We start from the raw sequence: 121,896 nt of genomic DNA on the forward strand, positions 1-121,896 counted from the left end.
GGCACCGCCATGGGCTGCTTCTTCTCCCGCCGCAGGAAGCCGGCCCAGGGCGGCCAGCAGCAGGCGGCGGCGGCGGCGGGGGGAAGCGAGCAGGGCGCGGCGGCGGGCGAGGAGAAGGCGGCGCCGCAGTACAGCTGGGACCAGCGAGCCAAGGTACCGGCCGGCCGCGGCGGGATGGGGGGGGGGGGGGGGGGTACGGGCTGTCGTGGCGGGCAGCGCCTGGCCGTCTCCAGGCGATCGCGGGGGCTTCGGCGGGAAAGCGTGGAAGCGCTGCGTTCAGTGCGTTTCTTCCCGCCCGCGTCCCGAGTTTCGCTCCCGGAACGCGCCGGGACACCGCGGCCCCGCCGGGCCCGCCCGCCCTGCCGCCGCCTCGGGGCGGGGAGGGGGAGCACGGGGCAGGCCGTGGGCTTGGGGTGGTGGTAGCGAAGAAGATCCCCAAACCTTCAGGCCGTATTTTACAGGTAGAGAAAAGAAAACGCGCGAACTGATCTGAATGCTTGGCTGGCTTGTTTTTCTAAACTTAGCCGGGTGCTGCAGGGTGTCCCCGAAGTCTTCCGAGCAGCCTCAGAGGAGCTCAGAGGGAGGTGAGCTGGGGAGCGGGTGTGTGGCCCGGAGGCGCTGGTTCCTCGGGGACAGAGATGGGGACGAAGTCGGTTGATCAGTGCTGGGCCTGCTGCTCCGACTCCCCGACACCCTTTCACGAGGGTGTGTAGTGTCAGGACAAGGGAGAGCGGCTCTAAACTGAAAGAGGGCAGATTTAGATTAGATATCAGGAAGAAATTCTTCACCATGAGGGTGGTGAGGCACTGGAACAGGTTGCCCGGAGAAGCTGTGGCTGCCCCCTCCCCGGAAGTGTTCAAGGCCAGGTTGGATGGAGCTCTGAGCAACCTGGTGTAGCGGAAGATGTCCCTGCCCATGGCAGGGGGGTTGGAACCAGATGATCTTTGAGGTCCCTTCCAACCCAAACCATTCTATGATTCTATGAGTTTGCAGTGTGGCGCTGGGGAGAGGAGGGGAGGGTGGCAGCTTGCTGCTTGTGCCGAGACTGTTCTTGCAGGGAGAGGGCTGTGCCGAAACCCTGGCTGAGAGTAGGAGGAGAACAAGTCTTGGCTCTGTGCAAAAGTACACGCCGAAATGGGCTTTTGAAATCGTGTGATTTAATCTGAGAGTAAATTCATCAGCTTCAGCTCAACTGATACGAGATTCTTTACCACATCTGCTATGTGGCGCTGACTTCTGAACCTAGCAGGAGGAGAGTCAGGGCACGGAAACACTGGATTCGGAGACCAGCCAGCCTTGTTGCTAAGGAGATGGCTGTTGTTAACATGCTGGAAGTAGGTTCAGGCTAACAGGCGAGGCTATAGCAGCACAAACTCTCTCTGTGGAGGAAAAAGTGCACGTAATGTGTTGCATGTGCAAAAGCTTCCTCCTTTTCTATAAAAGACTCTTAGAAACCAGAAGAATCGGTGAGCTTGAGCTGTGTTACTGAACTGCAGAAGCCCTCAAATTAGCTGCTTAATTTTATACTGCACAGCTCACAAACAGCGATTGAATGGTCAAGCCCGTTTCTCTTGCTCCTTGCAGCCATATCTTTCATTGGGCTGTTAGGTGCATGCTTAGTACGTTAAACCAGGAAAGCAGTGCTGAGACGCTTGGTCTGAGGTGAAGGAATAGCGAGCCCTTGGTGCGGTAAACTTGTTGATCCAAGTTTGTATTAAGTGATGCTAAGTCAGTGTTAATGTAGTGGCTTTAAGTGTTGTCTCTGATACATTATCCTGTTGTCTATTGCTTTCTCATTTCTGATGCATCACTTATACTTACTCATTTCACAGTTTGCTTTTGTACACAAAGTTAGATTGAAGTCAGTCAGAAAACTTATGATATCAAGACTCCTTTTTGTCCATCAAGTGCATTGAATTGTATTCTGAACCCAGAACACCTCAGTTCTGTTGACAGAGGTGCTAGTGGTCTTTTGGTGTTAATTTCCTGTCACTTTTAATAACATGTCAGCACATCGTTTGGGTTAGGGGGGTGTTTCTAATTTTAGGGTCTGCTACAGATGGTTGGACTCTATGATCTCAGAGGTCTTTTCCAACCTATGATTCTATGATATTCAGTGATGTAATTTTGGTTATGTCGTGCAGTTCTGCAAGCAGGTTTGGCAGTTCTCTTGTGAGCTATCTTCTGTACGTTCTTACATGTGGGTAAGTCTTGCTGCTCAGAGGCTCCGGCTGCCTTTGTGTAAGCTAATGCTGTGCTGACACTCTTACTGTAGGCAGAAAAATGTAGGCACGCTCGTGTGCATGCCTGTCTGATTAGGGATGTGAAAAGCAGTGACTGCTAGCTGACAGCTGTGCTGGAAGAAGCTCTGAACCCGAGGAGTTTCTACAGTGAAACTATTTCTTCTGCTTCTGAAGGACAGCATCGTTAGTGTAATCTCTTTTAATTGTGTCCCAACGGCAAAAGGTGATCAGTATTGGTATTGTCTGCTAGGGCAGACCTAGCCAAAGAGTAATATGACAATACCCTAGTGACCATGTAACTCGTATATAATAGTCCCAAGCATGGACTGCATGGTAGAAAACTCCAAATACAAAATACCATAAGATGCTGATAGTTGAACTGAAATTAAGGAAAGTATATGAATTTGAGGGGCCTTTTCAGATTTCTATGTGACCTCATGTAAGCGAGGACAGAAGTCTGTGTTTTTAAGGTATGCAAAAATTAATGAAATTTAGACTGTATCATAAATCTCCTGGAATCTCTGTAATGCTTGCTGACCCTTGGGTTTGGAGAACTGTATGGAGGTTACTTATGGTGCAGCAGAAGAATCAAAGGATCAACTTATCTTGAAAACAGAAGGGAAAAGGATGAGTGTTCAGTTTCTTGCTGCTCTGGGATTCTTAGTCCAGGAGAATAAGCAGAGCACAGTTTATTATGGAGTGTTATTGCTGTGCTGCATTCTGGGGACTTGTCGTGTGTTGATGTCATTGGGCTGTCATGAGAGTCCCTGTCTGACCGAGTGTGGGAGAGGAACTTGGTGGTGCTCGGCCCTCCTCAGCCTGCTTCAGCTAGGTTTGCACCTGGAATGTGAAATTTATTTCTGCTCCCGGGCTCCCTTTTCCTTTCCTGCCTTACTGCCTTCTGTGTGACTAGGGTCGTTTCCACGCGTGACCAGTGTGATAACTACAGCAGGAACTGAATATGGGTACATGAATATGGGTACATGTAGACAGGAACTTGGGACTTGTGTCTTGTCATGGCAGATATACCCATGTGCTGTGACCTTCTCTGCAGAAGAAGACACAAAAATCTGCGTTGTCTTTTTTTGCTGTTGTCTCATGTTTAAAGAAGTAGGATTAGATTAATTATGGTCACAGGGGCATGTAAAGCTTAGAGGGACTTTCCTTCCCAGATTATTTTTTGTTTCAGAAGGAACAAGTAAGGTTTTGTTTTATGTCAGTTGACTTGCAACCTAACTGCTTTAGTTGATAGGAAACACGCAGCTATCATTGCTATATTGGGTTGTGATGGCTATGTTCAAGCAGTTCAAAAAAACCTCAGAGGTGTAACTTTCTACGTAAATCATAGATAGTCTTTTGTTAGTTACTTTACATTTGATGGTTCTGCTATCATGATCTGAGCTGACTTGGACATCCTGAACTATCTAGATCTAGTTTTGGTAGCCACTTTATATTTCACTTTGGAATATAAATAAAATCACTTTGTCTTCTTTCTTTTTGTTTTTTTTTAACTAGACAGTGAAATATTTTGTCCTTAAATCCAGTGCATCTCCCTTACGCTTCCCAGTGCACCAGAGGAACTACTGCTGTATTTCTCAAAATGTAGTCTATCAAGTGAGAAACAGTCAGCAGGTTCATGTTAAACAATATTTCCAGTTAAGTCAGATATAGGCATGTAGTAGCTTGCTTTCTTCTTCCTCTTCTCCTAGCTGCGGTATTTGGCAATGGTTTGTTGCTCAAAAAAGTATGAGAATGACCGTTTTATGCTATTACGGGTGCTCTGGAAGAGGGGAAGATCACAAAGAATAAAATCAAACATGTATTCAGATTGTTGTGTTGGCACACTTAAAGTCAAGGTGTGCAGGAGGTGCTCCAAGGTGAAAAGTTGTATGCTAGTGACTGGAACCTGTACATGTCCCTGTTTCCACCTGTACTTGTTGCCTAAGAATCTAGAAATCTCCCAGAGGTGAGTAACTTCAACAGTCTCCAGAGGATGTTGCAACTCAGTGCTTAAGGGCACCAATCCCCTGCAAATATGAATATGCAGAAGTGTCTAGGCCTGGGAGTGCACTTTTCTTGCTTATTTCCTTTCTGTTAATTCCTCTACTTGCAAAAATAGCAAGTAAAGCCTCTTAAGTTGGTGTGCCTACCCTATAGCTGCAGCTTTTAATGTCACTGGGTCAGCAGCCAACTCTTGTATGTCATCGACTGCGTATAAATCCATAGCTGAACCACACTCTGCTGTGATTTAGAGAGATAAGGAATGATTTTTTGAGAATGATATTTAAAAGAGAAGACCTTAGTGTAAGTGGATTAGAAAGGCTTTACAAACTATTGTTTACTCAGCAGGCTAGGCCCAGGTAACTAAGGGAGAACCATAATCCATTAAGAATGTCAGTGCCTTCTCATATTTGTGGTGGCATGTCATTGCTGACTAAAACTCCTTTCCTGATGGACCCAGTGAAGAAATCTTGTAAAGACATGAATTCACACCGGAAACAGTTCAAGAAGCTGTTGGGATCCTTGGTGATACTTGGCACAGTTACCACTAAAAACTGTGAGGGTCTGGTACTTCTAAGTCTTCCTCCAAAAGTCTTGGTGCCACTGAACTGGATAATGGTGGCTGAAGAGATGTATGTCATCTACAGCCTTCACGTCTGGCCTCTGACCTTCTTGCAAGACAAGTGTTTACAGGAAGGAAAGCTGCACAAGTTGCAGCAGAACTTCCTAGAGTTCAAAGCAACTGTGACAAACTTTTGTTTGCCATCATCTCTCTCCTTTCTTTGTTATTTAAAATCCCTGCTCCTTACAATTTGTCCTCCAGTATTTTGTAACACGCTTATCACCAACGTCATCGCTGGTAACTGAAGATGAGAGGTCTGTACCTCTGTTGAGGGGGAAGAATGTTGTGTAAGCAGGAATTACTTTTTCATCATCTTATCTGGTTACTGTAGGTCACTCTATGGAGTAATTCCTGAACCTGCACATAGCACTTCTGTTAGAAGGTTTGAACTTTTGAGCTGTACCTATGTCTATGAATACATGACTTGTATCTACTCAAAAAACTTTTTACATTCAGTTGAAAGAATTTAAAATTGCCTCTACAGATAGTGTCATCATTTGGACTTAAACCAGCCTGGGGAAGAAAAAGACATTTTAAAAATGTATTAAGGGATGGAGAGTGAAGCATCTGTCTGGGTGAGCTGGGTGGATTTGGGCGAAGTTCTTTGAAGCTTTATCCAAATGTGAAGGATAAATAGATGAGTTATCAAACAGTTGACTTTGGCTGACATGCCACATGCTTAAAATTTTACAGCAAAAGTTGTACCGAATGGATGGGCAGAGAAATCTACATAGCTCTGGTTATGCTTGTATGAGGCTGCAGATGTTACCTTCTTCTGTTGCTTTTGGTTTTCCTGGCCTGCTTTTTTACTACATTGCTGAGACAGCTTAAGAAGCAGTTAGTGCTGACTGTCAGGGGAAGGAAGGTGGACACAGTTGACTTCTTATTAACCTGTTGATGACAGCTGCTGGCTTCAGAGACTCTGAGCATGAAACTTCTGTGATGAGTGTATGGACAGCTGTTGGATGCATCCTCAGACCAGTAGTTCTGCCTTCACTCTCCTTTCTCTGTTGTATTTCTTTTACCCAGGGGAAGTGAACCATTCAGATCTGCTACAGTCTCTTGGGTTACCCCCTTCCTTGCAGCAGCAATAACCCTTTGGGGGGAGAGAGTGTTAAATCTGTTTCACTCAGTCCCTCCAGTCTGTATGGCGTTGTTAGTCAATAAGTACTCTTGGTCTTTAAGAGGAAAACTGCAAAGCAAAAGTAAAGGAAATTGGCAAACTCCCTAGCACAATGAACAAACTGAGACGTAGGACTTGCATCAGGGCAGAACTGTTAATTCACATCAAAATTGAGCTCCTGGAGGTGGCAGTAAGCTGACTTTTTTTATCCTTAAACTCAACTACTACTCTTTCTCAAGCACTCTCATTTGAAACTGTAAGCCGTGGGTTAGCTGACTAACCAGTGTTTTTCACCTAGGCCTAAGTAAAATTGCGAGGTGCAGTTGAAGTTTCACACACCTCTGCAAAGGCTGCCATGCAGGCCGAGCTAGTGCTGCTTCAGAGGCTTTTTAGAGCAGAGCAGTTTAGAAGGACGTGTTTAGGTGCCAACTTTCAAAAAAGCTGTAAGTTCCGGAAACTTTTAACTTCTGCCTCCTAAGAGAAGTAACTGTTCTTCTGTACCCTGTTTTGAAGGCAGTAAGCCTGTCTCCCAGGGTTATTAAACAAAAAAAAAAACAACAAACCAACATATATGTATATACACACACATAAATGTTCTAGGGGATGCCTGGGAAGAATGTGTCCAAAAGCAGTTTTAATACTTATTTATATTCATATTCTCTCATACTTGAGAATATATCTTATATATGGATCAAATATGTAACATCACATGAGACTTCAGACCTTGGAGGGTTAGAATCCGGATCATACTGTGTCCACAGAATGTTCGGGGTTGGAAGGGACCTCTATGGGTCGTCAAGTCCAACCCTCCTGCCGAAGCAGGGTCACCTACAGCAGGCTGCAGAGGACCTTGTCCAGGTGGGTCTTGAATATCTCCAGAGAAGGAGACTCCACGGCCTCCCTGGGCAGCCTGTTCCAGTGCTCCGTCACCCTCAGAGGGAAGAAGCTCTTCCTCATGTTCAGATGGAAATTCCCATGGTTCAGTTTGTGCCCATTGCCCCTTGTCCTGTCACTGGCCCCATTCTCCTGACACCTACCCTTTAGATATTTATAAGCATTTATTAGGTCCCCTCGCAGCCTTCTCTTCTTCAGGCTGAACAAGCCCAGCTCCCTCAGCCTTTCCTCATAGGAGAGATGCTCCAGTCCCTTCACCATCCTCGTAGCCCTCCACTGGACTCTGTCCAGTAGCTCTTCATCTTTCTTGAAGTGGGGAGCCCAGAACTGGACAGAGTACTCCAGATGGGGCCTCACTAGGGCAGTGTGGAGGGGAAGGAGAACCTCACTTGAGCTACTGGCCACACTCCTCTTGATGCACCCCAGGAGACCACTGGCCTTCTTGGCAGCCGGGGCACACTGCTGGCTCATGGTCAACCTGTTGTCCACCAGCACTGCTAGGTCCCTCTCCACAGAGCTGCTCTCCAGCAGGTCCACCCTAAGCCTGTACTGGTGCATGGGGTTGTTCATCCCCAGGTGCAGGACCCTGCACTTGCCCTTGTTGAACTTCCTCAGGTTCCTCTGTGCCCAACTCTCCAGCCTGTCCAGGTCACGCTGAATGGCAGCACAGCCTTCCCGTGTATCCACCCCTCCTCCCAGTTTGGTGTCATCAGCAAACTTGCTGAGGGTACACTCTGTCCCTTCATCCAGGTCATTGATGAAGTTGAGCAAGACTGGGCCCAGTACTGACCCCTGGGGGACACCACTCGTTACAGGCCTCCAACTAGAGTCAGCGCCGCTGATGACAGCCCTCTGAGTTCTGCCATTCAGCCAGTTCTCAATCCGCCTCACTGACCACTCATCCAGCCCACACTTCCTGATCTTCCCTAGGAGGATGTGATGGGAGACAGTGTCGAAAGTCTTGCTGAAGTCGAGGTAGACAACATCCACTGCTCTCCCCTCATCTACCCAGCCAGTCATGCCATCGTAGAAAGCTATCAGTGTTGAGTGTTGCTGAGTGTCCATGCTGTGTCCCTTATCACTTGAGCCTCCCAATTTTATTTGTAACTCTTCCAACGAACTTTCCTGGATATGTGCTAGTGGTATTAAATACGACTGAGGGGAGATTTCTGGGAAGCCACCTTCATTATCTCAACTTGCATTTTATTTGGAAAATTCAGCAGCTGCAAACCTGCTTTCCTGTCTGGAGGTCAGATATGTTGTGTGTAAAGGAGTACATTTTATGGGTTGGTAGAGACTTTTAGCTTCCCTTAGCTGTTCTGGACAAATGCTACCTAGGCTGAGCTGGTTTAGTGAGTGTCTGGCATTAGCCCATCCCGGTTCATGCCTGTCTCTGGTCTCTAAATCTTGTGTGAATGTTTGAAATGCTGAGGAGGAGAAGTAGGAGGAGGAGGTTCTTACAAATCGGGCTATACAGCAACTGTTGTAACGCGTTAACACTGATTACGGTGCAGCAAACTTTAGGGCCCTCGGGCTGATAATCAAATAGCAGGTTTGTGAAGTGGTTTTGTGCTAGGCTAGTTCAGATACTTGTATACTTCTAAGTGCTATTTTAAAAAGCTTTCACAAGAGGGCAGAGTACAGTTTGCTCTGGCAATTGTAGTTGTCTTGAGATTTACGTCTATCTAGAAATGAGCCAGCTCAGATTTCTTGGCTGTATTACGCTGCCCACCTGTATGGCATACTGTCCTGGGCGCTGTGGCTTGTCAGGCGCTGCTCCCCACCGGAGGGTCCCCCAGAAAGCCACCACCTCTCTCTAATGTCCCTTCCCAGCGGTGGGATGCTGGAGCGTGGAGGAGGAGAGGTCTGTGAACCTGCCTGCTGCATCAGCATTGCCCTTGTTTCCTTGTTGGTCGTAGCTAAAAAAATCATGTGGCTGTTGTTAGCATGAAAATCCTGTAGTTGTTAGGGCAAGATAATGCTGTGGCACAGATAAGCAAGCTCTTTGTAGTTTGCAAACATAATAAAGGAGATACTGCTTGAAAGCAGCAAGGTTTCCTTGCAACGTGTTGAGGTGTGGTAGAATATGACCAAGAAAGTTACTTGAAAAGGAAATTCTGTGTATCTGTAGCTTTATGGGTCTTTAAGTGTGTTGGCCAATTCATTTATTAGTTATTGTGATAATACCCAGGACCCTCATCCTTGGAGAAACAATTTAAGACTCCACAGAGCAAACTAGCTCCCTCCACCTCCTTTCTTTATTGGAGGACAAACTGAGTTAGTTTTTTTTTTCCCCTGGAGCTTCTCAGAAGTGTAGTTTCAATTTTTTGTTCTACCTCAATACTGTGCATTCCAGTAGTTTAGCTAAAAGAGCTGCTTCTGATCTTGCATCGCTCTTTGAAGAGTTTTCCTGGTTATCCTGTACAATTCAGTGCTACCTCAATTAATGCAAGTCAATTGACATTTAGCATATGATAATCTCTGTATTTGAAGACTTTCATGTTCTTTTCTTCTTCCTCCTTCAGATTGACCCCAAAGATTACACTTTTTCTGGACTTAAAGACGAAACTGTGGGTCGACTGCCTGGAAAAGTAGCAGGGCAACAATTCATCATTCAGGACTGTGAGAATTGTCATATCTACATATTTGACCATTCTGCTGCAATCACTATTGATGACTGCGTAAACTGCCAAATCTTTTTGGGACCAATAAAAGGCAGCGTGTTTTTCCGTGACTGCAAAGATTGTAAATGCATAGTGGCCTGCCAACAGTTTCGCGCGCGGGACTGCAGAAAGCTGGAGGTGTTCTTGTGCTGTGCCACCCAGCCCATTATTGAGTCCTCCACAGGTATGAAATTTGGATGTTTCCAGTACTATTATCCTGAGCTTGCTTTACAATTTAAAGATGCTGGACTGAGTATCTTCAATAACACATGGAGCAACATCCATGACTTTACCCCTGTGTCAGGAGAAAATAACTGGGGCCTTTTGCCTGAGAATGCTGTAGTCCAAGATTATGTTCCTCTGCCCAGCTCCGAGGAGCTGAAAGCTGTCAGAATTTCTACAGATGCAACGAAAAGCATAATACCAGTAACTCGAGGGCGGAGACAGAAAAGCAGCGATGAATCGTGTTTGGCTGTGTTTTTTGCTGGTGACTACACAACTGCAAACGCCAGGAAGTTAATTGATGAGGTAAGCGACCTTTGTCTTGGTTCAGCTTTTTGCATTTCTAACCGAACTCTCCTCTGGGGAGCCTCTGGTGCTCCCTGCAGGGAGAACGCAGAAACTCTGCCTGTCTGCTACCCATACTGATCAACTACACTGTTGAAAACCTTAAAGCAAGGTAAGAGATCAGAGCTCATCTGATGAGACAGTTGTTTTACAGCTGACATCCTGTGACTGGCACATCTGTCCTCCGATAGTTCGAGTGTATTTTCCACCACAACACATCAAAGCTGCGTTCTGAAGAAAATGCATAGTTGATTTGACGAACTTGGCCACATGTAGAGTAAGTGATTGGCAATACTTATGAAAGGGATATAGCCAATTAACTTGTTAGCTTATTGCACTGAAAGTCACAGCTAACAAAATAGTCTGTCCTGACAGTTTTTCCAGTGCTAACAGAGACTTTAAAAAGCTAACATGTTAAATTGTATCCTCCCTGCCACCCAGTACTGGAATTTTTTTCTGGAAGAGGCAGTGAGTGTTTGTCACAGCTGGTCAGCTGTCTTTGATTACTTAACTAGCTGGTGATGTCTTTTTTTTTTTTTTTTTCCTTTTTTTTTGTCTTTTTTTGCTGTGAGGCAGTATCTCCCAAGCTTGGCTGAGTTTGTGCTTTCCTGGGGCTAAAATCTGGGAGTGGCTGGCTGCTTTTAGCATCCTGGAGTGCCAGGGATGAGAGAGCCGAGCCAGTAACCATGAGCTACAGCTTTTGAGAGGGGTATCTGCGAAAGCTGCTGATCCCAGTGTTGTACAGTCAACAAAAAAATTGATGGAGCTCCTTCTTTTGGGTTTTTAACTGCAAAGAAAGCAAGCTGTAGGGTGTTCTTATGCCCCACATGCTGCCCAGTTGAATTTTTATGGAATGGAGTTACTAACAGCTACTTGAGTGAAGGGAGGTAATGATACTTACGGGTTGTTTTTTTGCTGCAGAAGGAATAGCTACAGTAGAGAGGTTAATAGGTGTGCTCTCCTCTGTTAGCAGTTCTTTAGAAATTAGAATTAAGAAGATGCTAAAAGACTACCTAGTGAGATTATGTAGAAACCTTACTGCTCTGTATTAACAGATGATTTGGAACTACAAGTACGGTTGCTCCTTCTCCACGTGCTTTTAGTTTCATATTAGATTTGAAGTAAAAAGCTGCATGTGTTTGTAAGTTTGTAGCTTTTTTTCCAAAATGGAGAACTTCAGCAGTGGATAGATGAGAGTTTGAGCTAATGCTTGACTGAACCATTGCAGACTAATGAGAACTGCTTGACTCCAGATGCTGAATGCTTTTAATTCCCATTAGTTTCAGCTTGTGAGGGATTGCGGGGGAAAAAAACCCACAACCTTGGGCCATAATATAAAACAAAAATGTTCACATTTACTCCTCTAGGTGCACTAGGGCAGAGGAGAAAATCTGGATGAATGGAATGAAAATAAATAGAAATGTAGGAAAAGCAAATGGTCTTTGAAAAGAGAAAAAAGGGTCCCTTTGCTGTGTAACGTAATATGTATGGGGAAAATGGGTCTATTCCAATGTAATCTGGGTACTCGAGCTGAACTCGCTGCCTTAGAAGCATTTTTAACATGAATTCTTTCTCTGTTAACAGATGACTGGGAAAGGCTTTCAGCTGGTACAGACTAAAGAAGTCTCAATGAAGGCAGAGGATGCTCACAGAGTTTTCCAGCAGTGTGCATCAGAATTCATTCCACTGCTTGAAAGAGGTGAGTTTGTGGTGTTTTCTTTCTCCTCTTGGTCTAGAAACCTAGCTGTCACTAGGGAGTTCTGGAGAATCAAGAGGAATGAAGAAGAAATTTGTGTTTCAAGGGCGTGGTGTAAAGCCAGTTGAGATGAGTTTTGGAAGCATCAGTCAGGCCCTAAACCAGCCAAAAGTCCTGAAAGCATCGGAAACGAGCTGTTTTACATGTATTTTGTGCTTCTGCCCCCCCTCTAGTGGTCCAACCCCATAGCTCAGGAGCAGTGGCACATGAAGATCTGTCTGGGGTGGTCAAAGGCTCCACGTGCTTTTAGGCTATTTCTAACTTACTACCATAGCTGCTTATTGCAGAGTGCTGAAGGGCAAAGGGGTCCAGGCAGCTGGACATTCTTCAAGGAGGAAGTCTTCAAGGCACAGGAGCAGGCTGTCCCCATGTGCCACAAGACGAACCGGTGGGGAAGACGACCGGCCTGGCTGAACACGGAGCTCTTTCTGGGACTGAGGAAAAAGAGGTCTGACACCTATGGAAGAAAGGGCAGGTGACTCAAGGGGAGTACAGGGGTCTCGTTAGGTCATGCAGAGAGGAAATTAGAAAGGTAAAAGCCCAGCTAGAACTCAGGCTGGCCACTCTTGTAAGGGACAACAAAAAATGTTTTCCTGAGTACATGAACAACAAAAAGAAGGCCAAGGAGAGTCTCCATCCCTTATTGGATGCGAGGGGGAATATTGCCACCAAGAATTAGGAAAAGGCTGAGGTACTTAATGCTTTCTGTTGCCTAAGTCTTTAACAGTCAGACCGGTTATTCCCAGGGTAGTCATCCCCCAGTGCTGGAAGATAGGGAAAGAGAGCAGAATAAACTTCCCATAATCCAGGATGAACCAGTTAACGACCTGCTATGCCACCTGGACACTTACAAGCCCATGGGGCTGGATGGGATCCACCCAAGAGTGCTGAGGGAGCTGGCAGAGGAGCTGGCCAAGCCACTCTCCATCATCTATCAGCAGTCCTGACTAACAGGAGAGGTCCCGGATGACTGGAGGATCGCCCATGTAACACCCGTCTACAATAATGGATGTAGGATCCTGGGAACTACAGACCTGGCAGCCTGACCTCGATGCCAGGGAAGATTATGGAGTGGTTCATCCTGAGTGTGCTCACCGAGCATGTGAAGGACAACCAGGGGATCAGGCCCAGCCAGCATGGGTTCATGAAAGGCAGGTACTGCTTTGACCACCCTGATCTCCTTCTATGACCAGGTGACCCGCCTAGTGAACGAAGGAAAGGCTGTGGATGTTCTCTACCTGGACTTTAGTGAGGCCTTTGACGCTGTTCCATCACACAGCATCCTCCTGGAGAAACTAGCTGGCCATAGTTTGGATGAGTGTGCTCTTGGCTGGATAAAGAACTGGCTGAATGGCTGAGTGCAGAGAGTGGTGGTGAATGGAGTTAAATCCAGCTGGCGGCCGGTCACGAGTGGTGTCCCCCAGGGCTCAGTTTTGGGTCCAGTATTGTTTAACATCTTTATCAGTGATCTGGATGAGGGGATTGAGTGCTCCCTCAGTAAGTTTGCAGATGACACCAAGCTGGGCAGGGGTGTTGATCTCCTTGAGGGTAGGAAGGCTCTGCAGAGGGATCTGGACAGATCGATGGGCCGAGGCCAACTGTATGAGGTTCAACAAGGCCAAGTGCTGGGTCCCGCACTTGGGTCACAACAACCCCATGCAACGCTACAGGCTTGGGGAGGAGTGGCTGGAAAGCTGCCTGGTGGAAAAGGACCTTGGGGTGTTGGTCGACAACCGGCTGACCATGAGCCAGCAGTGTGCCCAGGTGGCCAAGAAGGCCAACGGCATCCTGGGTTGTGTCAGGAACAGTGTGGCCAGCAGGAGCAGGGAGGTGATCGTGCCCCTGTACTCGGCACTGGTGAGGCCGCACCTGGAGTGCTGTGTTCAGTTTTGGGCCCCTGACTACAAGAAGGACATTGAGGGGCTGGAGCGTGTCCAGAGAAGGGCAATGAGGCTGGTGAGGGGTCTGGAGAACAAGTCTTATGAGGAGCGGCTGAGGGATCTGGGGCTGTTTAGTCTGGAGAAGAGGAGGCTGATGGGGGGACCTTATTGCTCTCTACAGCTACCTGAAAGGAGGTTGTAGTGAGTGGGTTTTGGTCTCTTCTCCCAAGTAACTAGTGATAGGATGAGAGGCAATGACCTCAAGTTGTGCCAGCGGAGGTTTAGATTGGATATTAAGAGAAACTTCTTTACTGAAAGAGTGGTCAGACACTGGAACAGGCTGCCCAGGGAAGTGGTTGAGTCCCCATCTCTGGAGGTGTTAAAAAAAACATGTAGATGTGGCACTTCAGGACATTGTTTAGCAGGCGTGGTGGTGTTGTGTGGATGGTTGGACCTGATGATCTTAGAGGTCTTTTCCAACCTATGATTCTATGATTCAACCACCTAAATGTCCAGTGTTTCTGTATTCATAAAACAAATCAGTATAGATGTGTATAAAGCAATTGTTAAATTCCTGTTTATAACTGGTGTACAGTCAGAGTATGTCAAAGCTTTTTTTATTGATCTGACTGTAAGTGGGTTTTGTCTCTTCCTGCAGAAGTACTGACATCTTGCCATCTGTTATATGCTATAGCTCACTTAGTAGTAACATGCAGTTTTTTTCGTAGTAACATAAGAGGTCTTTGATGCTCATTGCAAGAATAGGGCAAAAGTTACTGCACTTAATCAGATGGCAGTGTAGTTTAAGGGCTATTTGGCACCCGTGTGGGAAGAAATAACATGTTCAGAATGAAACCAGAGAAAGGGGATCTGCAAATAGTGGGTGAGAACAAGTCTGAAAATCAGGCAGTTTGCTATCTTGGGACTGAGACAAAAATGCCTGAATGACTCAGTCCTACTCCAGATGTCTGTGAAATGGCTCACTATCTGAGCAGTATAGTCTGACTCACTTCCATCATGCCCTGCGCTCCTTAGCGTTTTTGTGCTGTTGCTGCCTTTGAAGAAGTACAACTGGAATCCTGCCAGAGTCTCTGCAAAAATGAGCATGGAATTGCAGATATTTTCTTCTCGGATAACACTGTACTTTCAAGCCGTGGTTAAGTGTTTTTAATTCTTTATCCTGCATTACGGCTGCTCAAGCAAAAACCATAAAATGCTTCTTGCAAGGTTCACAATTCCCTATGGTTTGAGAAATCTACTGTTTCAGTGCCAAGCTGGAAAGTAGTATTGATTCTAGATGAAACTATCTTCCAGGTCCAGTGGTTGCTTTGGAGTTCAGTGGAGATGGTGCTGTGGAAGAATGTCGAAGCACTATAAACAATGTTTTTAGTGGGACCAAGGTAAGCTGGTATATTGATTTGTTGGCAGAAAAAGTTGCGGAATGTCTAGGATACTTCACGGTCAAGCTGTAGCACTGACATACTGCACAATCTTTTTAGGTTTCTGAATAGTAAAATCTGAACATCCTGGTTTTTTGTTGTTGTTTTGGGTTTTTTGTACTCAAAACTCAAGATGCTTGTCAGAGGTAGGAAAAATTGCCCTAGGAAAGAGAGTACTAAATCCCCGTATCCGTTGAAGAATAGAAGATTTTCCGCTTAAAACTGTTATTTCGCATAATAGTAAAAACAAGTTCTGTAAATATAGTAGGGAAAAGCTCTGCTCCAAGCCTTACACTGAAGTCTGCTGTGTGATGTCCTAATCTATTAAACCCTGACAAATATGATGAAATATCAACTTTTTTCAAGGTTTACTTTTGCTGTGTAGTATATTGCAGAATGCCTTCCTTCAAAGGCATTTTTCTTTTTTCTTCTGTCAGCTTGCTTTACTGTAGCTTCCTTACGCCACACCTCTTCTTTACTTGCTGTCCTCGTTTCTCTGAATGGCAATGGTTTTGAGAAAGTTCCTGGAAACAATTAGAGCACTCCTGATAACATAAAAGTGACAAATCCTTTGGTTTCAAGCAGCTATTCAAAGAAGACTGGAATGTCTTTGAGACACAGCGTCCATACAGCTCCTTGCTGTCTTTTAGTTCCTTTCGAAAGAGTTACTCGGAACTAGACTGCCCAGTTTCTGGAAGACAATCATCTTGTAATAAGTCATCTCAAATGCAGCTAATGTTTGCTGTTTTCGCATTTGCCATTGCACCAAAAAAACTGATGTGTAGCGGGCCTTAATTTGACTCTCTGAGTCTGGAGAATACTACGACTACAGTCTGGGCAGTGTTGTGATATTACTGATTCTTCCTGTGACTCAAGTCATCACTGCAAAGTTTACCATAAAAATGGCCTCTTTAAGCAGGAGTTTACAGTGGCTTTTTTTACTTTGCTTAGCATATTTTTTTTTTTCAAACAGATCAAAGCTGATACTAGGTAGGTAATTCACTCGTTCTTCTAGATCTTTTTCTCTGTTCAAAGACTGAAGTGGTATTAATTATTAGAACAAATAAAATTTTATATTTTCCTCATTAAAACGATTGTTGTCAGTTATTGTAACACTGAGTGTCCTGACCTGAGATGCATCCAGAAACCTCAGACTGTCCACTTCATGCTGTGAAGCAAGGGGTTGTTCTTGGAGGTGAACTGTAGTGTTTGGGTTCAGTTCCAGAGGTGAAATTACTTACTGCATCTGGATCTAAATCTTCTGTTTGCAGCCTGATTCCGTAATAAAACCTACCTCACTTTTTAAATACTTGCTGGACTGAATTAAGAAGCAGAACTTTGGGCATCCTGAGAAGTATACACCTTAATTTAGATAAAATCTAACTCCGATACTTCTGATAAACACTGGGTTTCTGCATGGATCCCTAGATAACTGAATATCATGAGTCTACATTTTTTAGAAAATGTATTTCTTTCTTGGCACATAATTTAGAAGCTAGGGAGTAACAAACTTCAGGCTTGCTGCTACCAGCAGGTTCAGGAATGCTCTACAAAGTGGTTTCACCTCATTGTTGGCTGCCCTTATCGTGTTTGAGAGTTGTTATAGTGCTCAGAAAGAATTATAGGTATCCTTGATCAAGAAACAATGGCAAAATCTGTTAGGAAGACAGGCATGCTGTAAGATTTTTGCAAGAGATTAATCTGCTTTTAGTCAGGTGGCTACATTTGCATTTGAAAACCACAGTTAAAAATTATTCAATTCATCCATTAATAACCTTAATTTCACCAGATTTTTGTTTCTGAAATAAATTTGATAAACAACTCTAGATACTCTAGTAAGGGTAGAAAAGTTCTTCAGCAATAGCACCACCAGAGCTTTTCGAGCTGTTTGGTAGAAGCACCGTGTTACAAGGAGAGCTGTGCGCTGAAGCAGACTTCCTATTTGCGTGGCCTGGGTATGCCTGCACGCCTTGCCTCTGACATTCTTTCTGGTGTGACCTGCTGCACTTCTTTTGGCGTGCTTTCTAATATTGTTCCTCCGTCTCATTGCTTGTTCATAAAATACTCTGTAAAATGTAAATTCTAATATCTTCGTAGTGAAGGATGTTGAAAGAAGCAAGGTATTCAACCGTTGTGACTGTGGTACCAATCACTGTTGCACCAAACTACTGCCAAATAATTAGTAGATGTTCTCAAGTCCCTTCAAACAGAGGTTTACCATGCATCCAAGGAACAGTCTAGGAAACTTACTTGCTTTGTGGTGATATAATCTTTTTTTAAAATGAGAAATTTACTGGACAACAGGATATTCAACTTAAAACACATAGTTTAAGCAAACTCCCAATTCAAGGAACAGTCATAGTTTACATTCATGTAGTATTCTGAGCTGAAGCAGAAAAGTGATGACTGTAGGACCACAGTCATCTGGAATAATCCATTCCTACAGGCCCAGTGCACTTTAGAATAGCTGAGTTGGCTGTGCCAACACTGATGTGCTGAGACAGTGAGGATTTCTGCTTGACGTATAGAAAATACAAGACAGTAAGAACTCAGTTCAAGTTTTTGATTGAGGCTATCACTTGAATGTTGAGATGGATGAACAGCCACAACGCCACAACGCTGTCTGTTACAATGAACTACTTGGACGTTGCCTAAGGCATTTGTAGTTGATTTGCCTTAAATTTTCTAAGATGACTGTCCTAGAGCTTGGACTTCCACATGCGTCAATCAATTTTGCAAAATGCAAATGTAATTGAAGTTATTTAAAAAAAATAATCACCTGATGAAGAAGCAACTAAGTGTTTTGAGGGGAATATAGCGGTGCAAGCGAGTCTTTCTTACAAGCTCTGCCTTTCTGTCAAAGGAAAGCTTAATGGTAGTCTAAGGGTTTAGCGTGTTTGTTTCCCCACCCCACCGGACAAAGTTTGACTTTACCAAGCAAAATACATCTAAATGAACGCTACCTGAAGCTGTGACCCCCGAATAACCGAGCCCAAAACTTTTAATTCTCATCAGTGGAAGGCTGGGATTACTGCAGCTAGCATGCCTGCTAGGAACAGGTGATGATCACAAAGGATGCGTCAGGGCTGAGAGAATTCTCGAACTGTTCTGTCGCACAGTGGAAACCAAGCGAGTTGTGCCTCTCGTGAAGCGCAAAAATAAAAATAACTGTTACTGGCTCTGAATGAGCAAAGACTACTTGAACTTCTTTATTAGTGATGCATAACTATTTCCTTGTTTAATAAAACAGGTTTTTGTATCGGAGAGCAAGGCATCAGCGTCTCAAGATGTAGACAATTTCTACAACTTTGCTGACATGCAGATGGGAATGTGAAGTTTAACATGAAGGTGTTCACACATATGGTTTGTCTCAGCACTTGGATGTCCCTTGGCTTGAATACTGCAGTAGTATCTGAGAAGTTTTGTCATTTGGTTTTGTATTTCTCATACGTCCCTTTTATAAAGCTATTGGTGGTTTTAATACCATTTTACGTGAACTGGAGTAAATGGCATAGCTCCCCACATGCATTGTGTTAGAAACTTGTCTTTCAACTCCAGAAACAGTGGAGGTTTTGTACTAACTTTTTACAGCGATTTCTACACTTCTATTGACATTTGAATATTTCTTGTGAACATCAAATGCTAATGTGTATGTGAAAAGTGCAATGCAGATCCAAATTTGATGCAGTAGTAATTGTTACCTTTCTAAACAGCGTGTGTGAGTTGAAGTACATTTACGTGAAACTTGCTGTTCAAAACTTTCCCACGTGCAAGTTTGTCTTCACTGGGGGCCAGGGAGGAAGCTGCAGTCACCAACTTTTTCTGGAAGTCTAGTCTAAAATGGATTCTCCTTATAGCACGCTTTCAAAAGCAGCGTGTGACTTATAAAATGTACATCTGGCTTATTCTGCTTCAGCGTCTTTTTTGAGTAAAGTTGTTTGCAGTGGCATTTATGCTGAGAGTTGTCATAATGGCATTCTGGTAAGCGAGCGCTCGCCAGGCTCTTCTGCTTTGAGGTGAATTCTGAGCATGAGTGCTCTGCTGAAGATGCTCTGGGGTTGCTCAGGGTCTCTGTCAATACTGCTGCCTCCGATATTGGATATACATGAGGTTCCCTTGGACTCGGAGCAGTAAGTCCCTGGCACTGTTGTTGTTTGTTAGAAGGGACATACAGCAACCAGGAGTCAGAGAAGGGCTCTGATGGCATTGAAAAAGCTCTTCCTCGCTAGACCCCAGGAGAAGGGTTTTACGCTCAGTAGTAGTACTGAAAATTTTGGCTGTGAAGTACTAGACACTGCTGTGGGGTTTATTTTGGATTCATGCTAAAAACAGACCGAAGAAGTGCTACTAGCATTTTGGGAGATGCATTTGAATAGTGATCAGTAAGGATGCTTATTGATATATAGTGCATATTAGAATGCAGATCTGTATGGATATTAAATACATGATTTATTTTTGCATATTACATCCTTACTTATTTTTCTACATGAACTTAAAGCTTATGTCCAGGTTTACAAGCCCTCTAATACTTGAACAGATTGTTCATGCAGACACACAGAACCAAATTTCTTAATTGAAATTGTGGCTTGCCAGTTTGTGTAGCCTTTGCAATCCATTGAATGGACTGGGGCTGTGCTGAGGTGCTAAAGCAATAATTTCCTCTTTATGGTCGTCTGTCAAAAGGGAAGATTGTGTGCATCTTAAATGAAAATGAGTCTCGACTCATCAGTTTCACAGCTCTGGAGTGGGTGGCTAAAAACACATCTCTTTCTAATTTTTTAGAATTAGCACATGAAAGAATCTGTTCTCCTGAAATTCATAATTCTGTCATGCTCGAGGGAGGTTCTGTGCTGTCATTCTGTTGCTACTAGCCAAACGCTTGCCTTTAGTTTAACAAAAGGTCCTAAGGACATATTCTCAATACATAGTTTAAAGTTATGTATAGATTAAATAAGGAAGACTATCTCCTGAAGTTGCTAAACCATTAGTGTACTGCAGGTAACAAAAATGTCACTTCTGTGAAATGTTTTTATTTGACAAAGTGAAATAAAATCAAACTGCCACCAGAATCTGACCAGTAGTGGAAATTACCACTTATTTGCACTTAGCCAGCCAGGATTTTTTTTTTTTTTTTTTTTAATATGTGTGAGGAGAGGCTGTGAAAACAACTAAAAATCTTAGATCAATCTCCAGAGTGCTAGTGCAACTCATCATGAACATTTGCAGGAATTATTCTAGACACGTACAGTAAATGTATTTTTCTGGTATGGACAGTACATTAAAATTGTGTAATGTACTTCAGAACTGTCATTGTGTAATTTATCTAAGCAGTGCATATATTGGACCAGCTTGGTCTCTAAACATTTACATATAATATTTCCATACTTACACGCTGACACATGGTTGTATGTATGTTTATAGTTTTTGTATCATCAGCCTGCTCTGGAAACACAGTCCTAAACTGATTTTTGTGACTACTCTTGCTGGAGGACAGGATTAATTGACAATCTAGGCTTGAAACAGTGGAAAAACTTTTCTACATGCTAGGAAAGAGCAGAGTATTGTGCTTTTTTTTTTTTAATAGCCTGCTTACCAACACAAAGAGTTTTTAATAAAAAACCAAAATAATGAAGGAGTTTCTCAATCCAATTATTTATCTTTTGACTTCAGTTTCTTGCTAACAGGTGTTAAGAACACATCTAGTATAAGCATCAGGTATTGTATCCATTACAGAATGATACGTGCTTCATGTAGTCTTTGTATGTTTGTTGTATAGCTTTTTATGTAATTTGTATTGCACTGTGAATGTGATTAATAATAAACGTTGAAAATCTAAACTCTGGATTCTGGAAGACTTTTTAAAATTATTGCAAAACATAATTACATTATATTAAATATAAAAACTGAATTCCATGTTTAAACAGGCGCTTTAAATAGATACTCACAGCTAACTGGAAATAAGCATTAACTCTGAAGTCATCCATCCTCCAAAAAAGGTGAATTTTTGACAGCAGGGATTTCTTTCCCCAGAGTCACTGAGGATATGATTAGCTTTACAGTGCAATTTTCCTAGTAAAATATGGAAGAACGTACTCATATATCAAGCTGTAGAGATACAAGTACAGAGATTCCTGGATGGAGACTGTTAAAGCACTTCTCCCTGATCTGTGTGTGCATGTGGTTGGTTGTTTTGTTTTTTAACTGGTGAAACCTTTGTGCTTTTTAACTGTGCTTATCTGCTTGGGTACTAGATGCATGCTAGTGATGGGCTCACAGCAAAAACAGATTGTGGTGGCTATACTAGTAGAATTGTTCATATAGAAAACAATTCCTTTTTATATCCCATTTAACATCTGAAAACAGGTAAAAACTTCTGAAAATGGGTAAACATTTAATAAATTTCCAGACTCAACTTTAAACTGGTCAGAAATGAGAATCTGCTAACTAGAGATGGTATAGGATAACCTTCATGAAGTGTAAATATTTGTTAAGAAACTGTAAGTACTAAGTAAGTATCAGTAGTTACAGTATAATACAGTACTAAGTACTATATCAGTATAATTTTATTTTTAATATATTGAGTTCAATTGTGAAGCTTTAAAGAACCAAAGCTTTTGGTTTGCACTTGTCTATTATTGTACAATTTTACAGTTTAAAAAAAATCTTGTACCAAAACTGAATCTGCATTCCATAGTAATCTTTTTTGTGTAGTATTGAAGTCATAGCAAAGCTGTCCTTAAGTATTTTCACGATTTTTACCAATCACATCCTCCAATACTAAGATGCAGAAGCTTTGTATCTGTGCCCCAATTGCTAGGAAGTCACCTATTTTCTTTTGTCATATCTAATAGTCACGCATAAAATGCATGGATTTAAAAGTAATCCACATGCCAGGCTGCACTTACGTAACTGGGACAGATTTTTTTTTTTTTCAATTCCAGAAAGCAGCCTGAAACTTTTTTTTTTTACAAAATATGTGTGTCAGCCGTTCTGACTAATAGGGGCAAAAATGAGTTTTACTGACTTAAGCTTGAGCGAGAACTCTGTAGCTGAATATCTTCTTCTCTTATATGCTGGCTTCTAAGTGTTTAGGCTTCATTCATACAGTATTTAGCTTTCTGTACGTTATTTAAATTAGCACTGCCGACAGTATCTTCTAGAAGGTGTCAATTCTCCAGGCTTTTTTCCTAAAGATTTAGTGAAAGCCACTGTGAAATGAATCTTCTAAGACCTAGTAGCAACCCAGGTGCCTGCCTGAGTTGTTCCTAAATTCTAGGATTTTTTGCTATTAGTTTCCTTGTTGACTCCTTTGGACCTCTGTGCTGTTTCTTTTTTTAATTGATGATTAAGCCTTCTGAATCCATAAGGCTGACGGAAGTCTTTGAAGTTCTACAGAACAGCTCTTCAAGGCATGTTTAATCCTGACCTAAAACATTTAAATTCTAGTCCAACAGTATTAAAAGCTATGATTAAGTGGCAATCGTAAGTATTGTCTCTAGCGTGCATGGATTTGAGTGCAAGTGGGCTGTAGCACTTCATTAAGTTGTGCGCCGTGGTCCTGCATTCTTGCTGCAGTATACGTTGGAAGGAGGCTCTGTGGTGGTCCACCCCATTCCCTGGACATTGCAGAGCTCGCAGTACGAGCTATAGCAATTTGCTGAGGGTAGCAATTCCTGAAAAATGCTAACTTGCAGTATTGCCAGCCTGAAATTTTTTCATAAAGCTATCTAGTCTGAGCTCCGTCTCTCAACACAACCATCTACACATGGGAAAACTTTACAAGCATCAAACGTGGTAAAAGCAGGATGTACAGGAGGCTTCACTGAATGGTTGGGAGTCACTGTGTTTTAACAGGCCAGACATGAATATCTTGGTGTCCAGTTCGATAGAAGAATGCTTTTTACTGCTTTCATCTCTTCGGAATGCCTGGTTGCCCTAAGACTGTTGCTGGTAACGTTTGTGGTCATGCAGTCTTCCTGATGTATCACTGGTTCTGAGTAAGAGAGAACAAAAGGAGGGGGAAGTGAGAGAAGCTTTTAAAAAAGCTCTGAAGTTTTCTGAGTACACAAAGTAAAAATTTGCAACTGCTCATTCCTTTTTTTTTTTAAAAATGCATCTAGTGATAATCCCCAGCTATGTACGATTTCATGGCTAGAGTATGTGAATACCTTCTCGGAATGTACTAAGCAATGTGACCAGCATCTGTCAAGTACGAGTCATCCTCTTTCCAGCTGCACAAGGCTTTAAAATTGCCAGTGTTGTCCAGGGTCTACGAGATCTTCCTAATACATGTGCGTTTCCCTCACTTCCTTCTGTTAAAATCACCATAGAAAGTTTGCCCTTAAAAGCATCCGGTCAAGTTGATATAGGAAATTGCGGTGAGGTTAAGAGGCTCTTGAACAGCGTTTAAATGAGTGTTTGTCTGACGTTCCCAAACTGCAAAGGCTAAAAGCAACGTGCTGTTACAGGTTCTACCCAACTGGATGGGGCTAGATTTAAGGCAAGGCACCTCTGCGGCACTGGGAGCTCTGTGGGTGGCAGTGGTATGGATCTCACCGCTTTTCCAACTTCATTTTGTCACGAGTATTGTGGTGGTGAAGTCCCAGTTCATAGAGTCATGGAAGAATCTCCACTTTCATTTTTAGGCACCTTTTGTCTTCATCATAGTGAAGAAAACTTGAAAAGTTTTTTTTGCTATTTGAGCCATTAAACTTGTGTGTCTCAAAAATTAAAAAATTGAAACAACCTTTTGAGGGGGTGGAGAAAGGTGGAGTGACCGTTGACTTGTGATTTCTGAGCACTGAAGGGAGCAGCAGCATTACTTCCCCCTGCTCACGTGGATGCTGACTGCCATAGCGAGGTTTCCCCCAAACTGCACGTACGGCACCGTGGAGGCAGCTTTCCAGCTCTTAGGCAAGACACGCGATTTGTTTCCTCACTGATACAAGCATAAGATGTATTCTTTGATTTTTATTTTTGTTTTCTTGTTAGGTACTTAAAGCATGCGTTTAAGGTACAGAGCCATAATGCTGATAGGTTTTGAAAGTTGCTGGCAATCCTCTCCGTTCTGTGTTACTCTCTCAGAAGGAGAAAGATAAATCGAAGATCTCCCTAAGCACAAAACTTTGAACTTGTCAGATCCTGGGAAGTGAAGCTGGCACATTTTGCTCTGAAGAGAGCAAATCCTTCATGATTGTGGAAGTACTTTTTTTTTGTCTGAACGTGCTGATCTTTTTACGAGGGGAGACCTTCCCACCCCATTTCTGAAGTCCCTGCATAAAAACCACTTCAGGGGCTGTTTTGTTTTTTTTTTTAAAGGGTTCTGGAGATTAAATGGAAGGGCTGTGCTATGACCTGAGGGCATCTTCTGATGGCTGCCCCAACAAGTGCTAAAGGATTGGATTCAGTGTTAGAGGTAAAGACAATCTTTTGAAGCTCCGAGTGCTCTTGGCTTCTATTTCTAATAGCGAGTATCAGAAAGATTTTTAGTCACGAGAGGGTTTAAAGACAGCTAGCTGTCCTTAGATCAGGTTCCGCTTCGTGGTTTTTTTCCGCAGAAGAATGAAAGTTACTTCACGGTGATAATTAGCTCTCTCGTTGCAGGTGGCTGTTTGTGCTTTATGGTAACATTTCAGTAATTTTGCTCATTGTGAAAAGAAAGTAAAGGACAGCTTTTCTGCCTCTTGCCAGTAGCTGCCAGCGCCTGCTCTGGTCTCAAGGATGTTGTAGCGAGGTTTCATCAATGGTATCTGATCGACCGATGAACTGAGTTTTATGCAGCCTTTGCAGGTTTCAAAGAAAGGTGGTATACCAGGCTTTGGTATCTGTGTATCTCTTTTCTTATCAGAGACAACCAGAATCGCTGCCCATGGAGGCTTCTGCGCGCAGGCTGGGAATGCTGCAGAGACGTGGAGGTAAGGGGTGTGAATTAACCTCACAGGCCTTTCCAATTCTTATCTCCCCCCACTACTCCTCCACGATACTACGATGTGTTTGTTGTCTTTTGCGTCTCTGGCACCTGATCAGAGATGGCAGATTTTGTAGAAAAAATACTTTTCTGTTGAAATTCACTGAAATACTTCTAAGTATTTCGATTAGAGATGCTTCTTTTGTGGCTCCAGTCCATGCTGCACTCCGCATGACCCTACTTCTCAGATGTTAAACATTACTTCAGTGTAACTTTATTAATACCCTAATATACTATGGGCAACCTTTGTACAGCTGAATAATGACTGGGTTCAACCTGAGGATGGTATACATGTATATGTTATTTCATCCGGACCACATCTCTTATACTTCTAGTTTCCATAGCATTCCTCCCTTGGGAGGACTTCATGTTTGTGCTATGTTTTATCAACATGTTAACGTCTGGCTCTGTAAATTCCTCATATTCTCTAGGTGCATAAGAGCATGTGTAGTTCATCCTTTCTTGAGAAGACGTGGAAACTGTGTTGCGTATGTCTTTAAAAAAGAACAACAGTGTACAATCAGCTTCCTATTTATTCATCTTGCTCGGTGTTCCTATAGAAATGCGTAGCGAATGTAAATGCAATTCTGTGTAAATTCTTACCAAAGGGTAAGTAGTCTGCTAGAAGTTACACAGGACGAGACGACAAAAAATTTATTTGCACGTAAAAGCCTTTATTGAAATTAGGATCCCCACAAACTTTCTGCCGCGGGTTTTCCTGTGTCACCTACCTTTTGGCCCTAGGCCCACCACGTACAGCTGTGGATTTGCTGTGGAACTAGAGGTTCCGATGTCGTCTTCTCCTGACACGTGACAGCCAGTGCCGGAGGGTGTGCGATCCCAGGCATGGGAAATGAAGATAGCTGCACAACACCTTTCCCGGGTTGGGCTGCATCTGCCCCTGATGAAGTCATTCATATAAAGTAATCTGGCAGGAAACTTCTCACAGGAATGTTTCCTTCACTGACGGGAATATACATTCTTTGTTGTCCTTCAGAATGATGGATACTTTAAACACTATATATATATATATATATACACACACACACACACACACACACTCTACTAAGTGGGTTTTATGGGCACACAAAAACTAGAAATTGTTTTGAAATCTGAATGAAGATATTGGTACTTGAAAATGGTGTCTGTTTAGCTTAAATCAGACTTTAAATTCCTCATGACTAGAAAACAGGTCTTTTTCTACAGCGCATGGACTTGGTTTTATGACTCTGAATTCTCTTCATTTTGGACTCCAAATCACTAGTCTAAAAATCAGTATTGCTCGCCCTGCTGCCTGGACTACCTGGTTTGATGCAGAGGATTCCACAAGTGTGTGTGTGGGGGAGCATTCTTGGTATTTTACTTGGTGGTGTGGTTTTCTGAAGCGGCTCAGAGTGTTTTCCTGGCAAGTATACGTTAATGAACAGCAGGCAAATGAGGTGATTGCTGGTGCGTGAAGGAAGTCATACGTGTCAACATGGCTGTTTGGTTGCGGCCTAACTGCGTTTGTAGAAAGCTACACTTCATATTACATGCAGTAATATTAACCAGCTATTCAAAAGAAAAAAGCCTGTAATTTTTTTGCTGCAGGTAGTAGATCCATGGCAGTCCTTGCAGCAGCGATTTGCAGTCAGAAGCCTGCATGGATTCAGTGAAAGCTGACTTGGACAAGTACTCGGAGAAGTGATCTGTTGAGGATTACTGAACGGACGCGCCACATCCTGCTTGGGAAATCTGAGTAGGAAGTAGCTGGAGGCTTGCGGGGCACTCGGGGGACGTATCTTGCTGTGGATGCCCACTTGGGCCGGGAGGAAGTCAGTGTGGGGACCTGTGACTTGGCAGAGCAAGCGGGAGGCTGTGGAGCTAGATGGACCTTCTGGCCTCCAGCAGGGCTTCGTCTCCACCTCGTCTTTCGGCTGCTGTCGGGAAACGCTGTAGAAGCGCAGCTCCGGCATGCCGAGCTATCCCTGCCATGCTTGCTGCTCACCTCTTCATTCCTTTTCCTTTATGCTCCGCGTTTGTTCTCTGTGCCTGGCCTAGAGAGCAGGGCTGTGTCCCAGATGCGAGACCCCAGGCTCCCTTCCCCTCTCGGCCGAGTTTCCGTGGCCTTTCCGTGCCTCGGTGGCGGTGTGCACGGAGAACGGGGCTGCGGCAGCCGCAGGGTGCTCTCCGGGTCAACCTCTTTCGCAGCCCTCCCGGCGGGGAAGGCTGAAGGGGCTTGCAGGCGTTCGCCGCACGCCATGCTTGGTAACGGCAGCACGGGAAACGCGCCTGGGCGCGGGGGCCCGACACATTTTTGCCACTGTCGCCTTTATTCTGAACTGATGCCGCCCGCGCTGCGCTCTGCCCAGCGCTCTTTTGCCACGGGGTCGCGGGCCCGAGCGATCGACCCCGACCCCGAGCTGCCCCGAGGCGACCTCGCGCTCAGCGCCTCGCGGGTGGTGCCGCCTGCGCGGAGCCTTCCCCGGCCGGCGCGGGGCCGGGCGCGCGTCGCGCTCGGGAGCTGCCGGAGGCGGGCGGGACGCGGCCTCTGCCCCCGCAGCCAGCCCCAAGCTGGGTCCCGGCAGCCGGTGGCGCCGGGGCCGCGCGCTGCCGCTCGCTTCTGATCCGCTCCGGGCACCCCGAAGGGAGAAGCCGCCTCCCGCCCGGTTCCGGGCGCGTTCGCTCCCCTGAGCCCTGGCGCCCGCCGGCGGGGCTGCGAGCGGGGCCGCCCTTCCCCTCGGGCGCCTTCCCGCCCGCCCGCCGGCGCAGCTGGCAGGAAGGCCCGGCCGGGCCCGGCGCGGCGCGGGCAGGAGGGAAGGGGAAGAGGCGGGGCCTGGAGCCCAGCGGTGTCGGTGATACAATAGGGCTCTTGTGCGGCCGCCGCCGGAGCGGGAGGAGGAGCGGGGCCGGGGCCGGGGCCTGGCCGCGGGCGCGCCGAGCGGCCGGCACGCAGGGCGGGAGCCGCCGCCGGCCACGGGCCCGGGCGGAGGCGATGCGCGCCGGCGCGGGACGGCACCAGCAGCAGCACCGGCCGCCGCCGCAGGAGCAGCAACCGCCGCCGCGGCGGGAGTGCCAGCGCCAGCCCTGACGGCCGCGGCCGCCCACGCCGGCGAGTCGGGGAGGAGGCGGAGGAGGAGGAGGAGGGGGCGGCGGCGCGCCGGGCCGGGCCGGGCCGTGCCGCGCCGGCGGCGGGAGGTGAGCGCGGCCCGGGCTGCCCGCATGGAGGCGGGGCGGGGGGCGGGCGCCGGGCCGCCGGGGCCGCCGCGCCGGGCCTGTGCGCGGGGGAGGCGCCGGGCCTGCGGCGGGCGGGAGGCGGCGGCGGCGTTTGGCGCCAAGGCCGAGGTGGAGGAGGGAGCGGCGGCGGCGAGCAGGGGGAAGCGGCGGGTCCTGCGGGTACGTGGGGCGCCGGGGCTGGGCCGGCGGCCGTGCGGTGCCGCGCCGGGCGGGCAGCGTCCCCCGGGCCCGCCGCGTCCGGAGGGAAAAGTTGCGGCGGCTCCCCCGCCCCGCCCGGAGTCGGGCCGCCGCTCCGCCCCCGCGCCGGCTGGGCTGCGCCCGCGGGCGGCGGCGGGGCCCGGGCAGGGGCTGGGCGGCGGCGGCGGCCCCCGGCGAAGCGCCCTTTTGTTCGCCGCAGCCCGGAGAGGCGGCGACCCGCCGGTGCCCGAGCCGGCGGGGCCCTGCGGAGCGCGGCTGGGCGTGGCGGCGGGGCGGGCGGGCGGACGGATAGACAGGCAGGCAGGCAGGCAGGCAGCCGGGTGCTCGCCCGCTGCCCAGCGCCGCTCCGCCGGCACGCCGAGGAACTTGCTAGAACTGAGTTTGACAATGAAGCGCTGGCGCGGCCCGGCCCGGCGCGGCGGTGAGCACTGCCCCGGGCGGCGGGCCCCGTGCCCGGCGCTTGCGGGAGCGGGCAGGTCCAGCTCCGCGCCCGAGCTGCCTCCCTCGCACCGCGCCGGCTCTGGCGTTGCTCGGCGTCGTCCGAGGGCATGGCGTTGTCCAAGGGACGCGCGGCCGCCGCTGCGGGTAGCGGCCGGGGAGGCGGCAGAAGTGGCACTCGCGATTCTGTCACAGAACGATGCTGTCGCGGTTAACGGGGGAATTGAGTGCAAGGTGTCTTGGAGTACATGTTAACGGGAAGCATAAATGCTGCTTTTTTCCCGGTTTTCAACTACACTTCTTCTACGAAGCGTATTTATAGTTATTTGAAGATTTCGGCTATTGTTCACAAACAGTTTTAATGAGTGGCCGCGTCCTTTAATTAAAGTATCACTAAATTAGTGCTGTACTTTAAAGCTGGTTTTTTTTCCGTGTTCTGGACAAGGGGATGTTGCAGACGGCATCCAGCTGCGATTAGAAATTGTGTGATTAAGATACGCGAGAAACTCAACGTAGAAATGCCTTTGCACTAGAACTGGAAGATTAAGGGAGCTGTATTTTGTCTCTGTGCGCGCAAAATGTCTCATCTGCAGCCAACTTTTTACGTCATGCTGGTGCTTGTTCTGCAGAGCATACTGAGTGCACCTGCTGATTTCCGCACGGCCAGACCGTGCCTGGGCGAGGGTTGGAGCTCACCTGGGAACACCAGAGCCAGATGGGCTGGGAGAGGGAAGGGTGGCCACAGAGTTCCTTAGCGGGACATCGGAAAAGCCTTCACCTGCGCTTACTGAAGGGAAAAGATGCAACCTGAAGTCGCTTTAGTTAAGAAAGTGCCTTTTCAAATTAAAAGCAAGTTCGTGCTTTTAGGATACAGAGTTCTGTGGTTGGTTTTTTTTAACTGAACTTCTGACCTCTTTCCAGACTAGACATGACATGTCCTGGTTTTAATGCTGAAGAGGAGCAGAAGGAAGCTCTCTTCTCAAAAAGTCAGGCTTTGTATGCAGTGAAAGCCATCAAAATAATGAGAGCTGTTTCTATTACCTGTCCTTCATTTGATGTTTCCTTTTTCTAGGTTCCTTTTACAGAACAGGCCTCCCTCAGCAGGAACAATTCCCCTGAGTCGGGACAGTCAGTGCAACTGTGGGGGGTTTTTTTTGTTTACTTTATTTGCGTTATGCACGTGTAGCAGGTACCCAGGAAGATTTGCTAGAGAGCCGATGCAGGAACATAGGCAGTGGCATTTGTTGGCAAGGATGCATGTTGATTTGGGATCTCGTTAAAATAATGAAAATCCACTGCACACGTAGAAGTTTGGGGTAGGGGATGTCAGCGTAGTGTTAGAATAAACCAAGCTTTTTCCTTTTCTGTGGTTCTGTGGACTTTGTAGCAGAAAATCAGGAAGTTTGCATCTGGGATTTATTGGGATACCTGAGATTGTTGTGGGCTTTTTGTTTTGGTTTTTAAAATACATGTAATTTTCATATAGCTGAATGGTTCACTTGTGGAGGAGAATTTACAAAGGCTGCTTGGCTGCAATAGAGCATTATTATTTTTATCTCTACAGCTTTATATACGCACACATAGGCAGGCATGCATGCAGATGGTCGCTGCAGTAGCTGCCACGTGCTGAGCGCTGTAGGGCGTTTATCCCAAAGAGCGTGCTGCGGCTGGCCCGTGGGCTGCCTTGACTGGTGACCTGAACTCTTGGCTGGCATGATGGCAGGTGTCCGAGGCCACGGTGAAAACGGCTGGATTTGTAAAACCTGCTGGTGAGAAGTGAAGTTAAACCCTGTACGAGCTGCTTTGAGTTTGAAATCAATACCCCTACGGTGTTCCCCGTGGTCTGTTTAGGTAGCTTATTTCAATCTGTGAGATTAATTTCTGACCATCGTGCCCCAGAGGGTAAGGAGCACGGCATGGTGTCTGTACGTTTTCAGTTAGCTCAGCAAGACCTGGCATATATCTGGAGTAGGAACGCGGACCCGTTTTTGTAGTGTGTCTTTTATGATCCATGGATGAAAATGTTATACAAACCTCTGTTTCTGTGGTGTGTCTTTCTCCGTTCGCCTCTAGAAGTCTCTGTTACAGGTTGCTGTGTGGTTTGGGGGGCTCTTACCTGAACAGGTTTGATCGCATAGCGTTATGCCCACTCTTCAGAAAACACAGGGTGATTTAATAACGAAAGAATGTTGTATTCAACTGGAATTTGGAAGTTAGTATTCCGTTAAGTGTGGGTGTCATTCTCTCATGCATTTTATAATCAAAACCTTACTGTTTTGTCTAGATCAGTGGTGGTGTTGCTTTTTGGTTGGTGACTTCTTGCATTATAGGCAGAAATGTACTTAGCCAAAACTTGCCGTTTGATCGTGCCAGCTTAATCTCTTCCTCACTCCCACAGTTTTTGCGGGAGCTGCAGCTAAGGGGACTCTGGGGCTTTTGAATTTCTGGAGAGGGGAACCCTTCCTCTGAAATCGTGTGGCATTTCTCTTTTCTGAAGACTTCGAGTGCTTATAACACTTGAGGCTTCCTGTAATTGGAGACATAAATGTGATTTTGACATACTTTACTTAAAAGGGAAACTAACAAGTTAATAATAGCTCTTATCAGGGGTATTTATGTAATGGAAGCCAAGAGATGCTATTTGCATCTTGAAGAGCTGATGCATAAAATGTTATGTCAGGGCACTGGCAGGTTTTGTGCTGGTGGAGGCTGGGTCAGGTGGGAGTGGGAGATCTGTAGGGCTTGATGGTACCTGTGAAAAGGGAGATAACTAGATGAAATTTTGCATTTTAGCACACAGCTGATTTAACTTGATGCTGCTAATTAAAATAAAGAGGGGGAGAGGTGATTTCTTTTATTTATCCATGTTAAATGATCAATTACACTGTCACTTTTAAAATGAGTTTTTTATACTGTCTTCTAGCTACAACTGCCCATCTGATGCTCAGAACCCCTAACAGGTGTGTTTATAAATGCTATGCTTATTGATACTTCAAGTTATTTCAGCTAGAAGATGGTATCTGGCAAAGAAGTTTTAGCAGTGTAGTGTGACAGCCTGGGTGTTGACTTCAGTGGAGGGATGTCAGACCCGCGCGTTGCTGGCTCTGCCTTTCCACGTCTGTGTAATTGCTGACCACCTCCCTGTTTCCCTGGGCCGTTCGCTCTTTTGTGTTTATTTACTTCCAAGTCACCCTTCTCTAGATGGCATCTGAACTTTTGCGGCATTGAAGATCTTATTTCAGTGTGTAGGAGACCAAGAATTTGGGGATTAGAGCAGTCTGGGACGTGTGATCTCGGGCCTAAAGACAGCTCCTGCGTTTGTAGAGCTATATATAATACAAGCTTTGCTTGGATTTACAGAAGTGGAAGAGACCCTGAGCTGCGAGCATGGCTGCGGAGGCTCCGCTGGCAGTTGTTAAGTCACCCTGTTCAGAGGAGCAGGAGGAGGTGGGAGGATCAGCTCACGACTGCTGATGCTGTTTGTTCTAACTTTCTCCTGCATTAAATACTGGGATGCTTGCCTTAGCTTGTTAAACTTCGTGTGAAAACTTTGGAGCGCTTTCCTTCTTTAAAGGACACCTGTTGTGGCATTAGGTTACAGAGCTGTGTTTCTTGCTTATTGAATTGAATGCTGAACATAACATATTGTGTTGTTAATGCCTCCTTGTGTTTTAATTAGAGCTGTAGGGAGATGTTAAAAAACAGGTTTATGCACATGCCTGACTGGTTGCTAAAATGAAAGTACTTGTCACACTGTTTTGAGGGAACTGTGTATTAGTTGGCTAAACTACTGTCCAGGACTTTTTTCCCTTCCTCTCCACCCCCACCCCCCCCACCTCCCCCCCGCCCCCGAGTCCTCCGAAGGGAGGGCTGGTACCCCCCCTTACCCGCCTGCGCCAAGCCAATCGACCGACCAGGAGCGTTCGTTGCAAATAGTTCGCTCTGCGCCACTGTGTTACAAGGGGTTTTCCAAGCTGTGTGTTAAATTTACAGGTAGTTCTTGTTTTGGAGTGCGCTGTTGGGTAAATGATCAAGTAGTGGAAGGAGAACTTCTCTGTGGGACATGCCTGTCTGCGAAGCAGCTTTTAATTGTGACATATGGTTTATCGTGTAATACTGGATGATGGAAATTCTTTACATATGCAGATAAATGACGTATCTGCTACAAATCTTAGACAAAAGGTTTTTGCTAAAGATGCTCTGGTTGTTAGTTTGATACACTGCTGGGTTGATACAGTAATACAGGTGTTCACTGGCACATGAAAATCTTAACTAAACTCTGAGCTTTCATTCATACTGCTTTGAAAATGTGAGTATTGGTTTAACAGACCAGACAATTTTTAAATAATGCTTTCTTTAAAGAGCATGGAGATACCAAGAAAATGAATATTTTTAATGCACAAATATTTAAATCTTCCCTACATACCAAGTATAGCAGAATAAAATGGCAGTATTTTCTTTCTTCTGCCGAATAGAAAATCTTGCCTCTTGAACTGCTGGATACAAAAATGTATAGGAGAAATGTGTATCCTGACAAGGGAGGAAAAAAGTGTCCCTGGTGGGATTACTTGCGGTTTTAAATTCTCTTTATTGTTCTGCTTTTAACTGCTGATGTTTCTGCGATATTCATCCGCTGTTAATTTGCAGGCTTTGATATCACAGTGGCTGTAGAGGACCTGTCAGTTGAAATAGTGCCATGTCCCACCCAGGTTTTGGCTTTAATGGAGGAGAAAAAAAGAAACCCAAACCCAAAACCTCATGGAGCTAAAACACACTGTATGGGAGTGCGTTACAGAGACGAACAAGAAAATGGTAGGCTCGGCAATTATCTGATGAGGAGGAGCCTCAGCAGAAGGAGAGGTAGGAGTAATACCCCTCCCACTTTTATTAGTTCTTGCAAGGGAAGAGAAGTAACAAGCCTGTACTCCTGTTCCTGCTTTCTTGTGAATAGGCTCTTTTCCCTGGAGGTAGCTGACTGAAATAGCGATAACAGGTTATTACACCACAGTGCAATGTAAACCTTGTTAAATGCCCTTTGATAGGAAGAAGAAGAAGTGCTCATTTCAAGCACAGAAAATAGTTTTCTGTGTTTTTTCAAGAACGCAGGCTGCTGACTGACTGCTGGTCTGACAAGGGAAAGGGAAAGGTTACCGGTTGTCGGCGTTGCTTTGATAGTGTTAACCTTGTTCGGGGGAGTTCCAGCAGCTCTTCAACTTCAGCCTAATTCAAGAGCAGTTGTGTTCCTTCACAAAAATCAAATTGACTGCCATTTAAGCAACTGAAAGGCAGATACTTAAACCTGATAATGAAGTTGCAGCCTTCCTTATGTTAACAATGTAATCATTTCCAGCGTAGCATGAAATGAGCAATCTCAAGAAGTAAGTGGAGCATTTTGCCTGACAAATTTGAACTTGCAGCTCTGCAACAGAATGTGCTAAGAGTGAGGGAGGAACTAAAAGGTTGATCTTAATACAAGGTGTTTGTTTATGAGTGACAGTATTGTAATGGCTGTTGGCATACATCGGAAGTAAAATTGACTCCTGCTTGATGGTATTGATTCTTCTGTGGAAATTATTTTTGCAAAATATTTTTTCCGCATTACAGAAATGAATTTTCTGCACTTTCTTTGACTAGTGCTTCTTCACTCTTTTGAGCCAAAAAAAAGAAAAAGGGGAAAAAACCTGGGGGATAAAATAATTAAAAATTTTTATAAAAATAGAAGTAATGCAGGATGGTTTTGTGCGTACCTTGCAACTGGTGTCCATCAATATAGATGGTTTTGTTTCGGTTTTCGTAATTTTTGCATATTTTTTTAAGATCACATACTGTAGTTTCCGGGTGACATTTTGTGAAATTTTGAAAAGATTTTTTAGTTGTTTAAGTATTTTGAAGTGGTAGTAAGCATATTTTTGATCAAAATACATTTTGACACAGCTAGCGTATAAAGAATTTACTTACAGTGGCAATTGAACAAGATTTTGCCCCTGACTAGCAGGTTACGTCCGTGTAAGCTTCTGTAATTTTGATGGAGATCTGACTTGCTTTCATCGGACCTGTATGCCTATACAGAGGTGATGAAATAACTGTGGTATAGCTGTGGTCAAATATAAACACTCTGGCCTGAGATCAGTGAAGGAGGAGGAGGTTAAGAATTGCTTTATGTATCAATACTTGGTATATTCTGTCTTTCCTCTTAAAACTGAATATGTATGGTTCTTTGTTAGATCTGACGTGTGGTGTTTCCATTTTTCTTCCTCTGTAGATGTCATAAAACTTCAGAATGTGGGACACAAGTTATTAGAGAGCGTGCACTCCTGACAATCAGCTCAGTATCAGTCAGAGCCCCGTGACTCCCATTACGTGGATTAATCTGACTTAAGTGCGGTTTTATATCCTTTGTTTGCCGTCTTCTGTGTTCTAGATTTTCAGAAGCCTCTGTATGTAACAGCAAACAGGGATATGCATTAATTTATGTTGCTGAAGTTTAATACCTTTTGCTGGTGCCATTTCATTCTCTCTTTAAGATTATTGAAATATATGTTTTCTGCGTGTTTGCTTCTGCATGCTGCACTTCCACATTTCAAGCGGTCCACTTCCCAGGTGTGAATGGGTTAAAAGTTGGAAAAAACATCTAATGTAGATTGAAAAAGGGGGGCGGTTGGAGCCTGAAATGCACAGACAACTTGAATGCGATTTATAGTTCCTAGTTATCTCTCCCAGCCATGTCATTGATGCCTTTGTAGTCTCCTGTTGACTGTCCCCTCTTCTTTTGCCTTGAATTTGCGACTTTTTCCTTGTTATTGGAGAAAACAGTGTTACTAGTGAGTCTCTCACAGTCTTCTTGGGACCCTGTAAATCAGCTAGGTCAAATTAAATTTGTCTCCTGTACCAGATGCCACACAGTATGGACTTCGACATTATTTGCAGTTGGTCTGAAAATATTTTGGCAGACATTTTGGGTTTTTTTTTTTTAATAAGATTTGTGTAGGTTTGCTAGGTCTGATAAAGAGAGGCTTTTCTCTCATTAGTGTTTTTATGTGAGGTGTTATTTTTTTGTGGCTGGTATGTTTGTGTGCGTTTACATATGCCTATATATAAAAACATCATCCATTGAAAAATCAAGTTGTATTTTTTAATATTAATAGAAAATAAAGCATTCATGACGTAACACTTCCCCCCCCCCCCCGTGAACGCTTGTATTGATATGAAGGGAATTTTACTAATGTATTTGACAAAAACTTCTGTGCTCTTATGCTTGCGCATGTGTGAGTTGTCCTTGGTTAAGCAGGTTGAATCTGTGTGTGTGACTTAAATTAAATACAATTGCTGATGTATGTTTTGTACAGATAATAAGTAAGTTTCAAAAGTGGTCTTACTTTTATGTATCAAGGGGAACTGCTGGAAAAACAAGACAGTGGCAAAGCATTGGTTTAGTGGAGTAACTTTCAAAACACTTAACATAACCAGGATGCACTTGTTCTCAAATTCTTTTCTAACCATTTTCTACCCTATGATCATTTTATGCCAAAATGTTTTTTTTTTTCTTTCCTTCTTCAAATAATTTTAAGGGATCTATATTAAGCTCATTCTATCATAGAAACTAGCTTTTCTAACAATTTGAAGGTGTTGCACTAGTGTAACACTGTTATAATGATCAGACTGGTCATATACATTGAATTCTGAAGAGATGGCATTAGTGTCAGCCCTTGCACGAGGGCTGTAGTAGCTGAGCCTGCTTTGCTCCCATGCCAGACTTCTTTGGCCATAATAAAGCATCTTTAGAGCTAGCTTTTAGAGGTTTTAATGACACATTAGGGTACTGTGTAGCACCTTTGCCTGTTCATGTCTCTTACAGGTTCATAGGGATTTAATCAGTCAGAATTGCAGGTTTAACTGTGTGATGGTGGTCCTGAAAGGAGAAAAAGCTTAGCTCCTGTACTTATTTTTTCTGTTGAGCTTTCCAGGACTAACAGGATTATAGAAGTTTTTGTGTTTCAGGTAAGCAGAAGTGATGTCAAACTCTCGGGGAGCAAACCTATTAAAGCAAGAGCAAGTTGTCTTCCCCCCCCCCCCCCCCCCCCTCCCCCCTTCCCCCCCCCCCCCCCCGTGGGCCATTAATGGGGTCTGGCAAGTGTACTGCAGGGGACCTTTGTGCAGTTTGTGTGCCTGAAGTGCACAAACAGCAGCGTGTTGTGAGGGGCAGCATTACCTGCTGTCCTCCTAGGGCCCAGTGGAAGCCCGTCCGTGTCCATACCGACACGTGAGTGGCAGTCTCTGTAGGTCTCCTTTAACCTCTCGTGAAACAGTGTCAAAAACTTTGCCTCCGTAAAGGCGGCAGCTTTATAGAGCAGAAGTCTTACTTTAATAAACTACAAGAAATCATGAAGGGCTGTATATTTATAGACAATTTTATTAAAGGTCACATTTTTCCTTTTGACAGCGAGCTCTTCTGGCCGTGGGTCCTTTAAAGGAGTAGTTCTCTTGCGTTACAACTTGGTCTTGCAAGCCCCTGCTCTCCCTTCAACATTTTGCATCAGGAAATTTTGAGAAGAAATAAACTCGAGTTTTGTCGCTTAGGGGTTCTGCTCACAAGTTCATCGGATAAATGCTTTGCTAATTTCTGGCTTCGTTTTGGCACTGACTTTAATTCCTGTTGACTCCACTGAGGCCAAAATTTCCCTGCTTATTTCTGAGAGCTTGTCATGTGTTTCGTCTGACTGAGCAGGAATGGCTTTGGTAAAGGATTAGTTAGTTGGCACAGGTTTCTCTTTCATAGCGGTAAAAAAACCCCAACCCTTTCTGACCATGTAAGATCATCTTCAAGTAAGGAGTCATTTTTGGTTACTGCTATGGAACTTGCAGCCACAAAGGATGAAGTTGATGAAGTCTTGTTTACTGTGTTTTCGTGTCTGCTGCTTCATTAATTGTCATTTGATTGTTCTCCAAGCCTTGTGTCTTGCGGTCTAAGTGCAAAGCTTGGGTGCTTTATTTATTTATGGAGTTTCTTTGCAGGGGGAGGTGACAGTTGGAGTGCTGGTGTGATGATCAAATGTCTGACCAAGAAAGAACAGGGGGCCTTTCCTTATGAAATCTCACAAATACCAGTATCCTGAGTTTGATGAAGGATGTCAAAAGTACTTTAAATCACTGTGATGAGCAAGTGAAGTTAATACTCTGTTACTTTTCTCTTGCCTTTCTTTTTTTGTCTGGGAACTGACTATCATTCAGTTAAATATTGATCAAATGTTTTGATATGAGGCGAGCTGTTTATAAGGGTGATTTCTCCGTGGCTGCTGAGACCACCTTCAAGGCCAGGAATATTTAGTGTATCCACACTATTTCAAGTACTCGGATTCCTTGTAGCGAGAGCAGTTGAAGAAACTTGAAAGCATGTGTTCTGTAGCCTGTACGAACCCTTGTGTTGTACACTGGTGAGCATTACAACGTAACATATCCAGAAAAGGAAGACACGGTCTTTGCTTGACTGCTGCCATCCAGTTGTGAGATAGCCTTCCTCCTGTAATCCGGACATAAATTGTTCTTAGTCTTTTCATTAAACTAACTGGTTTCAATCAGTTGTGGGTTTTTTGGTGTTGTGTTTTTTTTTTTTTTTTTTTTTTTGTTTGTTTGTTTTTTTTTGTTTTTTTTTTTTTTGTTGGTTTTTTTGTTTTTGTTTTGTTTTTTTTTTTTCTACTTGGGTTGACCACAATAGGAACAGAGGCTTAGCAGGCTTGTTTGTTTTGTGAAAGCTGGTGGTAGTTCGAGGCATGAGCTGCTCCTGATACTACCTAGCAATTGGCGGCCATCCTGCAAGTAAGTGGTCAAAGCTGAACAGCGCGGCGTAGGTTAGGAAAGGCTTGCGCAGACTGGTCTTCCAGCGGAGTGGTGGGGCTGGCCATGGGAGTTGTCTGTTCCGGGCAGGCAGCAGCGGAGTCCCGTGGTGGGGGGAAGGGGGCTGGGTTTGGGAGGGAGGAGGCATTGGGGCTGAAGCTCGGTGGACGGGGAGGAGGGCTGGGGACCTGAGGTGGCAAATGAGGGACAGCCTTTGCAGGTGTGGCAGCCGCTGAGGCCTGACGGATGCTGAATTGGACGCCTGAAGAGTGCATGTGAGGTGAGGTGAGGAGAGGAGGAAGAAAGGTCCAGTCATGGATCTGATTCCCGGAGGTGTCCGTTTACAGGGCTGCAAATCAGCAGTTGAATCTGTGAGAGAGGAGAGATTTCTGGCATCGTTCCCTCTCCGGTGTGTGAGCCGACTGTCCTGAACGTGCTGGGCACGTGAAGTCCCACTGTAAAGACCTCTCCATTTGCTGCATGGGGATTTAAAGCCTTATGGGTTTGTTTCTTCCACTTGTTGTTCCAGAGCCAGAGATCTAACTTAAAGGCATTGAAGTGCGCAGGTTGGTCTTCAGTCTGAAGTCTAAATCTGGCACTTCATCTTTTATACTGTCAGTGTGTGGAGGATCCAGCAAGAAACAGTGATGCTGCTTTTAGCGTTTGTGACTCTCCTGTGTGTGTGATGTGGTCATGGGACTTGCTGCAGGGTATATGAGAATGGCATGCCTGTGCCATCAGAAACGTAACATCTGTTACTATACTTCAGAAGTTCTCACACTTGGTGAACTGCCTTATTTTTTTATTTTAAGATCTCCACTGAAGACATGCATAGCTGTGCACAAATATAGTTGCATTAATGGAAATTGGCTATGGGAAAGGATGCTTCTAGGTCATCTAGATTATTGCTCCTGAAATGTTCTCTTGAGCCTCCCTTCAGTACGTAGGATGAAACAGTGCTGCCATCGCTCAGCTTTAGGAAATGCACACGAGCACATCTGTTTAGGACAGGGTGTACAAGTCGAATGAGGTGGGCTGACAGTTAAAATCTGACTGGCCAACATGTGGCTGTGGCTAACAGCAAGACATGTAGTGTTCCCTTTGCTCAAGAATGGGATTTATTCTTTTTGGCTCCAGACCTTCATAAATAGCCTGGTTTTGCTGGTCTGTGGCTCACAGCGCAGTTCTCCAGCTCCTGGTAGTAGATAGCACCAAAATACACTTGTTACTTCTGCCTGTAGCCCATTCCAGGCTTTGTGGATTCAGGAAGCATCCTCCTAGTTCATGTTACTTTCATCCCAATTTAGCTCTTCTACTGCAGGCTTCTGCCACATGCATTTGTAGTCCCTTTCTGCTCGACTCCTCTGCACTGCAGTGCGACCCACGTCGGGAAGTACCTGCTCTTCTGAGGGAGGAGCATCCTCTCCAGCACCAGGCGAAAGTAATACATCTCCATAACATTTTGTCCTGGAAAAGAGGAAGTGTACCTGAGCCGGTGTGCGGTAACTGCCCTTGTATGCAGCTGTACACTGCAGCATCCCTTGGTATGTGCAGAGTATCTTATCTCCGTCTCTGTGATGGAGGGAGGAGAGGTAAGGTGGGAATAAGCTGCTTGGGATTGCTTTGTTCTCACCAGCACATAGTGATATGCATGTGTACTGGGGAGTAGCTGACGCACAGGACTTGCAGATCCAAACCAACGTGTCTGCATGGCTGTGTGCAGTTCTCAGTGCAGACAGGCCGAACAAACAGCTCTGTGCAGTCCTTCTCTTGTATGCGGGTCCCATTGGTTGCTGCCTTGCCCTCGGGCCGGTTTGAGAAGCTGAGCTGGAGCACGTTGTCTTGGCAGCACGGCTACCAGGACTCTTGTCCAACCTTTGTTTAAACGTCAAGAGCTGCAGCCTCCAATTCTTCCCCTGGGGACATGGACCAGCAGTTCTGACTGTCAGGATGTTTCCTTAATGCTAAGCCTAAACTTTTTTTTTTTTCCTTAAATTTGTCCCATTACATCTGATCTCCTACAGACTCATGCCGTTGTTTCACTAATATTAATGTCCTACTGGTATATGAAGAGTACGAACAACTTTGTGTGCAATTTAGGTTGGGTGTTTAAATCCTGTGTGTATGTCTGTGTCATTAGCATTTCACTGTAAGGGCAGTCGTTTCAGCCCCCAATTCGCTTTTTCTCGTGTGTATGTTAATTATATTGCATAACAAGTAATTTCAAGCACAGAGTGAGAAGTTTTGAGTATTTTGCGGAATGGCTGGCGCTATGCACGTGCTGCTAAATAACCGCTGCATTGGGTCAGCATCCGAGGGCCTAGGGGCCCGGGACTTCAGAGCGTTTTAGAAAATGGCTTGGTGTTACTTATTAGTTGCCTTATGAAACCTATCCTTCTAGACATCCTGCTGCATTGTTTGTCTGAAAATGGGGTAAGCTGCTGTGGGAAATTGTTTTCCCAGCAAGTTTTAATTGGTTGCTGGGAATTACTTAGTCACTGGTTATTGTTAAGAACAGGCTTGTTGCTGCGTAAAGGTGTAATGAAATATTTTTGTGAGGGTGGAAGGAAGTGAAGGTGCTAGAGACTTGCAGACTTTGGTAGATGCTTTCTGCATCGCTGGCCTACCTGACAGCGTGGTGGACTATCTTTAGGTTTTTACAGTGAGATGGTGAATTTATACTGAATTAGTCTTTTGGCTAAGCCAATGTGGAAGAGAGGTGAAAATCGAGAAACTCGTGAATGCTCACTGTGGTTAGCACTGCTAGAAGCTCGTGAAGAAGCAACATCAGATCACAGTTGATTACAAGCAAATATCCAACCCTGTTTGTTATGAATACTTACTAAGGATTTTAGAAGACTTTTCTCAAAGCTTACCGGCTTTTTATTTTCTGCTTCGAGTCCCTGTAGGATGAGTATTGCCTGGAAGTATCCCTTCAGTTAAATACGATGGATGCTGTTTTGGTATTCGAACACTTGTTCCTATTATGATTTTTCCAGAACTTCAAGGAGAACAGTACCGTTACCTTCCTGCTTCATACTATAATATATTTATAACCTTGAAAATTACTGGCTTTATTTTCTATGCTGTCGTGGTAGTATTAAAATCTTGATCTTCCTTTTGTAAGAGGTCAGTGTAATATTACTGGTAGTCCATGGGGAGCTGGCTACATGTGTTAGATATCTGAAACAGTCTGTAAAACATTTGAAATAAAAAAATTATTTTCTGATACCTTTCCCCAGGTAAGCAGCTGTTATATCCATGGGATTATTTATTGTGAAGGACACATGAAGCATCACAATACCAGCTTTCTAATTCAGTCTTGAAAGTCATTTGTGGGGTGGGAATTGCACGGTAGATGATGTAAGTTTTCAGACAATGCATGTTATCAGAAGCGAGCTAAGGAAATGTGGATTGGAGGAAATGCTCACAGGAATGTTTGCAGCTGCATAGAAGACTGAGAGGATAGTTACTAGTTGCTTTCAAATAAGACACGTGAATTTGGTGAGATTCAAGTGATCTCTTCTAGGTCCAGTGTTAATTAGTATTTGCCATTAATGATGTGGGTGAAGGAATGAGGACTCTGCTCACTGAATACCCAGATGAAGCTGGATGAAGCAGCGTGCCTGTTTGAGAAGATGCTTTGAACTTACAGTTATCATGACAGATTGGAGGAGGAGTTTGGAAGGAGGGGTTGAATGGGTCTGAGCGGGGCAGGGCTGAGGGGTTCGGCTCCATGCCTGCTGGCTGGGAGCGATGGACCCAGCAGCAAGAACTGCTCACGGCCAGCATGTGAGGCAAGAGGGTCATGCTGTTGCAACAGCAAATGCACTGGAGTTTGTACATAGCATTGTCATCTCTCACTCACGTGACAGAAAACGACATTTTTCTGTAACAAGAAAAGAGCCTTCTCTGTGTAGGGAAGGGTTGAGCTGGAAGACCTCACCCAGATTTGGGTACTGCAACCTCATAGAGGTTTTGTGTGCCAGCCCTGGGAAGGGTGGTGGAGAGCTGCAACTAGAAGGATCAGAAATGTAGAAGACATGGCTGGTGAGCAGAGAGTGAAAGAACTGGGGTTTATTTGGTCTGAAGACAAGATGAGGACATACAAAGGAGTTAAGCGTACGGTTCAAACGTGGAGGTAACTGTGTAAAGAAGAGAGAGATGATCTCTTCAGGGTCCAGCACAGTGGGAGACCTGGCGAAGGTCTTGAGCCATGTCTGGGGAGATGAGTGCTGTCAGCGCCGGGATGAGCTTTCTGGCAGTCAGGGGCGCGCAAGGTGGAGAGGGCTCACCTGAAGAGCCTGCAGACCCCTTGGTCCTGTCTTGGTGCCCTTTTCCAGGATGCTGGCAGGTCTTTTCTTCTGCAACCGTCTCTTTTTTTGAAAGTGGCAGCGCAGTGTGTGGGACGGTTAAGGAGAGAAGCACATAGTGCTGTCTTCAACCAGCACAATTCTTGCTTTGGAGGCTTGGCTGTTGGTAAGTGCTATGGTAAATTACAGAGGGAATGGTAGTGTAACAGTAGTGATAACTGCAAAAATAGGTCTTTGTTCCAAATGGCTTTCTGTTGTTAAAAGTTGTATTTTAAGAAATAAATCTTCCTGATGCTTTCTCCCCTGGTGATGCTTAGTTTCCAGGCAGTATTTATGAAAAGCTGCGTGCATTTCTAAGTTTTGTTTTCTGTGTTTACATTTTCCTTTAGTTCCTATAACTTCCCCCCCCCCCTTTTCTGTTTCTTCGTGCCATGGTTTCTGTTGCTGCCCCATTTCTCTTTCAAATGCGCCGAGGGAGCAGAAATGCGGAGTTTGTTGGTGCAGTGTGTGCGGAGAAGAGGGTGAGCGTCTCCTGTGTGTTCATTACTCAGCTCCTCAGGTTGCTGCTGACGGGGAGGTTGGGGGCCTGGCACCCTTCCAGGCTGGGAGCACTCTTCCAGTTTTTTACCTACTAGCGAAGAACCCCTGCTTGTTAATTTGAGGTGAATTAGTTTAATGTTTCTGAATCAGTAGGTTAAGACTGGCTTTCCAAAAAAAAGAGGGAAAAAAGAGAGGAGTGGTATTTTGCAGGTCAGGGGACCTTATAAATGCTTACAAATATCTGAAGGGTGGGTGTCAGGAGGATGGGGCCAAACTCTTTTCAGTAGTGCCCAGCGACAGGACAAGGGGCAGTGGGCACAAACTGAAGCACAGGAAGTTCTGTCTGAACATGAGGAAGAACTTCTTCCCTCTGAGGGTGACGGAGCCCTGGAACAGGCTGCCCAGGGAGGCTGCGGAGTCTCCTTCTCTGGAGATATTCAAGACCCGCCTGGACAAGGTCCTGTGCAGCCTGCTGTAGGTGACCCTGCTTCAGCAGGGGGGTTGGACTAGATGACCCACAGAGGTCCCTTCCAACCCCTACCATTCTGTGATGATTCTGTGATGATTCTGTGATTGATTCTGTATATTTGTACATGGCTGTGAAATAAGTAAAGTTGGGACTGAAGATTATGAGTGTATAGTGTAAGTGGTAGAAAAAGAAAAGATTTTTAGTTGAACCTTTTGGTATTTCAGAGTTCATCTTGGCATTTAACTGAGCAAACAAATGTGTTTTTAATGAAGAGTTCAAAAATATATTAGTTTTGTGGTTCAGCTGGGAGGCAAAAGCTGTGGTTTTGTTCACACTTAAAAGCTGCAGGCTGTGTTGCATTTTAATGATGCCATTTGAGCTGCCACGACCAGGGCTTTGCTTGTGTTTCTGTGGAAAACTTACATTAAAGGGGTTCAATCGGGACACTAAATAATTATCCCATAATAAAACATCTCGTAAGAAAAATTTGTTCGAAGTAATGTTCAAAAAATTGATCCAGGCCTTTATTCTTTTTTTTCATTTTGTGTCTTCCCTGGCCCTCCCTTCCCCAGCGTGTTGTGTGGGTGAGGCTCTTGGCATTTCTTAGCCGGAGGGTAGAGGCAGCATTAGTACCGGGGTTTTGCGGCAGGACAGCAGCGGGCTTTTAAAGCGAGTCCCTCCAGTCACCCCGCGTGCTGTGCGTCGGGTCGGCACACAGCCAGCCTGGGTCCCGCTGGGTGGAGGGTCCAACTGATGCTCTTCCGAGCGCCCTTCGGCTTCGTCTCCTGCTCGGGGAACTGGTGGGTTGCTTCAGGCCGTGTGTGTGGCGGCAGTGGCGGAGTGCGTCTGCTTATCTCCAGCTAAAAAGCCGACCCACGTAGCGTGATTTGTGTTTCGGCAACTTTGGCTCTGGTACCACTTTGATCTACAGATCTTCCCGCATTGCTCAAAATTAATTGTTTACTGTGGGCTATAGAGGAAACTAGGACAATTAAAAAACAACAACAAAAAAAAACAAACAAACAACAAACCCACCAAAAAACCACCACCACCAAAACACATAAACACAAAAAAACCCAAAGACAAAACCTTAAAGAAAATGAACATAGCCAAAATTTTAAAATTTTGTAAGGACAGTATGCAGGAGCTATAATACAGTAGTGTGTGTTCCCTCTCCTCCAGCTGTAAAGAAATGTTTTCCTTTTGATGCCACAGCTGAAGTTGAGCAACAATAGTTCTTAAGTAATAGGATCTGTGCCACTCCTCAGTGGATGGGTGGTGGTATCCTTTTCTTGTACTGCAGATGGGTGGAGGAGCAGAAATGTTACAGTATGGTGCTGACACTTTGGCCAGAAACTGCCTTATTTCAGTTAGAAAGACATTGCCGCCCCCCCATCCCCTTTTTATTCTTTTTTCTTCTGGCAGGGTATGCAGTTATTGGTTCCTTGGTTTTTGCTTGAATTTCTGCTCTCTAATACTTTGCTCTCCAGCTCATAGCAGTCCTGGTTCTGTTTGCTTTTTACCCTAAGGCATGAAGTGGACCTCCTGCCGAGAGAGACCCTGGTCTAACTGCTGACATCTCCGAGGAGTCCTGCAGCTCGTCTGTTGGGTGCAGCGGCTTCAGTGCCTTTGCCGTGCCCATTACAATAGGACACAAAGCATACATGTGCATGATCCTGCAAGAGGGGAGTGCAGGCAGTTGGTGGAGGGGAAAATTCCTTCTATTCCCATACTTCATGTTGCTCAAGGCTCAGGACTAGATTAAAAAGGGCCACTAAGCAGAATCCCTGCCAGAGAAGTTGAGCTATCCGGGATTGTCGAGGAGAGGTCTGGAGGAATGTTTTGAGGAATTGAGGCAGGAGCCACACAGAACTTTCCCTCTATACTTATTTTTTATTTGCCCTCCTGTGAATTCCTAAGCATGCTCGGTTCACAAAAGACCCTTTAGAAGGAAGAAAGCGTCAGTATATTTGGAGAAGTCAGCACCTGAAGTCAGCTGAATAATCATGCGGCTACCTGAATGTTTTGCTTTGTATTCCCAAACCAGGGTAGGGAACATCCTAATGAAAGTTTTTGTTTGTTGGTAATGGTAAAATTTGTTCCCATTCATGCTAAGAGGATGACAGTCGACTTTGAGATTATTCTTATGAATTTACTTTTAATTGTGGTATTTCATGTGTTTATATTGTAGCATGTGTACATACAGCTGATGCGTTTAATTTTTCCAGATATTAAGTGAGAATTATCATAGAATCATAGAATGCTTTGGGCTGGAAGGGACCTTTAGAGGCCATTTCGCCCAACGCCCCTGCAGTGAGCAGGGACTTCTTCAACTACACCAGGTTGCTCAGAGCCTCGTCCAACCTGACTTTGAATGTTTCCAGGGATGGGGCATCCACCACCTCTCTGGGCAACCTGTGCCAGTTCCACCACCCTCATTGTAAAAAGTTTCTTCCTTATATCCAGTCTAAACCTACCTTCTCTTAGTTTAAAATCATTACTCCTTGTCCTGTTACAACAGGCTTTGCTGAAATCATGGAATTTAAGGGTTTGTGTTAGGGAGGTATAATTTTCTTGGGAAAATTGCAATAAAATATAGTATACCCTTCACTTACTTGCCAAAAAATTAAATTGTAGCTCAAACGTGAAATGCCTGATGTCACTCCTAGTACCTAAATAGCACTCCTTTCATTTTTTTAGGAGCTTGTGATGTCATCAGCTGAAGTGAAAACATCTACCTCATGACCTGGCATGTAAGTGAAGGAGGAACTGATGTTTAAAAAAAAAAGTGTGTGTTGGTGTTTACAATGTGTAAATTGAACCTATATACCTTCATCATTCAGATATCACCTTTTAAATGAAAGCTTTGTGGATTTTAAAGGAATATAAAGTTTTTTAAAGGAGAGGAAGTCATAAAAGAAGTTGTTAACGATGAGGTTCCAGCCTGCAGAATTCCTTGTAATAATTTCAGTTAAAATCTGTCTTGATGTACCCCGTATTGCTTGGAAGGCTGCTAGGCATAGACAGAGTAAGTTTATCTTACCACAATATTTACATGTGCTGCTTCTACTGCTTTGAATTCTGTGCTGCTTTTCTAGATATAAATTTTGATAGTTGTGATGAATATATGCTGTACATGGTGATACCCGTCCTAAAATTAAAAACTCTGGTTGTGCACGAGCTTTAGCTTCTTTTACATACTCAGATACTTCACATTAAACTTCCAGCCGTTTTGTGACCCTTCTATTTTTTTCCTTTAAGTAAGCAAAAATATTTCAAGTCCTCTGCAGAGGCATTTTCAGAGAATTATTTTTTTTTTTTCGTCTGCCCGCTCTCTCCTTTTCTTTTATGTGGCTTAAAGGATTAAAGTGCAGTCATTGCTTTGAGGGGCTGATGTCAGCCGTGAGCTGGGTATTCCTAATTAGTGCCAACACCTGTACCTCATTATGAAGCCTGTTGAAGCTGTCCAGTGAACCGAGGTAGCTGGTCTCTGTTGCATGTCTCTAATGTGATTATAAAGCCCTCTCCTGAAGCAAGTTTTATTACTTATTCAACTTTTGGACTGATGTGGAAAGTGAAGCTGAGCTCTGAGCCGTTTGGCTGGCTACCAAAGATCATAAGGAGTGGTAAAGAGAAGGGATGCAGTCATCTCAATTTCAAGACCTCTGGTTCAAAGCTTGCTTCTGCTTTGACTGTTTAAATTAAAAAAAAAAAAAAAGAGGAGGGGAGAATGTTTTTTTTGAATTTTCGATGTCAGATACTCTGAATTTAAAGACCAGACCTACAGACTCCAGCTGGGCTCTGAACATCTGAGTGCAGTTGCTATTGTGCATAACCTATTGATTTTCTGCAAATAGAGCTTTGGCCTTGACTACTGCACCATCCCTTTGTCTTTGAGGGGTCAGGGCTTAGCAATTCTTTTCTACACAAAACCAGCATCAGTCTCTCCTCCCACCTGGTTCTGTACTGTTAGCAGGACTACAACGCAATGTGTTTTGCTGTTGCAGTTGGAAAATAGAATCTCAGACAGATTTGACTAATAAAATTGGTGGCTCAGAGGAGATGGATCACTGTCACGTTTGTTATTTACAGACAAAAGTTTAAGCATGATTATTTTTTTCTAAGTAATTTTAGTAGATTTTTAAGAGTTTAGCTTACGGAATTCAAGTGTGCAGCAACGCAGTGCTGGCTGCAGGTTTCGGGTTATTTCTCTGTGAGGGAGGAGAGAGATAGAATAACTTCAGATGTGTATCTTGGAAAGGTTTGAGATAATAAAGCTGTAGGTATTCACATGAGAACACTGTGCTAGTTATCCAGATTTGGAAAAATGGAAGGGAATGGAAGCGTAGTGGATTCTTAAGCATCAGGCATGGAAGTGAAAGTCTAGTTATTAAAGGATCGAATCTCTGCAGAGTAGAAGCCTTGGAGGAAAAAATAAAAGGGGGACTTATTAAGTAGGCATGAACTTCTGTGTGGCTTTCTGTTTTAAATATCAGACTGCTTACCAGCATGTCACTTGCAAGAATGTCTTACTGGTCAGCTTCAGGAAAGCTATAATTCAAGTTATTCCTATTCTGTAAAAGTACTAACTATCAAGCTATTATATGTTCTGATTTTTGATACTTTAAAAGGTTTTGGGTCTTCAGAAATTCTCACAGCCTATTTGGTTTTGTGATGGGGTTTTGGTGGGTTTGGTTGGTTTTTTTTTTCTGTGGGGTGTTGTGTGGTGGTTTTTGGTTTTTTTATATCCTTAGCTTAAAGTTGATCTAGCCATTTTTAAGTCCTTGCAGCGCATTCTATTTGGTGTTCTCTTAGCTTTGTGCAAGCTTGACTGCAATACCTAGAAAATGGAATAAAGCATTTATTTGCAGCTATGTATGTCAGTAGATATTCATGTTAGATTTAGACATGATTTAGAGGAGTTAGGAATAGATATAAATAGGTGCGTCTCTGCTACTTTGTGGCAGATATTAAAAATGCCGAGGAAAAAAAGACAGAGTAACAGATTTCAAATCAGTTTGTTAATAGCTGTACAAAACTCAAGGAGGTTTCACCAGTGAATTTAACAATGCTTAATGATGATTTTAAGACTGAAGTGTGTAGTGTATAGAAGGCATACCTGTGCCTCCAAAGGCATTAAGGTAGAGACTCCTTTTTCCTTTGCACAGATTTGTGAAGTGCAGCAGTAACTTTTATGTATATATGTGTGTGTTTGTGTGCATGTGCAGGTGCACACATCTGTTTAGATTGTTCCAGGATCCGTTTTGATTCTCCTTTCGCTCTTATGGGTTTCCCAAAAAGAAATCCTCCGTGGATAATGCCCTAAGGTGCATGTAGGCCATAGTTGCGTAACATGTTTATTTAATTTGTCTTTTTTTTTTTTTAAAAAAAAGGCAACAACTTTAACACACTGTGAATGATCTAATCTTTTACTTAATCAGTTTGATCAAAATAGCTCTCTACAGTTAACAGCAATTAACAAACTCTTCAGGGCAACAGCATGTCATCTGTCAGAATCTCTGATGGTTGTGCTGACTGTAATCAGAATCTTGTCTGATAAACATACCCATTTCGGTATTTACCATGGCCCTATAGACCACCTGTCTGATCTGTAGTCCACATAGGTCAGGCTGGGAATGGATGTGTTAAAAAAATAAAATCCGTTGCACAGAGGTGAATTGTTACGAGTAAGTCTGGTTTCAGATGAGCTCCCTTACTGAATTAGGCCAGTTACTGTCTCTGATAATAGTCAACAGTTGACACCTAGGAAAACAAAGCATTATAAAGATCGTACAGATTCAGGTTCTTGCAAAATTTTGACTTTGGGATTTCCGGAAGATTGACATGACATGTTGTGTTTAATAGCCCTTGTCCTCCGTTTGCCTTACTCTCTTCAATCTGTTTGCTTTTGCAGCATCCCGTAGCATGGAGTTTCTTTAAGTAATTTTGTACAAAATGACTGTGTACAAAATAACTTTTTTCCTCTTAATTACTTTCCTTTGAAGTTTGTTCCATAACTTTCTATGTCCCTTGCCTTCTGGGCCATGACAAGCAGCGAGTGGTCTCTTCATCCTGTTCAGTTCTTTTTACCAGTTGTGACAGATCTCTCTCATTCCTCCTCCTCCTTTCTCAACTGGGTAGGCTTGGTCTGTTTAATCTCTTACCCTGAAGCCGTGGCATGAGTGTCTTACATCTGTAGTTGGAGGTTCACATTCTGTAAACGCTTTTTCTCCAGTGATGCTGGAGGGAGGGAGAAGATACTCCCTTGCTCTTAGCCCAAGTGAGTGACCTGCTAGAGTTGCTCATCCATAAGGCTTTGTCCGTGTGGCTCGAGGGGTGTAGCAAATGGAACCAGACAGGCTCGTACCAGCACTTGTCGCCGCTACCCTTGGGCCGTGCCAGAAGGATGCCTCGCTTGCACCAATGCACAGCTCTCTGTGGTGTTCTCCTCGTAAGATAGTTTCTGCTACAGCTGATTTGGGAATGCCCAAGGATGCCATTTTTAAAGGCATTCAGTTATTGCATGTGTTTTTCATCTACTTAAGACCTTTCAGGAGTGTCCTGCAGGTGCTGCGGCGTGGCTGTGTGTGTGTTAACTGGGAGCCATGGTTGTTGCTGGGCTGGGCGGCAGTGCTCAGCCTTCTGGGCAGGGATGTCCAAGGGAGTGGACGGACTGTGCCTGAGCTGCTCCCGGGTCGCAGCTTCGGTGTGAGCAGCTGGTGATTTTGGCCGTTGCAGAGCTGGGGAAGTGGACGGTGGGAGAGGAGTCTCGGGTGGCTTTGTTCTGCTGTGGCCCGAGCACAGGTTCAGTGATGCCTGCTCTCAGTTGCAGAGCCCCTGATAACTGGTACAGCTGCAGCCTGCCCTGGGCCAGCCTGGTGGCTGGCACGATGAGAGCCTGCAGAGCAGGAGACTGCTTCACATGTTTATAGAAAGCTCCTCCACTAACTGGAGTTGCGTATACAAAATATTGACTGTGCCAGTTTTGCATTGCATCGTGGAGTCTTAAGAGGGACTCTGCTGTGAAGCTGGCTCTGCTGGGTTTTTGTTGGGTTCCACCCCCCCATTTGTTTTGTTTGTTCAATCTCACAGTTGCGTTTTCAGTTGTAACCTTTCCTTTTCTCTCCCTGTTTCTCAGCAGAGATCTTGTTACTGCTCTTGCAGCATGGGATTCGGGTGCAGCAGCTGCAGCATGTTGTGGGCTCTTACCTATAAGTACCTATAAGTACAGATGTATTGAAATGCCTCCCTGCTTCCGAGGCTTGTAGGCATTTCCATTCAGCCCGGTGCAGGAGTGGAGAGTGGGCACAGGGACCTGCCTTGGAGTCAGATTCATTGCCTCACACCCCTGCAGCCTTGGAAGGTCAGCTGTGATAGTTCCTTATCCTCATAGGGTGGAAAGGATGGTATTTTCCTGTACTTTCTGACTCCACCTATTCAAATACCGGCGCTGTTTGTGATCCACCCTGTGGGGTGACACCTTTTTTCCTGTGCCAAAAGAAACCACCTCCATCCACTTACTCAGCTTTAGCACAGCTTGAGTAGGACATGCTTTCCGCTAAGAACATTAGAAGGATGGTGGTCTAGTCTTACTCATTTTTATCTTGTTTGTTTAGTCAACGGAGAGGAAGAGGAAGGAGGAATTTAGGGTGCTAACAGTCAGGCCTGGTCAGTGTGTCCGCTCATTCAAAAAAATAGAGAAGTACTTTGGCTTCAGCTTGGCTGTTTGATGACAAGTTGAACCTTATGTGGTCTTTAGGATGCACCTCTTGACTGCTTTCTCAGAGAAGATGTGGTGTTTTAGAAACCCTGGGTAGGTACAATCATCCTTTGGCCTCCCTTTCCAGGGCAGCATCAGCCTCAGTGGGCCAGTTTGTTATTTATTTTGTGATTGCCACACCTTGCGTTATGACAGAAAATACAGTAATTTTTCTTTTTGCCTCTGCTCTGTACATAAAAACGGACAAACGTGAATTGGTCTCAGTATCTCTTTCACAGTGTCTTCTCCCATCTCCATTTGGTGATTTTGAGAAACTCGGAGTGCTATTTCTGTTTTTATAAATGTATTTTAAATCTGTCTGACTAAAAGACCCCTCACTGTCTTTGGTGTGTTGTAGATTACAGATTGTAGCACATAACATTAAATTAACTGACTGGCTATTAAAATTAATTTAAATTCATTAATTAAGACAAATTTTGTTGTCTTTTTAAAGTTTTTTAAACTAAAAGGAAGTGCTTTAATGCATCTGTTAAATTTTTGCTCACTTTTTGATGTTTTGACATGGAGAACTAAAGTAATAGTGCAAATGCATATGAATGTGTTGTGTGAAATGCTAGAAAATACAGTAGCATGTCAGTATTTAACCAATGATTTGGAATATTCCAAATATTTTGAGTTCTGGCTGTAATAGTACATTCCCTGTAATTGTTCCTATCCAGTGATCCCCTTGGTGATTTTTTTTTTTTACTTGAGGAAGACTTTAGCATCCAGATTGTTTATTTTCAACTTGTAAATGAAAGCCATTTCTTGTCAGATGAGGAAAGAAATTGTCAACTTAATGTTTCCTATAGGAAAATATTTGTGTTCTTGCTTTCCTGTATCCTTTGACTGGAATATAAAGATCCAACTTGATGTTTTCTGCTTTTTGCAATCCTTTAGGCTTTGTTAATGATGCAAAACTTTGCAGCAAAGAGGTTAGCCTCTTCAAACAATTATAAGCGAGAAATAAATGAGTCAAAACAGATAAAATATTTAATGCAGGCTGCGGTTGTTTTGTTTTTTACAAATCTCAGATAATAAAAAGCATCAACAAGAACAGTGAAACCTGCTTAATTTTTTGGTACTTACTACTAAATAATCTGATTATTTTAAGCAAGGGTCTTGCAGGGTATAAGAACTGTTGCCTATGCTATTAGTAGAAAAGTTGTTTTTCATAGTCCCAAATAGTGTGTACGTTTCTAGATCCTTCCTTCCTCTGATAATATTTCCTGCCAGTGTTCCTACCTAGGACACTCGTTCCTTACCTGTGTTTTGTCATGAAAGCATGTGTTAGTCCAGCTGGAGGGCAGAGAAACAGGTACAGTGGGCACCTGCTGGCGGCGTCAGGCGAATAGGGCGAAGAGGCAGCTTCACATGAACTGGCCTAATACTGGTTATTGAGTAGTTTTCTATTAAGTAGTAACAGTTCTGTGTTTTTTATTACCCCCCCCCCCCCTTGCTGGCGTGCAGTTTCATCACTGTACAGCAGCACGGCTGCACGTAGTGACTTGGCGCATCACAGGGATTTTTCTTCTGTGCGGTTCAGTGTGTGCATCGGCGGGAAGGGTGGCGAGTGGCGAGGTCGCGGGATACGCGCTCGGGAGACCTGGATGCGGCTGCCTGCTTTGCCGGGGGCTCTCCGCGTGATGTATGGCCGCTCTGCGCCGCGGCTCCGAAATGTCAGGGCTTTCAGTGCTTGTTTCGCACGAGCTTGTCGTGAGGGTAGATGCAGTAAAGACTGCAAAACACTTAGAGCCAAGGTAACGTGAATCATCCCAGTTCTTAAAATAGAAAGCCTGGCTAAACGCTCTCTGAGGTTTTTCTGCTCGGTCATACTGGTGAAGCGTGTGCGTTGCTGCTCCTGCTTCCGCCGGTGCTTGGCACGCCCGTGACTGCAGTCTCCTTGCAGATATGGCGCACGTGGCCATCGTCGGGGGTCAGACCCCCAGGGGCATCTCCTGGCCAGCCAGCTCCTTGTTTGCTGGACATGATGGCCGGTTGCTGATCCGTCTTCAGTAGCACTACGTCCGCACCAGTCTTTCATCAAAGCGGACGTTGTCCTTAGCTTCGGCTTCATCGAGTAAGTACTCATGGGCCTGTGGGGTTTGCTTTTTTCTTTTGCCCCTTGCTTATTAGATGCCTCGGCGTTAGTGTCAGGTGAGTTTTCTTCCGAGGGAGCCCTGTGAGACAGACAATACGCGGTCAGTGCCTGCGCCTCCCCGGCGGAGCGCTCTCTGGGACGGGCGGACTCCCCGAGCAGCGGGGCAGGCGCTTTTCGCCACGCTTGGTGCGTGTGCGTAGTCAGAGGGCTGGGTGCAGGCCGGCCCCTGCCTCTGGGGCTCAGTTAGTCGCCATGGAGTTCCCAACAGCCTGACGAGCGTTAGTTTGTGTGGCACCGGCCTGAGGAAGCGAGTGCTGTGGTGGCGCACCTGCCTGCCTTGCCGGCCGCCTTGGCCTCTGCCATCAGTCTGCAGTGTAGTGGCCAAGATGGCGGCGGTCTGCAGGCTGCCGGTGTGTTTAACGCTGCCGTGACTTTCCTGCTGGTAGCTTGTTCTTCGCTTCCTCGCGTGGGGAGCTTTGCATTCCTCTGGGGAGAGCCGCCCGGCTGCGAGGTGGGCCCGGCCGCAGGGCGGGCGGGGAGGGAGCAGCGGTGGGGCGTCGTGCCCTGGCAGCCATGCCACCAAGCAGGGTGCCCCGCTGAGGGCGGCTGTTCCCTCTCCTGGGGGTTGTGCCCTCATCCTGGCGTCTCCCCTGCCTGGGAGCGATGCCGGGCATCTCAGGTGTGAGAGCATGGCAACGCCAGGCAGTGCCGGCCCGGTGGTGGGTTCAGGGGAGGAACGACTTTTTCTCTTCTTTATTTTATTTTAAAAGCAGGCTTTTGCTCAAACTCAGTATGGTATTTTGAAGGAAATATTTTTTGTGTGTGTGTTCAGATCTCCACTGCTGTTTTAGAAAAACAATAGTTCTGCTAATAAACAGCTGGTATAAAACCAGTGTTGTGTTCAGGAGTGGAAAGCAATTACGAGGACTGAAACAGAAAGGAGCAGAACCGTGTACGCTTTGGTGTCTTTGCTTGAGTTAGTGACAGTATGATGTTGTTTATTTTTTTTAAAATTGATTCTGCTCGGGTCAGTATCGTCTTCAGGATGTTAATGCTAAAGCTGCGGCGTTTGGTGGGCAGAAAGATTTCCGTGTTAGCCTAGCCCACCTGGCTGCCCTGTGTACAGGCCAACGTGTGCCGCTTGCTTCCAAGATGAAATTCAGGCTGATCGGTCACCGCCGGGTGTTGAGGAAGTGCGGGAAGAGAGCACGCTTTAATTTCTCTCTAGCCTCTTGGAGAGTTTCTGTTGAGGTAACGGTGGCGTTGCACGTGTTGCTGGGGACTTGCTCTGCTGAGAAGGATTTCTGATTTTTAACGAGCTGCTTGGTGTGAGGCGATTTAGCTGAAGGCCTCTGGTGGAAATCTGTCCCCCCTGCCCTCGCGGTGGGTTGGCGTACGGACGCAGCACCGGAAATTAAAGGCTGCGCTTCTGTTTACAAGGTAGGAAAGGCAGTTGTGCTTGGACTGTGCTGTATTTTATTGTATCATCAAAGCATGTTATAAATGTGAAGTAGGAGCACTTACCCTCTCTCTGTACTCAGAAAGCAAAACGATGGGCACTAAGTGCTTTGCACTAGACTGAATGATGGATCATCGTTGTAGAAGGGCACGCAGAACAATGTCAGGGTTCCCTTTTGGCCCATAATCCACTAATGAATGCGGGGAGGGATTATATTTGGGGTTCATCCTAGTTTTATGATCTGTCAGCTGACTTCAGCCCAGAATTTAACTATTTCAGGAGATAAATCATGCTGGAAGTTGCTGTTTGGGACTACTTCTTTTTTCTTCTTATTTTTAAACCCACGATATCCTTGTGGCAGCTGCGAAATTGCCATATATAAAAAAAGAAAACAGAGCTTGAGACTATGTCTGGTTGCTATTGTACTTCATACGGACCCATGTTATTAGCCTGATTTTTGTAACGTGCAATTCCTTGCCTACTGAAATTATTTATTTACCTAATGGCAAAGGAATCGACTGTCGCTGGTAGTGCCGCTTCTAAAAACTGGTACGTTCCTCCTTTGTGGAATTACAGATTATTTGTTAACCAAGACTTAGTATTAAATAGTAGCAAGAAAAGTTTTATCTTGTGGTAGGCCCAGTACAGTCTTCAGAGAATAATTCAAGAAGATTTTATTTTGGGGGTGAGGGGAGGATAGGATAGATGTGGTCACTCTGTTACGGGGCTCTTAAGTAGAGTAAGGATACATTACTAATTTTTTTTTTTTGGTTAGAGTGAAATAAAGAAACAATGTTACTTTTTTGCTGAACTTCCTTTTCTGTAGATTGTTTAACCTTTCAAACCTTTTCAGTACAGCAAATATTGCTAACCCAAGTTCCGAGTGGGTGTTTTTTCCAGTTTATATAGCCTTTTTGTGAGATTGAATAGGATATTAAAAAATAATAATAAAAAAACCAAACATGAGTGATCTCTCTTCCTCTAGTTATTTGAAAGGTTGTATTAACTCTACTCATATTTCGTAATTTCCCTGGCAGTTGACTATGAAATTTGACCTATTTAAATGGTTTTACTGTACTGCATTTCCTGGAGACCTTTCAAGATAATTTGCTTCCTAATCTAAATTTAACAGTTACATAAACCACATTTTGGAGACTTGGAAATTTCTACCTACTGCCTCTGCCCTTTTTTTTTTTTTTTTTTTTGTAGGCAAGCCATATTGTGAAAATGTAAGTTCAGAATTTTAATCTGAGATTTGCATGTAGCTTGTCATTTGTTTTTCGTACCTAGGTGCTGTTGCTCTTTTTAATAAGATAAAGACAGTAGGTTATTTTTTTGTCCCACTTGAAAGTTTCATTAGTGCTATGGCCAGTTCCATTTTTGTCAGTCTGTTTTAAAATGTGAAGAAATAAAATCTCGGAGGTCTAGGATATATTTGTGTTCCAGTTCCTTGAATTTCTTAATTGATTTTTCCTTCTGTATAGGTCTTAACAGGTACTGAGTAGTGTGTGGATATGTTTAACTTTCCTCTGCAGCAAATTGAAGCCAGGAAGGAAGGACTGCTACTCCTTGGAGATAGTGTTTTGTTCAGAAATCTTGGCTGGATTTAAGGATTCATTTTGTACGCTTGTCACTGATGTCTTGCCTAATACGCTGTGTGAATTCAGACTCTGTGAGATACCTCATCCTTCTTTCTGCTGTTACTGATGAACTATGCTGAGGAATGTGTCAGAGCAAGAGGATAAACTTAATGGTTTATTTGGTAAATTTAGTTGTTTACTGGAGTCAAACTGAAAAAGGAATATGTTTGTTGCTGTTGTTTCTGCAGGTATTTGAAATCGGTTTTTGCTTTGAATAAGGCTCTGAAATGTTGTTAGCTGTCTGCTGTTTACATATGCTGCTTGACTGATATTTTTGAGTTAAGCATGCTAACTGGCTTTTCAGAAATGGGAAGTGCCTGAAGTTAGTGCGACATTGATTTTCCTGGAGGAGAGGAGAGAGAGATGCCTCTACCACTGATAGAGGCAAGTGGCTGTTTCTTGTTCACTTCAGCCGTGCAGATATTTGTGAATAAGGAAAAGGGAATAAACATAATTTAGAAATCATTAGTTACAAAACATCTCCCCTAGATTTTTGGAAAAACCCATGTTATCCTTTTAGTCAGGTTCTTGCGCATGCTGGCTTAAATGTTGATTACTTTTAGGTTGGGATCCATGTATCGTTTCAGCCATGTGAAGTGCAGGGTTGCTTTTTCCTGGCTTTCCTTGAGAGTGCAGTGGTGTGCTGGATCCAGCATCAGTTTTGGCTCCAGGGCACAATTCCCAAAATGGGCAGTAGCGTTTGAGAAGCCAGGGAAATGCTGGCAGCCTGATGTTGCTGCCTGTGGCTGAGAAAAGTGTGTTTCCTGGGGTTACTTTTGGTTGAACACCTGAAGGTTTCAGGGCATATTGACCTGCATTTGGGTGTTTAGGTGACGGCAGGGAGTGAGGCTGATTTCTCTTAAGTTGTGATTCTTGCCTTAAGGTGTTGTGAGCAGATCAGGGATACACATGCAGCCATGGCTTGACAGGTCAGAAATGCGGCAGGTGTGGAATATGGTTCAAGTTTAGGAACTGCTCTGGTAATTGATGTTAAAAATAACACCAGAAAATATTCTGTTGCAATAATTGCCTGGAGAGTTGAGGATGTTTTTGCTTGCAACAAGGTGATTTTTTTTAAATGTCACTCCTGTATTTTAATTTTCATTTTAAAGATCCTTGAAGGTGAGCATCTTTGGAATTTTGTATATGTTGTCGTACAAGTGATCAATCAGCTGTCAGTCCTTCTGTGTTTTGTTTCTTTTTTTTTTTTTTTTTTTTTAAAAAAAGGCATGTGATGTTCTTATTTTTAATGATCATTTTTAAGATAATCTGTACTTGACCATAAGGTTTGAGCACATTTTGAATCCATAGCCAGAGCACCCATACTTACCTTTTTAAGGTAGTGAATCGTTACTTAGTGACTGGGAAATAAGGGTTTTCTTGGGGCTTTTTGGTGGGGTGGAGCCACTTACCCCTTTGATCTGCAACAACATTTCAGTGTGGAGTTGCTTTACACTCCTTGTTTTTCTTAGCTGGTACATCGGAACTGATAAAAAGTTTAAACTTTCAAAAATTCAAGGAGAAAATTAAATGTGCACATTGACAGAACACCTGGATGAAGATAAAGGAAGTGGAAGAAGGCTGGTGATTTTAGATGCTCACTGTCGTTCCATCACCGCTCCTAATGACGGTTCATCTTTTTCCTATCTCTTATAAGTAGCTTCTATTTGAGGCTGTGTTCTAAATTTCTTCTTGAACTATTCTGTGGAAAAAAAGTATTTCTTATGTGTTATAAAAACTTACTAAATTTTTCATTTTGTGTATAAAAATAATTCTATCTACGTGATTCTCTTTTGGTGTTGCCACCTGCCATTCAATGTACCTGCTACTAGCGTAGGAAAAGGGCACTGGCAATCTCATGAATTTGTATCTCACCTTTTCATCAAGCCTTGTTGCGCATGTTCAAAAAAATTTAATTGTGCCCCTTTATTCTAGGCTTTATTGTCACCATAGTTTTCAGGGGCGAAGTTAGAAAAGGGGCAAAGCTAGGATGTATGAGAGATTGTACCCATTTCTGTGGGATTTTTAGTTCTGCTTGGTTGGTTTGGGTTTTTGATAGGCGTAGATTGCCCTTTATTGCTACATTTAGTCCTTTTAGGGATATGTTTGTGTGTATATTTTTATTTTCTTTTAACTTCTTCACAGTGCTTTGCAAGTGATAAAAGATAAATGTGATGGAAGAAGCAGGAGTTGGGGCACAGAGTTGCTTGCAGCCTTGCTCTGGACCATAGCACTTGGCTAGCAGTATCGTCGTCTGAAGCTGAGGGACAAACTGGAGGGTGCCGGACTGCACTGGGGGGAATTGGACTGAAGCTGGGAAAGGCTGACATCAGTTTCCATGTTGTGGTGGGATCTGACTTTGCATCTCCTGTCTTTCTGAACTGAGTGGCTGCCGATTCTTCCACGTTCGGCAAAGGCAGTGAAAGAGCGAGGCAGGAGCTTTGCCACAGAATGGGTGCTGCTTTGGGATCCCTCTGTAAGGGGTAGGGAGCGGAAACATTGCTAGTGAGCCTGCCTGATGAGCCTGCACACTTTGGGGTGGAAGTGAGCTGGAAGCTGTGTGGCAATCCCCCCAGTGTTCGCAAGGGTACAGCAAAGGAGTCCCATTAAAGACCAAAGTGAAGCCCCCCCCACAGAGGTGGTCCTGTTGAACGATGCTGCGGCTGTTACCCCTGCATTGTGTGGGGGCATACGGTGAACTTGTAGCATGTTGGTTACTTCAATAACCTGTCTTTCTGAATGCAGCACGCCTATGACTTGGTGTAGTTCTGTGGCCTCTTACAGCTGCTGTGGTTAATATTGCTGCAAAAATCAGGCAGGAATCCAGTGTTCTTGATGTTCAAGGCTTTTACATTGTGTCACTTCTTTTTCTGTTTCTGTCTGCTGTGATGGAGGTGTAAATCTCTTGCTTGAGCCGCTACAAATCCACTTATCAAATACAACTTTTAAATTTTTTTTTAGTTTTGTTTTGGTTTTTCTTTTTGTCCTGTGGAGTTGTTGGCAGAATGTGCTTTCTGTTCGGAAGTTTTTGTTACGCTTGCCCTTGCTTTGAAGTAGCCATCTCCTCTCTGCTTTCCCAGTTGCCCAGGCAGAAGTTCAGGCTTCCTGGGTGTTCCCTCCTGCAGTTGTCTCTCTCAACCTCATGTTTGATCCTACTTTAATTGAATGTTCATGTTGTGCTCTGCAGATAGCTGTCTTCAGTACGGAGTGAAAAGGTTTTATTGCTGCGTTTTTGTATAGACTATATGAGATGAGAATCGCCTGCCGTAAGCTTTCAGCACCTTTTAGCAACTGCTCAAAAAAATCATCTGAACATTAAAAACAGAGCAAGCAGCAAGCACTTGCATTTCTTGCTAAGAAATGGAAGCGAGGAATACTGCTTGGCACACCTAGAGGTGTCTTTTCATCGTCTCCCAAGGTCTTGTAACATGCCTGATGGTCTGTAAGCCAAGGCTGTTTGGAACTGAGGGCTGCCAGCAGATAAGGTGTTGCCATGGGCAGAAGCTGCTCCTTTTTAGGGAAGGTTGGCTGCTAGAGTACAAGCTCTCAGATAGGCAGTATCATTTTATTTGCTCTTGATTAAAGACGATGCCTTTCAACTTCATGAGTTGGCAAGATGAAAGCAGTCTTCTAGCCCTCCCCTGGCTACCCAGCAGTTAACTTCAAGCCTGTTGCCCCCAGAACATGCACAAAGACAAGCCCTTCTGGCCCAAGTGCCTTCTACCTGTCAAACAGTTTTTGCCTAAGGGATTCATGGAAGTTTCTTCATCTGACCAGTGCCTGTAGAAGCCACCTTACATTGCTAGCTGGAAGTGAAGTCCTGTGGTGTTTTGGGTATTCTGTTTTTGATGTCACTGTTCTGTGGGACCCTGGTCTTTGTGCACAGCGTGGCTGCCTTGACTCCCCAAGGTTGCTTGAGCTATGAGAAGGTGAATTAGTGTGAAATTAATTGTTATGTAATGGGAGTTTATAGCTTGAAGTGATACAAATGACACATTTTGATGTCCATCCTGTTGACCACTGTGTCCGTCTTTCCTCCTCCCCAATTAAATCCCTGACTCAGAAGTTCTTTATGTACCTGCTTGAAAACTGCACGCATTGCTTCATTTTTCAATTTCTAGGAGTGTGGGAAATGTCTTTGTTATAACAGTTAGGTAAAAAGAATTGTTTCAAACTTTGAGTGGTCATTGCATTTAGATTCAGTGAACTCACTCTCTTAAATATAAAGGCTGCTGAAAGTTTCCACTAAATTAAATACTTGTGCTGCAACTGATTCAATTGCAATCTCTTCAAAGCCTTTGGACAGACTTCTCTTATCTGGAAATCTTGCTTATGCCATGGTCTTTGGATAATCTCCAGACCTTTTGTACAGTAACTAGCATGGAGGGTTTGTCAAATGGGATATTTGGCTGTGTTGCTCTTTTTTTCATGGCATGTGGTTTTATTTAAGAAATGAAGCTGCTTACGTTTCAGGTGTGGCCAGGCTGGCACTTCTCATACTGCAGGCATTTTGGGCTCAGCTCCCTGTAACCTACTTGTGCCTTTCTTCTGTCTTCTGTTGGGGCGGTGGGGGGGGAAGTTGCTGTCTATTCTTGCAGAATAATTTTTTACTACTTTTCTCAAATGGTTTACTCATTCCATCCATTAAAAAGATAGGGATGATTTTCATTTACTATTTTTAATTGTAAACTGTTATTGGTGGTTCTTTAACAAATGTAACATTGAATATTATAGAATGGCAGAACTTAAAAGAATGTGTACAGATTTCTGTGACACTTGTTTAGAGTATATAGCTGATCAATATTTTTGATCTTTCTTTTATTAAGTAGCAGTACAGAATAATCTTATTCCCCGTCCTCTATATGCATTACGTGTTGAGAAATCAATTTCAAAAAGCTCCATAGCTTTTTTTAATGGAACTGGTGCAGCATCACAGAAGCATTTCTCAGCGATACCCTTGATCACTTCTCAGACTTGTGAAAACCACATTTCTTGTGAACTAAGTGGTAATCAGATGATGTAAATTAAATGGCATCAGTCACCATTTTCTGTGATTGTCTCTGTTTAAAATCTGCTTTTTGTTTTGCATGGATGCCTTTGGGATTTTTTTGCACTTTTTTTTTAAGGTGAGTTATATTTCTAAATCCCTGCCTTGCTGTGCATCCACCTTTTTTCCTGGCCTCCACCCGTGTCTCAGCTAGCGACTGCCACCATGGCAACTCTTCCTCTGGCTGAACAGATGGGACATTGAGTCTCCTCTGAGAGCCGAGCGCCGCTCACGCCCTGCCGGGAATCAGCTGGCGGCTCGCACGCCTTTCTGCAGAATTTCGAGCAAGCTCTGCCCACCAGAGGCATGCTGGTTCTGAGGGTGCTCGGTTTCACAAATAATACTGTGGTCTCATAGTTGCTTGCAGAAATATAACATAGTGGCTGAACTGAGATTACTTCTGTGCCTGAAAGCTGTTCAGAGGAGCTTTGCCCTTAGTCTGAAGAGCTTGGCATGAGCCAGCAGCCGGTGATTTTCTGGTAGAATGGTTGCCATCAACTTTTTTTTTCTCTTTAGGATGCGTCAGGATGAAACGCCACAGGCATCTTAGCACCAGTGACAGCTCAGACAATGAGAGTAAGTAATACCCACTCGTTTTTCTTTGGTCTATCACCCTCTTGTGGTTTCCTTCTGCGGTTTGAGGGTAAACCGTTTCACCTCTTATAATTAAAAAAAAAAAAAAAAAAAGTTTCTTGCTTGATTGCGTTCTGTCATCTTTGGTGTTATGAATCCTATTATGGGAGGAAAGTGAGGCAACAGGTCCTGTAAACCTGAGGGGAGTTTTGAGCCTACTTGGAATTTGAAGACAAACTTGTATGTCTTTCCCTTTCAGAGTTGGGAAAAAGAAATCTGTAATCCAAGAGAAATTTTTCTGTCCAGGGTCCTATTTTTTAATTTTTTTATTTTTTTGAAAAGGAGTCCGGTTGTCTCTTGTTGTGCAGAGCCTCAACTTCAAAATTACTGGGGGTGGCAAGCTATTTGAGCATTGATATGTTAGAGTTATATATAAGATAGAGTTATAACCAGTGTCTTGATTGATATGTTATCTTATGCTGGTTTGACACAGGCTCTCATAATACCCTCCTAGGGAAGCTGAGGAAGTGTGGGCTGGATGAGTGGGTAGTGAGGTGGATTGAGAACTGGCTGAATGGCAGAACTCAGAGGGTTGTCATCAGCGGCGCTGACTCTAGTTGGAGGCCTGTAACGAGTGGTGTCCCCCAGGGGTCAGTACTGGGCCCAGTCTTGTTCAACTTCTTCATCAGTGACCTGGATGAAGGGACAGAGTGTACCCTCAGCAAGTTTGCTGATGACACCAAACTGGGAGGTGTGGTAGATACACCTGCAGGCTGTGCTGCCATTCAGCGTGACCTGGACAGGCTGGAGAGTTGGGCACAGAGGAACCTGAGGAAGTTCAACAAGGGCAAATGCAGGTCCTGCACCTGGGGAGGAACAATCCTATGCATCAGTACAGGCTTAGGGTGGACCTGCTGGAGAGCAGCTCTGTGGAGAGGGACCTGGCAGTGCTGGTGGACGACAGGTTGTCCATGAGCCAGCAGTGTGCCCCGGCTGCCAAGAAAGCCAATGGGATCCTGGGGTGCATCAAGAGGAGTGTGGCCAGCAGGTCGAGTGAGGTTCTCCTTCCCCTCTACTCTGCCCTAGTGAGGCCTCATCTGGAGTACTGTGTCCAGTTCTGAGCTCCCCAGTTCAAGAAAGATGAGGAACTACTGGAGAGAGCGCAGTGGAGGGCTACGAGGATGATGAGGGGACTGGAACATCTCCCCTACGAGGAGAGGCTGAGGGAGCTGGGCTTGTTCAGCCTGAAGAAGAGAAGGCTGAGAGGGGACCTAATAAATGCTTATAAATATCTAAAGGGTGGGTGTCAGGAGGATGGGGCCAAGCTCTTTTCAGTGGTGCCCAGTGACAGGACAAGGGGCAATGGGCACAAACGGAAGCACAGGAAGTTCCGTCTGAACATGAGGAGGAACTTCTTCCCTCTGAGGGTGACGGAGCACTGGAACAGGCTGCCCAGGGAGGCTGTGGAGTCTCCTTCTCTGGAGATATTCAAGACCTGCCTGGACAAGGTCCTGTGCAGCCTGCTGTAGGTGACCCTGCTTCGGCAGGGGGGTTGGACTAGATGACCCACAGAGGTCCCTTCCAACCCCTGCCATTCTGTGATTCTTGATCTATTCCACTTTGGTCTATTATACAGTTTATAAAGTTACATTTTAAATGTTCCTTGGCACACATCTGCCTGAGGTTGCATCTTCCTATTTTATCCACAACACTCCACGGCTGTATGGCAGGGTCTTGTTTGTTTCTTAAAAACCTGTTCCTATCTAATAGCTCTTTACCTAGTGATGATTCATTGTCAGATTTGTTGCGAGTCATCAATGTATCCTGTACTGATATAACATTTTGCCCAGAAACTTCTAGACAGCACACGACAGTTTCTTGCATCTCTCACTAGCACACTTAAGTGTCTTTGCTTTTTTGTTTGTTTTTTTTTTTTTAGCGCTTGCAAACTCTATCCTCAGTTTTGCACCACCTTCCACTTCGTTAGGAAGGAAAGGAAGTGATCTGGCTGCTCGTTTCTATTTACTCATGCTCGTATTGGGCAGAGCAGAATTGTGCCCATAGACTCAATGTGCTGTGGTTTTACAAAGAACAAGTAGAACAGGAGATGTAATCAAGCCTACAAACTGGCTAAGAGCTTTTTGCCCATAACTTGTCAAAAAAATTATGATAATTCCAGAGATTGGAGTGCCTTGTATTTTACTGAAAAATTAAATGAATTCAAATGAGCTATAATGGTCTTTTTTTTCTTTTTTCTTTTTTTTTTTTTTTTGACAGGTCCTTCCACTTCCTTTTCTTCTTGTTCTAAATACAGGAGCAAGTCAAAAACACCAGCAAATGAACAAAAGAAACCTGCTGAGGTAAGAACCAGGGTTAGAGATTGGTTGTTGGTAGTTTTTTGCCGTGTAGTTTTCATGTCTCTAAGCCTTGAAATCGTGAGCTTTGAACTAGTGCCAGTGAGTCCTTTTGTCACCTGTCAAATTCTCCGTGAACCTTTGTTTTCCCCACTGCGCCAGTGTTATAGGAGCTCTGGTGTTTGATGTCCCAAAATGACTTACAGCATTTGCAGACAGTAACATGTAGTTCTTTCTTCCACTGAAATTTAGTCTCATTTTGAAATTGAAAAAGCTGGGATGGTCTTATGATTTGAGAGCATGCCACAGAAAGAAATGGTTCATGTGTATGGGAGGAATACTTTCTTTCTGCATTAGGATAAACAGTGGGACACTCAAGTGGTCAGGATATGCATGAACAGTGCTTACTCATCTTCTGCCACTATCTCACACTTGGCTTTTTACCTTCAATAAAGCTTTTTTACTCTGCCATCACCTCCTGTTGGGACCTTTACACCTGTCACCACTGTCACTGAATACGTATTCACCAATTAATATATTGGCATTTATGTGCAATACAGTGCTCAAATCCATCCTATGAAGCATTCCACTGGTAGCCCTTTTGAGGGGGGGTTTGTTGGCTGCCTTCTCCAGATTTGATGCTTGCTTATTTAAAGGCAGATAAGTCAGATAATAACTGCGAATGGGAGAAATGTTACTTGTAGCCAGTTCCCCTTATTTGCTACCACATTCCCTCTGAACGAGTCCTCCAACGTGCTAGTATGACTGTTGGTGCCTGAGGTTACTGAAAAAAAAAACACTGACAAAACCCGCTTTGCTTCTCTAGATTTTGAAGCTGAGAGTTATGTCCCAGAAGTAATTTTCTGTACTGTACCAGCAGCTTTTACCTGTGTAGATACTACTGTGAGAGGTTGCATAAACTACGTAGATTGTGCTCATACAGCAAAAGCTATTCAGCAAACATACTTCATGCTTCTTTTTTAAATGCTGCTAATTAGGTGAGTTTGGTTTGGTAAGAGCAAGGTAAATGTTACAGAACCTGTCCATTCTTTGGCATCTTAATTTTTGTCACAAGTTAATTGAAGAAAACTCGCTGATTCCTTTCTAAAACAGAATCTTGCATGAATGTTTCAGTAAAAGCAAACTTGGCCATAACTAGCTATGTAGTGTTTTATTTACAGCAATCAAGAAGGTTAAGAAAAGCCTGCTATGCTTTTTACCTTTAAAGTGTTGATCTGAGGATTATGGTTCTGTAAGAATCTTAATCTTAAAACAGCTTATGGCTACTGAGGTCTTGTAATTGTTGCTCATGTTTGCCTAGGCAGTAGCTTTGTTACTAGCCAAGCTGGGCAAATGGGAACTGAAACATGTACGCTGCCAGACTTAATTGCTGTTTCAGATACACCTCCATACCAGTCCCCTACTCCTTCTTTCTGGCCAGCCATCTGGCTTTCTTCTTGCATCTTTTCCTCCTCGGGATTGTCCTATTACTGTTTTCTGTGCCTTTGTTCTATGCTGTCTTTATGTGCGTATGCACATTATAAACAATAATTATGAAGATGTGGTCCATGTGTATAGCATACAAGTGTTCTGTTTATGTAACTTCTAGGAATTAAAATGAGCAGTGTTTTCGGTTCCTCATCTTTGCTGCTTTCTACCTGGTCTGAGACAAAATATTGAGTCCTTTCATGCTTGAAGATACGAAACTTTGGAGAACAAAATCTCAAATATAGACTTGGAATTAAAAAAGTGTATTTCATAACATCATCCTTCCAGTAACACTGGGATCTTTTTGTCATCTTTCATTTAAGATCCTCTTCCTGAGGAAAAAAGGAGGAGAAAAAAAAAAGAGGGAAAAAATGTCCAACCTTAGAATATGTCCTTTTCTGGAGCAGTATCCCAAGTACAATATTTAAGAATCCTGCATGTGCAGTGGGAAATTCCTCTGGGGAAGGGAATGGAAAGAAAGGTGACAGTAATAATCTTTACCGCTTGTACGTAAGACTCTTGGCTATCGTTCCAGTTTTTTCTTTCCTTCTGCTAGGATGAAGCACTCCTTCCAGTCCCTTGAGAAGCATATGCTGGAGACTGTATTACATGAAATGGTGTTGTCAGCAGAGCATTGAAATTGATTATTTATGCACCAGGTGGTGACAAGGGTGTAAAGCAAAGACTGAAAAGAGACTCCACCACACACCCTTCCAAAAATCATGTTGTAATTCTCCAAGTTTTTTTGTACTAATAGTTGTCTAATATCTATTGGATAGAAATTTAAAATTTCAAGCTGACAGCATCCCTTTAGCAAGGGCTCTCTTCAACAAGTTGGCATTGCTCTCCTTTCATTCACCTCTGCTTGCCAGGCAGCAGGCTGTTTCTTGAGTTAGTGATGCAGAAAATCTAAAAGGTCAAAGCTATAAATAGCTGTTTAGGAATATTTTTGCTCATGGTCTTCATACATTAATTTTTCTTTAATGTCAGTAAGCCTGACTTTTTCAGTTAAATTGCATGTGGATACATAGGTTTTTTTCCACTTCCTTGACCATCTCAAGCCCAACCCAAGTACCTGGGTTCTCTCTTCAAATAAAAGCTTGTTTTTGGTACCGTGACCAACAAGCAAGTTAGTGTATCTGTCAGCTGCTTCACAGGACTTGTCTGTGTGCGCCATGGTCCTCTGTGGTCGCCTATAAAAAATGATGAGTGGCTGCAGTGGAGGACTGCTCTGCCTTGAATTGCCTCCCAGGTGCTTCAGAATCGAGGTGGGTGTGGGGATGGCCTCGCTGGAGCGAGGTTGCCTGGTGTTACTGCGCGACAAAGGGGTGCAGTGTTAGAGTGCAAATGTCAAAGGCTGTTCCCGAGCCTGACTTACCCGAGGGGTTTACATCAATGCAGAAGGGATATTACTGGGTCAGACCTGGGGTCCACGTACACCATTCTCCTCCTTGGAGAAGAAGGTGAGAACAAGACAAGCTTGTAACAATGCTTCTTCAAACCGTGGTGTTTGTCTACATAATTTGAAAAAGCACGACTACGGCTCCTTATTGGTGCTCCCCTTCTGGATTACCATCTATCACAAACTGCTGAAATGTTGACTTAAAAATTCTACTATCCGATTAACTTTAATGTTTATTTTGAGTAAATAAATTGTGTTAAGGTTGCAGGCACACTAGCAGTATAACTCAGAACAGTTTTTCAGACCTTTGTGATGATGTTGGCCACATGCCATTTGTGGTGTTGGGCCTCATGTACTTAAACCTAGACAGGAGAGGCTCACAGGCCGAAGCAGTAGGTTGTGAGGGCGTAGCAGGGTAGGAGTATTTGGATGTCTGGCTCGGCGTGAAGCCTGCACTTTGCAGTTTCCTGTCTCCATGGAAGCTGCAGCAGAAAGTGACGGCAGAGTAGCTGGGATCGTTTTTGCAGGGAAAACCTATTAGCTGGACCATCCTGAATGACTGACCATTTCTTTTCCCTTAGGCTCGTGGGATCACAAAAGAGCCTGAGAGCTTTGACACTCACGCTTATATGTATATATATATTATTTTTTTTTCAGTCCTTTCTCCCTCTTGACACTGTAAAGGAGTTAAGTTAGGACTGTGCTTTTTTTTTTTTAACCCTTCCTATATAAGATGACAGTATTTACCTCTCTTTGCAAATAGGGTTTTGAATTTCACAGTAATAGTTGTTTTTAATCCCTCATCACTGATAGCGACAGCTGTTATCATGTGAAATGTAGCTTGTCTTCCACAAGTAAATGGTCTGCTTTCGTTACTTAGGTATGTGAAACATTTTTTAGTGGCATTTAACTGTCACATAAATCGTAGGTCTTGATCCTGAGAAGCACCCTGTAAGACTAGGCTCTTGGCAGAAAATGGACTCTTTTCGCAGTTTGAAAGCGGTCAGTTCTGTGAATGTATGAGCAACGTGATTAAATCATATTGCTTTGCATGTACGGTGCATAATAGAATAGGACACTGTTACCTTTATGCAACTGCTTACCTTAGAAAATTTTGAATTAACTGCAACAACTTGGACATCTGTACAGGCTTCTTAAGACCTCTGGCAAACGTGTCTTATGTGTTTCAATGAGCTGCTTTTTAGCTTGCTTGGGTTAATTGATGAAAAAAAAAAATTTAGCAATATTTTCATGTAAATCAGAGGTGCAACCTCATTGATTATTTTGTGATCTTTTTTGCTTGGAGATACCATCTCAGGCTATTTGAACTCCTTAGCAAGAGGTGACCTGAATGCATAAGGGCATGGACAAGGTTGCTTGTGAAGAAGGTGAGCTGTTTTACCTTTGGGAGTGAGTGAGCAGGCGTAACAGTAAAGTGTGAATGGTCTGGAAACAGCAGAGCTAGAGCTTCAGTCCTGCCTGTCCTTGTGATGGAAGAACTGGAGAGAAAAGGCCGGGATTGGAAGGATGAGTGATGCCAAAAGTTAGGAAGTCTGTAGCAATTAAAAGGATATCCTTTTCCATGCATCATGCAATTAGACTGTGAAGTTTGTCTACTACAGGAAATTGTTGAGACTGAGAATTAAACAAGATTAAAAAAGGAATTGGACAGATGATAACAAGTACAGATTTTTCTAAATATCTGTATAAATTAATACTGTTTTAACAATTGATTGTTAGGATTAATCCCAAAATCCGAAGCTTATGTCTGATTAGCAACCAGAAGGAAACTCGATGTGTTCTTGCACATTCTTCTGGCTCATGAGATACTGTCAGAGACATGATGTTAGGTGTGGTTGATGTAGTGTCTGATTTCCTGGCTTTTCCTATGCGTGCTTGTAAAGGAGGCTAGGAAGATTCATGGCTACTTAAAAGTATAGTATTTCATTTGCTCGAGTCCTGGATAATCCATAAAAATAGTTTTAGGGAATAGGGGTTCAAACATTAGGATTTACTGCAGTGCATGTCCAGATTGTGTGGATGTTTGAGAACTACACATTTAATGCTACACTTATTCCTGTCTGTCCCAGCTTTTTTAGCATCTTAAATTTTTCAGTCCAGTCAGTATACGTGCCTGAAACTGTAGCTTCATTTCTATTTAAAACTTATTTTTCCTTTTATTTACTTTGCTACCAAAACCCCCCCAGCCAAACAAAAAAGAAATCCACTGTCTTGAGTCTCCAGACTCCTTTCTAATGAGGTGCCTTAATTCAGAAACTTCATGCCCACATTGAGCGCACCAAATGTTGTCCTTAGAGCTTCATCCTGCATAAATGGGCAGTCTTTTGCACGCGCTGTGAAACATTTGTACAAAGATTAAACTATCTATGCTCACATACTGTGCAGATATTTTACACTTATAATAGGTCAAATTTACAATTTGGCTTTTGTTTTATTATTAACGAGGTCATTTTAGGTGTAAACTGCTGTTTATAAGTGTGTTTAAATTTTGCTCAGGTTGTTCTACTTGAGAGCTACAATAGTGGAGTAAGCTTTAATGCTTACGGGAATAAAAGTTACTAGATCCTTTCAAAGGTGAATAAAAAAAGATGGTTTGACCCCAAACGTGATGAAAAACTCATACGTAATTTACTTTAAACTTTGCAGAAAGTGCCCACTGTAGTGTGAGTATGTGGCACCGGGAATTTCAAAGTTGGCCTTCGAGATGGGTTGTGAAAGAGACCGAAAATTCAGGAAAATACTACCTGTTTTCAGCTTTCTCTGGTTAGAGAGAATATTGGCCCTCGGTCCGCAGTCTTCTCTGTAAAAGTTCTCTGAGAGTATACTCTTGTAGGGGAACAGTAGTTCCCTCCTGCCCTTTAAAAATCACGGGTCTGTGTTTCTGGGCCTGTGGGTCTTCTGACTCCCTAAGCGGTGGGCGCGAGGGACAGAAGCGTGTGTTGCTGACTTGCTCAGGGCGCAGGCGAAGCCTTAGGACTCAAGCAATTCAATGCAATCCAGCAGAAATTCCGCTTTGAGTGTAACAACAGAGCAGTTAACCCATAGTTTACTTAAAACCTTTGAGGTGTGGTTCCCCATCATGGCCTAGGTGCCTGTGACAAGCAGCTTGCCCTTTTTGGAGGTTTGTAAGCAGGTGGTCAAAGTAGCTGAGCGTGTCACAAGAAGAAATACTAGTTTTCTTTCAGTTTTAAGAGATGGCACAATCCATTTGTTCTCCCTTGCATGCATTTGGGCAAGACAAGATGAATGAGCAGTGACTTCAGTAGTAGCTTGCGGAGGGGTATTGAAAAAGGTATTTGACTCTTTTTCGTTTCTTTTTTTTTTTTTTTTTAAATGTGGTTTTAGGTTTGCAGTGTTCATGAACAAAAGATGCCTGACAGTCTGTGCAGATCCGATGTTTGAATTGTTCAGTGAAGATGGGGTTTGTAGAAGGCTGTTGTATTGTCAAAACCCACTCTCTGTGTTTGATGCTAATATTTTATTGTAATTCCTTATAGCATACTTGTATCCTCCCTAATGTCTTTAGTGGATAAGGATACTTTGCACAAAATAGTGTTCTTTGTTTTGTAGGCTTGATTTATTCGCAGAGAAAGCACAGAACAGTCCTGTGAGGAGGATTATATGTTGAATTTTCATAGAGTGCTTCCAGAAGGAGTTCGGGTTAAAGTCATAGACAGCTTTTGGTGAAGTGTTTATAAACAGATTCGAAGAAGTTAATTTTCTTTGGACATACTCTTCTAACAGAATTTCCAAATAGGACTCAGAAGTCTGAAAAACAAATAATATATATGAACCATATCTCTCCTTCTGCAGATCCATGATATCATTATTGCTTGGCGTGTTAGTGCCATGGGGGAGCAGAGCATCCTTACTTCTGGAGAATTTTTGTAGACTTTAGCTTTAAAGGCTTTAGAGACAGCAGTGCATCTCTGCAGAGGAGACTAGGGAGTTCTCATTGCCTCAGAAAATCCAGGCAGACTTACTGCAGAGGAAAAATCTAATCGTGACCAAAGAACAAGATCTCCTCTTACAGATTTAAGCCCCAGCTCGAAAGCATGAAATAATTGTTAGAGTTTCTCAACAAAATGCTATGATGATGGTGATGATTATTTTTACATAAGCAAACACATTTTTCATTGACATCGTTCACTCAAAGTGCTGCACCATTTTCAGCTGAAACTAAAAATTCCTGGCAGCAAAATGAAATGGCAAGTTCAGATCAAACAGTCTTGCATGGTAAGCAGGGCTAAAACTCATCCCTTCTTTCATGCCTTCAGTTGCTAAAAATGTTTTTTTAAAAATCCCACCATCACACGGTGACTTCTGCAAATGCTTCCAGCGATGGGCAGTTTCCCATTTTGGTGTGTACGGACCTGTCTCCGCTGGCTGCGGTTGGTGGTAGCTCAGCACTGCAAGGCCCTGCTCTGTCGTGGGAAAGGCATGCAGCGCTAGCTCAGTCTGCTCTTGAGGAGTGATGTGTTCAAGTGGGAATGCCTTATTAGCCTAGACCTGGCATGCTCATTTTGCAGGTCTTTTCAATATGAATGATATTACAGACAATATTAAAATGAAGGGTTTTGTTTTATGTATGGTAAGAAATAGAACTGCTTTGGGGTTACTGAAAGGTGACCGGTGCACTTCATGGGCTAACTGTGGAAGTGAAGGTGGTCTTTGCCAAGAAGAGAGTATGTGCTGTGGCGTGGACTAGTTGTTGCTTTACGATGGGTACAGTTAATAAGAGCTGCATTGTTTTTTAAAGGAGTGTCCAAAAAGAAACAATGAGGAGAAGGTGGCTATCTAAATCCTGAAGGTGTGTGTCTGCAACTGCGTTGAATTGGCTTAGTTCATAGCCTGGAGGCTAACTGCTGAAGTCAAATTTACTTGATTTGTCTGTAAACTCTCTTTGGGTCCCCTGGGTGTTTTGGTTTACTTCCACAACAAAGGAAATATAGAGTGAGTGTTCTTCTCATATGTTGTCCTCTGAGAGTATTTTACTGTTGGAAGACCTTGCTTGGCCACAGGTGAAGAAATGAATGATGAGAGCTGGAGAATGTAAAGATTTCAAGCATCTGCAGGAAATACTCAATTGCACTGTTGTCACAAGTATGAATAGGCAATTCTTAGGAAGCCTTGGTCAAGCTTTGGGGTTTCTTAAGGTTTCAGCAATTATGTTTATATCGGTTAAGTCTTTGACTTCCAGTGGTACCTCTGTTGTAAATTTTAGAAATCTGAAGCAGAACTTAATATTGTGGTGTGGTGATGGTATGGTCAGTACTGTACAACAGTCAAAAAAACAACAAAGTCCGTGCTCCAGGAGATTTGTGCTCTAAAAATAGAGATGATACAGTTCACATACATAATAGATGATCCAAAGATGAATTTGCTGCTAAGCAATGTAGTTAGAATACTGATGCCTTTAATAGCATTTTTCATCTAGTGTTTGAAAAATAGTGGGCTTGATATGAAGCACTCTACTCCTATATTCTGTCAGTGGCTTAAAAAGTAGTGTAAAGCACTTGCCTCAGATAAGGTTTGAGGATTATCTTTTCTGATAATTAAACCAATCATTGCACTTCTCATTTATCAGATTATTTTTTCCTTCTGGAGTTCTTTGGAATTGTGCCATATTAGTGTTTCTCGTAATCCTGGTTCTGTACCTGTAACACAGAAAATGAAAATGCCTTTTAAGTGGCATAAATCAATTCTGGTTTGTACACATACTGCTTGGAAAAAAGGCATGCTTGCGGTCTTAATGCTTTCAACTCCTGTCATTCAGATTTTAATACAGGCCTGTTAAGTACCTCAGGAGTTTTACACAGAAGACAACAGTGAACAGTCTGGTCTGAACCAAAGTAGATAACGCATCAGTAGCAAATACGAGAGCCTTGAGTCTGTGGTTTTGAGTTCCCTCGGTCAGCTTGCTCTCCCGGCAGCCCACGTGAGATGCAGTTGTAGGACATAATGAAGTAATACCGATGTTCCAGGTCACCGGCAGCCGATTTCAATACCTGTTTTTAGCATAGAGCCTTTTTTAATAATGTTTACTTGATGATTTTCAAGAACAGCTGAGAATTTTTGCAGTAGGCATAACCGGTCTGGTGCTGTCAAATTGAAAAGGGTACATGAAGATATTTGGCTCTGAGATATTTTATTACTCTTCTGGCTATAAAACTGAATTAGTAAGAAGAGAGTTCAACCTGCCACAGTTTATTGCAGGGATATTTTCCATTTCAGTTTATTGCCCTTTGAGGATTTGATTTCTCGTTACGATAATACAGTTAATTAGTTATCATGTCGCTGTAACACCAAGCCCCAGTCACTGTTTTGCTTTTATGAATGTTAAACTGGTGCAGTGTAGCAGTGGAGGAAAAAAACCACCAAGGATACATATGCCATTTATTTAAATTGTGTGCACCTGTATTTGACAGACAATGACATTAAGTAAGCTGTGAGGTGACTGATAGTCATGTTTGCATACTCATAATAGCTTAATCCTCTTGAGCCAAGAGTTGAATGTTACGGCTGGAGGTTTGTCACCGCTGTGTTTGCTTTGTTTCACGATGGCATGTTTTGTCATATAGGTTTGCTAAAGGATGCTGAGGCTGGGTTGTGTTGCTGTGCCTCCATCGCTGGGGTTTGGGCACACCGGTGCATGAGCACAGAGCAACACTGGTCTCATGTTTCAGCAAAGGCAGCTGTTCGTCTTTGACCCTGACCAGTACACCTTCAAGTGGCTTTAATAAATGAGCAAGTGCCTATACATCAATTTTGCCATGGCAACTGTTTGTAGCCCATGATGAATATGACTGTTTAAAGTAGCTAAACTGAGTGAAAGAAAGGGATATGCTACCTTGTATCTAAGTTGGGGTAAAGCATATGGACTGGGAAGTAAAATGAGCTGTTTGAAATTGATATGGTGAGGAGTCTTAAATCAGATGCAGGCCTCCTTTCCCTTCCCTCTGCTTGCCTGGAACAGTTGTCTTCCTTCTGAGTAGCCTTTGGGCATCACCGTGGTTTTGAGTTAGCATAAACTTCTTGTCATACTGCACCTGATACACTAAGAGTTAGTAATCTAGGGAATTCCAAATGGACTTGTTTGTGTGGTGGAACTCTTTAAAAAAAATTATCAAAGTATATGCATTGTTTCAGTATAGATTAAGAAAAATACCGACTGCTTCCTTTAGTGCAACACACTTTCTCAAACCCCTCTTTTCCTTTGTGTTTCTTGCAGGTGTTCCGCAAGGATCTCATTAGTGCCATGAAACTACCAGATTCTCATCATGTCAACCCTGATGAATATTATATCTTTGCGGACACGTGGAAACAAGAATGGGAGAAAGGGGTTCAAGTTCCAGCCAGTCCAGAAACTATTCCACAGCCTTCTCTCAGGTAATGGTGATCAGACGTGGGTTACGCGCACAGAGCATCAACTTGGAGAAGATGGTCTCTCAAAAATAGGTTGTCTAAATGCAGTCAGCTTTTCTGTGTTGTTATATTTAAATCTTCAATGCATCAGTCTTCAGGCATGTTCTTAAACCAAACAAGTACCAATCTGGAAAACATTTCTGTGGCACTTCAGTCCAGATCTGGTTCTGTCTGTACACTGTTATAGTATCTACACAGTGAGTTTAAAAAGGGGATCTTTTTTCCTGAGTCACATGGTGCTATGGATTAAAAACTGTTTTCTAATTTGAGTATGGTGAGTTTAATAAATTAATATTAAACCCAAATCTTATGCATGTTACTTGAAAGGCTTTCCGATAAAGCATGATAATGTAGAGCAGTAGGCACGCAGTAGTTACTGGTACTTGATAAAGGTGCTCACTTGTTCATATCATTTTTGTTACTGTTGCCAAAGCTTTAACCCTTTCTGCCTTCTCTCGCCACAAATAGCTGCTTAACATTATAGAAGTTCAACGATCTCAGTTTCGGCAGGTAGATAAATAACCTTCTGTTCTCTCACACTGTGCTTAGACTAGGAAAACATAACACTGTAGTCCTGCAACCCTTCCTGGTGGAAACAGTGTGTTTCAACATAGAAATATTATTGCCACTGTGGTCTTTGAGACAAAGATAAATGAATTGTCCAGTTAAAACGCTGATGTCAGCATAATTTAATTTTCCGCTGGGGCTCTTGTCAGTACCAAGTTATTAAAAATAAATATATTGCATCTCATACCAGCAGTATTATATTAGAGGAAAAAAAATGCTATAGATTTGGCTGGACCAGAGAAAAGAAAAGCTCATAAGGGAACGAGAAGAAAAAACGAGCAAGGTGAAGAGGGAGGAAGAATGGCAGAACACCACTGTTTGTGTGCTAACATTGACAACCCACATTGTCCACTAAGAATTATGTGGGATACTGCTTGGCTGCTGCCTGCTCCTTCTTTACTCCTCTTGCCTTATTTCCCACAGCTTTTCTTTTCTGCTTGTCCTTTGGAGGGTTAGCTCCAGAAAACATGCAGAGCGCTCACGCGTGGCACCGTTCCATTCACTGTCTCCCTGGCTTCCTTTCACATGCAGGGCCTCTTGCACTGAATTCAGAGAAAGGTTGACTTTATCTACCTCAGGTCAGTCTTTCCATTCCCATAGGCTAGTTTACTAATCAAATGCTGAGTTTTATCTCATAAAATAATTGAAAGATTGAAAACACCAATATTTCTCTTCATTGCTTCCTGGATGATTTTTAGTTGTTTTTTTCCCCTTTACATTTTCACTTGGCGTCAGAATGGTTCTTACATAACAAAAAAAAGACATTTGTAACGTGGATAAAGTGTCATTTACAAAATAAGGGTAGACTGTTTATCCCAAATGAAGAGCAAGCATTTCTCCCACACACATACACGCTGCAGTAGAATAAATTAAGCTTTCGTGGAAAAGCTGGTATTTTCAAGAAATCAGTTGGCAAGATTTTCTTCTATCACTTAAGAAGAATATAGAACAAAGATTGTAGGGGGTTTTGTGCATAATACTTTCTGTGGGTTTCAAAAACACTTGCATCATCGCACTAGTAGCATTTGTTAAATTGAAAATCATACGCACAAGCTTGCATTTTAAAAAAGATTCTGTGTACGTACCAAACCTTAGCACATTTTTTGTGAAGAAATGACATTTACAGAATCCTGTCTCCCTAGCCTGGCTACATTTACCAGCTAGTGTAAAATCTATGAAACACTAGATTTCTTCTCAGTTACAACCAATATTTCATGTCTTTCAACAAGGGGTCTTAAAAAGCTGTAAGTCTCTTTTTTATTATTATTTTTTTTTAACTTTCACTCTAGGGTTGTAGCAGAAAAGGTGAAAGAAGTACTGTATACGCGACCCAGGAAATACATCCACTGTTCCAGCCAGGAACCCACAGAACCAGGTTACATCAACATTTTGGAACTGGCAGAATCTGTGTGTCGCTATGACTTGGATGACATGGACATCTTTTGGCTTCAGGAGCTAAATGAAGAGCTTACAGAAATGGGTAATTTCACAACACATTTTAATTTTAAAAACAGCAGTTAATTTGTGCTGTTTGAGTTGTAGTGTGCTGTGTGGTATCTTTTAAAGATTGCTGAATGAGAAGTGAATGGAAATGCTAGGAAAAACAGGAGGGCAAAATGCTTAAAATAACGACTTGCTCGATCTGTTAATGTTCCATGTTTTACCTGTTGTGCCTGAAAACTTCTTCACATCCAAAATCATGTGCAAATTCTGCAGACTGAGGCAGGAGAGAAAAAGCCCACACCAGGTGGAATTAATTTTAGGACTTCAAAAGTTAAAACTTATGTGTAGAAAAAACAAATGTTTCCATTTCTTAAGCTTGAACGTATTATTGCTACAAATTCAGAGTTCTGAGGAGCTTGCATGCTGGGTTCTTAACAGAGTAATTAAGTTTCACACATGTTAGCCCATTTAAAATCAGCTAAGCAAACTTTTTTTTCCATGCAAGTTTTGGGTATGGAGGGCTATTGGGGGAGTGAGCTATAGAAAATAATCTTGGAATTATCACTGGAATAACCAAGTTGTGGTTCTTCCGTGGATGGCTGCAGGTCCTGTAGGAAGGACAGGTGAGCAAAAGAGGGAGATATTTAGCTTCTCTTGGATTTGGTGTTCACAAACAAGGAAGAACCTGTAGGGATGTGATAATGGATGGTGGCATTGGCTGCAGTAGCTATGAAATGGTGGTGACTGAGATCCGGAGGGGACAGAGGAAGGGAAGTGGCCTTCTGGTCCTGGACTTCAGGAGAGCAGTTTTCTGCTTATTTGGGTAATTGGTAGGCGGCATCTGGAAGGCAGCTCAGAAGAGTGGGACTGTTGAAGAGAGTTAGCAGGAGTTTCAAGGACAGTCTCCTGCAAGCACAAGAAAGGTCCATCCGGACATGCAGGAAAACAAGTGGATGTGTCAGGAGACCAGCTTGGTGCAGGAGGGAACTAATGACTGAGCCCCAGTGCAGAAGGATGTATGTAAGAGGTAGAACCAAGGACAAGCTTCCCCAGGCATACAGGGATGCTGTTAGCAGAACCAAAGTTTTTCTGCGGAATATTTTCAAGATCTGACTAGACACCTCTTGAGCAACAACCTTGTCTGGATTTGTTGTTGGCTCTGCTTGGAACCAGGAGTTAGGCTGGAGCCCTCTGAAGGTGGCTTCCCACCGGATTGATGCTGTAATTCTTTTAATTCAAGGAGTGACAAAATAGCCAGGCATTGGACATAACAGTTTAATAGCAGAAGACACTTTGTATCAGTAGTCATTTGTCTTTTCCACCTTCCCGTTTATCGGTTACAACAAGGAGTACAAGTTAGTAACCGTATCCTTGTGCATATTCCAGCAGTGAAGATGTTAGCCTCTGACACTGATGTTACATGAATATCCCAGCCTATGAAGGTCTGAATAAGTAATGAACTATGGGCAGCATCGTCATTTTTGACCGAGGATTTTTAGAGGATGCAGTTTGAAGATTTGTTGTAGCTGTGAACATTGTAAGGTTTCTTATGCACTGCATGTCCTGAAGCTGAAAGCTGAGGACCAGTCTCATAGCAAATCCTTTGTAAGTGTTTCTGCTTATGCTAAGTTTGATTAGTGGTATGTGTATGTAGAATATGTAGTGTTCAAGTGAACAGACAGAATGGATTGCCAATGGTATATTTATCTGCTGCTTTGTTTAAAAAAAAAAACAAAAAAAAAACCAACAAAACAACAAACATACTTTTCATATCCGTCATGCTGATCACTCAAGTAGTGTACTGGATGGTACTGGGTGGTGGCAACTTTGATACCTTTCTAAGATCTAAAGTATTCTTGGTTTCAGAAGAACATAATGTGTAATTTTGAAAGAACATTGTGTGTGATTTTTGGATGTCATTAGTGTTTCTTAAAGTGGTGGAGGTGGAGGCAGGGTTGTAGGGGAGCAGACAGCAGTTACAGAAACTGCTGTCTCTTTTATGCTGTAGTGTTTTCTTCAAGGTGCAGTCTTGTGTTTTATGTACAGCTTAAACTTTTACTCCAGTAGTAGTTCTGTTTATAAGCTAATGCTACGATTAGCCAGTGAGTGAAAAAAAGTTTTCTGTTTTTATTGTATTTTTTATTTTTAGTATGCGTGATGGGAAAGAAGATGGTGTGTCTACTGCTTTAGTTGCTAGAAGTTGCCCTTCTCTCTTCCTGCATCTCGGACTCAGTCAGAGGCACTTGTCTGTCCTCTAATTCCCCTTCCCTATTCTTTGTTGCAGGATGCGGGCCCCTGGATGAAAACACAATGGAAAAGACAATTGAAGTGCTGGAACGGCACTGTCATGAGAACATGAATCATGCTATAGAGACTGAAGAAGGATTGGGTATTGAATATGATGAAGACGTCATCTGTGATGTGTGCCGGTCCCCTGACAGTGAAGATGGGAATGACATGGTGTTTTGTGACAAGTGTAATATCTGTGTCCATCAGGTTAGTGCCTGCAGAAATGTTGACGCTGTCCTGTGGTCTTAGTTTACCTTGGCAAGTGTGGAATTTCAACTAGTATTAAATGTTAATTGGAGGGCTTTGTGATTTTCTAGGTATGAAGGGTTGTACAATACTAAGCTGAATTTTTGTACCCTGGCAGTTACAGCGGGTTAAGTAGCCTAGCGTGGTAAATACGTGGACATCTGCAGTCTAATAGGAACATGAAGTGTGTTCTTGGGACTTGCAAATACTTCCTCTGTGACCGTAAACAATTTTTCCCCTATCATTAAACCTGCTTTTGAAGATAAACAGGGCAGGAAATTCTGGCTTGCCCTATATTTGAACAATATAAAGATCATTTGCTTCAGAGCTGGGGTTTTTCCTCCTTGACTGACAAGTTAATTGGCCAGACACAGGCTGTCCACATTTAGCCATCTGAAACCACATGTAGGCGCTTTAACAAACCGATCTTTTTTAGAAGGCATAAGCACCTGCAATAACCATGCTCTTGGTCTGAGTGTTGCTCACATTTATAGCGTAGTCAGGCAGAGGTATCCTTGTAATCAAAAAAGGGATATGAATCCTGTGGTTTCTGTGCACCCTGTTCTGGAAGGGGTTTTTGCTATAAATTGAAAAGAGACGAGGAAGGGTTTTTTTAAAAGGTATTTTTGAGCTGATTGCAACTAATACTTGGAAGACGTGTCTGGCCAAAAAAGGACCTGTCATCTCGCTGCTCGCAGTGGGCTGGCTACCAGCCCGGCTGCTTTCCTGATCTGATTCACCGCATGAAGCAGCCACGTGAGCCTGAGTGCCGGCAACGCGGCCAGTGGCCGGAATACAGCCAGCAGCTGGGCCGCCTGCTTCAGCCCATGACTGTGCCTGTTCAAAAGTGATGATGAATTTGCAGTTGGAGGCCCGTGGTTGCTTGCTGTCAGCTGAGCTTCAGCTGACGGCCTGCTGCCTCCTTCTTCCTGATCATTCCCCATACTGGACCTGCCTGAAACAAACTGGGGAGCGTGTCTGGGCTAAAGCTAATCCTAGCAACAACAAAATCATTCTGTTTTTAATCTGAATCAGCCCTGGTTTTCCATGTAGCATTAGGTATGTTTGTCATCGCACAGTTTGGAGGTGGGGAGGTAGAGGAGTGCGAGAGATTTCCTCCTTCATGGTGCCCTCTCGTGCCAGCTCAAGCACATAGTGAAATTACTTGTTTAGTAGTCTAGGCCTCCTCCACTCGTTAGTTGGATTAAACTAGAAAATAGTTGCAGTCCTTTTCCAACCACCTAAATGTGATCTTAGGTGTAATGCCTCTTCTGCATTCGCAGTAGAAAGAATGCTGGTGGGAATGTGCCACATAAGAGAAACAAAATCACTTGTAATATTTAGATTACAGCTCCCCCTGTTGGGTTTTACAACAGTCGCCCTATCAAAATAGCATTTCACAGAATCACAGAACGGTAGGGGTTGGCAGGGACCTCTGGGGATCATCTGGTCCACCCCCCCTGCCGAAGCAGGGTCACCTACAGCAGGCTGCACAGGACCTTGTCCAGGTGGGTCTTGAATATCTCCAGAGAGGGAGTCTCCACAACCTCCCTGGGCAGCCTATTCCAGTGCTCCGTCACCCTCAGAGGGAAGAAGTTCTTCCTCATGTTCAGACAGAACTTCCTGTGCTTCAGTTTGTGCCCGTTGCTCCTTGTCCTGTCACTGGGCACCACTGAAAAGAGTTTGGCCCCATCCTCCTGACACCCACCCTTAAGATATTTCTAAGCATTTATATAAGGTCCCATCTCAGCCTTCTCTTCCTCATAGGACAGATGCTCCAGTCCCCTCATCCCCTTGTAGAACCTCCGCTGGACTCTCTCCAGTAGTTCCTCATCTTTCTTGAACTGGGGAGCCCAGAACTGGACAGAGTACTCCAGACGGGGCCTCCCTAGGGCAGAGTAGAGGGCAAGGAGAACCTCCCTCGACCTGCTGGCCACACTCCTCCTAATGCTCCCCAGGACACCATTGGCCTTCTTGGCAGCCAGGGCACACTGCTGGCTCATGGTCAACCTGTCATCCACCAGCACTGCCAGGTCCCTCTCCACAGAGCTGCTCTCCAGCAGGTCAGCCCTGAGCCTGTACTGGTGCGTGGGGTTGTTCATCCCCAGGTGCAGGACCTTGCCCTTGCCCTTGCTGAACTTCCTCAGGTTCCTCTGTGCTCAGCTCTCCAGCCTGTCCAGGTCACGCTGAATGGCAGCACAGCCTTCTGGTGTATCAGCCACTCCTCCCAGTTTGGTGTCATCAGCAAACTTGCTGAGGGTGCATTCTAACTCTCCATCCAAGTCATTGATGAAGAAGTTGAACAAGACTGAGCCCAGTACTGACCCCTGGGGGACACCACTAGTTACCGGCCTCCAACTAGACTCAGCGCCGCTGATGACAACCCTCTGAGCTCTGCCATTCAGCCAGTTCTCAATCCACCTCGCTGTCCACTCATCCAGCCCACACTTCCTGAGCTTCCCTGTGAGGATGTTATGGGAGACAGTGTCAAAAGCCTTGCTTTATGTTAGTCTATCTTGGCGTTTCCATAATGCAGGATTTAATTCAGGAAAGTCCTCATCTCTACAGGTCTGACATAAATGTGCAATGTTTTATGATATCGCTTCATATTAAATACTGACATCTTATAATCAGAAGTCTGGGAAGGCAAGTGTGGGAATTTCATACTAGATTTGAATCTGAAAGACTGGTTACAGCTGATGATCCTGTTCTCTTGAGGCTTTCAATGTTACTGTTCCCAGAGATGGTGTTAGGAATGGTGGGATTTCTGCTGAAAGCCACCCTTTTGACAAAGCTTTTGTCTGGAGCAGTGGAGTGGAATTACACTGTGGTGGCAGCCAGTGGTTTTAGATACACTCAGCCTTGATATGTATGCATGTGTGGATATATCTAGATACATGTCTAGTTAGCCAAGTGAAGAGCTGACATGAATTTGGATCAGAAAGCAGACTAATCTTCTTCCTTCTTGTTTTTAATTCTCAGACCTAGAAAAACTTAACAAATTTCTCATTTTCTGAGGGATTAAGTGGAAGTAGGAAATATTTCCAGGAAATTAAAAAAAAATAAAAACACAAAAAAACCCCACAACCAAACAAAATACCCAACTCAGGACATAGGCATAAAACCCGGGACTTCATAATTTCAGTATATGCTGTAATTTCTGTTGCAATATCTTATAAATATTTAAAGTAACAAACAATTCACAGAACCACAAAGGTAGTTTAATGTTGCAGGAAACAGTCTTCAGTCAAACAGCTCATAGCCCTTCACATCTAAGTAGAATTAAGTTGGAGAGTAAATTTATTAGTGGTAGGAAATTGTGATTTTTAAAAAGGATTAGATGCAGAAGCTAATTTAAAGAAACGTCTATGTTTTGTGCTTCAGAAATCTAAAAGTCACTGAAAGATGATGGTTCTTAACACCAGTGGTATTGTGCAGTCACAATGGGTATGTTTTGCACTATAAACAAATAATACCACCACATATTCTAAAAAGAAACCGGCATAAAAAGACTTTACTTTAGAAGTTGTTTATCTCTTTGATCACTTAACTCATTTTAGGGTAAAGAAATTAGAGAAGAATTAAATAAAGGCCAAACTGTGCCCTTAGTATTTGAAAGCTTTGGTCCACATGAATATTAATGCTTGTGTGTGAAATCTGTTGTGGTTTAACAGCGCTCAATACCTGTTTTCCCCCAAGGCGTGCTATGGAATCTTAAAAGTACCTGAAGGGAGTTGGCTGTGTCGCACCTGCGTCCTGGGAATACATCCTCAGTGCCTCCTGTGTCCCAAAAGAGGAGGTGCCATGAAAGCTACCAGGACAGGGACCAAGTGGGCACATGTGAGCTGTGCTCTCTGGATTCCAGAGGTAAAATTTACTTTCTGCCTCCTTTTGTATCGTAGACTCCTCTGTCCTCCTCATTCTCTCCTCTGCCTTTTTATGTTCTCATGATTTAAGGTATCTGCCTGGCTTAATACTCTACTCTGATGAGTCTGCACAGTCTGTGAGGACCGGGAGAGAGAGAGTCCAGCTTATGTTCCATTAATTAATTACTTTTTCCCCTCCGTTTACTCAGCAGTCGCTTCTTGGTGTCATTATATTATCTGAGTGACCTGCTAGAAAGGGTTACGGATGTAAGCTAGTGTTCACTGTACAAGAGCAGCTTCATTGTCTCTCTTACTTTCCGATGAATTTGTGTGCTCAGGTGTATAATATGCATGCATGCATCCACTTTCTTTTAAAAAAAAAAGCCACCCCCTGTTGCATTATTTGTTGTCTTAGTTTTGGTTAAAATGTAAGATGGACTCCAATATTTGTAGTTAAAGGGGTTTTTTTGAACTAAAATTTGGTGGGGAGATAAGGCTTCTATGTTATATCTTATAAGTAAAGGCTTTTTTATATATATCTGTGCATACGTACATAGAGAATTTAATAATGAAGCTTTACACTTCTTCCTCTATTTTGAAGCAAGTTTAGCATTACATTATAATTCTTTAAATAGGAATGTTCACTTGTGTATAGGCAGGGTTTGTGTTTACTTTTGTACTTGGAATATTTCTGTTTTCTTTCTGGTAAGATCCACAGATCTGTTACAGTGGTGCTTTAATGCTAGGCAGTAGCCAGATCTGTCGGTACCATGACATCAGTGGATGGATGCCTTATTTTCTGAACCTTCTGCTCCCCAGTGCAGCCAGGCTTCATGTTTGTAAAACTTTGAGGAAGATGTTAAGATTCTGGCTGTTTCTTTTTACATAGCAGTCAGATGCAATGTGTAATTCCTAGCTCTGTCTCAGGCATATATCTGCTTTTCAAGGAGGTTATCTTTGCAGTTGCATGTTCCTTTCAGTCCTGCTTGTAGTTCCTGGCATCTCTCCTACCTTTAAGGAGAGAGGCATTGAGGGGAAAAAAAAAATTAAAAACAGAAGATATATTTTAAAATTAAAAGAAAAAAAATCTCCTGACTTTTCCTCCTGTACTTATGAAGTGTCTTGGCTGGAAGCTCTCCTGGCTCTGAGCACGCTGTTTTTCCTGAGAGATCCTTTCTGCATGTGATTGTCTTGATGCTCTCATTAGTAGAAGAGGAACTGGCAGATGTGGGAAGCCAGTGATGCAGAGCAGGGAGCACACACTGCCTTCCTGCCTGCCCACCTCCCTCCAGCTGAGGGAGAGAAGCTGCCAGGGGAGCACCCAGGTGGGGAGAGCTCGAATCTGGCTGCTCCCACAGCCCATTCCTCCCCTCCACACCAATGCCAAACATGTCAGGCGCAGCGAGGAGGTGACATCTGCCAGTAGGGGCAGCAAATGCCTCTTGCATCCATCCTCTCTCTGTCTCCTGCATTGTCACTTGTAAAACAATTCAGTCACTGGAGAAGCTGGAGAAACCTTTGAGAATCTGCTAAAATGGCAGGTCTGTTCCTGTCTGGAGAGCCACTGTGGCCTTAGGTGCTGCGAGGGACAAGAAGGACCTAGAGTTTGAAGACCGGGGGATGGACACTTTAGGGAAGAACGTGTATCCTCATATACCTGTTTTTCTTCTCCCCAAGATAGTAGCACGGTGGAACTCTTCATTATAGCTACATCCTACCTTAATCAATGTGGTGTTAGCTGAAGCAGAAAGTAATTTTTCCTTGCTACAGCTGGAAGGGTATCAAATTGACTATCCTTAGCTGCTGTCGTGAGTGGCCGTGCTCCAGCCACTGGGCTGCCCTTCCCACCCACCAGTGCAGATCACTGTGGGTTCCTGCAGCTGCTGGTGGCAGGTTAGCAGGGGAGCAGAGGACAGCAGGATGATGATCAGTCGACGTGGCAGCTCATGTGCATAACAGTCATAGAGAAGAGGCTTCAACAGCCCATTGTCTTCACTCTCTCCCACTCTTCTTCAGAGTACAGCAGTCAAAATGTAACTTGATAGAAGCTGAAGAAATAAGAGAAAACAGCTACATGTTACATCAACTGGATCGTTTCTGCCTAGGGATGGGAGGTTTTGGGGAATTAAAAGGTTGGCCTCTCAACTCTCTGGATGCCTCATGAGCAACGAGGTTCAAACAGGCTTTGCCTTGACTCCACTCACTGAATATCAGAAGCATACCGGTGGCACGAGGCCATTATAAGTAAATCACACCTGACTCTGTAAGTGCCTCTTTGTGCTTTTACAAAGCGGGGTAATATAAACAGGCAGTGTTACAAGCTGAATGCACAGTATTTCCAACATAAATGTTTCCTGACCTTATGAGTGCCCTCGGGGGAAGGAGCAGGAAGAGCATTAAAAGGGGCAGAGAGGGACAGGGAAAAGGTCTGTGTCGATTCCTGGCTCCTGCTGGGAAGCACAGTGGAAAGCTGGTCTTACTCAGTCTTTAGAAAAATTCACTGAAGATTCTGCTTTCTTTTTGAAAGGAATATAGACAACCTGACAAATTGATATAATCCCTTAATTCCCAAAGGAAGTCTTGGCTCTTAGTGTAGTGGTAACTGGGATGAGAATTGTGGTCAATCTTTGTACAAAATATTGTGTCAGAAATACCTGTGCAGCTTGTAACTAGCTCTGTTTTGAGCAAGGTCAAGTTAGGTTGGTGAAAGGCTCTTTCAGTTTGGAAGCAAAAAAGCTACATTTGATGGCGTTTAAGAGTGCTGGACCTAATTTTGTGGAACCATTCAGGGGTTTTGGGGACAGCTTTCCCACGAATTTATAGGAAGGCTAAAACAGATTAGATTGTCATCTCTGCATGATGAGGACATCACGTATTGCCTGCCAGTTCTTCTTGTCTGGTAAAACCTGGACCCTCTCTGAAGCATCTCACTGTCTTCCTAGTGAAGATTTCTGGAAGTGCCATGCAGCAGGTTGACCTTGGTATATTCCAGAAGATGTGGCTTGTGGTTGGGGGACCAGAGGGTGAAGTAGTATAACAAATATAGATCTTATTAGAGTCAATTTATGTCATTAATTCATGAACTGCTGATCAACTTTTTAAAACGTGGAAATTATGAACCAACCAATCTCTTGCAAAGCTGTCTTTTTTACCTACTTAAATGATCCTTAGTGCAATGCAATGATAAGGAGAGAGTAGCAAAAATACTCAGTTTGAGCCTAGCAACAATGACTCTCAGACTTGATCAACTTAGCACTGCTATCTTTTGATGTCTACTTCACAGAAGGTCTGCTGAAGCAAAGCCTTTCTTCCTCAGGGATTAAGCAGGTTTTAAAATGAATACATGCATCAAGTGATTGTTGATGTACCCCAAAAGGGAAACCAGGAAATTCAGCTTAGGCTACTGGCTATTGTAAAGTCAACAGTTTAATTATCACATGTTAAACAAATTCATATAACCTGGATTTCCAGGTAGGAAAGTCTTGTAATGGAAAAATCCATTAAAACTACTGTAGCTTAATGTTCTTAAAGTTTTCTAGGGGAAAAAAAAATGCTGTTCAAATCTCAACAGATTTTTTAAGGAATCAGCTTTATTCTGACCTCGTAGTGCCACAGAGCATGATCTAGGAACCTCCTTTCTTTGAATTCTTAGATCTGGCTCCTTTGAGAAGCAGCCCCTGTCCCACCACTGGAAATACAGGTCTGCTCTGTTCAGGTGAATTGTTCATAGAAAGTGTGGAGATCTTCCCATCTAGAATCAGCATTGTATTTCTGCTTCAGGCAGGTAGCCCTCCAAAGCACGCAACTGCTAAATTCAACAAGTGCTGTGTAAATTCAAGAAGTGCTGTGTAAGCATCAAAATCCAGGCTTTTGGAGACTGGCGTTCTTGGGACAGAACAGTTATCCTACTGATATCTTCTGCTGTGTGCCATTCTCATACTAGCCCATTTGTGCATGTTCGTCATTTATACCTGGCCAACTTTTTATTTCTTCCCTTGGATAAATCCTGTCTGTCAGGAGTGGCTCAGCGATGCCTACGGAGATAATCTGTGTCTGCTTTAGTGTCCACATTATGGAGGACAGTCTTTGCTTTCCAATGTGGACAACAGGCAGCTGAGAAATTTCTATCACAACAGACATGTGGATGTTAGTGTAACAAAGAGTAGGAAAAGGTATCCTGTGCGTATCTAGATTTTTTTTTCTTTTTTCTAGTATTAATATCCATAATCTGGTCTACTAGAAACAAATGGATCATCCAGACTAAGTATGTGAAAACTGGCACAAGAGAATATACCATGCTTTGCAGTAAGAGACGTTTGTTGTATTCTTTCTCAAATTGTACTTGATACACTTTGTAGTTAGGAAAGTGTATTAGAATCACGGCTTGCATTGGGAGCACTCAGTGGAGAGGCAGAGCTGGGAATTGAGACTTTGTCTGACTGCTGACTGATAGATCTGGTTTTGCCCCAAATTGTGAGCTAGCAGAAGTAGCTATAGTAGCAGATATGTGGATCTTAAAGATGGAACTTTTCAGGTAAGGGTAAGTGTTCCTGATTTGTTCTGAGTAGCTTGCATTTTGGTACTTTTTAAGTTAGACCTGTTAAATCAGCACAATTAAAAAAAAAAACCCCAAAACCCCCCCAAAAAACCCCAAAAAACCCAAAACAAACAAACAAAAAAAACCCCAAACAGAATTGAAAGGAAATAAACTTAAGCATCACTTGCTGCAGTCTTTCAACTGGTTCATAACAAGGCATGCTGTAGATGCCTTGGATGTTTTAAAGAATTGCAGCTTTTGGCCACCAGGTTTAACAGCATTCCACAGTGGTGTTTTCATGTGAGGTCTTTTAGGGTCCCTTGCGAGAAGTATGAGCACATGGAGATCTCGCAGCGAGATGAATGTGTGGTCACATTTGTTCTTCTGGTATTGATGGAGAGCTTGTTTGTATTGCCTTGGTAACAGCTTTCCATGCTGTTTTTTTGTGTACAGGTTAGTATTGCTTGCCCAGAAAGGATGGAGCCAATCACAAAGGTGTCTCACATTCCACCAAGTCGATGGGCTCTAGTGTGTAGTTTATGCAAACTGAAAACTGGTGCTTGCATTCAGGTATGTACTTGTCCTGTGGTGACTCTTGAGTCTATATGAGAAGGGCAATTTTGGTTTTGCAGTTTGTTCTTCGTATATTCAGAGATGCTTTACAATGCAGATGACTATTGGATAGATGCCTACTTCTTCATAGCTGTTTGCTATCCAATTAGTTCACTAGCACCGAGATTTTTGAGGAACTACTGGAGAGAGTCCAGCAGAGGGCTACAATGATGATGAGGGGACTGGAGCATCTCTCCTGCCAGGAAAGGCTGAGGGAGCTGGGCTTGTTTAGCCTGAAGAAGAGAAGGCTGAGAGGGGGCCTTATAAATACCTTAAGGGTGGGTGTCAGGAGGAAGGGGCCAGACTCTTTTCAGCAGTGCCCAGTGACAGGACAAGGGGCAACGGGCACAAACTGAAGCATAGGAAGCTCCATCTGAACATGAGGAAGAACTTCTTTACTTTGAGGGTGGCAGAGCACTGGAGCAAGTTGCCCAGAGGGGTTGTGGATTCTCCTTCTCTGGAGATACTCACAACCCCTCTGGAGAAGGTCCTGTGCAGCTTGCTGTAGGTGACCCTGCTTTGGCAGGGGGGTTGGACTAGATGACCCACAGAGGTCCCTGTCAACCCCTAACATTCTGTGATTTAGGAGTTAGTCTGAGTTGCCTTCTTTTTAATAAGGTGGAGATGTGTAAAGGATTGCTACTATGTGGATCAGAGATGGATAGAAAGGTGGTTCTGTTGAATAATGTTCACAGATGAGAAGATACTAAATTGGGTGATACCAGCTTCAAAGAGATCAACAGATATTTTTAGGAGTGCTAAGGAAATATGCTTTTGTAGGGGTGGACTTTCATGTAATTAAGATAATTCTGTCCTTTTTTCTGGTTTGTTGCTACTGTTAGTGATTGAGGTTTTTTGTTTTATTTTGTCTGTAGTGCTCTGTGAAAAGCTGTATCACTGCCTTTCATGTCACCTGTGCCTTTGAGCATAGCTTAGAGATGAAGACTATCCTGGATGACGGGGATGAGGTCAAGTTCAAGTCGTATTGTCTAAAGCACAGCAAGAACAAACAGAATTCGCTGCCTGATGTTGATGAGCACCCCAAGAGCATGTCAGACCAGAAGCAAACAGAGAGCGAGAAAACCAGTTTGCGAGCCCAGAAACTCCGAGAGCTGGAAGAAGAGTTTTACTCATTAGTTAAAGTGGAGGATGTTGCAGCAGAACTGGGCCTTCCTAAACTTGCTGTAGACTTCATCTACAATTACTGGAAATTAAAGCGAAAAAGTAACTTTAACAAACCATTGTTTCCTCCCAAGGAGGATGAAGAAAATGGCTTGGTGCAACCAAAAGAAGATAGCATTCATACTCGCATGAGGATGTTCATGCATTTGAGGCAGGACCTAGAGAGGGTAAGAGTTTAACTGGTAAAATTTTGAAAAACTGTTTGCAGGTGAGCGAGGTCTTTGTTTGTGGACAAAAGTGGGAATGGGGGAAGTACAGGCAGGTGATTTTTAAGGTCATAATTAAAAAAAAAAAAAAGTAAGGCCTTTAACTCCAATCTTTTGGCCTGCTGCAGAGACTTTCAGGAACTGTCCTTTCTCAGTCCAGTGAGAGATCCAGTGTGAAAGGATTGCTTCCTGACTTATAGGTTATTCCTATATGTATTCCTGACTTGCTTAGACGTTATTCCTTTATGTATTTTAAGATGCATGTTTCTATGAACAATGGAAGTATTTGCTAATTGACACTTTGATTTCAACATCAACTGAGTAAATGTTTAAAAACAATTAGTAAATGTATTTGACCTAGCTGTAGTAGTTGCTAGTGATACAGATTCAATAACAAAAAAAGTTACTTTTATGAGACAAAAGTAAGTGCAGACAGTGAAGGAGTGGGGCAGGCTTAACAAATTTTTATCTTCCACCTTCTGTCTTGGGATGGAGGGAATCTTGATTTGTAGTTAAAAAGGTGTTTTGTAATGGATATAATAGAATGATAAATATTAGCCAATTCTGGATCTGGCAAAATCAGTTTGCATAGGTAAAGCAGTAAGTATTATTTGGTGAGTGTGCATTAAGCTTTTGAAGAATCCTAAAAGTACGTTAAAGCAGAGCTTCTCACCTTCATCCTGCGGAGGCAAGTAGGGTGAAATCCTGGATGGTTAAATTCCACGGTGACTTTATGACTCCGCACACACAGAAGAAGAATGCTGGCCTGTAATCATACCACTTCCCGTGACATCCGATTTGGGAACCTTGCTTGCCTCCCTTCCTTGCCAGCATGCTGGTGTCAGCCTGGCCCAGGCAGCAGGCAGGCTGAACTGCTCGTCGCTCTCTTGACCTAGATGCTTTCTCTGCATGTGGCTGCATTAGGTACTATGGTTGGTTAGCAGTCTGAAAATAACCCACTGGGTCTACCACTGCTTGTGGCTTTACTGAGGAGGAAAAGGAATTTATTTTTTTTATCAGTAGCTAGCTGGGCTTGTGTCAGATTGCCAGCTAGCTGGTGGTTTGAAAAGATGGAGTCCTTCAGCAAAATTCAGGGCAGGAATTTATTAGGAAAGCATACATAGTGCTTTTTTCCAGCAGCTGATGGGGGAGGAAGCCAGGCTTGTTATCACTCAGAGGCTGCCCATTGGGTTGGCCTGTTAGCTAGTGATTGGCTGTAGTCTGCAAGTGCTTAGAGATAGATAGTGAATATAAAAAAAGGTAACAAAATAAAGTAGGCATGCCAAATGCGATGTGGAGACAAGGCATTGGAGAAGAGGGGGAGGAAAATCAGAAGAGAGAAAATAGTATTGTGAGAAAAGGGAAAGCAATACTGGGGAGAGAAGAGCATGAAAACACAGGGAGATTAGTGTTGGAGCTAAGATTTGCCCTTGTCAGTCCAAATGTTGTCTTGATTCAAGTCATAATCAAGCTCAGATCTCCTTTTCCAGGAGCACTTTGGATATGGATCCTTATTTTAAAAAAAATCCGTAACACGGCTCGATTGGAGGGTTGGGATTTTCATTGTGAGTGTTTTGGGTTTTTTTTCTTTTAAGAAGCCATTTCAAGCTTTTTCTTTTTGCTTGATGAGTGGTTGATTTGCATCAAATTTTGTTAAAATTGATGTGCTTATTTTGAGTGGAGGTACATAACAACCCCATGCAATGCTACAGGCTTGGGGAAGAGTGGCTGGAAAGCTGCCCGATGGAAAAGGACCTTGGGGTGTTGGTCGACAGCCGGCTGAACATGAGCCAGCAGTGTGCCCAGGGGGCCAAGAAGGCCAACGCCATCCTGGCTTGTGTCAGGAACAGTGTGGCCAGCAGGAACAGGGAGGTGATCGTGCCCCTGTACTCGGCACTGGTGAGGCCGCATCTGGAGTGCTGTGTTCAGTTTTGGGCCCCTCACTGCAAGGACATTGAGGGGCTGGAGCGTGTCCAGAGAAGGGCAACGAGGCTGGTGAGGGGTCTAGAGCACAGGTCTTAGGAGGAGCGACTGAGGGAGCTGGGGCTGTTTAGTCTGGAGAAGAGGAGGCTGAGGGGAGACCTTATCACTCTCTACAACTACTTGAAAGGAGGTTGTAGTGAGGGGGATGTTGGTCTCTTCTCCCAAGTAACTAGCGAAAGGACGAGAGGCAATGGCCTGAAGTTGCACCAGGGAAGGTTTAGACTGGTTACTAGGAGAAACTTCTTTACTGCAAGAGTGGTCAAACACTGGAACAGGCTGCCCAGGGAAGTGGTGGAGTCACCAACTCTGGCAGTATTTAAGAGACATGTAGATGTCGCACTTAGGGACATGGTTTAGTGGGACTTGGCAGTGTTAGGTTAATGGTTGGACTTTATGATCTTGGAGGTCTTTTCCGACCTAAATGATTCTATGATTCTATACTTTGTACTTTGAAATGGCTTTCTCAAAGTTTCTGAACTTCCTGTGCCATGAGATTTTTCTGCTCAGTTATGTCTTGGGATGAAAATACATTTGGGAATCTTGGAATTTCCTTTCTGAGGAGAGCAGTTCCAGTTCTGAACAGATTGAGTTGAGTGCTGGCTGAAGTATGTTTGGCAAATATCTTTCAGCCAACCCCTACACTGTTTCAGTGTTCTGAAAGCTCTTGTAAGTGTTCATCAAGAACTTTCAGTGCCTCTTCCTGTTCTCTTTACAATACGTGGAAATATTACTATTAACACAGACAGTGAACATAGAATTATGTGGAACTGAATCATAGAACCATAGAATCACAGGATGGTTTGGGTTGGAAGGGACCTTCAAAGTTCGTCTAGTCCATCCCCCCTGCCATGGGCAGGGACATCTTCAACTAGACCTTGAATGTTTCAATTTTTCAATTTCAATTAAGTTTTTAAATTTCCATCAGCTAGGTTGATCAGAGCCCTGTCCAACTTGACCTTGGATGTTTCCAGGGATGGGGCCTCCACTACCTCTCTGGGCAATCTGTTCCGGTGTTTTACCACCCTCATTGCAAAAAATGTCTTCCTTATATCCAGGCTAAATCTACCCTCCCTTAGTTTAAAGCCATTACTCCTTGTCCTGTCACAGCAGGCCTTACTAAAAATATTTTCCCCATCTTTCATATAGGCCCCCCTCTTTAGGTACTGAAAGGCCACCATAAGGTCTCCATGCAGCCTTCTCTTCTCCAGGCTGAACGTGCTCTCAGCCTGCCCTTGTAGGAGATGTCCTCCATCCCTCTGAACATTTTTGTGGCCCTCCTCTGGACCTGTTCCAACAGGACCTCCTCCTGTGCTGAGGGCTCCAGAGCTGGATGCAAGAACCCAGGTGGGCTCTCACCAGAGCAGAGTAGAGAGAGAATCACTTCCCTTGCCCTGCTGGCCACGCTGCTTTTGCTGCAGCCCAAGATACGGTTGGCCTTCCGGGCTGTGAGCGCACATTGGTGGCTCATGTCCAGCTTTTCATCCACCGGTACCCCCAAGTCCTTCTCCACAGGGCTGCTCTCAAATCCCCCAGTCTTTACTGATCCTGGAGATTGCCCTGGCACAGGTGTGCAACCTTGGACTTGGTCTGTTGAACTTCAGGACTCGATGCCATGGAGTTGGAAAATAAGCTGCTAAATAGGTGCTGTGGTTTAACCCGTCAGCCAGCAACTAAGCACCAGACAGCCACTTGCTCACCCCTACTCTTCTTTGTCAGTGGGATGGGGAGGAGAATGGACAAAAGGTAGAACTCGTGGGTTAAGATAAAAACAGTTTAATAAGACAACAAAGGAAATACTAATAACAACAATGAATATGCAAAACAAGCTATACGCAATACAGTTTTTCTCAACGCTCAATGACCAATTTGCAGCCAGTCCCCGAGCAGCAATCTCAGAACTCGCAGATTTTGTGGATCTTCCGAGAGGAGAGAGAAAAAAAAAAAAAAAAAGACCAAACTGACAGAAAAGTTCAAACTTCCAGAAAAAGAGGAATTCCTGCCCCCCCCCCCCCCCCCCCAACCCCCATTCATAAACTGAGCATGATGCCCATGGCATGGAACATTTCTGCTGGCCAGCTTGGGCTAGCTGCCTGGCTCTGCTCCCTCCCAGCTCTTATAGACCTCCTCATTAGCTGAACATAGGAGACTGGGAAAAGTTCTTGATTTCTTACCAACATCTGAAAACATCAGTGTTATCAACATTCTTCTGGTACTAAATCCAAAACACAGCAGCTACTGGGAGGAAAATTAACTCTCTCTCAGCTGAAACCAGGACAATGGGTCAGCCAAAATGTGTACATTGCACAAGAAGCCAGAGTGTTCTTTCAGAGGTGACCTAAGTGTTAGTTTTGGTCCAAACAGGACGGCTCTCTTGGGTAGCTTTGTAAAAAGTATGACTTCATAATGTTGCAATAATTTTAGGGGAAACAAACGTAGTTCAGCTGTTAAGAATCATTCCATGAAACACTTTGCATGGAAATTGTGGGAGAATGCAGTACTGCCTGCAGTAACATTTCCAGCATCATACATAGTGGAAGCAGGCTTACAGACAAGCAAGTCGTAGAAATGACTTTTCTTTTGACTGGAATTTTGTGTTCGCTCACTGTTCTTATAGGTGAAGATATATTCTGCTGTCTTGCAGAATATATTCAAGGCATTCATTAAAGTGGCAATTAAAAAAATCCCAGAATATTTTTTTAATTCTTAGTTACATATGTTCAGTAGTGTTCACCAGAACTTTGCCAAAGGATTTTGCACATAATGTTGTTTTAATTATGTTGCTGATGCACTTTTTTTTAAACTATGTCAAGATTTATTTTCTTATTGCCTATTAAGTCTCCTGTTATATCTCTGTTAGGTAAGAAATCTCTGCTACATGGTAAGCAGGAGAGAGAAACTGAAGTTGTCTCACAGTAAAGTACATGAACAGGTCTTCAATTTGCAAGTCCAGCTCATTAATCAGGAAATTGCTGCAGGTAATCATATTTGTAAAATATTTACAAATCCTATCTGTATTGAAACTAGAAAATGTGTGTGTTCTCTTGATTTTCCTGTTTAGTATTTTTAACATTGTAAATCTGCCTTTAAAAACTTTCTTCAAGTACACAGTCAACAAAAGTAGCAACATACACAAAACGCTTTAATCTCTTAAAATATTTACTTGGATATTTCTTTATTTTTATGGCCGTTTCTGGTATATGCCTATTACTTATCAATCGCTATGGCATCCAGATAGCAGAAACGAGCTGGTGGTGATCTCTAGGTTTTCGTTTCCTTGGCTGCTGTTTCCTGGTGCTGTTTCCCCGCAGCAAGCTCCGCGCTGGTGCTTGGCTCTCCAGCTGAGAAGTCTTTTTGCTTGCTGTCAGTAGTTGGTTCCTTCAGGCAAAAGAGGAAAGTGACTGACAGGAATCGCTGCTGTTCTCGAGTTGCCTTGCATGCTTGATGAACAGCGCAGAGGCATTTCTTAGCCTGCCGTCTGCAGTTACTCTCCTTCCTTCAAAAGAGGTCTAAGTACTCTGGTTTTTAATAGTGAATGGTAGCTGCTTAGGACTGCTGATGTACCAAAACCCACTCTGCCCTTCATTTTTATAGCAACTGTCTTGAAATACGGTACACAACATTTGGAAAGATGAAGAGTATATATCACAGTGCAATTACTTTTTATTTTTAATAGGGAAGGCAGCTCTTTCTTCAGTGTGAAATTTAGCGCGCTCTGTTCTTTCAAGATACACATCAAGTTTTTTCGTGACCAATTTAGATGAAGTCTTTGCCCTTTTTTTCTCTACCCTTGAAACATGCATAGGTTTCATTAGTACTGACAAGGTGTTTTTCTTGAACTGTTTTAGATCAGACTAGTACTTTGTGGAAGCAGCAGTACTCTAAAGCACGTTGGTTTTGTGTAAATTTTACTAGAAATGTCTCCTAAATGTCTTTACAAATACAAGTGCTTTTTTAATGCTTACTAGAATAGCTTGATAGCTACTTTGCAGTGGTGCTATATGTGTATGATATCATAAAGACTGATCTATTGGGGTGAAAAGACTTATACAGCATAGAGAATCTTATAATACAAAGCAGAGAGTTGAACGAAGTCCAAATTGGAACTCAGCTTGAAGCATTGTTTTTTCTCCATCCAAAACTGAATATGAACCTTTTTTATAGCTTTGTTGGAACTACTTCAATCATATCTCAAAACTTGTTCAATTAGCTGGCTTAAAGCCCTGTGAAAAGGGCACGTTGTTGTTTTTAATGGAAATGCTAAAATGCTTACCTAAATTCTGAAAGGGTGGATAATGTGGAACAGTTTTCTTTATCCCAACTTCTCTTTAATGTCCTAAAATTATTTCACGCTAATTGTTTGCAAATACTTCTTGCTGTTGAATGACCTTCTAATGGACTGTAAAACTTGTTACAGATAACAAAATTATTACCCTCTTTTAAAAAAGCCTTTTTTAATTCTGCTCCTTCATCTCTTTCTCCTGTAGGCCATACCCTGACAAGTGCACTAGAGAACACACTGTTCTACCCACCTCCCAGGATCACCCTAAAGTTAAAAATGCCCAAATCAGCACTAGGAGATTGCAAAAATAACTCGCTGAAGACTGGCAACAGACCACTTTCTCCTGATAACAACAGCACTGTTTACGGCAAACGGAGCCTGCCAATGTCAAAGGAATCATTTGAAATTAAAGCAAAATCTTACTCCAGGTATCAGCACGACAGCAGAAGTAACGGGTTGCTGGCAGGGATTGGCAAGCCTCGGGGCGAGGCGAAGGATTCTGGCCCCACACAGATGCCAGAGTATCACCGGGGCCAGCCGTCCGGGAAGCCCTTAGCGCTCCAGGCTGCTTTGCATGGACAGTCTTCCATTGGGAACGGGCGGATGCAGCAGGAGAACTCGAGGCTGGTGGCCAAGTCCAACGGTCTGATGGGCAGGGCTGGAGATGTGAGCCAGAGAGACAGTTCCAGCCAGACACCCTATGAACAAGAGTCCATGCTCACGGCTCACTTGGCCAGCCAGAGCGGTTTCAGAAAATCCACCATTGAACATTTTAGCCGGTCCTTTAAAGAGGCTACCAACAGTCTGGTGAGGACCACAGAAGATCTCCGGTGCTGTGAAAAGCCAACGAGAAGACTTGCAACAAAAGATCGCTTGTGGAGCAAGCAGACACTTGAAGGTGCTCCATACCAGGACAACGACGGGTACTGTCCTGACTTAGAGCTGAGTGACTCTGAAGCAGAAAGTGATGAAAACAAGGAGCAAGTGAGGTTAAGACGAAGTAGCTCAGAGAGAGAAAGCCCAAGTAAGGACTTTGGAAGAGATTGTCACAATAGAAACAAAAAGAATATGATTTCTCACAGTTCAGTGCAAAGGTGATTAGAAGCCCCTGCGGGGTAACTCGGCCTTTATGTATTCCAGTGTACCAGTGCAAAGCTCAGCATCAAAAGGTTCCAGAAAATAGTCCAGGACCTACATTAGGAAGAGTTGCAGTAGGGGATGGGGGGAGGGGAGAGAAATCAGAGTAGTTTCGTTCAACTGTGAATTGGCTTGCAGTCTTCACAAGGTTAACTGCGTTGTTGCAGAGTCATGTGGAAACCGATGTGTTGTATCAGAGGGTGACATCTGGGAGAGCACGAAACGGTTAATCCTTGTGTAAATTCAGGAAGCTGCTTCCCCCTTGCCAGCTTATGTGCAAGGCGATAAGTTCATGTTATGTCAATCTTGTGGTGGCGGTGGCCAGGTGTTAAGGGAGTCCTTGCATTGCTCTAACGGGGTGTGAGAGGCTTCAGGTGGAGACACTGAAACTGCATTCTCACAGCACCCGCAGTGTGGCTTTGATCCAGCAGCGCACTTGCGGATGTGTTAGGAAGTTAGGCATGTGAAAAGTCCTGCTGGTTTCCCCTGGGAACGTTTGTGCTCACATCTCCGAGCGCATGCCGGTGTGCTCTGCTGGATCAGGCCCAAAGTGACTACTACGTGGTGATCCTCTTCTGCGGGAGGCTTTGAACTGCAGTGGCCTTTACAGGCTCCTTGCGGAGGGTGGAAGTGGGCGTCGCTGGCCCTGCCAAACTCGCTGACCTCGTGCCCCCGTTCCCTGCTCTTGCTGAAGGTTGTGTTTCTCTTCACAATAATTTGCTTATTTTGTAAATATACAACTTCTAGTACTTCTTTTTTTTTTTTTTAACCTCTGTACATAGTTGCTTGTTGTGGGATGCACTTGTAAATATTTTACCCAGCTAACAAGTACAGATGGCTAATTTTGTGGATAGTGTTTACAAAAGTAGATGTACTACTTCAAAGAAAAATGCTGTTTGACACTTAAATTTAGGCAATCACCAGTGATGCCAGATTCCTCTTAAAACTGAGATTTAATGTCCAGAGGTGTTTGTACCTGGTATTTTTAAAATAAGCTGAATTAGAAATAATTTTGAACATTTTATGAAGGCACAAATTTTCAACCCTAGTTGCCTGAATACAGGTGTAGGAGCCTTACTGCTGGCATCTAGGTCTGTAAAATTTTAGCCAGTCTTCATTTGGAGTATGGTTTTTTTAGTTGCTGAAAATCTATTATTTTACTAAGCTGCTTTTCAACCTCTGGATCAGTTGCTGTTTCCCAAACTAACACTTTTTTGTATGTCCCTTAAAATTAGCAATTGTTAAGTAGCAATTAAATTTCAGCCAGTACTGAGGAAGCGAGAAGGGAAAGGAATCCTCTTCTATTTGTTTCAATGACAGAGGATTTTTTGGTTTGAATGCAAACAAACTTCTTGTTTTCCAAATGGTGTTGTGTTGATCAACAAAGTAGCTGCACTGTTTTTCTCTGAAATGCTGTACATTTCGTAAATACGCAACATCCTCTATCCCCATATCACTGGCTGAACTGGGCCGTAGGTTGTATAGAACACCTCATATGGCTCCTTTCTGTTGAGGGATCATTTTGTCTAGAAGCAAAAGGCGTTTCCCACCCAGCGTGAAGATGACTATGCAGAATCCAAACAACCACCTGGTTTTCTCCATAATCTTAATTTATTGCTTTTAGCTTGGGAAATGGCAACGACATTTTTAGTTTTGTTTTAAACTTTGGAATCTCCCTAGTTGCAATAGAACTAGCAGGTCAGGGGCTGGAGGACTTTTCAGCAGTGAAATAAAAAGTATACTTCGCAATTCTGCTCTGTTTGCTTCATGCAACTTTTTTTTTTTTCCACTTCTTGATTTTATGTATATTTGTGTAATTGATCTTTCTAGAGCTGTATCTTCAAAATTATTTCTTTTGGTGTAAATATGCAGTAGCATTTTAGGTTTCTACATATTTTATTTTAACGGGAAATGCTTTGTGTTCTAAGCCATGGGTCATTCAGAATAAGTAAACAAATGTCTGTTCATTTGTATTCCAGTTCTGATTCTCTTAGTTCTCCTTCGATATTTATTAGTTATCCTCTCTCGCTGGTCACGAAATTTTATGGAGCTTGTATTGGGAGCACTTACCTGGGAGGTCAGTAAAGTGTTCCTGTTAATTTTGTGGCCGGAAGCCTATGAGAAGGGAGGGAAAATGGTGCTTCAGCAAAACTCAGCGTTTCTGCTCTTCTGGGGTTGTTAATTCAGTTGTTTCCAGTCTGGGCAATGGTTTTGCTAGTTTTTACACAATTTTAATAGATTTATGAAGGAGCCCTTGGTTATGTAGTTCTCAAGTATTGTCCCCAAAGTGCATTTGCTAGTTTTTATTGTGTGTTCGGTGGCTAACTGTTTGAAGTATTACCTCTTAACCTTATTTGTCAATTTTTTTTGTTTTTGCATTTTGTTTTATATATATAAATATATATATATATATTCAATTTTCCAAGATGGACTCGGTCTTTTTCAGATGTCCCCTTTTTACAAGTACTTTTTCATTAAATTATGAAACTGCTAACAGTATTTTCATTTGTTGTGATTTATTCAGGGCTTTACCCTCTGTGTCTGGCAGGTCGTTAAACTGATCAGTCTAACAGCAGTACTGCGTCCAGGAGTAAATTATTTCTGCAGACTTGGCGATACTTTAACAAGTTGAAGTGTCAAGGAAAACCTTTCCCCCTTCAGCCTCCCAAAACAGAGTTGCTGAACACTTAATTTGCTGTGTATAGCAAATGGTCCAAGCCTGGCTTCTGTTTCTGCCTAGCTGAGCAAATGTAACAGACCATTTGCTGCTCTGGCCTCGCTTTTTAATATATTTGCTTGTGCCTTAGTGTGACTGTTTTTCCCTAGTTCGACAAATTAAGTTACAGAGGAAGAGCCGTAGCCAGGCCTCGCGTCCCATCCCTCTTCGTGTACGCTTGCGCCCAGGCACAAATGGAGACAGCAGCCAGCTTTGCCGCCTGCGTGCGAAGGACAGCTCTGTGCAAGCAAGTTCCTAGGTCGATGTTTTAGGTCGGTTCTGCGTGACCTGTCGCTGTAGTTCCCCCTGCTCCCACAGGCCGGTGCTGCAATGCACCTTGCTGGCAGAGAGGAGCTGCTCCAGAGCTGTGCCGGAACAGGGAGCAGGCAAAACCGAGGAGGAAGATGGAGAGGAAGGAGCAGGTGGAGCTGCACAACCGATCCGACGGCATCCCAGCCGTTCTGGTTGGCTTGGCAGCTGGCAGGGTTCAGGAGGGACTGGGGATTTGCAATGCTGGCGGCGGGTCGGGCAGCGGCAGAGCAAGCCGTGAGCCGAGCAGCCAAGGTGCTGTGGCCCGGCGTGTGGGCAGGTGGCCCCCGGCAGGCTGGGAGCAGAGCTGGAGGTGGGTTGGGTGAAATGGAGCAACAAGGCCCTTGGCTGAAAAGAAAACAGGAAGGGAAAAAAGTAAAAGGAAAAAGGCAGTAAAGTTGCATACAGAAGAGAAGGAAAAATCAGTACTAGGAGCAGCAGTAAGTGATGGATTGTCAGCTGTTTTTCAGGACCAGGATTCCTCCTTCCCTCAAAGGCGTTCTTGTGGTGGATTCCAGCAACAGACTTCCTTTCTGTGACTTTCTGACTGGCGGCCTCCCATTCCCTCCACAAGTACAGTCTGCTTCTGGCTGGGATGTGGGAAAGACGGGGCCAAGGAAGGAAACTGGTATCCCCGTTATTTTAGGAACAGCTGCTGTTGGTTTGTAGGGTCTTTACAAATAAGTGAGTGTGGTTACTTGTTGACGGTAACTGGGGCCAAGCTCTCACAAGCGCTAACAGGGGCTGCGCGGCATTTCCCAGCACCATCGTTTCTGCACTTATGCCTTTGTCCGAAGAGAAGTGTTTCTTGGCTATACCTTGCCTATGTCATTTGCAGAATGTTTTCTTTGTACCATGAATCCCAAACCACAGAAGGGGGAATTACAAACATTTAACTATTCAAAATAAGCCTGATTCGTTCACTTGATTTTGATGTGGTACCTCGCTGATGACTAGGCCTAGGCACACAGGCTGTGCTGCAGACACGTGTCGTGTACCTGGTACCTGGGAGGGACCGAGTGTTACCAAGTGTTCACAGCCTGCCTCCCTCAGCTGCAGAGATAATCCAGTGGAACCAGTTGCTTTGATTGTGTTGAATTTTGATGATCCCAGTACTTGTGAAGGTTTAGCACTGCAGGGAATTGACACAGCTATTGGGAAAACACGCTCTTGATGTGAATTAATGAGCAAAAGGAAGCTGTTTGCGCAACCTGGGAGCTTGGCATGCAAGGGAAAAATATTGGGGAAGGGCAGAGATGGAAAACAATGGAGTGCCGTAATGCGGCTTCTTCAGGCAGGAGTGAGGACTTGCAGAGTTCTGGGTTCTGGTTTCAGGAGCGATGCCTGTCTTGCTGCTGCTCCTGAACCTTTCTTTACGCCAGTTTCATGGCTGAACAGGCTTTTGCCCCTCTTGAGGTGCAGTTCTGCGGCATGCCCTCTCTCAGCAAGAGACCATCCTGGGATGAAGGCTCCCGGGCTCCACTCCTAACCAAGTCAGTGCGTCTGTCAACCGCGATGTGGCAGAAGTGGATTTAAAGTGATGGCAAGCACAGCTTTCTGAAACAAAATGTTACGTAGCAGTTGGATAAGTTGTTTGGAAATCACAGATGCACATGCCTTTTTCTGTTCTTCCAGCTAACCCCTCTGCAGACAGCTTGGAAAAGTTTGTGTGAGTGACTACATTGCTGGGCAAGGAGAAGCAGCCTTAGGTGTTTGCCCATTAGTTTCCCTACCTCTGTGAGTACAGCTTCCAGATAATCTTTGTCTTTCTCCAATAGGCTGCTTTTGGCTGGGACAACCTCCTGGATCCACCTTGCCCTGCCCTTTCACTGGGATTCTTCCTTTGTTTCAGGCTGGGCAGACCCTCCCTGCCACCCCACTGCCTTCTCAGAAGCCCTGGAGCTGGGTATCTGCCTCGCCTAGGCTGCCTTATCTGACACATTGTGTTTGAATCTCCGGGTAGGCTCTGTAATGACACCTTTACAGTTTCTTTTAACTTAACCCTCCTCAAGACGTTTTTTTCCCCCTGCTTTCTGTTGTTTTTCCCCAGGTGCTGCCGCACCCGCCCTCATCCTGGGGAAGAGCACTGGGCAAGGCAGGGAGAAAGGGGTTATTTTGACAGAGTTCTGTAACAGCTCCAGAGATGTTCTGCTGGCCAAATTGGTGGGCCAGTGTCCTGTGGAAGAATTTAAAACCTAGCACAACAGCAACATGTAAAGGAAGATGCCTTCAAGAAATCTTCTGGTCATCCAAAAGCCCTGGAGCTTGTGACCGACATCAAGATATGCCACCGTTCTTATTTTTTGTGGTTTGGAGAACAACAAGGAGTCCACTGGAGTAGCACCTATAAAAAGAAAATGTGTTACATGCCATTTGGGAAAATGGCTCTGATTATACCTTTGGAAGTGCAGGCCCTAGTGAGGGAATGAGATATCGGGAGAGTGGGGGGGGATCGCTGAACTAGCCCACCCACTTCACCTGAAACCAAGATGTCTAGCTGCATTCCTTTGTAGCTCCATCTTTCTTATCTCAGAAGGGTGGTGCTGAGGTGTTTGGGAACCCCTGCCCTGGCCTCTTTGGCATTTTAGGCTTCATTTGCATCTGGTTGAATGGAGCCTGACCAAAACACTTCCCCTGCTTCAAAACTGATGGCTCAGCCATTGTTCTGCTATCTCCTCTGAAATGGAGCAGGGGCATTGCTTTACCCTCTCCCTTTGGATTATTCCTCCTACAACAAGCCAGCTGTCTCTCCTGGTTTAAGGGAGCCAGGGGCTTAAAGCTGGATGAGCCAGGTGATGCGGGATATCCATAAGCAAGTCGCAGTCTACACTTGTTATGAACGGCTAATACAGAAAACAGACTTCTCTCAAACTGTCTGGTTGAATATGCTGAATTAAGCTCAGAAGCAGTCACCCCAAACCTGCAGTTAATTTGAAGTTGCTTCTGATTTGGGCCTGAAGAAGGGCTTGTGTGCCTGAAAGCCGCAAACACTGAAAGCACTGTTGCTAAATCAGCTGCTTGAATGAAAGATGCTGCCTTTCACTGCAGTCCTGGCTCCCTTGTGCAGCCTCCGTTGTGGCTATAATTTTGCAGCTGCCGTAGCACATATCAATGCTCTCCTTTTTTTATCCTGAGGCAAGCAAAATGCAAATCTGGATCACGTGGGGTCCAAAGAGCAGAAGAGTAAGGCACTAATGAAAAATGTCTTGGCCGCTCTCCACTGAAGAACGCTTGCCCTTTCTGCAGCGCCCAGTTCCCCAGCTGCTCTGCGGAGCGGAGAGCTGGAAGGGCACAGACTGGACTTTGTGAGGCAGCGTAGGGTGGCGGGAACTAGCACTTGCAGGTGCTCCCGTGGCAGAGAAGTTGGAGGTGCACATGTGACAGTGTGAGGGGTGTTTGTGAGATGTTTGAGAAGCTGCCTTGCACTGGGAAGGGTCACATAACGTGTCTGCTTCTAGCGCTGTGTTCTTAGGTGTGAGATGCTTTTTCATGAGACTGCAGACGGTATGTAAGAACTGATGGCAAAAGAAGTCTCTGTAATAAGCTGTAGTAAGTAGAGGGTACTGTTGCGAGTTCCATGAGGGAAACTGGACTTTTAAGGCTAAATGCTTCAATATGACTTCACAGTAATATGGTGCAATCCTTTTTAGAAAAGATTCCCCCTTTGAGATTCGTAATCCATTCTGCATTAACTTCCATGACAGTGTGAAAGCAACGGGTGTTAGACTTGATGTAACATATAAATTAATCTGTGGGCACAAGTCTTCTGTTTAACACCCTCATGTTACCTTCTCCCAAGGAGATGTTTGCAAGGCAGGTGTGGTGGTGCAGTGTCCCCCCTGTCCTGTCCCCCCCCCCCCCCCCCCCACCTGGCAGTCCCAGAACCAGCCAACACTGTATTCTTGCTTGCACTGCAGGAATAGTTAGCTGGTGAGCAGTGAATCGGGATGACTTGGCACTTTCCTTGTCTTTGTACAAGAGCAGCGAGTTGGGCCGATCAGGCGCTCCCTGACCGCGCCTGAAATTCCCAATGCCTGGAGCCACACCTGCCTGGTGAATGTTGGAACTGTACAGTCTGGGAGGTACTGGAATTGTATAGTTTCTGTCTTAATATCAGAACTGCATCATGTGGATTGCGACCAGGATGGAAAATTACTGATGCTTAAAGTCAACCATCTTGAGACACTATAAACAGCAGTACCAAAGAAGGCCCTTTGGGCTCTTCTGGTCCGCAGTGGGCTGCGCCCAGTAACTGCCTCTGAGTGGGACGCCTCTCAGAGTGGGACGCCTCTCAGAGTAACTCGTGAACTATCCGGGCTGATCTTGAAACTCAACCTTTGCTTGCTGAGAAATCATTTTGTTTGAAGTGAGTATTTCGATGAACTCAAGGGGAATTTTTATGATTGCATGTGTGTGTGAATCAATTAAAAACATAATATTCTGTTACTGTGATTGTAATAGCAAATTCTTTCTAATTGCTCTGTAAATGCTGAGTTAACCAGTGATTAACAGCTGCTAAATCCCTGTGATTCTTTCGCTCCTCAGACTGTGAACACACCATGAATTGCTGCTAAACGTATCCCTTAGACATAAACCATTGTGGTCTAAGGCCAGGTCTAGATCCAGCCGCACCCAGGCTCCTCTCTGAGAAGGAGTTTAGAAAGCAAGGGGGTCCAGTCCGAACCTGGTGACTCAACGGGAGGCTCTCCCTTACCCCATACACTTTTCTTTGACTCTGTATAAATCATTTTCCACTCAAAACTCCCTTTGATTTTTGTATTCTATTCATTTGATAAGTAAGAGTAAACCTTGCCAATGAACTTTGTAAGATCACATTTTCTAAATTTTCAGTGAAATCTTTTCTTGCAAAACCTTTGAGTGATCATTTAAGTGACCAAACCACTCATTCGCGACAGCAGGGAGATGGCATGCTTTGGCAAATATTTGAACTGTATGAGCATTTAAATACACAACTGTGATCATCCAGACTAGTAAACAGTTGAGACTTCTCAGCAGTTTGATCCCTCCTGGACCTGCCTGTTGTTTACTAACAAATAAAATCTTAATCCGGACACACAAACCAATCCCACAAACTATGCTTGGCTGAAAACAAGTGCATGCTAGCGCCAACTCTTGCTTTCCAGCCAACTGATTGCAGTCACTGATCTTCTGCCTCTGCTCTTGCTTGGTGTTGGGTGGTTTTGTGTCATGTGTCCCTCGCCCCCCTCCTAAAATGTGGTACGATCTGCTAGCGCTGCATTCCCAGATGCTCGCTGTGGGCGCCCTGATGGGCATAGCAGCCGGGCAGGCTTACGCTGAGGCAGTGGCTCTCTGGGCTTCAGTGCCCTTGGCATGGTCCCTGCTCTCGGCTGCACCTCACCCAGCTGTGGAGAGGGCCTGACAGACTCCCTTCGCGTGCTGCTCGGAGGCAGCAGTAGGATATGGGCACCTCTGATACATGGCATTTGCACTTTGTACCAGGCATGGATAAGGCCTACAGCTCTCCCACCTTCAAGGAAGGAGGGGGGATAACATAGGAGTAAAACAAAAAGACTTAACGGTGAAAGAAAAAAGATGCAGATGGCTCTAAAGATGAAGAAATGACAAGGTCAGGCTCATAGAAGGAGAGAAGAACAACCGCAACCTTCCAGGAACCAGCATAAGCAAAAGCCGATTTCTTTTTATAACCCCTGAAATCGTCCAGCGCTGCTTCTTGCCTGCAGTCCTTACAGGGCTGGGGGATTTTTCCAGCTCTGTGGCACACTGGGATGTCATCCAGAACTGCTGAGCCCTTCTTGGCTTGTGGCAAGCTCAAGGAACCTGCAGGCTGGGTGAGGGCTATGACTTCACCTGACGAGACCTCCTGTGTCGCAGATCTGCTCTTTCTGCTCTTAGTGGCTGTGATAACAAGATTGCCTTTCCCCTGCTCCCTGCAAAGCAGGAGGAGTAGGAATGCCGTGTGCCCTATCGCATGGAATGAACACTGGGCTACCAGCCATCTCCTTTGGAGGCCACAGAGTGTGCTACACGTGCTCCCTGTCACTGGGATTTCAAGACCGTGGAGCAGACATCGTGCCTGCGATGCAGCAGCAGGAAGGTCCCGGTAGGGAAGCCCCATGGCAGTGCCACCTTCGGCAGCCATCTCCTGTGCTCCTCGCTCCCCTGACGAATTTATACTGGCAGAAGAGCTCAGCTGACGCTCTCCGTGAAGGCTTCCCCCATGAATTCCCCCCTGCTTCACCTTTCAGCGAGCCCGGATTAGCCATTACAGAAAAGACAAAGCGGGAGTACTGTCCCGTGTAACTAGAGACCGAAGTTCAAAATGCTTGGCACTTCAGAAGGAGACCCGAGTTTGTGTTGTAACACGAGGCTTGTCGACACGCAGCTTGTTTTCATGCCTCCAAACCGTGCTGGCAAATGCCAAAGTCGGCGAGGAGCAGAGAGACTGGCCGGGCGGGTTGAGGGGGTGAGCACCTCCCGCCGCCCAGTTCCGTAAGCTGCTGGGTTGGCCTCGCAGCGCGCCGGGGCTGCGGGAGAGCCGCAAACGTGGCCGAGCCTTGTGAGAAGTGACAGTTGTGTTTGACTCTACCTACACACTCTCAATGAATTCTTCACATACTGTCAAATTTTAGACCTCTGGATCTTCTTTCCTTGTAAAAACGTCCGAAAGAAACAGAGCTGCTCTGGCACTTTTATTCGTGGATGTTTGTTTTCTGTGTTGGCAGTCAGTAACGGTTGGCTCACCGGGGATCAGAGTTGGAACCCTGCTCCTTGTTGTACGACACCACGGAGGGGGCGGGAAGGGAAAATGGAAGTTACTGAAGTAATGCCAGGCAAGCCTGTAAAATAAAAGCCGAGCTACTTGGGTAAGGTGCCAGCCAGTTAATAAATATCACATCAGTAGTCCGCTGAGGGAAGCCTGCATGAAACTTGCTGGTAAGGGCTCCAAGCCCAAGCACTTTCCGAATACACCCCTAAAAGAGGAAAAAAAAGGTGACTGAACGACATCTGCGGTGGGGAGCATCTCCCCATCTTCCCCCCCGCAGCTCCCGGCGGGCCGAGAGCCGGCCGCCTCGGCCAGCCGCTGCCAGCTGTCCCCGGCGGGCAGGGCGACATGGCCGCCGCCGCCCCGCGGGCAGGAGGGGCCCGGCCGGGAGCCCGCCCCGCCCCTGCCCAGGGCGCCCCAGGCCCGGCCGCTGGCCCGGGGGCCCGGTGGAGCGCGGCCGCCTCCCCTCCCCTCCCACCTCCCCTCCCCGCTATAAGAGTGGCGGCGGCTGCAGGCCGGGGCTGCTGGCTGCGCTGCTGGAAACAGGTAGGGGCGGACGGGCGTTTTATGATGGCTCTTTTTTTTTTTTTTTTGTGTGTGTGGGTGTGGGTGTGTGTGGGTGTGTGTGGGTGTGTGGTGTGTGTGTGTGTGTGTGTGTGTGTGACAGGCACGCGTGTGCGCTGAGGTGGCGGGAGCGTCGCCTGAGGAGCCGGGGCGGGGGCGGGCCCACCGGCCGAGGGGCCCTCCCGCCCGCACCCCGCCGTTGGTTTTCTCCTGTCTTGCGTTACTTCCCACTCGCCCCCACCCCCCTGTTTTTAAAATTTATTTTTTAACAAAATTTGGCGGGCTGGGGCGGGCCGCGCTCCCCGCAGGCTTGGGGCGGGACACGGGACAGGTGCACACAGACACGCGCATGGAGGCAGACAGACAGGCAGACACGGAGACAGACCGACAGAGACAGGCAGACACAGAGACAGTCAGACAGGCAGGCACGGAGAAAGACACATAGACACACATAGAGACACACACATGCACAGAGACAGACGGATGCACCACACACGCAGACACACACAGAGACAGACAGACGCACAGGCGTTGCTGGGCGCATGGGAGTCGGTAGCTGGCCCGAAGCGGGCGGCCGGTGCAGGCCGCCCAAGCAGGCTGTGTGCCCCTGCGCAGGTGACACCCCTCAGCGCTGGTTTCCCACCCCAAGGCCGCGTTTCGGCGCTCGGAGCCGGGGGCTGGTTTCGGTGCGCGGCTGCTCTTGACCGGTGCGTAAACCGGGGTGGTTTTCCCCACAGGCATGGCATCCGTGAAGATCGAGTGCGTCGCCAGCAAGGGCTACGGGATTGGAGAGTCGCCCGTCTGGGACGAGAAGGAGAGCGCGCTCCTCTGCGTGGACATCACGGGGAGGAAGGTGTGCCGCTGGAGCGCGGTCACCAAGCAAGTGGAGGCCATCGCCGTGGGTAAGGAGCGGCTCCCGAAACGCTCTGCTGAAGGCGGGAGCTGTGCCTGCTGGCTCAGCACCGCGTCCCTGCCGAACGCGGGCAGGGCGCCTGACGGTGAGGCGGCTGCAGCCCCCAGCTGCTGCATGGGGCTCGCCTGCTGGAGACCCATCCCTAAAACCTGGCGTTCCTGGGCCAAGGAGGACACTGGGGCTTGTGCTGTGCACAGACACTAGGTATCAGCCAGACTTAGCCCTGAGGACTTCTCTTATCATTACCATGGGTAATGTTGGATCCACTTCTCTTTCCTGTAAGTTGTTCCCAGCCCAATCTCTTGCTCCCTCTTTGTCCCAGAGGTAAAGTTCTGCTGTTGATATCTGAGAGAGTTTTGTTACTGATTTGCATGAGCTGTGCCCATAACGTTTTCTTTATTAGAAGAAAATTTCCCATAACAATTTAAGAAGATGGGTTTTTTTTCAGGTAGCTGTATGGCTAGCTAGAGCCTCAATACTTTAAGTATTTATTCCAGAAAGGAAGAGATGTGCCAACTCTCAGAAAGAGTTGCAGATAAGGAAGAAATTCTTTACAATGAGGGTGGTGAAACACTGGAACGGGTTGCCCAGAGAGGTAGTGGAGGCCCCATCCCTGGAAACATTCAAGACCAGGTTGGACAGGGCTCTGAGCAACCTGATCTAGTTAGCGGTGTCCCTGCTTGCTGCGGGGGGGTTGGACTAGATGACCTCTAGGGGTCCCTTCCGACCCAAAACTTTCTATGATTCTATGAGATTTACTTCTGGATGAGATAACATAAATATTTGTCTGTTTGAAGACAGCTCCTCAAATGCTTTAAGTACTTGGATTTATTACTTTCTCATGATCAGTGGCACTTGGTGAAAACCACTTGCTTTTGCCCACCCATAAGCTGCTCACATTATTCACAATAAATTGATCTGGGCTTATCTGGCCATCCAATTACTGTAGTTACCAGTTTTAGATGAGAGAAGGCATGATATTTATTTTGGAAACATTGCTTCCCAAACTTACTTGCTGTTACCTTAGCTGAGGGAGCATGCATCTCCCTGCCTCCCTCCCCGACTCGGACCTGCTCTCAAAGGTATAATCTTTTACCTGTGGCCTCTCTGGAGATGTAGAAAGGATAGTAGCTGAAGTAGCTACTCTTTTTTTATTTTTTTTTTCCACTTCTGTTTCCTCTGTTCAGTAATAAAATAGTTAATAGCTGTGCCTTTGGGAATACTGTGATTAAAAAAAACAAAAGAACTCCAAACACCCGAAGGGTGCCATGTGATTAAAATAGCAGGTTGATGTCCAGCAGAGAGAAATCACTCCTTACTGAAGCTTACAGAGAATTGCAACAACCCCGCACTTAGCAACAGCTTGAAATGCCCTTTTCAGCTCCACAGGGAGAACACCGCTACGTACATAGCCGTGCCCGGAGGGGGAGACCTTGTGGTCAGCTTTCTGTTCAGGGTCAGATGGTGTTGCAAGTAACTACTTTCCTGGGGATGCTGCTTAGCGAAGCCCCCTGGGGCGGCTGTGGACTGCGTCGGGTGCAAGGGCCGATGTGCCCCCTCAGGCTGTGTTTGTGCAGTGAACAGCAGGGTGGCTGTCCCTGTCCCTCTGGCCAGATACGCCCCTTTCCCCTGGGGTGCTTTGTCAGGAATACGGGGTTGTGCTCGTGGCTGTAGGGGCACCCGGGGGGGCAGCATCTCCAGGGACAGGCAGGCAGGGGTGTGCGGACTGCTGTGCTTGGGGGCTGCTCCCCGAGCTGGGAGCGGAGAGCTGGGTTCCCACACTCTGCTGGCGAAGCCCCTGCTGCCAGCTCAGGCAGAAAAGCGCTTTTATTGGCGTGGTTGCTGGCAATTGGAAGAGCAGCAAAATGGCTTCCTTTGGCAAGTGCCACGCGTGGCCGAGGGGACTTAGCCCTCTGTGCTGGCACGGGCAGGAGACGTGGCACCCGCTCGCCTGGCACAGATGAGCCCGGACCCCCAGCAGCCTCAGCAGCTGGAGGCGAAGGAGCTGCCTGAGGTTTAGTGTGCAATCAGGTGTGCATCTCGGGTGTTGGAGGCAAATAGCATGCGGATTTCTGGCACGGCGGTACCGCTGCCGGGGCTGCGAAGGGAAGGGGCGTCACAAGCTGCGAGCGAGTAGCCAGAAAGGAGCAGCTCCTCTGAGCAGCAGTGGTACCTGGGGCAGTTACGTGTGTGAAACTATTACCTAATTATACCTCTGCAAAGCTAGAAATACAAGAAATGTTTTATTTTTTAAATTAGAAAGTTGGTGATTAGTCCCATGCATATTATCTCAGACTTTGTTGCCCTGTTTAAAATTATTGTTACTTATATTATGTCTGATTGTAGGCTTTTACAGAAACGCTGTCTTCATACTCATTTCTCTTGTTTTTTTACTAATTCCTTTCTAATAACCTGCAATTGAGGTTTTACTGCATAATAGCTCAAATGAGTATAAACTAACCATGGAGCATTTACTAATTTTCCGTTTTGCTTTAACTCTTGTTTCCAAGTGCTCTGCCACTCCTTGGCGTGCAGCTGGTGCTGCTGGAGGCACGTCTGAACCGCACAGCAGAGCGTGGTGCGCAGCGTGGCTCTGCTGCCCAGCGTGACCTGCCCCAGTGCGGAGATACCCGCTGTCTCCATGAGTTACGACTGAACCGCCACGCAGGGCCGATTTACCCAGGAGCTGGGCTAAACAAACACAGTTGCTCCAGAGATCTTGTGGCAATTGATTTTTCCGTTGGGGAGGGAGGAACCCACACAGTAAACTCTTGTAAAAAGCATACATGCCTGAATCTGTCCCCCTTTGTGTGGTTTTTTTTGGTGTTTTTTTGTTTTTTTTTTTTGAAAGCACCTAGCAGAACCAAGTGCTGGTAATGATTATCACTCCTGGGAGCAGTGGTAATACTTCAGTTCTGTGAGTTTATATGTCCCAAACTGGTGATTCTCTTTGTAGCAGCTTTCTGTATGCATGAAGTATGCCTTCCTTGCATGAAAGAATCTATTTCTATGTATTTAAACATCAGTTTTGTTGGTAGAAATGTAGGTTGTTTCCCTTGCCTGTGGTCTCACTGAGTTCGGTGTGACTGCTTGTGTGTCTGAAGTGGGCAGAAATGTCTCTCCCGAGCACATACCTCTCTTCCATTTCGCCTTGTTTGTAGACGCTCCCGTGAGCTCTGTAGCTCTCCGGAAATCTGGGGATTATGTCATCACCCTGGGAACCAGGTTTGCCGCTTTGAAATGGAAAGAGCAGCTGGTAACCACCATTGCTCACGTGGACAAGGATAAACCAAACAACCGATTCAATGACGGGAAGGTGGATCCTGCGGGGAGGTATTTCGCAGGTATGCTGCAGGCAGTTCTGTGTGACTGTTCAGCCTGGGGGAGAGAAGGCTCGGGGGTTTTATCTGTGTGTGTATGCGCCTGATGGGGAGCAGGGGGGAGTGAAGAGGAGGGAGCCAGACTCTGCTCGGTGGTGCCCAGTGACAGGACCAGAGGCAATGGGCACAAACTGAAATTCAGGAAATCCTGTTTAAACGTAAGAAAACTCTTTTACTGAGGATGACTGAGCAGTGGAACAGGTTGTGCAGAGAGGCTGCGGAGTCTCCGTCTGTGGAGATGCTGGAGATAATAGCACTGCCCTGAGCAACCTCCTCTGGCTGGCCCTGCTCCGAGCAGGGGGTGGGCCCAGGTGATCTCCGGAGGTGCCCTCCAGCCTCAGCGATCCCATGATCCTGGCTTACTGGTTTTTAAAACACCATTCTGTGTATCTGCCACGTAGCTGGGTCCCCAGGCTTACCTTAACTTGCATTTACCCAGCCTCTCAAGAGCCAGTCTCAGCTGCCGACTTCGAGCCACAAAGCTGGTTTGTTTTGCAAAGGCTTTTAGTAAGACTTCTGAGAGAGGAGGAAGCTTTTTTCCAGTCTCTCTGCTACACAAGACGTTAAGATTTGTGGGAAGTTAAATGCTGACCCCACCTTTTTTAATATTTGAATGACTGAATGAAACATTTTGCAGAAATCATGCTGCAAACCATTTCTGCCACAGTTCAACAAAAAAGTAAATAGGCTGTGGTTTGTCAATCTGCTGAAAGCAAGCACTTTTGAAATCTACCTTTCTCTTTCACTTTTAACTTGGTTTCTTCCCCAAATTTCTGAAGCCTCCGCACTGCTGGCTTCTGCGTTGGCAGTGGGGTCGTCATACTAGCGAGGGGCTGCCCCGTTCACTCTTGAACATGCTTTCTCCCCTTTGGCTCTGCACAGGTACGATGGCTGAGGAGATTCGACCTGCCGTGCTGGAAAGACACCAGGGCTCTCTGTATACGCTCTTCCCCGACCTCTCCGTGGTGAAGCACTTTGATCAGGTGGACATTTCTAATGGGCTGGACTGGTCGCTGGATCACAAAACCTTCTTTTACATTGACAGTTTGTCCTACTCAGTGGATGCCTTTGATTATGACATCCAAACTGGAAAAATTGGTATGAATCGTTGTATTCAAAAATAATCGTTTGTGTCGAAAGATTGTGATGTTTGTTTCCATTCTGGTTGTTATGCGGAGATGATCAGAACTTTGGGAGCGCTTCTTCAGAAGCCTCTGTTGAACAAAACAACAGAAGCTGTATTAACATCCATCTGCGCCTGCGTGGGCCCCTGGCTCAGAGGCTGTTGGTAATATTATAAAGTGTTTAAATTGCATGGCAGAGTTTAAGTAGTAATTTGGACTACTGTTACTAAACACAACGTGTATCTGATCTTCCTTGTATAAAAAGGGCAAAGTGTTTCTTGTATGGCTACGTTGCTGTGGCTGCCTGTTTCTGCTAACAGAAAGCTTGCAGTGTTGTGCAAAACCTCTGCTAGTTCTCTAAGTTTTTTTGACTCTGCTTTGTTTTTTAAAATATGAGCTCTTAAATGAAGATTCTGCAGACAGAGCTAAGCAACAACTGGAAAGCAGTAACTCAAAACTTCTTCCTTCATTTATTTAAAACAAAATAAAACAATCCCTTAAGGGCTTCTACAAGCTTGGGCAAAAGAAAAATTCCAGTGGCTTGGACTAATAATTTGCTTTTGAGTACACAGACTGCAGTATTTGCTTTAGAAGAACACAGTCAATTTGATATTTAGTTTTAAAACTGTGAATGTAAAGTCATTTTAGGTGTAGCATCTTGACCCATATCTCTCTGCTATGGCTTACAATTTAATTTTTCTTTACGAAATGGGGTGTTCTCCTCTCTCTCTCGCTCGCGCTGGCTCGCTCTCATTCTGTGGGCAATCCGACAATCCCCAGGAGCACAAAGGAAACTCATTAAAAATATTGCTACATATGAGAAACATTGAAGTTGTCAGAGCATAAAATAAACAATGTTGGAAAGTTGGTTTTAATTTTCTTTAATAACAGTGGATAAAAGTTCAGATAGAGTTGTTTGCTTTAAGTTGACAGTGAGCCTTTGAAGTTGACTCTTTTCCTAACTCTGTGTTTATATAAACTCTCAGTTTATATATCTGAAGGTCAGTTTTGTGTTGAAACAGTGATTATTGGCACGTTCCAGCAATGTGTTTGAAAAGTTTCCAGTTCTCTGACTGGAAGCAGCCCGTTCTTGAAATGATCCAAACTGCTTTTAGAACAAGTAATTAATTTTCTGAATATATATAACATTAATTTATTCAGTTATTCATTTAATGTTGTCAGTAGGGAGTATGAGTGGTACACTAGAGAAGAACACCAGAAAAAAGGATTATGCTTTCAATGGATAGAAACTGATCCACAGGCCTTCACGCTGAGAAACAACTGTCTCGGGGAAACAAACAGGGCAGCAGACACGATCTGTTTCTTTCGTACCGAAGAACTCGGGACTTCAATGCAGCTTTTGAAAATAATAGTACAAATAACTCTGCTGGGCTGTGACTGATAAAAATTTTAACAACTGTCTCGCTCAGTTTTGTTGTGGTTTTTCTACCCTGCAGGCAACCGCAGGAGTATATACAAACTGGAAAAAGAGGAAAGCATTCCTGATGGGATGTGCATTGATACAGAAGGCAAACTCTGGGTGGCTTGTTATGATGGTGGGAGGGTGATTCGTCTTGACCCTGAGACGGGTAAGTCCTTGCAAAGATTAGACTGGAATTCTGTGGTTTTGTTGGTTTTGTTGTTTTTTTTTTTTTAAAAAAGGAAACAAAAGCAAAGAATGAGAGATGGTTTTTTCCCCTCACAGAAATGGCGTATCTGCTCTTTCTACAACACTACCTTTTTTTTTTTTGAATTATATGTCTCCGCTCTCAAAAGTTAGCTTGGTAAATAAGTCTCTTTTGTTCCCAACCTCTGTTGTGTTGGAAAAGGTAAAGTTGCTGAGGAGACTACCATTATACTGGTGAATTGTTTCACCAGCAGCTCTGGGACCTCTTTCTGGTCCCACATCCTCCTCCCCTAGTGGGCAGAGCACTCCTTGGTGACCTCCGCCAGCCCTTTGAATGCCCTCCTGGAGCAGTGGACTCTGCCATTTTTCCTCTTTGGGTTGCTGTTGTTTACCTTTTTCCTCACTGGTCCTCACCTTCTTCCTTTCTTCACTTGTTTTCCCTTCCTTCTCCCTTTTGGAGGTGTTTTCTTAAGGGAAATCTAGTGGGAATGGTGTCCATAAGCATAGGGAGATTGTAGGAATAGGGAACGCAGAGTACATACCCCTAACACATTTCCAGCCTCCAACTATGCTCAGCTCAGGTTCTTTCAGAGCTGGATGTGATTTCCCTGTGTCGGTAGCTGCCAGTGGATTTCTCTTCCGTGAACTTGTTCTGTCTCCCTTCGCCTGTGTGGAACTCCCAGCACCCACAGCAAACAGTAGCAAGAAGTTTTCACAGGTTAAGCGTCCGTGTCAAAAAGAGCCACCTTCTTTGTGAATATCTCCTGCTTATCTGCCCTCCCTGCGCTATGATTTTAAGGTAATACCTAAAGCCTGCAATTTTCTGATTTCAGAGTGGATTGTAACTATTTAAGGAGACAACCCAGACAGGTTTGAAGATACCTCTGAAAGCCTCTCTTTTAATGCCCAGTAGTTATTAAGGGTGGCTGGAAGGACTGTCAGCCAGCTGTTACCCACTGATAAAGAGCTCACCTAGAGCGTGTGAGGGATTTTCAGGTTCCACTGATAGCAAGGCTTGGACTGCCTTTTTAAGGGAATGGAGGAGGAAACTCGTTTGGCATCTTTTGTGAAGTGAAGGTTTCGAGGCTCAGGGTGAAGCAGCTTTTCAGGTCTAGGCTTCTTCAGCCTGGGTAGCTGGTGCCCTTGGATTCGGGGTGTGCCACAGGGAAAGGCTGTGGTGGCTGATCCTGCTGGATTTGCAAAGGGCTCGAAAGGGATGTGGAACTTGTGTGTTGCCAAGTCTTGTCTTACCTTCTGGCCACTTAGTGACCTGCTAGTTTTATGCAATCACGTCCTTTAATTAGGAATTGAATATATTACAGTTCTTCCTAGCGAATGTATTTTATATCCTTTGATTGTACAGGGTCTAAAAGATCTGCTAAGTTTCTTTCTTCTACAGATACCAAGCATAGATGAATACTTCAGGTGGATTTCAGAGCATGCAGGTGCAGATTGTCTTGCATCTCCAGGAAGACATTGCTCATCCTAGAGTTTTGTAAACAATATCTTCCAGGACATTATCTCCCGAGACCACTCCACACGTACAGTCGGGGTCTCCTCCCTAGTGCTGCTAGAGCCAGTTGGCAGGAGCGTTGTCTTGGAGCTCATATTGATCCTTGTCACTCCCAGGCAACAGTCAGGATTTCTTCTCTCCCAATTTTCTAGATATTTTGAAAAATCTGCTCTTCTCAGGGAAAAAACAGGTAAACAGACATGCAAATGATCTCTGACAATCTAAACACCATTACACTGATTTTTTTTTTATATTTTTTTTAAACTTGGATTTTGATTTTTACTTTGGCCATTGTGGGTCAAAGTGTGTGCCAAATAAGCTTACTATACATCATCAGGAATCCCAAAGTGCTGAAACTTCCCTGGCTGTTGCATGCAAGAGGCTCTTTCACCACTGCTCACTTGCTATTTTCTTTCATTTATTTTGGGATTAAAAGACAGTTTAAATTCTCCAGCCCTCGTGTCAGGGTTTTTGGTGAAAGAAAGGCAATTGCCTCTCAGTCCTGTATTCTGGATGTACTGCTTACACCCATGCTGGCAAGTAAAATGGATCAGCAAATGTCCTTTAGTCCTGCACCATATGGTGCGTCCTAGGTTATTTTGCACAGCCCGGCCATCTTCCCACACCAAAACAGAGGCCAGGCTGTCTCTGGGGAGCAGCATACTGAACTACGAGGGCCAGAATTGTGCTAGGCCTGCGCCAGTGGCTGAATAATGTGTCCCTGCTTTTGCCTGTGCCCCACTTAGTGCTGTGGTGCGGGTGGAGCTGTCGGGTCTGTGCTTTTGTCATTGCAGCGCTACAAGGGGCCAAGGCATTGTTTGTTGGGCAAGGGAATAGGTGTTAGGGCACGTAAAAGGGAAGGTAAGCACCTCCTGGGAAATGGTGCCCCACCATGAAGTTGACCAAAAACTTCTCACAGATGTTAAGCAGGCCAAATTTTCCACTTTTTCTTTCTCCTTGTAGGGTTCCCAACATCAAAATTACTCTCCTGATATTTCAACACATCGCTGAACAGTTAGTTACTGTAAGGGGACCAAGCCCTTTGCACATGCAATTGGGGGGCCAAGGAAATTACATCTTTTGTGAGGAGATTCGTGTGCTTTAGCATTTTTCAAGCAAGAGAAGTTCAATAGTAGGTGAATAAAATAGGCATGATGAGTATAAGCACTTACTGCCCCAAATTAGGAGGAGTTTTAGAAAAGTCTGCAGTAAGGTGTCTCGACAGCCTTCTGGTTAAGGCTGGAGGCAACCTGTTTACTACTGTCATGAGAATGGTAGCTATTTGTTGGTATAATAAATGCCTAATACTATTCATGGTAGCACTAGTTTCTTGTAAACTTCAGACGCGTCCCATGATCCCTATTTATGCAAGCTTGAGCTGAAAGGCTGTGGAAATTTCAGAAAAAAAAACTTCTAGGAATTAATCTTCCTTAGCTGCAGGCAGTAGAGGTGTAGGACGAGGTGCGCCTCGGTAGAGCTGCACGAGGTCTGCTCGCTCCAGGCTCCCTTTGTAGTTAGAAGCAGAGAAGTCATCAGGTCTGGGGCGTGAATTCATGTGACCTGTTGTAGGGAGGAATTACAGCCCATTTCCACTGACCGCATGGGCAGCCTAGATAATGAGCTCAGATACACAGGTGTCTGTGCTGTGGATGTCAGCCTTTAATTAGAGGGCAGGCTGGGATGGGAGAGGGATTTGTTTGTGATAACTGAGGCTGAAACCTGTCAAATGATGTATCGTCAACAACGCAATTTGCAGAAGTCTGGTTTCTCCCTGTCGCGGTGCTCATCGGCGTGATGAAACGCGGCGTGGGCCCTCCCCCTGCCCTGGTACCCGCTTTTGTGGAACACCTGGCTCCACACCGGTTACTCGCAATAATTTGTTTAAATCTCTTGCCGTAAGTAGACAAACCGGGAACGGCGTGCATGTTTTTCTCCAGGAAAAAGACTCCAGACTGTGAAACTTCCTGTTGACAAGACAACTTCCTGCTGCTTCGGAGGAAAGGATTATTCAGAAATGTATGTGACTTCTGCCAGAGACGGGATGGATGAAGAGTGGCTCTCACGGCAACCGCAGGCCGGCGGGCTTTTCAAGGTGAAGGATACTTTTTCCTGTCGTTTTGGAAGGCCATTTTTTCCCTCCTGCATTTTTCAGGTAGCAAACCAGCTGGAGTGGTGGGAAGCAGGAAGAGGGTGATTGTTAGAACATCAGTCACATATGTTAAGCTGCTGTTCGTGGTTTTGGTTCCTGTTGTAGGAAGAGAAAGTTAAATGTGTTTAGACATTTGAAAATACTTTTGGGTTTAGAATTTGTAACAATGCCGATACTGCTAATTTTCTATGCCGTCACCTCTTTTTACTTCTCCCCTTCCCACCACAGTTTGAGTTTTCTATGTATTACAGAAGGAATGTGTTAATACTTCTGTGTATTAATCAATGGCAGATAAAAGCATCTGCTTTTATTTACTTTCTAGTTAGCTATAACTAAATTATCTCATTGAAAATTTGTCATGTTGGGATGTGGTTCAAAGCCCTGTTCTCCCACACATGTGTATACCGAAGGTGACATGGTGAACTGCAGAAGTAAGGCTTAGTGGTATCTGAGAAGAGGCTTTTGGGGAACAGACTCTGGCCCGTGGTGACTGAGCTCCAGAGGAGGGGCACAGGCTGAAGCTCCTGGCTGCGGAGAGCTGCTGTGTGCAAGATAGAGGAGGAGGTCAAGTTGGAGGACTTGGTCTTCTTCTAAATTGAAGCATGTCTGGTTGTGAAAGAAAAGCAAGTGTCTGATAGTGGTGAATTATTGCATTGTTTCTTTTTTTTCTGTCTCTTTTTTAATAGATAACTGGGCTAGGGGTGAAAGGAGTCCCACCGTATCCGTTTGCAGGTTAAATGTGCTCTCTGCTGAACGGATTAGAGAGAACTGACGCAAGCAAGACAAGTCGGAAGGTGTTACTCTGGTCTTCAGCATCTTTTGCTTTGAAACCATAACACAGTTACAGTATCTCATCAAGAAAGGATGAAAAACTACTGAAATACATGGAATATTTTAAAACTCATCTTTTGTTCCCCCTTTATTACTCTAAATAGCTGATGGTGCTTTTTCTGTTGTGCTGAAAAGATTCTCACTCTAATAAACTACTGAATATTGTAGCATTCTTTTGTGATTAAACAGTATGTTTTGATATCTTTTCTTCTTATTGTTCATTCTCCCGTCTCATTTGCAACTTATGCTATATCGATTAAACTATTTGTAATGTCTCTCTTTTACATATTTTCCAAGTTCGTCAAAAAATACCCGTTTGTCGTCTTACCGCTGCTTTAACTGGAACTTCATTTATCCCATGATCTTCTAAACACCCGGAACATTAATACCTGTCTCTGTGTCTAAGGCCTCAGCTGTGCTTGTGCTTAAATCAGCTCTGATCGGTTGGAGCTGATCACCATCTCTCCCCAGTGCATGTGATGATGTTGCTCATTTTGTTAAATATAAACTCAAACTTTTAGGATCCAGAACCCTCTCTTTATCCATCCTCTGAAGATCTCAGCCCATTCTGGGACGATCTGTGATGACAGGAAGGCCTCGGGCGTTCCTGGCCGTTTGTGTTTGGAAGAAGCCGGCACCTGCGCGTCCCTCCTGCTGTACCCACCGCCCCGAGCAGCCAGGGAGGCAGGAGGGCCCTGCGTGCCCAAATGGCCGCTGCTTCTCCGAACATGCAGGGAAAGGAAGTTTTACTGTTGTTCCTTTGCAGCACCTGTTGTAGATGGCAAGCTTATTCTTGGACTGGCTCTTTTTGCTGGTGACTTCAGGCCTGTCTGTGCGGAAACGACTGTGGTGGAGCCCGGGTGGCTTTTAAACAGGCTTTGTTCTCGGTGTGTTGTGTGGTCCCGTGTCTGTCACCTCCACCTGCAGGTGCAACAGCTCCCGTCCCTGTCCTGCTGTGTGAGGCTCTCTAACCACGGCCGAGGGAAAGTGTTGGAGTTGAGGGAGACGGTGAATGTGGCAAATTTAGGACTCTGATCTTGCTGAAGTCATGAACCCGGCGATAACTGCAGCTCGGGAACCGTGCTGTGGAGCTGCCGTGGCTGATCGCTAATGGACGTTCCGAGATGCAGCGGAAAATAGGCAGCCATAAACGCAGATAAGCTCCCTCTAGTCCCACGGTCGTGTTGCAGAGGTTCCTGCACCGTGGGGTTTTGTACCTGCGCTCACCCTCACCCCGCCACCATGGCAGCAGGGCCATTGCCAGCGCAGTAGAGGGCACCTACCCATCCCTTTTCTTCTTGTTGTTGCTGTGCTAGAAAGGTAACAGCAACAGCTCGTATGGGCGTGAAAGATCTGGCCAGAGACTGGCTTGTCACCGCCGGCCCAGAGGCACCCAGGAGACAGAGAGAGGACTTGGCTCCTGGAGCTGCTCCTCCTCCGTGCGGTGCCTGGGTGGCCCTGGGCAGACGCCTGGGGCTCGCGTGTCTGTGTGAGTGGGAGCAGGAGCAGGTAAAATAAGCTGCTGTAGAGATTTTACGAATAAATGCCACCGGCTTTTACCATAAAAATATATGGGCTCCGTCACGCTGGTTTCACGGGCATCACGGGAGCAGGAAGAGCCACCTCTGCCAGGACAGCCATGTTTTTAGCGCTGCCGAAATGCCCTGGAGCGCGCGCCTGGCCCCAGCCTCCGGTGCGGAGGCCGTAGCTGCTCCCCGCGCCCCAGCCCCGAGGAGCCCAGACAGGCGCTGCCGGCGTGTTTTGACTTCGAGTCCCATGACGGAGCGCCGGATCCAGCAACCCCCAGCTGAGCGGTTGCCAGTTCCCTCAATTAGGAAGGCTTCCTCCCTTTTGTTTAATCCCTCGCTTATTAGTGGTGCTCCCCTCTTTGATCAAAGACTTGCACTGATTTTCATTAGGGTTGAGCAAGAGCCCAGTCCTAGGAAAGGCTGTATCAGGAGAAGCAGCTGCTGTGCCCTGAAGGGCTTCTTCACCCTCGTGACCAAAATCTATAGTCATAGGTGAAGTGTATTTATTCCCAACCAAGCTGGAGAAAACTCAAGTAATCCTCTGCTGGTGAAGTGGCTCTGCTGAATTAAAAGCAGGCAGCACTGTCTGCCCGGGGAGCTCCCGTTCTTCCCACCTCAAGCAGCGGGGAGGGACCAGGCCCTTCCTACAAAAGGGCGAAGCCACAGGAGGAAAAGCCTTGGCGTCACTTTTGGACAGCG

The 121,896-nt window shown here is 44.6% G+C and overlaps 3 protein-coding genes across 5 annotated transcripts in view; all 3 read left to right on the forward strand.

Moving 5' to 3' along the window:
• Window positions 1-21,025, forward strand: part of RP2 (RP2 activator of ARL3 GTPase) — a 21,038-nt gene extending 13 nt beyond the window's left edge. The window contains exons 1-5 of the mRNA XM_075427446.1: window positions 1-153; window positions 9,409-10,074; window positions 11,698-11,812; window positions 15,064-15,149; window positions 18,439-21,025. The exon at window positions 1-153 is cut by the window's left edge and continues 13 nt beyond it. Coding sequence (XP_075283561.1) covers window positions 10-153; window positions 9,409-10,074; window positions 11,698-11,812; window positions 15,064-15,149; window positions 18,439-18,522 — 1,095 coding nt within the window. The 5' untranslated portion in view covers window positions 1-9 and the 3' untranslated portion in view covers window positions 18,523-21,025. The remainder of the gene's footprint in view (window positions 154-9,408; window positions 10,075-11,697; window positions 11,813-15,063; window positions 15,150-18,438) is intronic.
• A 7,244-nt stretch (window positions 21,026-28,269) lies between these two features.
• On the forward strand, window positions 28,270-100,234 carry JADE3 (jade family PHD finger 3). Of its 2 annotated transcripts, XM_075427452.1 has the most exons (12): window positions 28,309-28,332; window positions 46,861-46,913; window positions 62,683-62,742; window positions 65,017-65,099; window positions 75,236-75,393; window positions 77,286-77,476; window positions 79,724-79,935; window positions 83,674-83,841; window positions 88,831-88,947; window positions 89,865-90,338; window positions 95,218-95,335; window positions 96,845-100,234. In XM_075427452.1, exons 3-12 carry the CDS (start codon window positions 62,694-62,696, stop codon window positions 97,735-97,737), a joined length of 2,463 nt encoding a protein of 820 aa, XP_075283567.1. In that variant the 5' UTR covers window positions 28,309-28,332; window positions 46,861-46,913; window positions 62,683-62,693; the 3' UTR covers window positions 97,738-100,234. The 2 variants fall into 2 exon arrangements, with proteins under 2 accessions (XP_075283565.1, XP_075283567.1); XM_075427450.1 differs by lacking the exon at window positions 46,861-46,913 and having other exon boundaries at window positions 28,270-28,332.
• A 7,776-nt stretch (window positions 100,235-108,010) lies between these two features.
• LOC104326373 (regucalcin) lies at window positions 108,011-119,867 on the forward strand. 2 transcript variants are annotated; one of them, XM_075427470.1, is made up of 7 exons: window positions 108,011-108,113; window positions 108,869-109,033; window positions 112,206-112,388; window positions 113,307-113,522; window positions 115,006-115,137; window positions 118,626-118,780; window positions 119,524-119,867. In XM_075427470.1, the coding sequence occupies exons 2-7, from the start codon at window positions 108,871-108,873 to the stop codon at window positions 119,572-119,574; spliced, it is 900 nt and encodes a 299-aa protein (XP_075283585.1). In that variant the 5' UTR covers window positions 108,011-108,113; window positions 108,869-108,870; the 3' UTR covers window positions 119,575-119,867. The 2 variants fall into 2 exon arrangements, with proteins under 2 accessions (XP_075283585.1, XP_075283574.1); XM_075427459.1 differs by lacking the exon at window positions 108,011-108,113 and adding an exon at window positions 108,492-108,746.
• The last annotated feature ends 2,029 nt before the right edge of the window (window positions 119,868-121,896 follow it).

This window comes from Opisthocomus hoazin, chromosome 1 (genome assembly GCF_030867145.1).
Source record: "Opisthocomus hoazin isolate bOpiHoa1 chromosome 1, bOpiHoa1.hap1, whole genome shotgun sequence".
Taxonomy (NCBI): Eukaryota; Metazoa; Chordata; class Aves; order Opisthocomiformes; family Opisthocomidae; genus Opisthocomus; species Opisthocomus hoazin.

What these genes read in the sequence shown, in the direction of transcription:
- JADE3 (XM_075427450.1), top strand. Translation starts at nt 62,694, where the DNA reads ATGAAACGCCACAGGCATCTTAGCACCAGTGACAGCTCAGACAATGAG. An exon ending in TGAAGAGCTTACAGAAATGG is followed by an intron (nt 77,477 to 79,723) that starts GTAATTTCACAA and finishes TCTTTGTTGCAG; the next exon opens with GATGCGGGCCCCTGGATGAA. An exon ending in TGAGGCAGGACCTAGAGAGG is followed by an intron (nt 90,339 to 95,217) that starts GTAAGAGTTTAA and finishes TATCTCTGTTAG; the next exon opens with GTAAGAAATCTCTGCTACAT.
- LOC104326373 (XM_075427459.1), top strand. Translation starts at nt 108,674, where the DNA reads ATGGGAGTCGGTAGCTGGCCCGAAGCGGGCGGCCGGTGCAGGCCGCCC. An exon ending in AGTGGAGGCCATCGCCGTGG is followed by an intron (nt 109,034 to 112,205) that starts GTAAGGAGCGGC and finishes CCTTGTTTGTAG; the next exon opens with ACGCTCCCGTGAGCTCTGTA. An exon ending in TGCGGGGAGGTATTTCGCAG is followed by an intron (nt 112,389 to 113,306) that starts GTATGCTGCAGG and finishes GGCTCTGCACAG; the next exon opens with GTACGATGGCTGAGGAGATT.